General features: G+C 37.0%; 6 protein-coding genes across 6 annotated transcripts in view; 2 read left to right on the top strand and 4 right to left on the bottom strand.

Moving 5' to 3' along the window:
* Positions 1–1,108: 1,108 nt before the first annotated feature.
* LOC132548675 (transmembrane protein 201-like) lies at positions 1,109–14,134 on the bottom strand. Its single transcript, XM_060212555.1, has 10 exons — positions 14,064–14,134; positions 11,661–11,778; positions 9,778–9,948; positions 8,092–8,277; positions 7,121–7,386; positions 6,398–6,598; positions 5,916–6,127; positions 5,019–5,177; positions 4,096–4,506; positions 1,109–3,191 (listed from the first exon to the last, which is right to left on the bottom strand). Exons 1-10 carry the CDS (start codon positions 14,132–14,134, stop codon positions 3,094–3,096), a joined length of 1,893 nt encoding a protein of 630 aa, XP_060068538.1. The 3' UTR covers positions 1,109–3,093.
* Positions 14,135–15,251: 1,117 nt separating this feature from the next.
* On the top strand, positions 15,252–16,421 carry LOC132548705 (uncharacterized). The gene is made up of 2 exons (XM_060212583.1): positions 15,252–15,266; positions 15,411–16,421. The coding sequence occupies exons 1-2, from the start codon at positions 15,252–15,254 to the stop codon at positions 16,419–16,421; spliced, it is 1,026 nt and encodes a 341-aa protein (XP_060068566.1).
* Positions 16,422–27,715: 11,294 nt separating this feature from the next.
* LOC132548672 (E3 ubiquitin-protein ligase ZNRF2-like) lies at positions 27,716–71,916 on the bottom strand. Its single transcript, XM_060212551.1, has 4 exons — positions 71,475–71,916; positions 38,977–39,072; positions 32,879–32,984; positions 27,716–31,504 (listed from the first exon to the last, which is right to left on the bottom strand). The coding sequence occupies exons 1-4, from the start codon at positions 71,776–71,778 to the stop codon at positions 31,447–31,449; spliced, it is 564 nt and encodes a 187-aa protein (XP_060068534.1). The 5' UTR covers positions 71,779–71,916; the 3' UTR covers positions 27,716–31,446.
* A 4,597-nt stretch (positions 71,917–76,513) lies between these two features.
* Positions 76,514–87,018, top strand: LOC132548708 (sodium-coupled neutral amino acid transporter 7-like). Its single transcript, XM_060212587.1, has 9 exons — positions 76,514–76,661; positions 78,304–78,425; positions 78,794–78,992; positions 81,547–81,688; positions 84,150–84,242; positions 84,467–84,524; positions 84,838–85,097; positions 85,727–85,926; positions 86,713–87,018. The coding sequence occupies exons 1-9, from the start codon at positions 76,553–76,555 to the stop codon at positions 86,898–86,900; spliced, it is 1,371 nt and encodes a 456-aa protein (XP_060068570.1). The 5' UTR covers positions 76,514–76,552; the 3' UTR covers positions 86,901–87,018.
* Positions 87,019–102,105: 15,087 nt separating this feature from the next.
* On the bottom strand, positions 102,106–109,742 carry LOC132548668 (proline-rich transmembrane protein 1-like). The gene is made up of 3 exons (XM_060212546.1): positions 109,695–109,742; positions 102,876–103,004; positions 102,106–102,272 (listed from the first exon to the last, which is right to left on the bottom strand). Exons 1-3 carry the CDS (start codon positions 109,740–109,742, stop codon positions 102,120–102,122), a joined length of 330 nt encoding a protein of 109 aa, XP_060068529.1. The 3' UTR covers positions 102,106–102,119.
* Positions 109,743–132,138: 22,396 nt separating this feature from the next.
* The window catches only part of LOC132548676 (HAUS augmin-like complex subunit 4), a 13,168-nt gene continuing 1,127 nt past the window's right edge, over positions 132,139–144,179 (bottom strand). The window contains exons 3-9 of the mRNA XM_060212556.1: positions 141,037–141,168; positions 140,373–140,510; positions 139,044–139,146; positions 136,938–137,077; positions 135,613–135,743; positions 134,494–134,562; positions 132,139–132,780 (exon numbers count right to left, since the gene is read on the bottom strand). Coding sequence (XP_060068539.1) covers positions 132,573–132,780; positions 134,494–134,562; positions 135,613–135,743; positions 136,938–137,077; positions 139,044–139,146; positions 140,373–140,510; positions 141,037–141,168 — 921 coding nt within the window. The 3' untranslated portion in view covers positions 132,139–132,572. The remainder of the gene's footprint in view (positions 132,781–134,493; positions 134,563–135,612; positions 135,744–136,937; positions 137,078–139,043; positions 139,147–140,372; positions 140,511–141,036; positions 141,169–144,179) is intronic.

Below are 144,179 nucleotides of genomic sequence, written 5' to 3' on the forward strand. Positions count from 1 at the left end.
ATGATGTTGGTTAAAAATAAATAGCAATATATAACCCTGACTAAGAGTCTGGCACAACAAGGGCCCTGGATGTCGTGTAGTGTCATGACTAAGAGTCGGACACAACAAGGGCCCTGGATGTCGTGTAGTGTCATGACTAAGAGTCGGACACAACAAGGGCTCTGGATGTCGTGTAGTGTCATGACTAAGAGTCGGACACAACAAGGGCCCTGGGTGTTGTGTAGTGTCATGAATAAAAGTCGGACACAACAAGGGCCCTGGATGTCGTGTAGTGTCATGACTAAGAGTCGGACACAACAAGGGCCTTGGATGTCGTGTAGTGTCAGTGCTCTTGTTTGATATTGAAACTGGTTTGCTAATGGATATCAACCTTACATTGTCTAATACAAACCAGGACTTACTTGTTGTATTTGTAGGCATTAATAAGTATATGTGAAAGTGGAATTTCCCAATGTGCTGATATTTCATCAGAAATATTTTTGTTAAAACTAGTTTCCAGATCTAAATTGACAAAAATGTGTCTTTTTAAACAAATTTAAACATATCCCATTTTTAAACACCTGATGTGAATTTTGTTTTCCCGACTGGTCACAGGTGCAAGCCTGTTTTGTATTTATTCCCTTGTTACTTGGGCAATATAAAACTATAACATTTGTACTTGTAATAAAAAATAGTGACATAATTACAAAAACAACCTTTATTTAATTTAAACAGAAAACAAATGAAAGTGAAAGTATTTTTTTGTATAGTACCATTTTATACAAGACAAAAAACCAAACAATCACAATTATTTACAAACATGACAATACAATACAAATATATGGAATATACCATTTAACAAAGAATGTAAATTATGTGTGGAGATTACAGGGAAAAAATGCTTCTACTTTTGCACATATTCTACACAGTTTTCATTCAAAACTGATATATATAAATGTGTGTTTACAAATTCTTTATATTGATTTTTTTTTTCAAATACGTAATTTCAAGTTTCAGTAGTTCTACCACAAGCTTGGAAAAGTATAAACTAGAAAGTTTTCCTATGATAGTCAAAAACTTAAAGTCTACACAGGATTCTAATGTAGAAACACAAAAGTTATGTAGCACATCATATATCTCTACTTATTTCATTGTTAAAGTATCTTTTAGTGGTTTTTACTCAATCTTCAGAAGTAATGAAAAAAAGAACAGCTCAAAAATAAAACCGTCAAAAGTAATAAATTAAACCATTAATATACAAACAAATGTACCCATAATCAGGTTATACAGAAAAATATCACAATATGTCTTTAATACTGAAATATATCACAAGTACCATTTTGTTCTCCTCTGAAACAACCTCTAGTATTGACTGCAAGATCATGAAACTTACAATCTTCACAGTGATTTATTTAACAACAGATATTTTCATGGCAAAATCAAAAGTTGATAATCTATAGCTTGCCGATTGGTTTTAGAATTGAAACAATTACAAAGTTGATAGGAAGAGCAGTGATACACAAGCTTTGACAGACTATATATAAGATTGTGTATTGTTAAGCCTTTCTGAGTCAAATTACCTGTAAATGTTATGTTGCTGAGAAACTACTCTTTATATCCTACAAGGTATTCAGGGTTCTTGTTTAAGAACATGGTATCATTTATCATATTATGTTTGTAAAGAGATTTTAATGTGACTCTGCCAATTCTTGAGAAAATACAATTCTGCAGAGAGAATGATATTGAGAAAAGGCTCCGATTTTCCAGCCAACTCCGCAGAATGATAAATTTTTTTGTCATTTATAATGAATTATATATGTTTCCAGTCATTTTGGTGTGAATTCAAAAGCATAATTGAACTAATTTTAACAAAATCATAAAAAGTTCAATAGGAAGTTTTGTTCGGATACACACTTCCAGAACACATTTCACAACTGTATACATTGCATGTGTAGATGTATATCAAAAATATTTGTATTAAGAAATGGATCTTTCGTTACTGATCCATTTTGTCTTAATATACATAATTTGTTTATAAAATCAAGTCAATTGAAAATAAAAATCTTGCACACATCTGAAATGCTACAATTACTCCACACACACAACTCTTTTAGCACAAGTAATAACACTGTCTCTTTCAATACACGTTTGCATGCTGCCTCTGTCAAACGCAAGTTAGCAAAGAGCTCTCAAACAAAAGCTAGCACACTGCCTTTTAAACACAAGTTAGGACCCTGCCATGCAAACACAAGTTAGCACTCTACCTCTCAAACATATTAGCATATTGTGTCTCAAACACAAGTTCGTATTCTGTGTTTCAAACACTAGTTAGCACACTGCCTCTTTCAAACACAAGTTAGCATGCTACCTCTTAAACACAAGTAAGGTTTCTCTGTCTCAAACACATTTTAGCATTTTGTGTTTCAAACACATGTTAGCATTTTGTGTCTCGAACACAAGCTAGGATGCTGCCTCTCTCAAACACAAGTTATTTTTCTTTATAATGATAAAATACTTCTACAGCTTCTGTCATTGAATTCATTTCCCTCCAGTTCATAAATATGCGATGTTGAATTTATCTAGTGGTATCATAGTCGTTAACAGACAAAAAATTCACATCTATAGGATAAGGTTTATAGTACAATTCAAAGCAGAGCAAATGTAAATATTAAGATTTGCACAGTACATTAACTCAGTACTGAAACACTTGATATCTGTTTCAGGAGTACATGTACTAGTAAATATGACTAGAACATAAATACATAATTCAAATGATGAAATTAACATAACACTTGGAGGGCCCACATACTGTGAAATAGTTAACATTCGTGGGCGATTTATTTGCATTGATTTCATAGGAATTCTAAATCCACAAATTCACATGTCCATGAAATGATATAGTTAGTGTAAGGACAATTATTGAGCTATATTTATCAACGAAATCAAATGGTTATAAAATCATGATTTTTTGGAAAACCACTAAAATTAGACTCCATAAAAATTTATAATTTAAAAAAAAAAAATATGACTCAAATTCCTAGTGAACCAGCATAAGTGTGAGGGAGTTTGTTTAATATCATACAAGCTCATTTTGTGTTGGGTCCAAATTGGTGCTCAGGAAGACCTATTCCAGCTGTTGTAGGTTAGGAAAACATTTATCACAAAACTGGCACCTAGCACGAAACCAATAAATCCTGAGGATCTCCAAAAACCTGTTTGATAAAACAAAGAAAATTATATTAATTTTAGAAACTCTAAAAATAGATTTGATTCAGAAAGTAATAGATAACCAATAAAGAAATACAGTTTGTATTGATATAAAAGGAGTGATCTAAAATAACTGAAAAAAAATTGGCAATTGCCTTCAATTTAAGTTATTATTTAACAGATCAACACATATATGTACAGTATATATATATATTTTTTTTTTGCAGTGCACTACCATCAATACTCCCAACACATGAAATAGTTACCAATGAATCCTGTGATTCAAATACCGGTAAGTATATACATGTACAGGGAACACTTTCCTATTTTGGAAGAAAAGGTAAAGGTTGACTGGATTTCAAGCACAATTCTAGATAATCAACAATTGGAAAATAATCACACTCTAAAAATACCAAATAAAACTACTCCTCTCTAGTATGTCAATAAAAACCGACCATATTTAACAATGCAGTTTGTAGCTTACTGATACTAAGACTACAATATATTAACTATAATTCATAAGTTGTTTCTGATGCCTACAATATCCAGGGGTAATCCCTTAGAGCTTACCAGTCTCATAGATTTATCATCTCTTTGATAACGATGAAAGGAAAACAGTTCCTGTTAAAATCTACCAGTTTTTATCCTGGTATAGAATCTTCATATATTTTACATAACAGATATTGGCCAAAGACTTGAATTTTTTAAGTTTAATTTGGTTCATTCATCGGCCAACAACCAATCTTGTTTTCTGCCATGACATCATTCAAGTGTGCAATCTTTACTATGAGCAGGCCTACTGCTGTTGAAAAATAGTACATGCTTGCATCCAAAAGACCTATTCTTTAACTCTTCCTAGTTCTTTCAGCGACTTCTACATAAAACCCTGTCCTCATACTTATTCCTCACCTGTGGCCTTTGCCTCTACTTTTGTGGTACTGTCCACAGGACAAAATGATGATGCTGTCGAACGACTTTCCTTGTCATGGAATTCGTCCATTTTGTTGATGACATGGTTACGCACACTCCAGCTTTTTCTTGCAGTATCGTTGCAAGAGGAGAAACGTCCAGTAACTGTTGTACCATGATCACTTAAATGTGATTTTGATGCAGATGAAACAAAATTTCCACTATAGCATGACCCTCTATCGTCAAACACACTTTGGTTATCTCCCTTGAAGGAAGTATTATCATTGAAAAATGAAGCCTTATCTGAAAATATATTTGGTGTCTGATTGTTGTGCCCCATTGAAAAATTATTAGTCCTACTATCAACCTTAAACATGGAGGTTTCTCTTTTATCCTGTAAGAAGGGATTATCTGTAAAAGAAATATTTAGAAAGAATTAAAGTCATTAACATCTTTAAAAACTGGATGTGTGTGCATATGAAGTTGGTTTACCAAGTTGTAATTCTTTTACAAATACAGAAAGAACATCCCTGTTAAATGTCTCTTCATGATCAATTTTTTGGTTCAAGTCTTAACAAAGAACTGAAATATTTTGCCTACAAAATTATTGATGACAAATATGACTTTCATAGGGGCAGGTCGTATTTCCCTCACTTTATATAAGGCTGGATGTTCTGACGATCATCGACTACAGACAAATATAGTCCATAGAACGTCAGAATAATTCAGACTAGCATTACAGTAGAACAGAAATCACAGGTAAATAAAAGATTATTATTAAAAAACCTAATTTGGACAGTACAAAATTTACATGCTTATATCTTTAGATAGAAAACCAAAAAAAAAATGGCTAAAATTACTAGAAATCAAAGACAGATGCAGCGTACATATGTCTGTATATAATAAGAAACACCATTTCTTACCTGCTCTATTTTGGGTCAACCATGCTCCAGAATTATTGACTTGCAGTTTGGCAGGGCTGATCAGTGGGCGGTTATGTTTTTCTTGTAAGGCTTGACCAAAGGAGAACCCAGTCTTGGACACTGGTTGACCAGAAGTAAAGGAAGAGCAGCCAAACACACCTGCATGTCAAGATTACTGGGTTAAAAACAGGACATATTTCAATAGTAGAAATTTTCACACTAGGTTAATGTTACAGAAATATTTGTTTCACCAGCTGACAACCTTTTTTATCTACATCCCTTGATATCACTTTACACTCCTTTCCAGGGTCTTCCTTTCAGCAGACAAAATGGTTCATTAGAACTTAAGATGGAACACAAAGCATAGATCTGGATGGACCTATGAACATTAAGACCAGCCTTGAAAGAGTTATACAAGAGTGGTCAGATAATGAAATAGAATCAATAAGTCTGTCCTTGTTTCATAAACAAACTTCTCCAGAAAACAGGCCACATTGTCTTTCCTTTCACTTTCCATTATACAGCATCTGATTTACCTCCCTTGACATCATTTCATGCCTATATCTATCACTAATTGTAATAACCATTTAATTAACAAATTCAAATTGCTCCCAATTCATTCTGACAGTGGTTCCTAAATAGCACGTAGTGACACATCTATATTGACATCAGAGGCACATGCAGCTGATAAGCTTGAGAATCAATTTAGGGAAACACACAAGCCATGGTACGTATGTAGATGTATAAAATCATTAATCTTTAATGTATGGTGATATTTCAAATAAACTGTACAGAAACAAAAATACCGAGGAATCACGACAGATTTGCATGCTGTACCTTTCCTTGCAGGTGATTTTTCACATCTTTGAAAATGAATATGTAAAGACAACAATATACCCGACGGAGATCTTTTCAAGCTGGCTGAACCGATGGAGAATGATCCTAAATCTGACAATGCATCATCCAGTCTGTCACTCTTCTGTTGGCTGACTGTGTTCTGATGGTCATATACATGTCTATAGGCTGCTTCACTCACAGACTGTAAGGGGCTGCTATCAGTCAATGTACTGTCTGACCCTCGAGATGAACGGCTATTGTCCAATGATAATCTGCATGAAATAAGATTTGTCATCAACTTTGCCATACAATTTCAGAGGTCCAACATCACCTAACTACAAAGACCTAAACCCCTTTCTGTATATTGCAATATCAACCCACCCACCTCGTCTATCCCCTACGATAAATGGGACATTGAAAATTAAACAATTACATCGAAACTTCACAAAAACATGTAAAATAATAATCAAGCAATTCACAAGACTTCTGTGTGGGATAATCTACCTACATGGTAACTATCTCAGCACTGTTATCTGTCATACCTTTTCATACTTATGTTTGGCTGTGATCTACACTTCCTGGAAACCAGAAGACACGAGATTCCAGTGATTGTATTCAGAACATGATGGACACAGCTTACAACTGGTGCCCAATCTTGACCAGAGAGGATCTGGCCAACATGACTGTCCACTATCAGAGTTAGTATCCACAGTGGAATGTTCACAGCATCCAGTACATGTAATCTGGAAATAATGTACAACAGAAATGATCAACATAACAAACTGTTGTAAGGAAACACTCGCCCGAAACTTTCTATTATCTTTGTTGTTGGGTCTTGAAAATTAACCAATAAGAAGAGGTAATATACTTTGATGGCATTTACAAGTATTTCAGAGAGGCAGATTAATTCATACAATGAAAAATCAATTAAATAACATGTATGTGTTATGAAAATTCAATTAAATAACATGTATGTGTTATGAAAAATCAATTAAATAACATGTATGTGTTATGAAAATTCAATTAAATAACATGTATGTGTTATGAAAATTCAATTAAATAACATGTATGTGTTATGAAAATTCAATTAAATAACATGCATGTGTTATGAAAAATCAAGTAAATAGCATGTATGTGTTCAATTCATGTACAACTATCAAATAGTTGCATGTACAACAATATTCTTCTGATAAAAATAATCACAATAAAGCAGTATAGTTGAAAAAATTCTGTTCATTAATTTCTGTTTCATGAGAAACCTTTACCTGTTTTTACCAATAACAAATTTGGCCAAGAAACAGGACAGAATTCCTAAGCCTCCAATGATGTCCAGCTTTGTCAGAGCTGAATGTATGAAAGGAATGAAATATGACATTGGTAGCCATGTTGTCTGTAAATGTTGCTGCAGGATGTGACAATGGATAAGACACAGTGTCAGGGCACACACAGTTGACACTGTAGTCATGACAACAGAAACAGGGATACCAGGGTTTCTGTGGAGAAAGGCCGTAACTTTGGCTCGGGGAGACACCTGGTAAAATAATAAAAAAGTTATTTCTATAACATGAAAGTTAATTTAGTTTGAAAGACAAAGATAATTATTTGGAATAATATACTGCAGACCAGTTTGGAAAGGTCAGCAGAAAGGTCAAAATCAAATTTAAATTGTCCTTATAACTGATTTTTTACTAAAATTCACTTCGACCAATATGCTCACAAAAACATGGGAACTGGAAGCTATAGCCCTTTTAAAAAAGTGGAAGTGTTTGGATAACATTGTGAGGAAGAGCAATACTGGTAGAGAAACAGAGCATGATAGACATATGACTGAAACAGAGCATGATAGACATATGACTGACCAATAGACTGTACAGACATGTCTTCCTATGATAGACATATGACTGACCAATATACTGACAGACATGTCTTCCTATGATGGACATATGACTGACCAATATACTGTGTCTTCCTAATTCATAGCGAGGTATAATTAATTATACACTGTAAGATGTAACAAGATTGTGTTTTTTGAACAGAATCTAAAACAGAAGAACAAAGATGATGAAGAAAAGACAGTTTGTTCATTTCTCAAAACCTTCATTTATGCTGTGTAAAATCAGTAGTTTTTCATAGCAAAACAATTGGAAGTTTGAGGACTGAACAGGACAAAACCTTGTCTTCCTTTATCATATGGATTTCCATGTTACATTCATAATCTGATAACAAAAATACATACTTTTTCCTCAAATGACTTGTCCGAGGACTTGGACATATTGGCAGCAGTGACTTGGTCCAGAACTGTTCTAAGGACATGATCTTGTTTATCCAGCTCCATGTTGACGGTGCCCTGACATACATCACACAATCGGTAAACATGCTCCAGGTGCTGTTCAAACGCTTCTACTTCCTCGTCAAATTTGTTCTGTTGAATCCCAAAAACAATCAAATATTCAAAAACAATAGCATAAGAAAAATAGTGACAGCTTGGATCAATTGTTGGACTATGAGTATCAAGCACACGACAGTGCAGTGTAAGGAAACTAGAAAAACCCAAATGGACAAACAGTCAATGTCATAATGTTTTGTACATCAAAGGGAATCGAATCTTACTCTTTCTTTGCAATCTGACCTGTACCTGGTACGAAAGTTAACCATTACTAGCCTTCAGAATCCAAAAGTAATGCTAATGAGCCAGCTGTACTACTGATAAATACTAGCTGCAATTTACCGCTTGGCTAGAGAGAATTATTTCATTAATTTTCATCTAAATGTAATCAATTGCTGATATGAAAAAACATGCCAGTGTATTGTCCCATGTTGTGATGTCATGCTTACAGGCGTGTGCTTGTGCTCGTAAGTAATGTTTAGTGGCATTGATGTCCTAGGGTGTGGTTGTCATTTGGTCAAATATGTAAGATTATGTGTTTTTTCATTGGTTAGCTCTATTGCCTATGTGTTTTGATTGGTTGGTTCTATAGGTCAGTTTTGTGCATTTCTTTGTGTCTTAGGCCGTTTTTGTCAGTACCCATTCTGGACTTACAGGTGACTGGCGTACCTTGTGAATGTAGGTGTTTTGCCATTAATTTTTATAATATTGAATATCTACATTCATTTTAATTGTTTTCACTGTTATTGCACTTTGGAAATGCTCTGATCAAATTTGTGTTTTAAGAAACTGTAATAAAGAAACTTTTATATTTGTTTGAATTTCAGACAAATTGTCAGAAGACTATTGATTAATATCAAAAGATTTATTTACGGAGCTGTGCCTAACATAGATATGAGAAAATGGTTTTTGAAATCCAAGTCAATTTGACCCCTTTTGGCTGTTCCCCTTAGGCCCCATGGAAGGTGGGGACTGTAAAATTCACAATTTTGGTTCATCTTAGGCCAGGGAAGATTTCTGCAAAATCTAATTGAAATTGCATCTGGAGATTTTGAAAAGAAGTTGAAAATGTTAAATGCAAGACGCTGGATGAAGGTGATTAGAATAGGCCACCGTGATACCTTGTCTCAGGTTTCGAGGTGACCTAAAAATTATATTTCTTTCGTGAAAACATCTCATTTCATAGCCTAAAAATATCAAAAACCCTATAAAATTAACTCGTTGCATTTTCTAGATATTTATATAACATGAAACTGTCATTTTCACATCTCTGCAGAAAGCTAACAAGCCATGGATGACTTTGTCATGTTCCAGATGTAGCATTATAAGAGAGACACAGCTGAAGGTGCTCTACACATACAGGATTTATTCTGTGTACAGTTTGAAACTAAAATCGGTAACAAAACTCCACAGTTTGGGGATTTCGATAGCTATGTATCTGGGTAGGATCATATCATTCATCAATATCTGTTTCAGCCTTGTTTAATACATTTTTTCATTTTTACATTTCCTGCCATATACTATCCTATCACCTACCTCATTAAATGGCACAAATGCAGCCAGCTGTCGAACCTTCAGGAGCTGGTTTTGATTACATTCATCACACAAAAGAGAGTCTTTGCTGATAAATTCCTCAGTCTTGCAGTTAACAGGGTAGTTCATACTCTCACTGTACTGAGCTGGAATGGGCTTGTTATAGTGGCCATCCTGAAATGTATCAAAAGATTTCAATTATTAACGTCAATTACATGTATAACAAAACATGTTCTATCTCTTGTATATATATTGTAAGATGGTGCTAGTTTTGAGAAATCGTAAAACAGCTGCTATCAAATAGATTTAAGAACAGACTCAAAACATCTAAAAGGAACAAACTTTGAGACTATATTCCAAGTGGTTAAGTTCATTTGACTCTTTTAAACAAGAGGCCCATGGGCCTTAACGGTCATCTGACAAAAAGCAAGCCAAACCTAGAAAGTGGGTTGAGGTCATTCATTTGAACAAACTTGGTAGCCTCTCCTCCAAGCATCTTAAAGGCCCAATATCAGCACTCATGGACTTTTGCTTGTTGAGAAGAAGTCGTTTGTATATTTTAACATATTTGACCCCTGTGACCTTGAAAGTGGGTTGAGGTCATTCATTTGAATAAACTTGGTAGCCTTTCCTCCCAGCATGCTACAGACCCAATATCGGCACTCATAGACTTTTGCTTATTGAGATGAAGTCCTTTGTATATTTTAACATATTTGACCCCTGTGACCTTGAAAGTGGGCCAAGGTCATTCATTTGAACAAACTTTGTAGGGCTCCATGCCAGCATGCTATGGGCCAAGTATTAGCCCCCTAGGCCTTCTAGTATTTGAGAAGAAGTTATTTAAAGATTTTGACATATTTGACCCCTGCTACCTTGAAAGTTGTTCAAGGTCATTCATTTAAATAAACTTGGTAGCCTTTCCTCCCAGCATGCTACAGACCCAATATCGGCACTCATAGACTTTTGCTTATTGAGATGAAGTCCTTTGTATATTTTAACATATTTGACCCCTGTGACCTTGAAAGTGGGCCAAGGTCATTATTTGAACAAACTTTGTAGGGCTCCATGCCAGCATGCTATGGGCCAAGTATTAGCCCCCTAGGCCTTCTAGTATTTGAGAAGAAGTTATTTAAAGATTTTGACATATTTGACCCCTGTGACCTTGAAAGTTGTTCAAGGTCATTCATTTAAACAAACTTGATAGCCCTTCATCCCAGCATGCCACAGGCACAATATCAGCAATCTGAGCCTTTTGGTTATTGAGAAGAAGTTGTTTAAAGATTTTAACATATTTGACCCCTGTGACCTTTAAAGTGGGTCAAGGTCATTCATTTGAACAAACTTGGTAGTCCTTCATCCCAGCATGCTACAGGCCTTATTTTAGTTGCCTGGGCCTTTTGATTACTGAGAAGAAGTCCTTTGAAGATTTAAAGACATTTGACCCCTGTGACCTTGAATGAAGGTCAAGGTCATTCATTTGAACAAACTTGGTAGGGTTTCATCAAAGCAAGCTACAGGCTAAATATTAGTTGCCTGGGCCCTCCAGTTATTGAGAAGAAGTCGTTTGAAGATTTTAAGACATTTGACCCCTGTGACCTTGAATGAAGGTCAAGGTCATTCTTTTTAACAAACTTGGTAGGGCTTCATCAAAGCAAGCTACAGGCCAAATATTAGTTGCCTGGGCCTTCCAATTATTGAGAAGAAGTCGTTTGAATGGAAAGTTTACGGACGGCGCACGGCGGACGACGACGGACGAAGCATGATGACTATAGGTCATCGGACCCTTCGGGTCAGATGACCTAAAAAACACAAACATAGAAATGGCAGTCTTCCATTCCATATTTAAAATGCTTTTCTGATATCACTAATGTAAAAGAAATCCAAACCTCACTAAATCCATTGTACTGTTCACAGCCAGGACAATCCCAACAATTCTTGTTTCCATATGGAACCACAGTAATCTTCTGACAAAACCAACACTCAACTTTTATAGTAAACTTTGGTCTGTAAAAGACAAAAATAAAAACATCTTAAAAATAAATGTCTATTAAGTTGCAATAACACTGTTAAATAACCATTTACAAATGAACAGTATGAATGTGTTTAATTAGTTTTACTATGTCTTGTAAAATTTCTTTCCTTTTTATCAACTATTTTTAAAACTGGTGTCGTCTCTAAAGAAAATCAGTATTCTAAAAGGAGTGTGCCAGTGGTGCCAGGAGCTGAAAGAACCATCAGCATTCATATGCACCAAACAACTGTCACTCAAAGAAATGTACCTCTACATGTGTTAAATTTTACTTCAGTTCTGTTACATAAACCCTTTACTTTGTATATAAATGATCACTTGTTTGTGGATTTGAATCAAAACACAATGATCTTATGTTGATCTCATAAAAGATCATCTATCAATCATAAGTTGATTGTGTAACAGAGAAGTTTTTCCAAAAGGATAAAATTTGTCTTTATTTCCGTGATTTAACTGCCACTTGGCACACACGAATTTCAATCTGAAATAAATTACCTCCCATAACCAGAAAAAGGTGTTTTCTTACCAAGTGACAATTGATTTTGTTTAGATTTTTTTTTTCAGTTCAAAAAAAGGAACTGCTATGAAAGGAGAAAAAAGTATCTTTGACTGAATATGTATCTTATATGTCATTATAGTGTAAAAAGAGCAGGTCTGTGTGGCTCGTGTAAAGTGTTATAGATGTTCTCTGTCATTCAGCTGATAAAGCACGCTTCTTCGGCTCAGTGGGCAGTTAGTTCAGCTATGTAGAAATCATGCTGGGGGTCTCAATGGGATTATGTATTTTCTATTGTTTTTTTAACATTGGCACCAAACAAAATCCCATGTGTTGTATTATCAAGAGTCTCCAGACAAAAGGTTGAGATTTAGGAAATCTAATGAAAACCATGGAGAGTAGTGTAAAAGCAGCAGGTCAGTGTGGCATGTTAAATATGGTCTGTCTCACCAGCTGACAGACCTTAATACTTTGGTTCAGTTGGTAAAGATCTGGATTATATAGCTGGAAAAATGGTTAATGGTTAGGGCATTCAGCAGGACTGTGTATTCCCCTTTTCTCCCTCCACCTGTTCTTTCACATTAGCATTAGCTTTTCTCAGTGTCGATCACAGGCATTTATTTTCTTTCAATTATTTAAAGTGTAAAAGAAAAACCTTTAACCATCTACCTGTGGCACCCTGTAATAAAAGTGATTGTTTTATTTATCATATTTATTCATGTTCATTCGTGTAAGCGATGGTTACTTTCATTTTGTCAAATGTATATATATAGTAGGCCCTGAATAGGCATACCATTGTTGGTTACATATTGTACATGTTCTGGACAATGACTGACCACTTGACCTTTGACATGCACTGTTCAATTCTATCTTCCTTTCCCGCCTAACCTTTCTTTCCTTTTTAACTTCTGGTTTTGGATTCAAACTGTAAAGACATGTTTTCTCATCTAACATTACTTAAATGTACGTCATGCCTACACTGGGTAAGTCTTGAATTTATATTGCAAATTGTTTATATCTATACCAATTATTCATAAAGATCAATATTTATCTATTGCAAAGAAGCAATTTGATTATTTCAGATTTAATTTATATTTTCACCTGATCAATCTGAATGAGAGCAATATCTTTTCGAGTATGATATATAATCCTCTATTAGGTTTTAGATCTTGGTCAAGGTCATTTAAGGTCCCATGTAAATTAAAGTAGTGTGCAGCATATTTGTAATAAACTACATATTGTTCGTTTTGTATCTGTAAGAAAATATGTATTGTCAGTAACATGAATGTGAATGTCACTGTGTGTTGCATGTAAATGTGAGTTTGTTTTGGGTGTGTTCTATGACAAGTTTTACCATGTAATGTAGTATGTTATTTGTATCTTTAGGGATTTCTAGAGCTATGCGTGTACTGTGAATAAAACAATTTTGGAATGACGTCGTCTGATCTGGTTGGTTGTTGAAGAAAACCCTTAATCCTGACTTTGCTACATACCTGACAGACTAAATTAATTATAATTGGACATGCTTGATCACAATTTCAATGAGAAAGCTAGTATCACAGCTTGGTATCCACTGCGATACCAATAAATCACAAAAGGAAAAACTGTTCCATATATAACAGTGCACTCCTGATTGCAGAAATAGTATGAGAGCGTGATGAAGTTCCAGTACACATTTGAAAAATCCAAGGATGATCGAATTGCCAAATCGGCGGGAAAATCATCATGCTGATGGAATTTACTAAATCAACCAAAGAAACAAACCTCAAAATCTTGTATAAAACAATACATATGGCGACAGACGAAGCTACTGCAAAAAGTAGAATGTAGACCATGCTGATCAATGTTGCAGTAGTATTTGTTTGCCTCACCGGCTCACATGGGGGATTCCGGAAATATCATCTTTTGAAGGGAGGTCACTCTAATTGTGTACATAAAAAATTACCAAAGTTACTTCAAACGATTGTTTACTCGAAAGTTTGAATTCCAACGGTTGGTCAAAAGATGAAAGAATTACTCCGTATTGTTCATATAATTTCGGCTGCTGCGGTCACAAAAATAAGCCTACTGGTCTTTGAACTAGCCGGCACAATATTGTTTTCATTTATTCCATCTGTTATACTTAGGAGGGGGTATCATTATAAACATGATTAACCCTGCTTTCCTGTCTTTAATATATATTATTGCTAAATATTCGATAGAATATTATCTAAACTTTATTTTCCTATATTACTATTCTCTTTACTTTCTTCTTTAAAGCAGAGACGTATGTCTGTTTAAAATCACAAACAGAATAATACACGTGATTATAGGTAATTATACATTTCACGCTTGACCAAATTTCGTTGCGTGATATTAAGCATAGTACAATATACGCGGTATAATAACACACTTATTACATATGTCAGATTCAATATCAGTTTACCAAACTCCGGACCTTCACTTATATAAATATTTTCTTTCGATGCGTTTTCTTCGGTTAAATATATACATTTCTTCTGCGCCGTACTTCGCGCCGTATAGATGATGCTGATTTGTAAGATCCTAGTGGCTTATGACAGTAAACTTATTTTCTAGGTCAGCCGATCTATAGTTAGACATATAATTGACCTAATGGTTACCGCGTTTGGACTGTGAACTCTTACAACCAACGTAATACAAAAAAGCACTGTGTGTATTAATATATTAGTTTAGACTTAACTGAGTCCTTACTCTGTTACCCTTTCCTTTCTTCTCTCTATTATATCAGGGACGTAGATAACTATTATCATATCCATTATACAACATTGACAATATCAGATGTTATGACACGCCTAAGGCTATCTATTTCTAGCACATTGCTATTTATAAAATTCCATAACATTATTTTTTTTAAATATAATTTGAAGCGTGGCATTGTGTTTCCGTCCGGACAATTATGTGGACGTGCGTCCTCAGACATAGTTCAGCGAAATGTTAACATGTCAGGTTAACAAAGAAAGAATAGGCCCAACTAATTGTTGAACTTTCGGCAGTCTGAATAGAATACATGGTCACTGCCATAAAATGTCGGCTGTATTTTGGCGAGGGTGAAGAAAGACAAAAGTAGCGTGTCTCTTTAACCTGGAGGAGAATCCAGCCGATGAGGGGACACGTGGTTTCTCCCCAGAGCAGTTTGCTGACAGTCTATGGTTTAATGGACCATCCTTCCTTCGCAATCACATCAGCCCTGATCTTGATGTCGAATATTCTTTGGTGGAGCCAGAATCGGACAAAGAAGTACGACCTGATGTTCACTCGTGGAAGACTAACATACGTACTACACTGGGAACATCTAGATTCAATCGTTTCTCCAGTTGGAACAGCCTTGTGCGTGCTATCCGTACTATACGAGTTCGGTTAAGGAGTCGTTTCAATATCCAGAATGATCTTACCAGACGCGAGGTTGAGCTTTTCGTCATCAAAGAGCTCCAGATGACCTATTTCAGTAAAGAAATTCAAGCGCTTCGTTCTTTCAAGTCTTTGCCTAAGGATAGCTCTGTGCTTTGCTTGAATCCTCACCTTGATGAGAAGGGACTGCTGCGGGTTGGTGGACGCATTAACCGAGTTGACTTTCATGAGACCGAGAAAAATCCCATCTTGATACCAGGTCGCAGTCATATTGCCAAGCTCCTTGTGCAACATCACCACTTGCAGGTACAACATCAAGGACGCCACATGACCGAAGGTGCAATTCGTAATGCTGGACTTTGGGTAACCGGAGCAAAACGTCTGATTGCTTTCACGATACATCACTGTGTGACATGTCGCAGACTACGAGGGAAGTTTTCCTCTCAGAAAATGTCGGATCTGCCTGTAGATCGCCTGACTCCTTCACCGCCATTCACACTGGTTGGTGTTGATGTATTCGGTCCTTGGAACATCATCACTCAACGTACAAGAGGCGGAAACGCAAGTTCGAAACGATGGGCAGTCCTCTTTACTTGTTTGTACAGCCGAGCAGTCCACATTGAGATCATCCCAGAGATGACGTCATCATCATTTATCAACGCCATGCGGAGGTTCATTGCCGTCCGAGGTGAAGTTTCGGAGTTCCGCTCAGATTGCGGTAGTAATTTTGTAGGAGCGGTCAATGAACTTTGAATTCACTCTATCAACGTGGGAGATCCTCAAGTGAAAACTTACCTGGACACCAACAACATGATCTGGAGATTTAATCCTCCCCATGCATCTCATTTCGGCGGAGTATGGGAGAGAATGATAGGAATAGCCCGACGCATTCTCGACGCGATGCTTCTTGACGTCAAACATGGACAGCTGACAGATGAAGTGCTAGCGACTTTCATGGCCGAGGTTGCTGCTATAATGAATTCTAGACCTTTGGTTGCTGTTTCTTCGGATTGCGAGATGCCTCATTTGCTGTCGCCAGGAAAGTTACTAACTCAGAAGACCAGTGACGACATAATCGTCCCGCAGGACTTAAGTATCAAGGATATGTACCGCTCAGTGGCGAATGGTCCAGGTCATGGCGAACACCTTTTGGAAACGCTGGAAATCGGAATTTCTGTTTGCTCGACAAGCTCGTTCTAAGTGGAACTTAGAGACTGTTAATCATAAAGTAGGTGATGTTGTGTTTCTCCGGGACAAGATATGTCCCCGTCTTTCGTGGCCGACTGGTCTTGTTACCAAAATCTTTCCGAGTGATGACGGACTAGTGCGTAAACTAGAGATCCGGGTTGTGAAAGACGGAAAACCTAGTGTTTTCATTCGACCCATTTCGGAAGTGATTCCGCTGCTTGATTCCTGTGAATAACTTTTTCGTGTATTAGTGCCAAGTGTGATGCGAACTGTTGTGACATTTAGATGCAGAGACTGTGCAATGTCAACTTATGAACTCAGCTATATTGATTTATGTGTTTTCAGTGTTTAGTTGCTGTTGACTCGATTCGTATTTCGATCTAAGTTATAGATCTTGTGAAACTTTTCATGAACTTGAGTGATTAGAAATCAGACGGGGAGTGTCATGTTAGTGTAGCAGGGTTATCCCCCTTCTCGGAACTCCTGTCTATATTTGGTAGCGGGGATTTCCATTATCTGTGTCGTATGCTGAACGTTTCAAGATGTCGGACGTGTTTACGTCGCTGAGCGATTCACACAGTACAATTCTAGGAATTTTACCGTCTCTATTCCCCCAAAGAGTGAGTTTATTGTCCCATACAAGTTGAAGAATTATGTTCTTCCAATTGTTGTAAAATAGTCACTGCCTTTGATACGCTACACAAGTTGGAACTTATTACCAATTTGCCAATTTTTCCACTGTCCCATTTCGCCCCATAATGTTTTCATCCTGAATCGACCCACTATTTGCTCCCATCTCGATTTCGTGTTCTTTCTATGTTTTTGCTAAATATGAGCCGTAGTAGATTTTTCCCAATTACTCGTGTTGTGTGCCCAAATTTTGGTAAGTGACTTATGAGTGTTCATTTTGTTCTTTCAGTTTTTCACTACATACATGCTCACATCCGTAGTCTGATCTAGATACATACATCGATCAACATGTTGTACTTCGTTTGACTTCTGCGTGTTAGCGACATACTTGAAGTATTGCTTTTTCTGGAATAAAATCGAAGCCAACACTTCTACATGCTTCAAGCGTTTTTCATTTTCATCGATCACAGGCTTGATAGTGAAAAATCTAGTCGGTCTAGAGACGCAAAATGATAAATCTACTCAGTCAAGAGACACAAAGTGAAATACCATCTCGGTCCAGAGGACGCAATGTAGAACATTTATAAGGTCAGCTCGACCCAGAGAACTATAGAGTTTCATCATGTCTTTTTCGGACCAACGGGACGAAATTAACCAGGACGATCCTGAACAAATAGATTCAACATCCAAACGGCAACATACTCTGACAGAAAGAGGCCAGTCATTTTTCAGGGAAAGCTTGGATCATAATTTGAATAAACTGACCAAAATTGCTAGGGAAATTGACAGTATTATTGAATGTGTGGTCCCAACATCCCATGATGCCATTGCTGATTTACACTCACGCTTAACCGAAACATATAATCGCTACGATAAACTTTGTGTTGAATTGTTGAACTTCCTGGTCAAGTACAATACCCCTGAAAGTGCCAACGAACAGGCAAGCCTTGCATCTCTGAAAGAGGTCTACGTGAATAAAGTTTCGAAATTCAAAAAACAGCTTGAATACACGACAGCTGAACTTTGTGACCAACATTCATCTGAGAAACTAACACCATCCCTTGTAAGTTCTAGAAGGTCATCTAAGTCAAGTTCTAAAAGATCTTCAGCATCGACGGTATTAGGTCGCCAACGAGCCAAACTGGATGGGGCTAAAGCTAGATTACGTTTCGCGCAGAAAGAAGCTGCTATGAAGCAAGAAGCTGCTCTACTCTCCATCAAGATGGAACTACTGGAAGTAGAAAAGGAGGCTGCAGTCGCGAGTGCAGAGTATGCCGGTATGAAGGAAGAGTTGTATGATGACCGAAAAAGTAGCTCGGATAACGTCAACAGAAGCGACAGTATGAATCGGTATTTTGATTCCATGAATCCAGACACTACAGGTAATATACAGGTCAATACCCAACCTGACCATTCGATCCACACTGCTCGTCCACATCCCGCGGATATTGGTAAACCTATCGTGTCGACAATGAATGTACCGACAGCGATACAGCAACCTAGTCATTCCATCTCATCCCCTATTCCTACTGCATTTGACCAGAACAAAGCCCCTATGGGTGAGGAACATGTACATCAAACTGTTGAGTTCGAACCTGGTGTTCAATATTCTAGTAACACGATAAATCCTGCACCTATCCCTCAGACTGTGGTTACTACTGCCCCGTGTTCTGTTATGGTAACTAATCCTACCAGCTTGATATCGAGTTTATTACGTACCAGCATGCCTGCTGCTCCATTACCCAGTTGTAGCACTCAAGTACCTCCTCAGGTCACTCACATACCCCCCGATGTATCCAGTGCACTTAATGTTCATGGGAGAGATCCAATTGCCAACGAAATGAATGCATTTTCCAATTATCTGATGAAGCGTGAAATGCTACCTCTGCGGCTGATAGAATTCGACGATAAGCCCGAGACGTATCAATCCTGGAAGATCAGTTTCGACATCCTCAAGGCAGAACTGAGAACAAATCCTAGGGAGGAACTAGATTTGCTGTTGAAATATCTGGGACCCAAATCTAAACAGCATGCGATTAGTATAAGGTCTGCGAATGCCAATTGTCCTACACGTGCCGTTGAGATGGTTTGGAAACGTTTAGATGAGCGATATGGAAGTCCTGTGCTTCTAGAGACATCCTTGAAGGCCCGCATAGATGCATTCCCCCAACTGACACCCAAAGACAATGCTCGATTGTATGATTTGGCTGATCTACTTTCCGAAATACTGTCCAGGATGAAGGATCCCGTGTACAGTCGTTCACTGAGCTTTTTCGATTCATCTACAGGTATGCGACCTATCATATCTAAGCTCCCCTTCAATCTACAGGAGAAGTGGACTTCTCGTGCCTCGAGCTACAACGCGTCTAATCAAGTGACTTATCCGCCGTTCGCGTTCTTGGTAGAATTTATCAATGAGATGAGTCGCGTACGGAACGACCCCGGGTTTACTTATCAACAAACCAGTCAACGTACCTCTAGCGCTCCTAACCGCAACAACGTTAACTCCACGGATGTACAAAAACGAGAGCCGCCATACCGCAAAGACAATGTACGAGTCAAGAAGACTGCCATTGACGCGAATGTTGAGTCTAACCATGACTATAATAACCGTTGTATGCTGCACGATGCAAGACACAACCTCAACCAGTGCAAATCCTTCCAGAAGTTAACCCTTAACGAGAGGAGAAAACTGTTGAAGGATTACGGATTTTGCTTCAAGTGTTGTTTGTCGACGGACCACAATTACAGAACTTGCGAAGCCATAGTGAAGTGCGACACTTGTGGGAACACTTATCACGCCACTGCAATGCACATAGATGCCAATTCTTCCCAACATAAGGCAACTATTCAAGATAGGAAATCTTCGGCCCCTGGACAAAACCATGGCGGGGAGGAATCCTTGGTAACCAAATGTACATCTGTATGTGGTCAAAACTTCAATGGGCGTTCATGTGCGAAAGCGTGTCTGGTAAACGTATATCCAGTGGGGAAGCCTCATATTCGTATCCGATTGTATGCTCTACTCGACGATCAGAGTACCTCAACTTTAGCGAGAGCGGAGTTCTTCGATAGGATGAACATACCCATGTCGACAATGACAACTTATACTCTCACCTCTTGCGCAGGACAGACAACTATGAGTGGTAGGCAAGCGAAGGGATTTGTCATTGAGTCAGCTGATGGTACTTCTAAACTGGATCTGCCAATTATCACAGAATGTAGCGCGATCCCAGATGAGAGAAGCGAGATTCCTACGCCAGAAATTACTCGATACCACAATCATCTTAGAGATGTTCCGATTCCTCCTTACGATCCGGATGCCCCCATCCTTCTGCTGATTGGTCGAGACCTGCCAGAGGCGCATCACACAGAAGATCAACGTACAGGTCCTAAAGGTACACCGTTTGCTCAGAAGCTTGCACTTGGATGGGTCCTTGTTGGTAATGTGTGCCTGGGTAACGTTCATCCTCCAGATAGGCTGAGTGTTTTGAAGACTTCCGTCACCAAAGATGGCCGAGTGAGTACCTTCACAGAATGCGACCTCTCCTTGAAAATGGATGACAGCAATCTTTTCGTTCGGGATTGTAATGATAATAACATTGGACCATCTATCGAGGACGAACAATTCATACATCTCATGGATAAAGAGTTCAAGAAAACTTCTTCAGGCAATTGGACAGCTCCTCTTCCTTTCAGGGAACCTAGGCCTGTACTTCCCAACAACAGACAAGTGGCATTGAAACGAGCACTCATGTTACAATCCAGTCTTCGGAAAAACCCTGTAAAACGCGAGCATTTCGTCAAGTTCATGGAACGAATCCTGACTTCCGGTCATGCAGAGGTCGTACCACCAGTAGCAGATGACTCTGAAGTATGGTATCTCCCTCTGTTCGGAGTCTACCACCCGAAGAAAGTTGACCAGATACGTGTTGTATTTGATTCTTCTTGCAAGTATGAAGGTATATCCCTCAACAATGTCTTGATGCAAGGCCCTGACTTGATGAATCGACTTGATGGTGTTCTGCTCAGGTTCAGGAAAGAGACAGTTGCTGTAGTAGCAGATATACAACAGATGTTCTTCGGATTTTATGTTGACGAATGCCACCGGGATTACCTCAGATTTTTCTGGCACGCCGACAACGACGTTGATCAACCTTTGATAGAGTACAGAATGTGTGTACATGTTTTTGGCAACAGTCCTTCGCCGGCTGTTGCCACCTATGGTCTACGGAGATGTGTTGAAGATTGTGGCAATCCTTGTGACGTGGACTTGCAGGAGTTCGTGACTCGCAATTTTTACGTTGATGACGGTTTAATGTCCTTTCCCACAGTAACCGAGGCGGTCGACGTTCTTAAGAGAGCTCAGAGAGCACTGTTGGAAGGCGGGAACCTGAAACTCCACAAAATTGCATCCAGTAGTGAAGAGGTGATGTCACAGTTTCCTGCTGCTGATTTGGCTAAGACATTAGAGCCACTAGACTTGACACATGATGAACTGCCACTCCATCATAGCCTGGGTATGGCATGGGAACTATCCACAGATACCTTTACTTACCACACATCTGAAAACCAGAAACCGTTCACAAAGCGAGGTCTTCTTTCAACGGTGAATGGGATTTTCGATCCATTGGGCTTCTTGGCGCCGATTATCATCAAGGGCAAGATTATTATGCGTGATGCTGTGAATGAAGCAAATGGCTGGGACGATCCCTTATTGCCTCACACTGAAAAGGTTTGGAGGTCTTGGACTGAACAGCTGAGCAAGCTTTGTGATATACATATCCCTAGATGTTTCCTGACTGTGTCTTTCTCGAAGTGTGTTACAAGAACTTTGCATATCTTCTCTGACGCATCTGAGTTAGCAGTAGCTGCATGTGCATTCCTCAGAGGTGTCAACGAGGATGGAGAGGTCTTCACTGGATTTGTCTTCGGGAAGTCGAAGGTTGCGCCGAAGCACGGCCACACAATACCGCGCCTCGAGTTATGTGCTGCTGTTTTGGCTACCGAAATCGGCGAGATGCTTTCGGAACAGTTGGACATTCCCCTCGATCACCTGCGTTATTATACCGACAGCCGAATAGTGCTTGGATATCTTTCAAATGAACGTAGGAGATTCTATGTTTACGTTTCCAACAGAGTCGCTAGAATAAGGAAAATTTCCTCACCTACACAGTGGCAGTATGTCCCTACAGAGGAGAATCCAGCCGATGAGGGGACACGTGGTTTCTCCCCAGAGCAGTTTGCTGACAGTCTATGGTTTAATGGACCATCCTTCCTTCGCAATCACATCAGCCCTGATCTTGATGTCGAATATTCTTTGGTGGAGCCAGAATCGGACAAAGAAGTACGACCTGATGTTCACTCGTGGAAGACTAACATACGTACTACACTGGGAACATCTAGATTCAATCGTTTCTCCAGTTGGAACAGCCTTGTGCGTGCTATCCGTACTATACGAGTTCGGTTAAGGAGTCGTTTCAATATCCAGAATGATCTTACCAGACGCGAGGTTGAGCTTTTCGTCATCAAAGAGCTCCAGATGACCTACTTCAGTAAAGAAATTCAAGCGCTTCGTTCTTCCAAGTCTTTGCCTAAGGATAGCTCTGTGCTTTGCTTGAATCCTCACCTTGATGAGAAGGGACTGCTGCGGGTTGGTGGACGCATTAACCGAGGTGACTTTCATGAGACCGAGAAAAATCCCATCTTGATACCAGGTCGCAGTCATATTGCCAAGCTCCTTGTGCAACATCACCACTTGCAGGTACAACATCAAGGACGCCACATGACCGAAGGTGCAATTCGTAATGCTGGACTTTGGGTAACCGGAGCAAAACGTCTGATTGCTTCCACGATACATCACTGTGTGACATGTCGCAGACTACGAGGGAAGTTTTCCTCTCAGAAAATGTCGGATCTGCCTGTAGATCGCCTGACTCCTTCACCGCCATTCACACTGGTTGGTGTTGATGTATTCGGTCCTTGGAACATCATCACTCGACGTACAAGAGGCGGAAACGCAAGTTCGAAACGATGGGCAGTCCTCTTTACCTGTTTGTACAGCCGAGCAGTCCACATTGAGATCATCCCAGAGATGACGTCATCATCATTTATCAACGCCATGCGGAGGTTCATTGCCGTCCGAGGTGAAGTTTCGGAGTTCCGCTCAGATTGCGGTAGTAATTTTGTAGGAGCGGTCAATGAACTTGGAATTCACTCTATCAACGTGGGAGATCCTCAAGTGAAAACTTACCTGGACACCAACAACATGATCTGGAGATTTAATCCTCCCCATGCATCTCATTTCGGCGGAGTATGGGAGAGAATGATAGGAATAGCCCGACGCATTCTCGACGCGATGCTTCTTGACGTCAAACATGGACAGCTGACAGATGAAGTGCTAGCGACTTTCATGGCCGAGGTTGCTGCTATAATGAATTCTAGACCTTTGGTTGCTGTTTCTTCGGATTGCGAGATGCCTCATTTGCTGTCGCCAGGAAAGTTACTAACTCAGAATACCAGTGACGACATAATCGTCCCGCAGGACTTAAGTATCAAGGATATGTACCGCTCGCAGTGGCGAATGGTCCAGGTCATGGCGAACACCTTTTGGAAACGCTGGAAATCGGAATTTCTGTTTGCTCGACAAGCTCGTTTTAAGTGGAACTTAGAGACTGTTAATCATAAAGTAGGTGATGTTGTGTTTCTCCGGGACAAGGGATGTCCCCGTCTTTCGTGGCCGACTGGTCTTGTTACCAAAATCTTTCCGAGTGATGACGGACTAGTGCGTAAACTAGAGATACGGGTTGTGAAAGACGGAAAACCTAGTGTTTTCATTCGACCCATTTCGGAAGTGATTCCGCTGCTTGATTCCTGTGAATAACTTTTTCGTGTATTAGTGCCAAGTGTGATGCGAACTGTTGTGACATTTAGATGCAGAGACTGTGCAATGTCAACTTATGAACTCAGCTATATTGATTTATGTGTTTTCAGTGTTTAGTTGCTGTTGACTCGATTCGTATTTCGATCTAAGTTATAGATCTTGTGAAACTTTTCATGAACTTGAGTGATTAGAAATCAGACGGGGAGTGTCATGTTAGTGTAGCAGGGTTATCCCCCTTCTCGGAACTCCTGTCTATATTTGGTAGCGGGGATTTCCATTATCTGTATCGTATGCTGAACGTTTCAAGATGTCGGACGTGTTTACATCGCTGAGCGATTCACACAGTACAATTCGAGGAATTTTACCGTCTCTAGTCCCCCAAAGAGTGAGTTTATTGTCCCATACAAGTTGAAGAATTATGTTCTTCCAATTGTTGTAAAATAGTCACTGCCTTTGATACGCTACACAAGTTGGAACTTATTACCAATTTGCCAATTTTTCCACTGTCCCATTTCGCCCCATAATGTTTTCATCCTGAATCGACCCACTATTTGCTCCCATCTCGATTTCGTGTTCTTTCTATGTTTTTGCTAAATATGAGCCGTAGTAGATTTTTCCCAATTACTCGTGTTGTGTGCCCAAATTTTGGTAAGTGACTTATGAGTGTTCATTTTGTTCTTTCAGTTTTTCACTACATACATGCTCACATCCGTAGTCTGATCTAGATACATACATCGATCAACATGTTGTACTTCGTTTGACTTCTGCGTGTTAGCGACATACTTGAAGTATTGCTTTTTCTGGAATAAAATCGAAGCCAACATTTCTACATGCTTCAAGCGTTTTTCATTTTCATCGATCACAGGCTTGATAGTAGGTCTATTATCAGAACAGGAAAGAGTATTTTAGAAATATTGTATAACTGTTAATATTCATGATAGAATTAAAATGTTATGTAATCAATTAATGGTACTTAAAGATATACCTCATATGAAGATATTTTTTTTTCGGTATTTTAAATAATGTTGAAAATCACTTTTCATGTACTCCCCTTTCGTTGTCAGCCATGAAAACTTTCCGGTCAAGCTAATGAAAGCATAAATTCCAAGGCGTGATGGCTTATAGAAGTTACCTTTTTCTCTTTAATCCGAGTATACTATTTTGACATGTTATGTAATAAACAGTTATCCAATGTGATTGTGTACTCTATCTTTCATTAAGTTTTAACACAGGCTAACATGAAAAAAGAAGGAAAATAAATAATTGTTTTAATATTACTCTTCACAATTTTATTACGCAATATTTTTTACATTGTACAATTTTGTCTATTGCTTGTTTTTACATCTGAAAACTATAAATATGTTGGTACAGCTTATATACCAAGACTAGTGCTTCAGGATGCGTGTGCTGTTGGGCCAACACATAGTCAATACAGACACTCTAAGTATCCTCAAGAGTCAAGCAACTACAAACAATTGGTAAGCAATCAGTATACAAGGGCAATTCAGTAAGTAAAAGCATAATATTCATTATGCTCGTAAACATGACTATGTCTTAAAATCATTAAGAAATATCAAGTAATGACTTTAGTAGTCAATATCACAATTGTACAATGAAATACTAGCATCGATTAAGTTCATGCTTACTAGAGAAAGAACGAATTGAATATCATTGTTTAATATAAGATTGTTAATTACCTGTTTCATGGTTCATTCCAATCTATTTACGCAGATTTTAATTCTTACAAAATATTCATAAGGTATGACGAGGGACTAAGAATAATGCAGTTATACATTCCTAGTATGATCCACTATATGTCTGCGCTGGAATAAATATTTGTGATATACTGATATTCACATTAATATTTATTCTTTCCATTAAAAAATATACCAGTATGTGATTGGTAGAATTTCAAACATTAAGATTAGTAGAATTTGTCTTACAGATTTTCATGACTCAGTATATTGAAGAACTTAAAGAAATATGACATTACAAAAGTTTATATTACAATTAAATGAAAGATATTGGAATCGCTGTAAGTCTCCACAATATTAGGAATACACAATTTCTCCAAAATTCTGTAACATCATCTTATCTTAGACATGACATTGCTATGTATCTTTAATAGAAATTAAACAGTTATGATATAAAACACACCATGAATGGAGTTGTTCAGATACTTAGTCTAAATCATATAAAAACATTAAATAAAAATCAACTGTGAAAACCTCCAACTTATGGCTGTGTGTTTTAAATATTCTATAGCATCCTGCCTAACATTGTTAATGTATGAAACCATCAAAGGTTTGTTCCTAATACAGGGCTACCATCGTCTGGAATGCTAATATCAAAAGCACTTATTAAAATAGAGTTGTACACCAATTACAAAAACATCATCAAGAAATGTGTAAAATTAATTCCATAAAGACAACGCAACCATCAGAAATTATCCATTTGTTTGTATCTCAATCATTTCCAGAAAAAAGTTGACATAATCTTTGAAAAATAATAATAATGATATATCAATATTTATCGGAAATTCTACAAAGCAAATAGCCTACCCTAAAGAACAAAACCACCACTCCTGATAAATTAAATATCTAACAGTGATTATTACATGGTAATAGTTTTGATTGTACATCTTAAAACAAATTATCTGTACTTGATAATAGTATTTTCACTTTTGCAAAAATATACATATGAACAGTTCTGAGAAACAGTATGGTTTTACAAGGTTACACCAATAGTATAACTACCTCTCCATTTTTTTTTCTCAGTCTTGTGGTAATTTTCATTTCAGAATTCTGATACATCTTCATAGTTGAGCAAATGCATCCAGATTACAAAGCCCTATTCCAGACAAACATCTACTTGACTCCAGGACACCAAAATAGATTACTACAGTGCATGGTTAAATTTCATATTTATTTTGCCCCTAACAAAACCTGAAGTGAGATAGATGCTTTACTGGACAAATCCTAATAGAGAAATCAATGTCATGATGAAGTCATTTTTGAACAAAGGATCTTTAAAACTTGCGGTGTTATTCTGCGACAGATATCTTTAAACTTACAAAAATTCACTGAAAATCACTTTTTGAGAGAGGGAGTCTGATCAAAACAATTTATCATACCAATTTCCTTTAGCTTCTAATGCTGATCTAGTAACCATTCCCCCTCCCCGTCCCCCAATATACACCATACAGTCACCATCCCCCCTCCCTGTCCCCCAATATACACACCACACAGTAACCATCCCCCCTCCCTGTCTCCCAATATACACCACACAGTAACCAACCATCCACCCTCCCTGTCTCCCAATATACACCACACAGTAACCACCAATATACACCATACAGTAACCATCCCCCCTCCTTGTCCTCCAATATACACCATACAGTAACCATCCCCCCTCCTTGTCCTCCAATATACACCATACAGTAACCATCCCCCCTCCTTGTCCTCCAATATACACCATACATGACAAGACATTTTTCTTCGTGTGCTGTTCTTAGTAATCTTAGTAATTGAGTGAGATCTAGTATTGTATTGCATTAGACTTGCTGTACAAAGCCTGTACAAAGCCTGGTCAACTTTTCATCTGTTTCTATCATGGCTAAAAACATCAGAAAACTTTAGTTCTTCACCCACAAAATGTGAACATGTCTTTATTTACTATGATCTCACACCTATTCCCTTTTTCCAAAACAAAAAACTTTAAAAATCATTCATAATGAGATATGTTCTATATACTATTAAAAAAAAACTATAAGAAAATACCAACATGTCACCATAATTATAATCCAAACTCAAATTCAATAAAACTTCTATGGACAAAACATGAACAAAAGAAAGATTACATGCAGATTCTTGGAACGGTACAAGAAGAATAACAGCAGGTGTATTGGAAGAGTGAACATCTTCTGCTTCATAGACAACACCTGACATGTGATTCTTGTTCAACTAAGTAATATCAGTAAGTTAACAATTTTTAAAAGATTTTTTTCAAGATTTATTAAAGAAAAAAAAAATAAAGCAGACTCTCTGTTGAAGTAACTCGGGCACCAGGAATCTTCACATTGGAAGGATGGCTTTATTTGAAATCAACATTGGATGTTATACTTTTGTTATGTTAAGTCAACCAGACTTTGAGTAAACTCTACATTTAAACATATATTACCTAAATTCTCTGAAACTTTACCTCTTTTCAGAAAGGAGTTGCATATGCAGTTTAAAATTAACTAGACTTTAGCAAGGCTCTTCTACTTCAACTTCTAGGCATCATCAGGGACCAGGTACTTCTGTACCATATAGGGTAACTTAGTTTTTTCTGTTTGTGATTTTCACAAGTATTGTCAACAAAACTGTCTCTCTTAAACATGTAAAACCACTGAGCACTATTACTTATGTGCGTGAAATATTCAAACCATGTACATATTTTCCATTGAAAGGTATGTTCATTATTTAATAATATTTCTTGTTTTAGATTTTAAAAATACGTAATTGATGACAATACTATCATGTTGATTTGACATAATGTGTATTTATTTGTACAACACCCTTCCTCCCCTCTTCAAAAATCCTTTTTAGACATTGAGAATTCTAGCAAGGAGACTTATCAAGGATATATCATTACACAAAGAATAAATAAGTCATATATATGTGCAGTCAACAGTAATAGTAATAATTGCACTCTGCATTTACAAGTCTCATTAAAAATTGCACTCCTGATCTGCTACAACAATTTTCAAACAAACCCAACATAATCATGATTCCTATGGCACTCTCAAAGTGCCAGTAAATATCTGCACATTGTTTCTTTACCACAAGCTTAAATGATATGCAAAGGTGTACTGGTATGGTCACTTATGACACACTCGGCTGTTAAGATACTACATGGCGATTCAAATCATACAATGATCCGTAGTACAATGATCCTAAAGGCATATGTGTTCTGTAATTCTTATCTCTTTGATTGAATTGTATGAACTAAACCTCATACTGCAGGACATAAGACTGACCAGTGTTTAATCTTATTTTCAAACTACATTCTCCAAGATCTCAACGCTGCAGTTTCTAGAGAATTAGCCAGATTTTGAATGTAACTGATCTGTGCATTACATTTGGAAACTAAATAAAAGTGCGTTTTTTTTTTAAAAATCTTTGTAAGCTGATGAGCTGGATACAGGAGAGATAGGCAAAATTGCTTAAGAGTCAGAAAAGTCTATGCCTGGAAAATTAAAAAGTGACAACTTATAAGAATTACCAGTAAAATGTGGAGTCTGGTGAGTTTATTTAAGTTTTACTGGATAATCCAATGTTTAGAAATACCTTATCAGTTTTGTATGCCATGAACAAGGATATGTCTGTAGGTTATAATTGCTGAAAATCAACAAAATCTAGAAGTGATTTTTATTACAATTGAAAACAAAATTGAAATGTCAAATTAAAAAAACATTCTTGCCAAACATTCTTTTTTATATATAAAATATAATGATTAGAGGCATGATATGTATACTTCACCAGTATATCAATTATGGATCCAAGTAATTAAAATTTAAGATCAACATAAGGAAAATATTTCCTGTATCAGGTTTATCAGGTTACGATCACAAATCTAGAGTTATCTTCCTTTGAATATAATTTCATATGATGGCCATCAAACACTGAATGGGTCACTTTAATTGACTAATTGACAGCCCAACATAAACAAGTACTAATTGTAATGGGGACCATTACAAATGTCCCCCAAACGACCCCTTCAGCATTAAATGATCACAATAATCAGACCTGCAGTCATGCCAAACATGGACTACACCATTTTGCTCCTGGTGCCACCTAATACATATATAACAATTTTCACGAAAATCAGGCAATATCTAAAATTTGGCCAAATTTTGACCACAGCTGACCACTCAGATGACCGATTGGAAAAATTCAAGTGACCTGCACTCCACCTCGCATGTATGAATATGTGTGTAAAGTTTTGTTAAATTTCAAGCAAAAGTTTTTGAGAAACGCGTCGGAAACCTCACCAGCGGGAGAAAGTGAAAGAAATAAAAATAATAATAATAATAATAATCAGAAGAAACGGAGCAAACACTATATGTCCCCCCACTTCGTTTGGGGGACATAAATATCCTGTGGTGGCCTAAGTGCAAGTATTTACATCCAAAGCAATCAACCATAGCCAGAATTTTCAAAGTTTGTGTGTATCCTGAACAGACATTCAATATCATTTCTGTTGCAATTAAAAAACACACGCTGAAATTTCTTTTAAAAAAGAAAACAAAAAATGCACAAGTCATCTAAAGTCCTTTTCCAAGTGAAGAGCCAAACTTTGAAGATAAATGAAAACACAATGAAGGTCACAGCCATTTTTACTTTAGGAAAACATTTTTCCTATTATATACACAACTATATTTAAGCACATTGTTGTTACCAGAACTCTATCATAATACCCACATTTCAATGTCCATAAGGAATTCTTAACATTTTCTGCAAGGATGAATGTAAATAGAAAATACAGGGTGGTTGAAAAGGTTCCTTTTATATATTGAAAGCTTATATCCAGGGATCTTCTTTCAGATGACAAAGTATCACCTTTCCCGTTCAACAACTTTACAGTCTAATGTGTCAGAGTTACCTCCCTTCCTCGGCACTTTCACACCTCCATATTTAAGTTTCTATTGTGAATTCGTTTTAAAAAATAAAAAGAGCACAACTAAAAATGCTTGTGATTGATCCTGAGAAGAAAATCCAATTGGATGAGTTCATCACAACAATGAAGCTTCAAAAATGTAGTTTTAATACATGACAATTATATAATACATTTACTGGAGCTGACACCCTAGTATATACTGACTGGACATGGTCAAGAAACTTTCTCAGTCTAAAACAAGTACATTGTTTTTTTAATTCACAATAACTGCACAGCAACTTTGTGCATCAATTAGGACACAAGAAAAAAACAACAAAAAATACAAAAAACCAAAGTTATATATGTATCCATTGAAAGCCCAATAAAATAACCACATAATCATGGACATATGATGAATGAACTATGTAACCCCCTGTGTTACTCTGCTGGGTGTTCGGGACAAGATCTGTTCTTCTCAAACCATTTATCGATGCATCTGAAAACAAGAATTATATGGTACTTAAAGACATATATTTTACTGGGCAAAACTTGACATGAATAATAAAGAAGAATAAACCTTTTTTGTAGGAATATGTTTAAATTGAATATGTACCAGGTACATGCAATATTGTCCAAAGTTTAATAAAACAGTGATAATTAAGGCAATAAAATGGTTCATACTAAGAATCTTTGCAACTTAATTATATTTAGCATTTTATAAAACATTGTAACTGAAAATAAAAGGTCTCATCATTTCTATATTGAAATCATTTTTCAAGACTTTGACAACTTCAGAATCATTTTTCAATTAAAAACGTTATCAGCAGAATTTGAAAATGCAACATCAGCAAACAGAAAAAAGTTAAGTATTTCTGCATAAAACTTTATCCCAGCTTATGAGAAGTGTTCTTTTCAAAGATAAATTTAGCATCCTGAAGAAGACAATGAAATCCCACTTCTTAGCTGACTGATATTGTCATATTTCCTGTATGATTGACATTTGTATTAGTTCTTTTGATTACTAGTATGTATGAAAAATATCAAAATACCTGTGTTTAAATAAAACAAGATTAGATTTTTCACTAACTGTGTAACTTCTAATTCAGCAATACACTTATTTAGACTTGCCATCCAGAGGTCCAGACATTACCTTACCATGGTAATGTGTTGAAGCCACAAGAAAATACAGTTTTAAAAGTGAAGCCCAAAAAGATAATGACAAATAATGTCTATTTTGCCACAAATTCCTGGTGAGCATTGGACAAAAAAAAATGTGTCCATAATTGTGGATATAGAGGAGACCCATAGTCCTTATCACAATATCAGTAGGAAAATTATCAAGTTGTGCAACAGGTATGCTTTATTATATTATATCAATGTTATGAGATACCTGTCTACAGTTTCTGATCAATGGCGAATATTTAAGATACTATCAAAAGAGCAAAGAACTATCCAGGATAAACATTTAGCAGTTAACACAGTATGGTTTTTTTTTAGATCTTTTTGGGGCTGATAATTGACCCCATTTCCTATTGAAATTATTTCATATTTTAAGCAAAATTCCAAAAATTTGCAATTTTCTCCCAGAAATGTTTTCTTCATAATTCACCAATTTTCTTTTGAAAATGAGGAGAAAGTAACCACACCCTGGAGATGAATAGAAATGACCTCTCTGATGTTATGTGAGTTTGGGATATGATGTGATATGATATGGAGAATGATTTTGTCTGTATATGGTAGTCAGCCTACTCATTTCATATTTCTTGTGTTATTAACTCTGTAAGGTACTGGAATGTAGACATATATGTTAGGAGTCCCTTCATCGTCAATCTTTTTTCCATCTATGTAATATAATTGTATTGATACTAACCCTTTATGGTATATACACAGACATGGTAGTCGAGCGATGGTGTCTCCCTTTTCCAGGTCATCTAGACATATCACACATTCGCCCTTGTCCTCTGTCAACACATCCTCTGGAAACCCAAATATTCACAGTACAGTATCACAATAATATGAATACAACAGACCTGATAAGAGGTTGTTAATTAAAATCTTTGATAAGGTAAAATGTGTTCCTATCCTTTTTTCTTGAGCTGATGAGAAAACTGTTTGGATAACCATGGCTGTTCCTGTTCCTTTTTTGGCTCAACTATTTGGACCCTAACTTTAGGGCAAACATTATCAAATAATTTAATTTGATTTGAATATTCAAGTAAGTCCACCAGAAAGAGCAGATGTACTAAACTGTACTATCAACCAGATTAATGGAAGTTTAAATACATAAATATTCATGACCTCTAGATTATCAATATAATTATGTATTTTTAAATTATGAATATATACTGAAAGGATAAAGAAACGCAGGGTAATATTTATTCCGATATTTTAAAAATGTGTTCTCCAAATAAAGTGAAACTTTGTGGATTGAGTAATTAGGTCATATTACACCTTGTCATGTATCGAAAATTTAGTCATGGTACAGTGCGCAGCTCTGGTAAATGGAGGAAGGAACAAGAGATCCCAGAGGGATCTTGGCGCTAACCATTTGAGAATCTGTTTTCAGTTCTTGAAGATTTGTTTATTTTTTTTTGTTTGTTACAGGTGTTGTAAATGGTCATGAACTGGTCTTCATTGAATGTACTCAATGATGGCACAAGATATTTTTATTAAGCACCTATTAGCAAATATCATTTGAAAAAGATCCCAAAGTATTATTAGATAGCAGTCAGTTACAGGTGGATAATGGACAATATGCTTGTACTGTATTACTGTCGACATCCAAGATGGCTGCCTGTGGGCCACCTTGATTTCAAATCAGTCCAAAAAAGGTACAATGCACAACTAGGGACCAAGGGAAACCAATATCTATGAATTATCAGAAGGATCCATCCAGGACTTCCTCAGATATAGCAGTAATAAGATTTTACTCTCAAAATCCAAGATGGCTGCCTGTCAGCCATCTTGATTTCGGATCAGTCCAAAAAGGTATAATGCACAACTTGGAACCAAAGGGAACCTGCATATGAAATTTGAGAAAGATCCATCCAGTACTTTCCAAGAAATAGCAGTAACAAACTTTTACATTCAAAATCAAAGATGGCCACCTGTCGGCCATCTTGAATTCGAATCAGTCCAAAAAAGGTACAACGCACAACCTGGGACCAAGGGGAAACTGCATATGAAATTTGAGAAAGATCCATCCAGTACTTTCCAAGAAATAGCAGTAACAAACTTTTACTTCCAAAATCCAAGATGGCTGCCTGTCAAAAAAGGTACAGTGCACAACTAGGGACCAAGGGGAAACTGCATATGAAATTTGAGAAAGAACCATCCAGTACTTTTCCAGAAATAGCAGTAACAAACTTCCAAAATCCAAGATGGCCACCTGTCGGTCATCTTGATTTCAAATCAGTCCAAAAAAAGGTACAATGCACAACTAGGGACCAAGGGAAACCAATATCTATGAAATATCAGAAGGATCCATCCAGTACTTCCTCAGATATAGCCATAAATCCAAGATGGCCACCTGTCAGTCATCTTGAATTCGAATCAGTCCAAAAAAGGTACAATGCACAACTAGGGACCAAGGGGAAACTGCATATGGAATTTGAGAAAGATCCATCCAGTACTTTCCAAGAAATAGCAGTAACAAACTTTTACTTCCAAAATCCAAGATGGCTGCCTGTCGGCCATCTTGAATTCGAATCAGTCCAAAAAAGGTACAAGGCACAAATAGGGACCAAGGGGAAACTGCATATGAAATTTGAGAAAGATCCATCCAGTACTTTTCCAGAAATAGCGGTCCAAAATCTAAGATGGCCACCTGTCGACCATCTTGAATACGAATCAGTTCAAAAAAGGTACAATGCACAACTAGGGACCAAGGGGAACCTGCATAGGAAATTTGAGAAAGATCCATCCAGTGCTTTTCCAGAAATAGCGGTATCAAGAATTGTTTACGGACAGATGGACGGACCACGGTTGCAGGGCGATTTGAATAACCCACCGTCTATTAGATGGTGGGCTGAAAAACTAGAATCTCGTGCACCATGTTGTTCTGGTCTCATGCAGAGTAGGTCAAGTCACTCTTCGTTAGTCTTTATACAGACCAACTGCTTCCCTAAAATTAATTGAGAATTTGATTCGTTTTAAGAATGGCAAGACTCACAGAAGTTCAGAGGGGTCAGGCCATTCAGATGCTGATGCAAGGACAGCTGCAAAAATCAGGTTGCTAAGCACTTTGGTGTTAATGTTTCCACCATAGAACGTCTTCGGGAAACTGGGCGATTGGCCGATCGACCTAGGTCAGGACGTCCGCGCGAAACATCACGACGTCAGGATCGCTATATCGTCGTCTCTCATGTGCGTAATCGGCGCCTTACTGCCGTTGAGAGTGCACTTAATGTTCGTGGAAATCATGGGCGTCCTATAAGTTCAAAAACTGTAAGGAATCGATTACGAGATGTCAGTGTAAGAGCACATCGACCCTACGTAGGTCCACCTTATCCTTGCTCGACGTCAGCGTCGTATGGCCTAGGTCACTGCACATGCTCCATGATGGTTTCCACTGAGGCAGTGGAGACAAGTTTTCTTCACGGACGAGTCTCGATTCTGTCTTTATCGATCTGACGGCCGTCAACGTGTCTACCGATGTCGTGGCAAATGTTTTACGGACGCTTGCATTGTAGAGAGGGAGAGGTTTGGTGGCGGTTCAGTAATGGTGTAGGGAGGAATCTCACACGGCTTAAAATCACAATTGGTTGTTATTGATGGCAATTTAACAGCAGCTAAGTATAGAGATGAGATCCTCCTACCCCATGTTATTCCTTTCTTACAACAGCATAATTTAACCCTCCAGCAGGATAATGCTAGGCCCCACGTAGCAAGTCTTTCTGGCCAACAACAACATTCAACCACTAGAGTGGCTGCCATATAGCCCTGATTTGTCCCCAATCGAGCATCTTTGGGACCAGTTGGATAGACAGGTTCAAAAGCGCCAGCCATCCCCTGCTACTCGAGAGCAGTTGACCAGACCTCTGACCAGAAGAATAAGGGCCGTGACCACAGCAAACGGTGGACACACAAGATATTGATGACTCAGTTCAATTTCAATTTCAAAATCCTATGGCTCCATTCAATTTAATCATTAGTACCTCTAAACCAATTGTCAGATGCAAAATACAGACTTTGGAAATTTGTAAGCTTTAATTTATCTGCAAGTGTACAAAATTTCGTTTTTAATGAAGCCCGATATCATACTTAATTTCTGGTCTAAAGCTCACCCTGCGTTTCTTTATCCTTTTAGTATATGAATTATGAAGAGATTTATCTATAATGTAGATTTGAAATTGAAACATATTTATGATTTCTTGTCAGAAATAAAGATCATACTCAATAATCCATGTGCCATTCTCTTACTATCGTTGTACACATCAGTTAGATATGTAACACAGTTACAATAGATAGACATTTTTCAATAGCTGCAAATTCATAATTGTGACCTAATCATATCGTACTGATATGGATGAGTGATTCTTTTAAAAAAAAACAGTTACATCAAATTTTAATAACTATACTGTAATTCTCAAGCTGTTTTAATTTTCATAAATATATATATTTTGTGATTTTCTGTCAGGATGTATTCATGTTTATATTTATCACAACAAAGAAAATATCTTGTTTTGTGACACGATTCCCTGAAGTCTAATTTCAGATATACCTGAACTGCTTTTCATCTCGGATAACACCTCTTTTTGTTTCAGACTGACCTATTGTGAGCATTCTACCCATGTTTGTTTTCTTTTTAACAAAATAAGAAACAACTAGCACATCAAGTACATAAATCTGTTCAGCATAGAAAATTACAATACCTGTGACAATGTGACAACATGCATACATACTTGTGTCCTGTAATGAACACAAGGTCATTAGGTCATTCATATAATACGATGATGAAGTTTGTATTTCTCAGGAAGCTGGGGAACTTTTTGTGTATAATACCAGACAGTGTAAACATCTAACTTGCTCTGGATGTGACAAGCCTCCCATGTTCAGTGAAGTAACCTCCAGCTACTTCAAGGAACTGCTGCATAAAAATGATCTTGGCTGTTGACACATTAACATTGGTCACTTTACAAAAGGTCAAAGTCTACTAAATATCCCAGAGAGATCTTGGTGCCCACCATTGTTTGATCTTCATATTCTCTTTGACCTAAAGGAATCTATACAAGAAATTTGAGAAAGATCTATAGAGGAGTTCTCAAGAAAAATCCACGATGGCCGCTTGTTGGCCAATTTTGTTTTTTCTGATCACTACCAAAATCAAACAGGCACAACTAGGGATCAAGGAAAGTATACACATGAAATTTCTATGCTGTAGTTCTTAAGAAATAGCGATAACAAACTTGCAAATTAAAAATCCAAGATGACCTTTTCAGCTATTTTGTTTTTCTGATCAGTGCCAAAATTAAATGGTTACAACTAGGGACCAAGGGAAACTTACATATGGAATTTGACAGAGATCCATTCAGCGCTTCTCATGAAATAGCGATAACAAACTTCATTGAAAAAATCCAAGATAGCTGCCTGTCAGCCATTTTGTTACTTTTATTTGTCCCAAAATCAAACAGACACAATTAGGGGCCAAGGGAAACCTACATATGCAACTTGAGAAAGAGACCTCAACAAATCTACCAAAATTGGTCCCACCATGACAGTATGGTTATGTCAGCTGGCAGGTATGAAAACAAGATAGTAATTGTGATAAATCCTTTGTGACTTAATTGCACTGGTCAGAAACCCAAACATACACATAAAGCCTAACAGAAAGAGAGAGCCAGGAAAGAAGAATGACGTCTGATGATGCATGACTATTTGTGTAATTGATAGTGACTGTACAATGTTGAACAGTTCCTAAGCTGCCCACACCCACCCACATCCTATATAGCAAGCCTCGACTGGTAGGTGTTTAAATGTGATCAGCACAGCCACCTTTCTTGAAAGTGTTGTTACAAAAGTATGTTTACGGCAGTGCCCTCTGTACAAACCAATCTGTTCACAACAACAGTCATTTCTTGCATTTTTACAATGAATAAAGACACCTCTTATATGCATCTATAATGTAAGTACAATGTCATGATCAGGATATCATTCAATATGTCGAGATGACATTTTTTCAACAAAAATTGTTGTGTAATAAGAAGAGTAACACAGGGCACAACAATATAATAATTAAAACATACTAGGTTTTAAATAGATGAGTAGGGGAACTGAAAGAAATCTGCGAAAAAAATTGAAATGTTGAAAAGAAAGGGCAAAAACTTTTGACAAGTGTTACAGTGAAGTTAGAGCTCAATCCCACTGGTGAAACTGGAAAAGAAGTTTGAAACAGGTGTTGCACAGAAAACCATGTTACAAAATAGCCTTCCTGGCTGCTGTATCGAAGGTTTGAAAAGGTAAAAAAATAACAACACTTTGTTGGCTACCTTTCCTTGACATTCCCAACAATTGTTAGCTCATTGGCACCAGTGGAACTGAAGAAGAAGTTTGAAATATGTTTTTCAAGATGACAGTCATGATGGCCATCTTGGATTTCAAACATACCCGAAAAATAACAACACTTGGTCAGAGCCATCTCTGGATCCATTCATGCAAGTTTGAGCTCAATCCAAGCATTGGAACTTGAGAAGAGAACAGGTTTAAAATGTCAAAGTTTACGCATGGCAGACACTGGATGACGACGGACGTAGCATGATGGCTATATGTCATCATGACACTTCGGATCAGGTTACTTAAAAACAGTCCGTTCTTTATTATATTTGATAATCACCTGTTTTACCTGCTCATCAATTACCGAAAGGAACAATACATAAGCAAAGCCATTTCTTTATCCAGTAAAAACATTATCCATTTTGCCAAAACATATTCCAAGGACTGGTTTTCAAAGACTACTTATTGTATACTAACCATTGTAACTAATGCGTGGTTTGGTGAGGCAGAGGACAAGGTGGCACTCTATGTCATCTGGTGGTATAAACTTGGAACATACTGGGCATTTAATTCCTGAAAATAAATAAGGTAAATTACTCTCTGATTTTCAATCACCAAATGTAAACAAGGATCAATTATTAGTCATTCAATTATTTAATCATTGAAAATAAACAATTAATTATCAGATATCAAAATAAATCAAGAAAATACCAACACATCAACATACTGGTAATCATAATCCAAATTCAAGTTCCATAAAACTATATGAGCAAAAGATCTACACTCAGACTCCTGAAAAAGTACAAGGATGATAAGACCACGCATTCCAGAAGAATATCTGCAATAACTACCTCATGTGATTTTGACATTAAATTTACTCCTATCTTCACTTAAGGATCAGTAAAAAAACATCATTACAATTGGAGTAATTTTTTTCAGTTTGAAGAATTGGAAAATCTGACTTCGGATAAATAATTGTCAATAAAAAACAGTTTCATTCAAACAGTCAAATACTATAACTCCAACAATGATAAACATATATCCAGCAGTTCTTCCCTCCCACTATCCCTTTTTTTTGTTTTTGTTTTTAACGTATCCATGAAAGTGGTTATGTAGGTTTTCAGAAAACACTTTTTATAGAACATTCCTGAAACACTGAAAGTCATCCAACAGCATCTGTTGGTACTTACATAATTAAGAGATAACTGACATTTAAGGCTTCAAGTCTGATAATCATTTTGTATCAGACTACATACAGTATATAACATGACCAGCAATTTCACTTTTCCTCCTTTTGTATAGAATAATTTTCCTTCGGTCAGACAGCTGATAAAATCTAATAAAACAAATCAAAATAAACAGTACATGTTTTGCAGTAAATCCTTATATTATGGAGGCTGATTGGAAGACAAAGGAGGTTTAACATGTGAAGTATATTTATGCTTTACAACTTTATTACTGTCTGAACTTAAACAGCCATTATTATATGACTTTCAACCAGTCAGCCTGCGCGTTTGCCACAAATCTATATTTAAACTCCTACCCATCATTAATGAAAATACAGGTCTTCAAATAGGTTTCTATGGCATAAGAGAGCAACTGAATGAAAGAGCAGACAATTTGTGGTTTGAATTTAGTCTGATGATACCTGAAGCTGAATTTTTTTTTTCATTTAGCCTAGTGAACTTGTATTGATTTCCCCATATATCATGTGCTGACTCACACTTTTCTATTTGAATTAACATTAGGTATATGGAACAAACATGACTTTGATAAATAAAAGTCTGTGTCTACAAAGGCAAAGTCAGCACTGTTGATTTTTTGTTCATGCTAATTGTTTGTACTGCAATTTGCTCACATCTTAGCAAATGAAACAGGATACACATCAGTTTCGATTTTATCCAAAACAAAGAGATCTTAGAGGGATCTTGGCACCCACCATTGTTTGATCTTTATATGCTCTTTGAAAGATGGATCTTTTCCCTCCTTTTCTCTTCTCTGTTTTTGATCTTAATGGTAAGACATTTGAACAATCCTTAGCAGAAATATGATGATAATCCAAAATGACTGCCTGGAAGCAATTTTAATTTTTCTGATCAGTCCCAAAATATACCATAAGTAGAGACCAAAAGGGAACATACATATGAAAGTACTTATCAAGAAATAGTAATAACAAACTTTCAAAGTCAAAATCCAAGATGGCCTCCTTTAGGCCATTTTGTTTCTCTAAACAATCCCAAAATTACATGCACAAAACAAGAAACCAAGGGGAACCTACATATGAAATTTGAGAGATCCATCTTTTTCTTTTCAAGAAATAGCGATAACATACTTCATTGAAAAAATCAAACATGGCTGCCTGTCGGCCATTTTGGTTTTTTTTTTATCAGTCCCAAAACCAAATGGGCACAACAAGGACCAATGGTGAACCTACATATGCAATTTGAAAAAAGATCCTTCCAATACTTCTCAAGAAATAGCAATAACAACAATTGTTTATGGACAGAAGGACCACGGATGAAAGCGATTTGAATAGCCCACCATCATAAAAATTTGGTTTGCGACATTACCAGGCAATCCCTTCTAAATAAACAAAGTTAATTTTAAGTGGGTAAAGTAGGTAGGGCCCATAAAGGGTAAAATAGTTTGAATTTTGCTTTAAAATACTACTACTTGTTATTTCAATTAAATCTGATAAAGAACTGTTTTGGTGAAGAGCATTCCTTAAATTAAATAGGGTCGATTCATTCCCTACTGTTGTCAAAATCCTCCAAGACTTGTTCTCGCTAGGTGTCTATATTGAATGTTGGTAAAACCTATAGAATTCTTGTTCCAGGCTACTTGTAACAACAGCTAAATTTAGCAATTGGCACTTGACCATATAATTCTATTAATGCAAATCTACAACAAATGTTCATTTAAGTATTCAAAAGTTCCTGCTCATTATTTACACTGCTTTGTATATGAATTTATATCTCAAAACAAAATCATAAAGTAAAGAGCATAATATCATCACTAATCTGTTTGTGTTTTTAACTTATTTTCAAAGAGACTGAAAGGCTTCTCTAGCAGAAGTCATTTGAACAAATTTATCATCTGCATTGACTTGTATTTGACACTTATCATATACGAGAGTCAGCCTATAAAGATGAAGTATTATATTGTTATTAATACAGAAACATGCAGGAACAGTTATTTTTTCATCATATTCAAGAAACAGCCCTGTCAACATTTCTCACACTCATTAACTCAGTGATTGCTTTGATTTAATTATTATGAAATAACTACAATAATTATTTTCCCAACAAGCAACAAGCTGAGTACTCAAGCATTTTTAATATGACTCTAAGGAGTACAAAATTTGAGAAAAAAAAATCACAAAATGTTTGTATAGTCTGACAATGTTAATTAAGGAATAAAATCAGACTCTGCCCAGAGCTTATTGGCTTCCTTGTTGGCTGTTCAGGACAGTGACCATGTTATAACTGTAATTATACTGATGTATAAATATTCAATGGTTTACATGAGGTTATTTTTAGAATTTTTCTTATATGATTCAAAGCTACTTTCTTGCAACCTGATGTTATTTGTGCAATAGAAGCCTTCTGATATACACCATACATCTGACAATTCTTTTTTTCTTTGATAGGGATGATCTTTATATGAATTATGGTAATTGTAATCCAGAACATGCAGATGCATCTAGGCTATTTCTGTTGAAAAATAAGGTTTAATTTTCCATTTCGTAATTACATTCCGGAGTATTCACATCCAGACAACCATGATTCTATGAAGAATATACTATTTTTTTCACTTTTTTCACAATGGTGTTTCTTTCTCCAGTAATGCTTAAATCACCTTTTTATGTATGCATAGTCACATGTATAAGGTTTAACAGTATATTTACTTAAGAAACAGAATAAATAGCTCTTTTATCATTGTCTCAATTTATGAACCAAACTGAAATCTTCAACAAGGACCAATCTTTAAACCATTTACAATATACAGTTTTATCTCTTGAATTTATGTAAAAACTAGTAAAGTATACTTTTTTGGAAATTTATGAGACATATTTTAAGAAATGCAGAACATGGTGTGTGTGGGTGGGTAGAGAAAGTTAAAAGCTGATGTCTTATCAATAGCATATATGTATAGGGTGTAAAGTGGGTCTTCTGTAGGCTAGCAGAATACAGGACAGCTTACTCTTTTCTCTCAGCTGTCAAGAACATCTGATCATGGTAGCTAGGGTGATAATTATAACTTCAAAGTTATTTCTTTAATGAACTCTTCATTGCTTCTTTTTACCATCAAATGTCAGCAATTTGAATTTCATGTACCTCATGTTCCTTCGCAATGCATATATTACATCTGTAGTCTCTTTATAAGGATTACCATCTTCTACTTACTAACAAGAGGCCCAAGGGGCCTTAACGGTCACCTGAGGAATATATGTCAATAATCTGGGGATTTTAAAATGTTGCAAAAATGTAACAACACTTGTGCAGGACCGTGTGTAAAACATCTGTACCAAGTTTGAACATGATCCACCCAGTGGTTCTTGAGAGGAAGTCCAAAATGTCTTGCCAGGACCTTGTGTAGAACATTCGTATCAAGTTTAGACATGATGAACCCAGTGGTTCTTGAGTCTTGACAAGAAGTTGAAAATGTCTCAGCCAATCAGAGGCCATGGCAGCCATCTTGGATTTTGAATCGAACCAAAAAGTAACAACACTTATGCAAGAAATTGTGTTGAACATCTGTATCAAGTTTGGACATGATCAACTCAGTGGTTCTTGAGAAGAAAATTCATCCACTGGTTCTTGAGAAGAAGTCATTTAAAGAGGGTTTTTACATATGGCCCCTTTTACACCCCTTATGGGCCCCAAAGGGGACATCATAACTTTTTTCAACATAATTTCATATGTCCTTCACTAAGGGATGCGGTCTACCAAATTTGGTTGAAATCGGTCAAAGTTGAATTTTTGACCCTTTCGAGTGCCCCCTAGTGGGGCCGTTTTTGACCCGATTTTTCTTTCATTCGCAAACTTTGTAGACCTTGCCATTAGGACCCTAAATTTCAAATATGAATTTAATCTGACTGTTGGTTCATGAGAAGAAGATTTTTAAAGATTTACCTAATTTTACCCCCTTTTTCCCCCTCCTGCGGTCCCTATTGGGGCCACACCCTTTTCCTTCGTAAACTTGAGGTGGCTTCTCATGGAGATGCTTTGTGCCAAGTTTGCTCAAAATCCATTTAGTGGTTCTTGAGAAGAAGTCGAATATGTGAAAAGTAAACGACGCACGACGACAGACAAATCATGATGGCAATAGACCTAAAAACAGACAATTTTTAAAAAAGAATCATCCAACTGCATTTTTCACATATCTACTTGCTTAATTATCTCCTCTTGGAAAGTCAGGTGGTGTCTTTCACCTAGACATTCTTGGTTCGATTCCCAGAACAAATGTGGAAAGGTAAGATTCAGATGACCTGTCTACCCAAGAAGGTTTTCCCCAGGTGCTACAGTTTCCTCCCACAATATGACCACTCACACACTTTCATCATGTCTAACAAGAGTGATTCATATAGACAGTTTGTAGTTATGTCTCTCCTTACTTTAAAAGTCCAAGAGATCAAATTTTTAGGTCTTATTTCTAAATATGCTGAAGCTGTCCACTTGTTCAAATTACTATGGCTTATACCTTACTTTAATACTAAACCTCTATTTATATCGGTCATTACATAACTTTAAATTACATATACTGGTATATACACAACCATGTTGTACTACAATACTGGAAGGTTAGTATGTAAATCACTTAATGATCAATGTCCTTTGAACAATAAAACAATATGATACTCACATATATCATCAGTAAATTTGTATCATCTACCAAATATCTGAATACCTAGTCCCCTACAACCATATCTACAAAATATCTGTACCTAGTCCCCTACAACCATATCTACCTAATATACCATATCATATCTGTACCTATGATATCAATGTCCTAGTCTACAACCAATATCTACCAAATATATACCTAGTCCTCTACCATATCTACCTAAATATCTGTATATATACCTAGTCCTCTACAACCATATCTACCAAATATCTAATACCTAGTCCTCTACAACCATATCTACCTAATATCTACATCCCCTATATATCTAATATCTGTATACCATATCTACAACCATATCTACCAAACATCTGTACCTAGTCCTCTACAACCATATCTACCAAATATCTGTATACCTAGTCCTCTACAACCATATCTACCAAATATCTGTATACCTAGTCCTCTACAACCATATCTACCTAATATCTGTATACCTAGTCCTCTACAACCATATCTACCAAATATCTGTACCTAGTCCCCTACAACCATATCTACCAAATATCTGTATACCTAGTCCCCTACAACCATATCTACCAAATATCCTAGTCCCCTACAACCATATCTACCAAATATCTGTATACCTAGTCCTCTGTATATACCAAATATCTGTATACCTAGTATCTACAACCATATCTACCATCTGTATATATATATCTACAACCACATCTACCAAATATCTGTATACCTAGTCCTCTACAACCACATCTGCCAAATACCTGTATACCTAGTCCTCTACAACCATATCTACCAAATATCTGTACCTAGTCCTCTACAACCATATCTACCAAATATCTGTATACCTAGTCCCCTACAACCATATCTACCAAATATCTGTATACCTAGTCCCCTACAACCATATCTACCAAATATCTGTATACCTAGTCCTCTACAACCATATCTACCAAATATCTGTATACCTAGTCCTCTACAACCATATCTACCAAATATCTGTATACCTAGTCCCCTACAACCATATCTACCTAATATCTGTATACCTAGTCCTCTACAACCATATCTACCAAACATCTGTACCTAGTCCTCTACAACCATATCTACCAAATATCTGTATACCTAGTCCTCTACAACCATATCTACCTAATATCTGTATACCTAGTCCTCTACAACCATATCTACCAAATATCTGTATACTTAGTCCTCTACAACCATATCTACCTAATATCTGTACCTAGTCCCCTACAACCATATCTACCTAATATCTGTATACCTAGTCCTCTACAACCATATCTACATGTATATATCTGTACCTGACCACAACCATATCTACCAAATATCATGTATACCTAGTCTGACTACCATACAACCATATCTATAATATCTGTATACCTAGTCCTCTACAACCAATATCTACATGTATATATCTAGTCCTCCACAACCATATCTACCCAATATACATGTATATATCTAGTCCTCTACAACCAATATCTACAAATATCTGTATATCTACATGTATATATCTACAACCATATCTACCTAATATCTGTATATACCTAGTCCTCTACAACCATATCTACCAAATATCTGTACCTAGTCCCCTACAACCATATCTACCTAATATCTGTATACCTAGTCCCCTACAACCATATCTACCTAATATCTGTATACCTAGTCCCCTACAACCATATCTACCTATATATCTGTACCTAGTCCCATACAACCATATCTACCTATATATCTGTCTATACCTACAGTATCCCCTACAACCATATCTACAATATCTACATGTATGTATCTAGTCCTCTACAACCATATCTACCTAATATCTGTATATATCTACAACCATATCTACCTAATATCTGTACCTAGTCCCCTACAACCATATCTACCTAATATCTGTACCTAGTCCCCTACAACCATATCTACCTAATATCTGTATACCTAGTCCTCTACAACCATATCTACCTAATATCTGTATACCTAGTCCTCTACAACCATATCTACAAAAAATCTGTACCTAGTCCCCTACAACCATATCTACCAAATATCTGTATACCTAGTCCCCTACAACCATATCTACCTAATATCTGTATACCTAGTCCTCTACAACCATATCTACCAAACATCATGTATATATAGTCCTCATACAACCATATCTACATATATATATCTGTATACCTAGTCCTCATATATATACAACCATATCTACCTAATATCTGTATATATATCCTCTACAACCATATCTACCTAATATCTGTATATACCTAGTCTCTACCAAATATCTGTATACTAGTCCTCTACAACTCCATATCTACCAATAACATGTATATATCTAGTCAATATCTACATATATATATCTAGTCTGACTCCATATCTACCCAATATCTGTACATGTATATAACCATATCTACTCAAACATACCTAGTCCCCTACAAATATCTACATATATATACCTAGTCCCTAATATATATCTACAACCATATCTACCTAATATCTATCTACCCAATATCTAGTATATATCTACAACCATATCTACCTAATATATATATCTAGTCCTCTACAACCATATCTACCTATATAATATCTGTATACATATATATATCTAGTCCTCTACAACCATATCTACCTAATATCTGTATACCTAGTCCTCTACAACCATATCTACCTAATATCTGTATACCTAGTCCTCTACAACCATATCTACCTAATATCTGTATACCTAGTCCTCTACAACCATATCTACCTAATATCTGTACCTAGTCCCCTACAACCATATCTACCTAATATCTGTATACCTAGTCCTCTACAACCATATCTACCTAATATCTGTACCTAGTCCCCTACAACCATATCTACCTAATATCTGTATACCTAGTCCTCTACAACCATATCTACCAAACATCTGTACCTACTCCTCCACAACCATATCTACCAAACATCTGTACCTAGTCCTCTACAACCATATCTACCAATATATACATGTATATACCTAGTCCTGACAACCATATCTACCAATACATACATGTATATATCTAGTCTGACAACCATATCTACCAATATATACATGTATATACCTAGTCTCACAACCATATCTACCAATATCTACATGTATATATCTAGTCTACCATATCTACCAAATATCTGTATATATATGTATATATCTAGTCAACCATATCTACCAAATATCTACATGTATATATCTAGTCTGACAACCATATCTACCAATATATCTGTATATACCTAGTCCTCTACAAATATGTATAACCATATCTACCAATATATCATGTATATACCTAGTCTGTCATATCTACAACCATATCTACATGTATATATCTGTCTACTCCATATCTACAACCATGTATATATCTACTCCATATATCTACCCAATATCTACATCTATATATCTAGTCCTCTACAACCATATCTACCTAATATACATGTATACCTAGTCCTCATATCAACCATATCTACCTATATATCTGTACCTAGTCCTCTACAACCAATATCTACATGTATATATGTAGTCTGACTCCATATCTACACGATATCTACATGTATATATCTAGTCTGACTCCATATCTACCCAATATCTACATGTATATATCTAGTCTACCATATCTACCAATATCTACATGTATATATCTAGTCCTCTACAACCATATCTACATGTATATATCTGTGACTCCATACAATATCTACAGTATATATCTACAACCATATCTACCAAATATACATATATATATCTAGTCTACAACCATATCTACCAAATATCTACATATATATATCTAGTCTAGTCCCCATACAACCAATATCTACATGTATATATGTATACCTAGTCCCCTACAACCATATCTACCAAATATCTGTATACCTAGTCCTCTAAAACCATATCTACCTAATATCTACATATATATATCTATATCTACCTAATATCTACATATATATATCTAGTCCTCTATAAACCATATCTACATGTATATATCTGTATACTAGTCCTCTACATGTATACATATCTCCATACCTATATATATCTACCAACCATATCTACCAAATATCTGTATACCTAGTCCTCTATAACCACATCTACCACATATCTGTATACCAAGTCCTCTACGCACCAAACTTGTCACACTGCTTTATAGTGTTGTGTAGGAATATCGGCCAAAAAACAATCACTTAAAAACCTAGAGGTAATTTTGAAAGTTTAATAGCCTTTAGTATACTTATAGACCTTGACAATAATATAACTTCATTTACATATAATACAGCTAGGAAGGTTTTGAAATCATAGATTTCATCTCAATTCAATTATTTTTATGTTTTTTATTTTACATTTTAATACAGCGATCATTTTGATGCTGCAAAAATACTAAAAAAAACCCACTGCATTCATCCAATACAAAGCCTATGCATAGTAATAAGTACATACAGATATTTTTCTTATAAAAATGTCAATAAATTATTCTCTTCTTCCTCTTGTATTTTCAGTTACTGAGGTGTAATATTTTGGTCCCCTACACTTTTTGTAGGATTATCTTACTATCAAATTAAAAAATAAAAACACATGGTTGGCACAGCTTTCATATACTGCAAGTCCAAAATAAAGTAAATATTCTGTTAGCTATATATCTGTGTATATACATTAAATCTGATATCTGCTGAACACTAACAAGAGGGTTTCTCTGGCATATCTGGTATATACAGGTTTCCAGAATACTGAAGACTTCCATAATTAAAATTGGGACATCAATGGTTTATGATGGATGCTTCCTGAAAACAACTTTATAGGACACAAAATTTTAACATAACTGTAATTAAGGGGTTGCAGGCCCTAAATTTGGCACCCTGCACATAGTCACAGTATGATTGATGTATACACCAAGGTTCATGACCCTTGCTTAACTGTGGGCAAAGTTATGCTTCAGACACGAGAGGACAGAAAATGGATGGACAGACAGACAAACAAGGGCACACTCATGTTCAGTTAGGGTTAGGGTTAGGGCAAAACTATCTGACAAATTTTCCAAATTAAGAATAAACAGAACTCATGCATTAGATACAAGTGTACCTGTTCGAATCAGAGCAAGAACAAGAGGCCCAGAGGGCCTGTATAACTCACCTGGATCTTTATTACCAACTGTACAATATCTGTGCATATGTTCCACAGTAGATGCTTAAAGCAATATGACAAATTACTCCAAATGGGTTCTGTCCCTTAGTAGTCCAAAATTAGTCATTTGTATATGAGCCTTTAATGGCCAAATATGATGGGTTTTTGGTTAATCAGAAGAAGTTGATTAACTATTTGACCAAATCTAACCCCAATGACCTTAAATATCATTATGGGTCAAGCTAATTTATACACACTATGTGGGCACCATTAAGGGAACCTTTTGGACAAATATTATGATCCTAAGCCTTTAGCTTAATTAGAAGTTGTTAAAAAGTTTTAACACATTTGACCTCTGTGACCTTGAATATGGGTCAAGGTCATTTCTTTTTGCAAACTTTGTTGGGCTTTAGCAAAGGAACCTTCAAGCCAAATATAATCATTCTAGGCCTTCAGGTATTTTGGAAGAAGTCGTTTAAAAGTTTTTAACACATTTGACCTCTGTGACATTGAATATGGGTCCAGGTCATTTCTTTTTGCAAGCTTTGTTGGGCTTCATCAGAGGAACCATCCAGCCAAATATGATAACTCTATGCCTTTTGGTATTTCGGAAGAAGTTGTTTATATGAAAAGTTTACGGACGCAGGACGACGACGGACGCCGCGCTATGGCATAAGCTCACTTGGCCTTTTGGGACAGGTGAGCTGAAAAATAAACATTATCCAAGTTGTTAACTTTCCTGGACAGTGGTAGGGGTTTATAGACTATAAATACCAAGCTTTATAAAATTCTTAAAGACATCTATTAGAAACTGATTCAAACACTTTGGCATCAGTTAATTTCATAGTCAAACTGGTAATTACATTTCTACCATGTCCATCAAATTAACTGCTGCTTTAAAAGTTGGTCACTCTCCCATTAACTCTCTCAAGCTATATAATGAGCTAAGAAATGATGCCCATCAGTATCTGTACACTACAGGGCAGTAACAGCTTGTTGGAGGATAACTCCGGGCTTTGTAATGATAATTTAACCCCATTCTGCTCTGATGTCAGCTAGGGTTATTCAAGTACACTAATAGACTCTAATGACTTGAATAATGTATTGATGGCCAGTTCAACTGAATGGGCTTTATATGTTTGTTTTTTTTAGACATAGTCAGTTCTGAGTTCTTTGATATCTATCCTCATTCAAGACAATTAATCAATGTATGTCAATGTTTATGAAAAGACAGCCATACGAACACTACTCCAGTATATATGTATGACCAGGAACTGTTATTCTGGTGGTATAGATCCAGTCATCTGATGGGACATTCCTACAGAGGCTACAACATTTTCCACACACAATATAATCTTCTATTTTGAAACATGAAAAATTTGTAAAAACTTGAAGCATTCTGGTTGAGTGTTTTTTTTTTTTTTCATTTTCACAGCTTGTTGACAACAGATAAGACTATGCAATCTTACGATAAGTTCAGGTAAATTTTCCTGTCACTGAAAGATATATACATACCCACAGAAAATACAAGGACATTAAACCTGAACCCCTCAGTAAGTTAGAGTTATACACATTATTTCCCAGAAATTCTGCACCACCAGTATTCTGGTAAACCATCAATTTTCTGAGCTAGATTTAACCCAGTTTTATTATCTGGTGAGAAATTGTATTGACATGCAATACAAGATTTAAACCTCCCAGCTGATTCATATGACTAGATTAAAATCTACAAACTTAAATACCAGAACAGAATACAATTTAGAATTAAGATTTTTCCTGGAACAGGGAAACGGGCCAAGCTACCATTTGGCATTACATTCTCTTCCTAGAGTTGCCCTTTACTCCTGTAAATAATCTCTCCTTTTGCAGGTCTGTAACTACTTGTGGCAAAATTATAGCCAGAATATTAAATCTGTTGTCCCATATGTTTATTGACAAGTGTGATTGTACCTCTATTTTAACTTTTGCACCTATGCTAGAAAGCTTTACCTTGTTCAATGACTCAAACTTATCTAAACCAACATAGTAACAGGATGCACACTGAAAAACAAAGTATTAATACCACACTTCAGTTCCCTGTACTGTGGTCTGGGTCAAATTGTACTTAAGCTAGTTCCTCCTTGACTGCAAGTGTAGTAGAACACTGTAATTGGCTGAATTTTTTATACTTATGGTTGTGATATTTTCACAAATATCTCTGATAATAAAATATAACGCCAGATCAAGATGACAAAATCACAGATCATATAGATTTAGTTTTATAAATGTATATACATTTCAGTATTAATATTGATATCACACTCTATGTAAATTAAGTATAAAGTATATTATCACTTCCAAACAAATGGCCAACGAGAGGTGTAACTCTAAGGCCTCAATGCTCTTAAACTTACTTAGCAAATTCTATGGTTGTTATAGACCTGTATCTCAAGCAACACATCTTTCTCATTTGTGATTGAAGTGACAATAAAACTCTTAGATACAAATTGATAGCAACGCAAGTCTTGATATATCGACATCTTAACGTTTGAAAAAATGAAGATGTTCCTTTTAATCTTATAATTGCGGATCAAGAATGTTGATTGTCATGAACAAATGATAAAATATACCAGTGCTTTTAATAATGGGAGAGAGATACAATGCCTTGAAATACATTGTAGCCATTGCTTTTGTTGCTAAATATACTAGCATCATTCTTTTTGTGCCAAATGGAATATTCTAAGCAGCATTACTAGCCCTAATCTGATGGCTGTAGGGTTATATTTAGTTTCCTTGGTCTGGATAGGACGTTCACACCTATCAACAACAGTCCACAGGAATCTCTACTTCTTCACTACCACTTTTAAGTGTGCTAATCATCTCCTTATAAAACATGTCTCTCTTATTTAAAGTTGATCAATAGAAACATTGTATTTGGAGGAGAAAAAGAGGCAGGAATTCTACAGATAAAGGGAGTACTAGGGAAATGGTACATTAACAATGAAACATTTTTAGGAGTTTGAAAGTGAAGTTGTATACATATATACACTAAGTGTTCTGGGTAGGTGGTTAGATGGAAATGAAAAGTTGTAAATTTTTTATGATCATGGGAAAACAAACCTTGAAAATAGAATTTTGTTTAGGGAAGTTGGAGCAGGAAAATTGTACATATATATAAAATATTTTATTCAATTTCATATTGATTAAAAGTATTTTGGAAGTGACAGTCAAAATCATCAAAAAAAAAAGATCCAACATCTGTCTGGCATCAATGGCAAATGATAATGTGATAAAGGGCATATAATTACTGAACAAGATATTCAGAGAGGCTACAGTGGGCGAAAACCTGAACAAGTCATTTTGGGGAGTAAGGTGGGCAAAAACCTGAACTGGTAATAATTCAAGAGAGGCTGATGGGCAAATAATGGAATTTGTATTGCAAGGGAGTTTAAGTGGGCGAGCAACTGGAACATTTGATTCAGGGAAAGTTGATAGGAATAAGTAAACTGAGTGGTAGATTGAGTGAATAATTAATCAGGCAAGTTGGAAGTGACAAATATTTCAAAATATAATTGAGGAGTTGGGGTGCTGGAAAATAATTGAACATGTAATTAGGGAGATTGGAAAAGAGAGGTACATTGTGCATTTTTTGGGGAGTGGGCAGGCAAACTGGGAAAATTGTACATGTAATTCAGTGATTTGGAAGGCAAATCATACTAATTTTCAGCTTGTAATGGGACAGACTGAACTTTCGGAGGCAGTATAGAGATAGTGAACACATATATAGAGAGATATTACTGAGTGATGCAGTGTACGAAATTATAGGCTGCGTTTGTCACTAACCCTACACATTCCTTCCAGAGGCATTTTATTTTATCACAGTTTATGCTACAGCTTTTAAAAATCAATACAAGAAAAGGTAAGGGTGTTATTTACAGTAAAATAAATGATGCAAAGAGAATCAGGCCACGTAAAATACCGTATCTGTCAAATCATTAGTCAATGATAGACAATCACCAGTCTACATCTGTACAACTGTGATAGACAATCACCAGTCTACATCTGTACAACTGTGATAGACAATCACCAGCCTGCATCTGTACAACTGTGATAGACAATCACCAGTCTGCATCTGTACAACTGTGATAGACAATCACCAGTCTGCATCTGTACAACTGTGATAGACAATCACCAGTCTACATCTGTACAAATGTGATAGACAATCACCAGTCTGCATCTGTACAACTGTGATAGACAATCACCAGTCTACATCTGTACAAATGTGATAGACAATCACCAGTCTACATCTGTACAACTGTGATAGACAATCACCAGTCTACATCTGTACAAATGTGATAGACAATCACCAGTCTGCATCTGTACAACTGTGATAGACAATCACCAGTCTGCATCTGTACAACTGTGATAGACAATCACCAGTCTGCATCTGTACAACTGTGATAGACAATCACCAGTCTACATCTGTACAAATGTGATAGACAATCACCAGTCTGCATCTGTACAACTGTGATAGACAATCACCAGTCTGCATCTGTACAACTGTGATAGACAATCACCAGTCTGCATCTGTACAACTGTGATAGACAATCACCAGTCTACATCTGACAATCACCAGTCTGCATCTGTACAACTGTGATAGACAATCACCAGTCTGCATCTGTACAACTGTGATAGACAATCACCGGTCTACATCTGTACAACTGTGATAGACAATCACCAGTCTACATCTGTACAACTGTGATAGACAATCACCAGTCTACATCTGTACAACTGTGATAGACAATCACCAGTCTACATCAGTCTACATCAGTACAACTGTGATAGACAATCACCAGTCTGCATCTGTACAACTGTGATAGACAATCACCAGTCTACATCTGTACAACTGTGATAGACAATCACCAGTCTACATCTGTACAACTGTGATAGACAATCACCAGTCTACATCTGTACAAATGTGATAGACAATCACCAGTCTACATCTGTACAACTGTGATAGACAATCACCAGTCTACATCTGTACAACTGTGATAGACAATCACCAGTCTACATCTGTACAACTGTGATAGACAATCACCGGTCTACATCTGTACAACTGTGATAGACAATCACCAGTCTACATCTGTACAACTGTGATAGACAATCACCAGTCTACATCTGTACAACTGTGATAGACAATCACCAGTCTACATCAGTCTACATCAGTCTACATCAGTACAACTGTGATAGACAATCACCAGTCTACATCTGTACAACTGTGATAGACAATCACCAGTCTACATCTGTACAACTGTGATAGACAATCACCAGTCTGCATCTGTACAACTGTGATAGACAATCACCAGTCTACATCTGTACAACTGTGATAGACAATCACCAGTCTACATCTGTACAACTGTGATAGACAATCACCAGTCTACATCTGTACAACTGTGATAGACAATCACCAGTCTGCATCTGTACAACTGTGATAGACAATCACCAGTCTGCATGCATCTGTACAACTGTGATAGACAATCACCGTTCTGCATGCATCTGTACAACTGTGATAGACAATCACCGGTCTACATCTGTACAACTGTGATAGACAATCACCAGTCTACATCTGTACAACTGTGATAGACAATCACCAGTCTACATCTGTACAACTGTGATAGACAATCACCAGTCTACATCTGTACAAATGTGATAGACAATCACCAGTCTACATCAGTTTACATCAGTACAACTGTGATAGACAATCACCAGTCTACATCAGTACAACTGTGATAGACAATCACCAGTCTACATCAGTCTACATCTGTACAACTGTGATAGACAATCACCAGTCTGCATGCATCTGTACAACTGTGATAGACAATCACCAGTCTACATCTGTACAACTGTGATAGACAATCACCAGTCTGCATCTGTACAACTGTGATAGACAATCACCAGTCTGCATCTGTACAACTGTGATAGACAATCACCAGCCTGCATCTGTACAACTGTGATAGACAATCACCAGTCTGCATCTGTACAACTGTGATAGACAATCACCAGTCTACATCTGTACAACTGTGACTTGTAGGTGGATCAATGTACAACTGTGATATCCCTACTGTACTGTGATTGTACCAACTGTACAATGACAATCACCAGTCTACATCTGTAGGTAACTGTGATAGACAATCACCAGTCTGCATCTTATTACTGTTTGATACACCAGTCTGCATCTGTACAACTGTGATAGACAATCACCAGTCTGCATCTGTACAACTGTGATAGACAATCACCAGTCTACATCTGTACAACTGTGACTTGTAGGTGGAGTGTTCGAATGTACCTGATATCCCTACTGTACCTTGTAGGTGGGGTGTTAGAATGTACCTGATATTCCCACTGTACCTTGTAGGTGGGGTGTTAGAATGTATCTGATATTCCCACTGTACCTTGTAGGTAGGGTGTTAGAATGTACCTGATATTCCCAATGTACCTTGTAGGTGGGGTGTTAGAATGTACCTGATATTCCCACTGTACCTTGTAGGTGGGGTGTTAGAATGTACCCGATATTCCCACTGTACCTTGTAGGTGGGTTGTTAGAATGTACCTGATATTCCCACTATACCTTGTAGGTAGGGTGTTAGAATGTATCTGATATTCCCACTGTACCTTGTAGGTGGGGTGTTAGAATGTACCTGATATTCCCACTGTACCTTGTAGGTGGGGTGTTAGAATGTACCCGATATTCCCACTGTACCTTGTAGGTGGGGTGTTAGAATGTATCTGATATTCCCACTGTACCTTGTAGGTTGGGTGTTAGAATGTACCTGATATTCCCACTGTACCTTGTAGGTGGGGTGTTAGAATGTACCTGATATTCCCAATGTACCTTGTAGGTAGGGTGTTGGAATGTACCCGATATTCCCACTGTACCTTGTAGGTGGGGTGTTCAAATGTATCTGATATTCCCACTGTACCTTGTATATTACCTGATATTCCCACTATACCTTGTAGGTAGGGTGTTAGAATGTACCTGATATTCCCACTGTACCTTGTAGGTGGGTTGTTAGAATGTACTCAATATTCCCATTATATGATCTTCAGAACTTAGTGATTGATTTTGAAATCTTAAAGCGACTATAATGTTAAACAAGAGGCCCATGGGCCTTAATGGTCATCTGACAAAAAGCAAGCCAAACTCTAACAACAGTGAGTCTGTCGTTAAAACAGTGGGCTTTATTCATTTGAATAAACTTGGTAGCCCTTCCTCCCAGTATCGGACAGGCCCAATATCAGCACTCTGAGCCTTTTGGTTACTGAGAAGAAGTTGTTTACAGATTTTAACATATTTGAACCCAGTGATCTTGAAAGTGGGTCAAGGTCATTCACTTGAACACATTTGGTAACACTTCCTCAAAGCATCCTACAGGCCCAATATCAGCACTCAAATCATTTTGGTTATTGAGAAGTCATTTGCATATTTTAACATATTTAACCCCTGTGAACTTGAAAGTGGGTCAAGGTCATTCATTTGAACAAATTTTGTAGTATGTCATCCCAGCATCCTACAGGTCCATTATCAGCACTCTTGGACTTTTGCTTATTGAGAAGAAGTCGTTTGTATATTTTAACATATTTGACCCCTGTGACCTAGAAAGTGGGTCGAGGTCATTCATTTGAACAAACTTGGTAGCCCTTCATCCATGCATCCTACAGGTCCATTATCAGCACTCTTGGACTTTTGCTTATTGGGAAGAAAACGTTTGTATATTTTAATATATTTGACCCCTGTGACATTCAAAGTAGGTCAAAATCATTCATTTGAACAAACTTGGTAGCCCTTCATCCCAACATCCTACAGGCCCAATATCAGAATTCTCAGCCTTTTGGTTGTTGAGAAGAAGTTGTTTGTATATTTTAATATATTTGAACCCTGTGACCTAGAAAGTGGGTTGAGGTCATTCATTTGAACAAACTTGGTAGCCCTTCCTCCAAGCATCCTACAGGCCCAATATCAGCACTCTTGGACTTTTGCTTATTGAGAAGAAGTCGTTTGTATATTTTAACATATTTGACCCCTGTGACCTTGAAAGTGGGTCAAGGTCATTAATTTGAACAAACTTTGTAGGGCTCCATGCCAGCATGCTATGGGCCAAGTATTAGCCCCCTAAGCCTTCTAGTATTTGACGACGCATGGCAGACGATGACGGACGAAGCAAGATGGCTATAAGTCATCTGACCCGAAGGGTCGAGATGGCTATAGACGAAGCAAGATGGCTATAGGTCATCTCGACACTTCGGGTCAGATGACTTAAAAACACTACGAGAAAAAGATATTAAACGTTCTATTTTCTAATAGTATGTTACAAAAGTAAGACTTTCTGTTAATTACTAAAATTAAAAGTCACTGTAACCATTTTTTATTGATATCTAAAAAAAAAAAAGAATGTAAACATTGCGGTCCTGATCTAATTCATACATTACCGCTCGTAACCCTGATGCTGCACATGTGTATAAGCCTAGAAAGAAACAATATGGCAGATGCAAATATGAAAAGGTGAGGCGGACCTAAAAGTTGCCTTACAGAAAGTGCCAGAAAGTATAAGAGGAAGGAGTCACACCAGAAAAGAGGACAGACAAGAATTTATATTATACAGGAGATCGATAGATGGCGAAAGATGAAGGAAGATCTGGAACTGAATACGGAATTTGAGAAGCTGCTGCTTGACTGATTAGCTTAACGTGAGCCCTATAATTATAATGTATCCGCATGTCATTGATTGCTATCCAATATCCAGTGTTTGACGTGTGAATATGTTATGAACAACACTACTAAAGTGTTCTCAGATACATGTTGAATGAAAATAATTGTGTTATTCGCTTGAATTTACTATCGACAATGTGTGTTTGTTGTTGACTGCAAGGTGGGGCCCAATTGCAGGTATTCGTTCTAAGTGTAAAAATATGATGGTACTGGTGTTACTGTAAGAATAACATCCATTGTGATAAACATAACCTTCATTATACACACATAGACACATGTTGAATGGTAAACAATATCTATTAATGTGTACAGACAAAGTATCAATTCCTGTGCATTTCTGCACAATGAGTTTTTTTTTTTCGATTGTAAATACCCCCTTTGGGGCCCCACTAGTTTAGCGCCAGCAATTGACATTGATAATTCTCGCAGGACAAAGCCAAAACAAAACAAATAACTAAGATTGATTGTTAAAAATTATATATTATAACACTATAGAATCATTTACTGCAAACAAGAATCAGCAGAAAGGTGCAAAAGCAAGTGTCATACATATGACATGTGCTTTTGTTTACCTCGTAAACCATTTTTTCTTTGAGACGGAAGTAAATGATTTCGTCACGTGACAAGCCATGTGACCCACTTGGCTTTCTTCATAATCAACCGAGCGTGAACATGTTTATAAACAATAGTCAAGATAAACAATGTTCCGATGCCGAAAAAATGTACAAAAACAACAAATTTGACGTTATAAACACGTGTATTGCTTTATTATGGATATATTTTATTATTCCTAAGCCGAATTCTCCATTTACTGATGATGAAATCTAAGGTAATAGCCGCTTTAACTATTTCTGTGCCTTTCTTGGCAAAATCTTGTTTTTGCCAAAATTTTATTCATGTACCTATTATGTAAGAAATGTTAATGGCCTGTCCATGAATTGATCAATGCTATTTTTTGTTTGATTTTTTTTACCTGATATTGAGTTGTTTGTATGACCTGTTGTCAGTATACTAAAGTGACCAGGTGGGGTGTTCCATTGCAATCAGAAACATTCATCCTCAAGTGATCACACTATCAGGCTTTGAACTATAAACTTTATTACATACAACAATTGCAAATCAAGCTTTGATCTTACATGTGTATTGATCACTCCTGTTAAACCAGATGTGTACGATGGGTCTTTTATATTTATTTTTGTTGGGTGACACTGGAAAATCTAGGAGAAAACCCATGTAGATTGACTGATGAATCATATATCAATTCATGGGAACTGAACCCTGTTTCCAAAGTGAAAAACAAGTACTAGAAAGAACCACCTGACCATCATCGGTCTCCATATATGCATCATTTCACTGTTGCAAGGACATGTAACCACAAAAAAACTTGCCAAGTACAAATATTAACAACTGATCAATGGCAATCAGATCAATCATGAAGTTACCATTCAGCATTAGCAAGATAGGATCAGACTACTTGTACAGATGGAGTTTATGATCGGCCTCCACAACTCCCACAGATCTGACTTGAATACACAGAGGTATATCAAGTCTGTACAACTTATGTTTATTCAGTCTAAATGAATAAATCCTTCTTGGCTTGTGAAACGTAGTTCAACATGTCCAATGAAAATGCTTGTATATCAGGTTAATAGGTAATACAAGCCATCAGTAATGATAACTTACAACAGTGCACAATCACCACAAACATGCAAAGAGGCTATTTTGATTCTTCAACTCTACTGGTGTAGAATTCAAAAACTCAAAGAAAACTCAAAGAAATACCAAATATACGTGTGTATAAGTGTAATGCAAATGTAGATAGGACAAGTCAAAAATCCTAGTCAGAAATTCTATCAATAAATTAGTTCACAATTTTTGCACCTTGTAACCATCAATTTTGTGTCACATCATGTATGACTTTAAAATTTAGACCGGTAGATTTTGGGACAGATCTGAATGTTATTTCATCTACCAAATTAAAAAGTTGAATAAAAAATTGAGAGAAAAAAAGGAAAGTTTAAATATGCATGTAAAACCAAATATATTTTGTTGATTAGAGTTAATGACAAAGTCATTTTCTATTTCTCATCTGTGATAAATATAGATTAAAATCATAAACAATATTTTATTTCATATAGAATATTTCCTAAACTATTCATATTTGTCCACGCATGTTTTCCAGAATTATACATTCTACTCCATTCTATTCATCAAACAAGTCTGAATCTGTTATTCTGTTTCAAGACAATAGTATCACTGAAACTGATGAATGCTCTCCATAAATGAGGTTATAGGACACAAATTTTAACAAAGAGCAATAATTCTGTAATTAAGGGGTTGCAGGACTGCATAATGTCTTAGTATGATCAATGGACATATCAAGTATCATGATCCTAGTTTTACTGCCAGCAAAGCTATGCCTGTGACACAAAATATTACCAAAAGGGCAATAACTCTGTAACTGCGGAGTCAAGGGCCCAGTTAACTGCACCTCGCTTTTGTATGACTGATGTATACATAATGTTTTAATGTCCTAGTTTAAATACAGACAGAGTAATTCTTCTTGCACAAAATTTTAACAAAGCGTAATAATAATTTAATAATAATGTACTTAAGGGGTTGTGGGCCCTAACATTGGTACACTGCACATTGTCTCCATATGACCAAAGTATTATCACATACACTAAGTTTCATTATCCTTCCTTAAAGTGTACCCTTAGAGTAATTTTATATTTAGATATCATGTTAAGAATGCCGTAAAAATAATAATAATGAAATCCCCGTCAAAATCCGTCGCCCCAGTGTCGAGTTATTAAAGCTCAAAGTTGTCAATTTTCACCTGTCCGCCCAGACCTAATCAGTCGAATCGTCATTTCCGCGGAATCGAGGCTCTTCTACTCGTGACGTCATAAGTTAAACAGAAATGGCAGTCAACATGACTGACAGTGACAACGACACCGCAACTGAGAGCGATTTGAGCATGAGTTTTGAGGAGTCTGATTATGGTGTGAATGATATGTCTGAAGACGGAATCCAGCCCTACCGATTTGAACTGGAATTACAAGACGATGTATCCAGTGAGGAGGAAAATGACCCTTCGAAAAGTGACGATCGCTTGGGCAACATAGATTGGCACGTACTTCACTGGGTCTCACCAGTAGTCGTGAAAGTAGTCGAACAGTGAATCGTCATTTCAAAGAAACAAAATAATATTGGGTGTGGTTTTGGACTAATTTTACTATCTTCAAGTCTCGATCAACAATTTCTGACGTCGGGAAATCGCGTTTGTGCAAGACTATGCATACATTCACGAGGTGTCTGGAATTTTCTTACCGAAGAAGTTTCGTCCGAGGGGAATTTTTCTTTCCAGGGAATTTTCGTAGCACTGTGGATATATATAGAAAGGGTGTCAACAACCAATTATAACACCCTCCGCTGTGTTAATAACAAAAATTTGATGTTTGGAAGTTTAAACAATTATTTGACTGGTTTTTACCCTAGCACTGGTACACGTCTGTTGTTAGCCGACAGGCGTGTCGCCTCACAGGTGTCACAATTGTTTTTTCCAGCCACAGAGGTGCTAATTACCTAACCTGGCACAGGTGTGATTATGAGTTTAGATGACATCTCTACACTGTGAACTGTGTTTTCAAATCAAGATTGGTGATCTTATTGTTATTTTTACGATTGCAAAATTAATAACTAAACAACATCGTCTGCTGGAAGATCTAAAAACCAAATACACCTTATACAAACAACATACACACATAACCTATTCTATAAATTCTAATAATTCTATTCTATACTATATAATAGTAGTATGAAAATTCTCGGGGTGAAAATTCCCGTGACCCATTCACGACTAGGCCTTCTCCGAGTATTAGGCGTTCACGATTACGAAGGAATAATATTCCTATGACCGCCCAAGTCATAGGCTAGCCTATCAATTTAAAATGTTTAGTTGTAGAATTAATAACAAAATATCAACCTAACAAATATACTTTTATTTAATCAACAATCAGTTTTATTTATCGACATCATGCATCGACACCCCATCCATGTTAGTGTTAGGACAACCATACACACGCTTCCCTCCTCGATAGGAAGCCATTTTAGCGGATTTAAGCGCTAATTCACCGACCCCTCGTTCACGCCATTAGATATTGCGAAGATGTGAAGTACTTTCACATAAATAAACAAAGAAATTACCACGGAAAATCCCAAAATAGATCACAATCACATGTAGCACAGTAAAGACAATATGGCTGCATCAACAAAAGCATTGAACTTATGACGTCACAGGTTTGGGTGCTCGAAAACGAGGTCAACGCCTCTCAGCCAAAGGTGTGTTTTTCAGAAAAGTCGCAATTTCTCAGTAACAGAACATTCCACGGCATTCGCGCTTTCGGCATAATGTATTTTATGTGCAGAACTATTTTTCAAGGTCAACATAGCTGACCTCTCAGGGTACACTTTAAATGCAAGCAAGGTTATGCACCGTACAAAATATTTTTAACAAAAGGCAATAACTGGATATTTGAGGAGTGGAGAGCCTTGAATTTTGTACACAGCAAATTGTCTTAATATGATCAATGTATCCAACAAGTTTCATTATCCTATTTTAAATGCAAAAAATTTAAATTTATGCTCTGGACAAAACATTTTGAAAAAGGCCAATAACTCTGCAATTGAGGGGTCGAAGGCCCTGGATTTGGTACACTGCACATCCACTTAATATGATCAATGTATACACAAAGTTTCATGATCCTTACTTACCTATGAGTAAAGTTATGCTCCGAACATGAAAGAACTGACAAAAGACAGCAGACAGATAGATGGACAATGCGGCAACTATAGGTTCCTTGGAATGTTTTTGTGGAGCATAAAAAACATGAACAATTTTTAAGAATTTTAAAATCATTTCAGATGATTTTTAGGATAAATCCTCCTCAATTCTAACCTCAAGTCAGGGGATATGTGTTAGACCCATTAGATAATTTTCAAACTAATTACAATATTGGGTGAAGATCCGAGATGTAGGATTCGACTTTCTCTACTCTGTAAGGTTTGTAAAATTATCAGGAAGCTGGGAGTTGAACCATTCTGTGCTATCATGGTTGTCCCCTTGAGTGAAATTCTCTGAATAACATGTGATGAGCCTCCCACATGTTGTTCAGTAAGGTAGCCACCAACAATTGAAAAATGATCCTGATTGTTGATGAGGCATTAACAAACCAATGCTTGGGTAATAACATAAATGAGATGTCTGTAATCTTAACCAAGTTATTCCAATACAGAATGTCTTTAATACACAGTCTGCAATATACTACATATTTTTTATCCTATCCTTAACTTTCAATTATATGTTATATCTGTATCAGGTTCTAAAGTTTGTCCTTACCCATAAAGAAATCTTTGTATATTTCACCAGAAGTCAGAGAGTGCGAAACTGGTCAACACAGAATGAATAAAACCAAAAACCTACACGTTCTGAGGCTGTTGTGATTGATATATATATTTGATTTGTTCTGTCAATCAATCGCCCAGCATACTGTGGGGTATCCAGAGGAGGAGTGAAGGAGCACACTACCCATAACTAACACAAATGGCATTGGCTCTATTTGCTTGGACTCTTTTTCACAAGAGATAGTGTTTAATACTTCCTTATAGCTTTTTGAAGCACAGAAGTTGAAAAAAACTACCACAGTTATTTTTCACAAATTCAATTCAAAATATATGAAATTCAAATCTATTTATGAAACACCCAATGCAAATACTATTAAGGAACAAGAGGCCCTGAGGGCCTGTATCACTCACCTGGATCTTTATGACCAACATTACTATATCTGAGCATGTTCCACGTTTAACACATTTGACCCCTGTGACCTTGACTATGGGTCAAGGTCATTTCTTTTACTTTCTTGGACTTCATAAAAGGAACATACTGGCCATTTATGATTTTAGGCTTTTCCATATTTCAGAAGAAATTGTTTAAAACGTTTCAACACATTTGACCTTAGTGACCTTGAATATGGGTCAAGGTCATTTCTTTTAGCAAACTTTGAAGGACACCATAAGAGGAACATAGTAGCCTTATATAATGATTCTAGGCATTCCAGTATTTTGAAAGAAGTAGCTTAAAGTTTTTAACACATTTGACCTCTGTGACCTTGGATATGGGTCAAGGTCATTTCTTTTTGCAAACTTTGTTTGACTTCATCAAAGGAACCTTCCAGCCAAATATGATAACTGTACGCCTTTTGGTATTTCAGAAGTTGTTTAAATGAAAAGTTGACGGACGGACAATAGATGACAGACAGACGGACGACACGCTATGGCATAAGCTCACTTGGCCTTTTGGGCCAGGTGAGCTAAAAATTATAAAAATCAAACTGCATTAAGATCATGACTAGTCTGGTATCTATATTGATGCTGAAGTGTAATTACTCAGACAGATATTTATATATCTAGTGCAGACACCCAGTGATGAGGTGAAGGTCAGAAATATTGGTGCACAAACCATGTGCATGTGTTTACAGCTAAACGCAAATAAACACAGGCCAGACAGCAAGATGCACACTAAAAGCATATACAATATGTATATGTATCGGTTAAAAGCTGTTAAGGTAGTCACAATATAAAAAGTCTGCATTGCCCACAAGTTTTCATCAATTGTGAAATATGCATCAAACAATCTGTGTTTATCAAATTTACTAGAAATTTGTTACCAAATGGATGAAGATATTGTTTTGTTTAACCTCAATCTGGCCTCGCTTATGTGTATAATTTCTGATAAGATTGTCATAATGAATTCAGACCAAAAGATAACAAAACCAAAGTTCATGTATTTTGTTGCTGGAGGTTATTGCCTGACAGCCTTGAGTAAGCTGGTGGCCACTATTACCTAACTGAAGATCATGCCGGAGGCCTGATGGATAAATTTCCTGTGACAGATAAATTATTTAGCCTAAACAAGACACTACAACAACACAAGATGCCCAGGGCATATCTTAACTTCCTTATTAATATGATTAAGTCAGTAACTTCCTCAAGTCTAGGAAAAGGAAACACCTAATAAAAAAGGTAAAATTATGATCAAACAGAAATATGTTTTACACTGTAATAGAGACCACAAACTCCTTCAGAGCTTGTTCCTATTTTATTTCATTTTATTTTGTTGCTGCAACTGAATAACTCATACTTCAATGAAGTCTTAATTTATTCATTTATTTTTTAAAAGAATTTCAACAATTTTTTTTCACATTCTGAATCTGTTTTTCAAAAGCAATGAAAATTACAAAAAAGAAGCCCATGGGCCTTAACAGTTATCTGACTATAGAGACGTATGTATGAAAGAGGCAAAATACAGATTACATAGAAGACATTCTTGGTTCATCAAGACAATTTCTCCAAACTTGAAATCAAATTCTTTATACAATTGCCATTACTCCAAACGTATTACTTGTTGAAAAGGCAAGCTTCAGGCCCAATATCAAGACCCTTGGCCTTTCAATTAGTTGGTTCAGCATTTAAACACATTTGACCCTTGTGACCTTGAAAGTTGGTCCAATATCAGCACCCTGGTCCTTTTAGTTATTGAGAAGTCATTTAACATTTTTTACACGTTTAATACCTGTGACTTTGAAAGTGGGCCAGTGTCATTCACATCAAATAGGGGTCAAATCAACTTTCTGACTTTAAGAAAATGATTCCCCATTCTCCTTGATGTTTTAGTTTAAATTTTGTAGCCCTTCATCCTAGCATGCTACAGGCCAAATATTATTATCTCTGATCCTTTTGGTTATTGAGTAGAAGTCATTTAAGGATTTTGACATATTTGATCCATGTGAACTTTCGAGCAGATCAAAGTCTTTCCTATTAACTTGGGTCAAATCAACTTTCTGTGTTTAAGAAAACGATTCCTTCTTTCCGTGATGTTTTAGATTAGATTTGGTTGAAATCCATTTAAGCATTAAGAAAGAGTAGCATTTTGAAGCAAAATCTTATCTAAACAGAATGTGTCTTGCATGGTCATGAATCAACAGATATTAAAGGACTTTTTTCACATAGAAATCAATTGTTCCATTTTGAGTTGACACACTCTTAACAGCAAAATACTGAAAACAGCTGATAGATAGCAATGACTTGTTACACAAACGGCTGTGGGGACAATTTAAACTAACAGGATCCCATGGAAAAAAATAAACAGGAAGATAACTTTCCTTTATACATAAGTCACCATATCATAGTGTTATTCATCTCCATGGTGTTCTATTTTTAGATTCCAATTTTTCCAATGCCATTTTGGAGGGTTTGGGCCCAATAACAAACCCCATTTCCAATTAAAATTATTCCATATTGGAGCCAAATTTCTAACCTTAGCAATTTACTCCCAAAACTTCCTTTCCAATTCACCATTTTCTTTCCAAAATGAGGCAAAAATGCTCCAATCCCAAATCAGTCAAAATAAAGGCATTGTCTATTTCCCTTAATTACCAACAGCAACTTCATTAAAGCCCTGTGTCAAACAGAATAGCTTCTTTATTGCTTCAGTTGATGTAAACTGCATTATGGGTTATTAATTCAACTTCAAATACTTGTTGGTTTTTTTATCATACCCAATATAAACTACTTAATGATTACAGTTCTATCATTTTAAATAATATAATAGTAGTGTTAACTGTTTTGAGACATTTCAAATAAGGTGCAATGATCTCAGTAATTTTGAGGTATAAAGATTTAGAATCTATTAATAATCTGGATTTTCATCACAAGCAAAAGCAAATTAATATTATTCTAAAGGTGTGCATATATCAAGTACAAATTCCCAAGTATTTTGCAGTGATCATCCTCTAATTCCTTTTCAGATATATCAATACATCATATTGGTTAAGAAACCAGTACGTAAGCCAATCTGGTTTCACAAAATGAGAATTAATCATTAGGCATTTTTACTTGGCTGATAATTTGCATCATGAACTTAACTGTGGCAACTCACAGTAACAAAAAAAACATGGAATTACTTCTCCCCTGTGATGGTGTTGTCAAAGTTTGATGGCATAACCATAATGATGACAAAAAGACTTCCCATCCTATCACTTAACATATGTATGAATTTAGAAGTTTCACTTAAATAAACTTCACTTCAATAAAGTGAATGGATATTAATCATAGGAGATTATGATATACAATTAAACTGAGGTCATAAAGTGCTCTATTATTCAACAACGATATTAGTGCACACCCTATTATCTTTTTAAATATCAAGAGTTGGAAGTTCCATATTTTGATATTAGAATATTTAGTTGATTTTTTTTTTTTTTTTTGTTCCCTATCTGAATCTTTTATTTTGTTTTGAAACAAAAAGAAAGCATATTACAGCCAGTTAAGTGAAGATTTCCAAAGGTAAATAGAAATCACACAGTTCACAGAATATTGTCTCCAAAATACATGAAGTACATAAACAGTAATACTAAATCATTTGCTTTATAAGCTCATTGAAAAAATAAGTTTTGTTTATACAAAAACAAACAGCATTTTCACTGATGCTTTTCAATTGATAGATAAATTAAACAAAACATTGACTCAATCTCCACAAACAAAATGTTCTGGATAATCACCTACATCAATACTGTTACAAGTCATCAAATGATTAGATATCACTCATCAAAACTACGGGATCAACCTGTCCACCCAGAGAGACAAAGTCATTAACCCGGAATTGGACCAGGATGTCCAGCAATCAATTGATTTGATGAGGTCTACCAATCAATGGATTGGTCCACTGCCCATAAGGGGGATGTCAGCATTAATTGAGCTATGAACTTGTTCAAATATTGTAATGCAGTTAATCATCTTGTGCATCAATTGTATGTTTTTTTATCAGTTTCTGATGATAATACAATGACTTCAGGTGACTAGTTTTGTTTTAGTGATACAAACAAACTTTGATGGACATCTGCTATAAGTAGCAGCTGTCTAAAGCAAATGAGTTTGCTTCAAGTTTTAGAGCAGCATAAGAAAATGCATTTTAGCCAAGATTGTTTCAACAAAAAAGATCAAACATTTGTTGAAACATCAGTAGTAGAGACAGAACAAAACTTTTGAAATACATATCGTCACTATATCCTTCAGATACAACAGAAGTTACCAGCAACCCATCTTGGAGATATATTTTCTTATACATTCTTATAAATTTTACTATCGAATATTGATTTCAAAATTTTCAATTCCAGTCTGAGATAATGAGAATTCCAAGTGATTCCAAACAAAGCATATCAATCAAATGTTTGAATTATGGGGACTCGGAGTAATGTAATTGTTATCTATAAGCAAATTAGTGATCATGATGCTTTTGACAAACAAAAATGCTTGTGAGCTGAAAATCAGGGTCTTTTTTCCTCATTTTGAAAAAAAAATGGTTGAATTGGGAGAAAAATGTGCAGGGGGAATCTTAATTTTTGGGAATTTGGCTTCAATATGAAATTCTTTCAATTGGAAATGAGGCCTGGCATTACCAGCCCTAAATAGCCCTGGGAATTATACAGATCATGACCTTTTCTAGAAATACATGGGATATACGTGTATCATACCTTTTATCATTCTGTACACAAACACAGAAATGAATGTTGTAACCGGTGTATGGATGACAAGTAAAACTGGGTGATGTATATTAATTAAGATGTTAGTGCTGGATTGTTTCTGTTCAATAAACCTTTTTATACTGTTCAGTTGGAAGTTATTAATATTTAACTAAATTTTCACTTAGTTTAAACCTACAAGCTAATTACTTGTTATTGGTTATCAGTTCCTCGTTTCTTGCCCTTTGATTTATTGACTGCTATGTACAAGTTAATGGTAACAAGATACACATTATATACATATAAGATGAAATTGATTTGATAAATTTCTATAAATAGAAATGGTGACCTCAACCAACTCGTTATCATTATATACCTTATAATGCGAAACATCTCTGGTGATATTGTATATCTATGTAAAGTACTGTTTTGGCCGTGAGTGAGGGTGTTTTTGTTTTGTGCGTGAGTGTTATGTATGTGTTACTAGATGTTTTCTACATGATTATGTACTACAGTACGTGTGTGTGCGAGAGATCACTCTCCAATTAACGGTATGCATAATTGTATAATCATTTATATAATTGTATACCTATGGGCCGTAAGGCCCTTGGAATAAAATATGAATTGAAATCTTGGCACACAGAAACTCTCATGTTCCTTTGAGATACTGTCATAGTTCACCTCTACCACAATAAAATTGCAGATGTACACATCCATACAACAATTTTATAAGGAATGTTGATGTTCATAACTACTTTTATTTTACTTCAAAACTGACATTACCAAAACATTAAAAAAGAAAAAAAAAGATTGGAAAGTAACATCTGTACATATGTCTGGGAAGACTGAATCTTCAAACTTTGGAAAATAGAAGGATGAGAGGAGACATGATAAACACTTTTTAAGTTATGAACAATATATATGATAAGAAAGCTACTGAAAATTTATTTGAGATGTGTACCACAACCACAACAAGAGGGCATTCTCAAAAACTGAATAAAAAGCATTCACGATTAGACATTGGAAAACATTTCTTTAGTCAATAAACTGTAAATTTGTGGAACAGCTTGCCTCAGCATGTTAAAAATGCTACTAAAGTCAGACAATTAGAAATTTTATTTGATGAACATATCAAATTAATCAAATATGTTAGCATTTAATGAATTCACAAATAGCACCAGAAGAAATATTAACACCATTTTTTCATCAATTGTTAAATATTGATATAGACAAAGAGGTTAGCAAGCCTGCATCCATCATTTATCGTAATAAATCATAATAAATCAAAAGCACCTAAAAAACAATTGTCTATAAGTGTCAGTCACCTAAGAAGTACCAGTATAATGATGTTGTGAGTTTGATGGGCCCAAAGGAATTAAAGGAATTCAAGATTTCACAGAAATTAATTTTTTTTTGGTAATTAAGTGATCTGCCTGAACTTTGAATTCCAGACCTCACAAGTTACTTAAAGCATCACAGGGTCAACTAAAACATGTCCAATCCAGCCTCTGAAATAGACTTATAAATGTAGGTACAGGCATTGTTCAGATTAGACCCAGCAAGGTCAAATTTGGAATAACTTATAGGTATGTAGTGTGTGTCAATCTCTGGAATCAAAACATCAATGTAAACCATTATCTGTAATTGCTGACAATAAAAGCTTGGTTGATGTATAGACTGTAGTTTTAAACTTTAAATTTCAAAACCGATCTTGATCATTATTCACCATACAGTGATGGAAAAGACAGTCAATCAAGCATGAAATCAAAGTCAGATCCATTCTGCAGACAAGCATGATTATCAGTCTGAATAACTTTCACTAATGTAGAACTTACATGCAATCAATGAATCTATCAAACAATTTCTAAATACTTGATCTTCATTATTTCTCGAATGCCAATATGGATGGTGATACCAAGGACATTGTTTTTCTGAATCTAACCTACAGTGTACGAACTCTGGTATCTTTTTTTATTCATTCTTACCAATGGCTTTAGTTTTAAGATAATATATCTAATTGCAATTTAGCTTTATACATGTCTGCTGTGTGTAAAAAGAATACAATAATGATCAAAGTAAAAAACATTGGTGACATTTTAATACTTTTGCAGTTTAAACTACAACCTCAAGAACCCTTCCCCATCATCACCATCTCCCCATCCCTCCCTCCCTTCACTTTTTATTTTTGAATCCTGCTTTCTCTCCCAAAATACTTTCTATGTATCTTACAAAACTGCTTCATTTGAACAGAAGACTTCTAGCCTCGATAGCATGTTTATAACACGCATTCTTGTGAACCAGAGGAACTGTTGCAGGGATCACATGATGAAATATTTATCAAACCTTGCTTGCTTGGTTTATATATACATGTACAGCTGACAAAAACACACACACACATTGAACATCCAAAGACTGGAGAATTAAATATGTATAGCGCTCCATCAGTTGATCATGATTCAGGTGAAAAGTAGATGATGTACTTGCGTATATCTTGTGTAAGCCAGCAATGGGGCCAAGTGTATGTACACAAACACAACACGTGACAGGAAACTCCTATGTGTATTGTAACAACCCGTCTGTATGGAAACGTGTGCAATTGTGAAATAACACTATGTCAGATCATTCGGCACAGTGATCGTGGAGATGTTTACATTGTCTGCTGTTTTCGTGAACGACTTACCGTGAAGTGCAAATAAATGAAGGGGTAATGAATGGGGGACGTTTCGTCCCGCAAACGTAGGACCTTCCTCTGGTGAGCTAGAATCGGAGTCGGGAGAGCCAGCTCCCCGTGTATTACCGTTAGTACTAGGTATTGTCATTGTCCCTGGGCCCGGGCCAAAGCTCCCCAGGCTCCGGGCCCTCAAACGTGCACTTGCAGAAGAGGTTGCACCTAACGTCATTTCTGCACCTGTGCCACTCGTGCCTGGTGCACTTCCCGAGAAAGTCCGCACGCGAGGCGCGCTCGTGCTCTGTTTCCCACCCATTGTCACAACTAAGGAATCTTTATAAGTTTATCCTTAGGTCTCCATATTGATCTTGTCCGGTTCTCCATGTATTAAGTAAGAAGCCACCCCTGCTTGAAGGTTTACGCATTGTGAACATTGCCCTCCGCCATGTTAGGCTTCCTTGTTTTGCGTCATGGCACCAACACAAATCGTGACGTATTCATCATGTGATTATCACAATAACATTAACAGGCCAAACTAAGCAATAAACAATACAAATAATTTGATAACGTATATTGTATAGTAAAAAGTAGTTGCGGTTCATAATAGCCCAATTAGCATGCTATTTTGTAAAGAGTGTTTTTACTATTTTCAGGGTCAAATACGTCCCTGCTATTTTCCTTTCCAGTTTCTCCTAGTGCTATAACGATATGCAATATTTGCATACGTGCTGAAAGTACATGATTGGCTTTAGTGTCGGGAGTATTTTCTTCTTGAATCTTTGATATTCTTTTTAATCGTGTCGTATACTTTAATAATGTCGTACTTGTCGTACTTTAATCATGTCGTACTTTAATCATGTCGTACTTTAAGCATGTTGTACTTTAATCATGTCGTACTTGTCGTACTTTAATCATGTCGTACTTTAAGCATGTTGTACTTTAATCATGTCGTACTTGTCGTACTTAAATCATGTCGTACTTTAAGCATGTCGTAATTTAATCATGTTGTACTTCAATCATGTCGTACTTGTCGTACTTCAATCATGTCGTACTTGACGTACTTTAATCATGTCGTACTTGTCGTACTTTAATCATGTCGTACTTTCAGCATGTCGTACTTTAAGCATGTCGTACTTGTCGTACTTTAATCATGTCGTACTTTAAGCATGTCGTACTTTAATCATGTCGTACTTGTCGTACTTTAATCATGTCGTACTTTAAGCATGTTGTACTTTAATCATGTCGTACTTTAAGCATGTCATACTTTAATCATGTTGTACTTTAATCATGTCGTACTTGTCGTACTTTAATCATGTCGTACTTTAAGCATGTCGTACTTTAATCATGTCGTACTTTAAGCATGTCGTACTTTAATCATGTCGTACTTTAAGCATGTCGTACTTTAAGCATGTTGTACTTTAATCATGTCGTACTTGTCGTACTTTAATCATGTCGTACTTGTCGTACTTTAAGCATGTCGTACTTTAATCATGTCGTACTTGTCGTGCTTTAATTATGTCGTACTTGTCGTATTTTAAGCATGTCGTACTTTAATCATGTCGTGCTACAGTCTTAGCATTTCAATTCCATTAGTTTTTCTAGTCTCCAATATTTCCATTGTACAACAAAATATGGGTATTGATTTTACAGTTTATTTTTTTTAACAAATAAACAAAATAGGTTCACCTGTTGAACAACATAGAATAAATCATAAGAGTAACAGCAATAGCGTTGTAACGATAAGACAAGAAGCGTTTTGCATTCTCACTGGTGACTGGACATTAACATACAGCATAAATATTTTGATGAACATTGGGAGATATTGAAGACGAGTAAAACTAACGGAATCTTACGTCTGTAATAGGACATGCTAAAAGTAGATCTGCTTTGGAAGAGGTTGATACGTTGTCACCTGAACCGTGGAAAAACTGAATCCATGATCTCTTCAATTTTACCCAACTAGTACGTGACATAATAAAGTTAAAGTCAAAACGAGAAATGGCCATCAACTTTTGTTTTTTTTAACCAGTCGATATTCATCGGGCAAATGATCTACATATCCAATGTACTGATAATACTATATAGTAAAGTCTGAATTCTATTTTATAAATTATCTTTCCCTGAACTAATAGTGAATATCAGCAACAATTATCATTTTTATTATAGATATCAGAATAAATTCTAACACTTATGATCGCCCGTTGTTTATCCTTTCAGAATGGCTAATATAAAAATAGGATGAAAACTGGAGATAGTGTGAATTAACAATAACAAATAGTAACCAAAGAAACACATTTGTGATTTTATTTCCATGCCCCGATTTCCCTACTAACCTTAAAATTGTTTATTATTTTTCATGTACGTTTGAACTAAAAGAAAAAAAATCATTATCTTCATCAGACAGGTTTGAGGAACCAGAAAGAATAACATCAATAGAAACATCACAGTAACGCGAGATACCATCTATCATAACTTGTCTTTGTTGTGTATACAGTATACAATCAAAGAAGTAATGAATTACATTTTCACACCCATTGACACATATATACGCATGTTGGATCGCTCACAACATTTACTCTATACAAATCATACTTTAAACTACAACATGAATGACGCAGTCGCGAATGTAAAATATTTAGAGAACGATTTCCAACATCAAAAAACTTGGGTAACAAGTAACGATGAATCACTAACTTGAAACAGTTACCGAGTGATTGTCCTCTGACACTGTATGGTAAATCATTCCAAAGAAGGGATGATAAAAGATTGAAATGAACTAGACAGTCAGAAGTTGGGAATGGTGTAATTTCCAGTAATTCTCACTTGATATCTATTTCATTCATGTACTGTAGGTGGAAGCAGGTTTGTTATTTAAGGTGTTAGTTTATTGTGGATTTTTTACACGAGAAAAAGTTTTTTTTTTCTGTCGGATAGAGGTTCAAGTTAGGATTTTTGATATAGTGATTGTTTACTAGAAAATGAGGGCAGACCAGTTATGATTATTGCTGCTTCCAGCTGAACTTGCTCAAGTTTGATTACATGTACCAGAGGACAGCCATCCTAAACTTCACAAGCATGTTCTGATACAGGTAAAATAAATACTTTATATATTTTCAACAAAGTTTTCCTGGTCAGCAAATGCTTGAACTTTTGAAGTACTGATACATTTTTCATGCACGATTTGTGAATTTCAGATATAAGTAATGACCATTTTGCATCTGCATTAAATTACTCCTAAATGTTTATGACTTTCAACACAATTATGAGAATCGTTACCATAAGAAATTTGTAATGGCAATACGCTTCTTGAATTAAATGTTAATAACACATCAGTATTCTGTGGATTAAGCTTAGTAAGCCGATCTCTAGACCATTTATCAAGTTTTTCCAAATCTCTGTTGACAGACCTCTCAATATCAGCACAAGACGGTGAAGAATACATTAAAGAGGTATCATAGTAAGCGTGAAATATTATTCAAATTGTCAACGTTGCCATGAATATATATTAAAAACAACAGAGGACCTAAAACACTTTCTTGTGGAACACCAGCATTTGCATAAACTATGTTTGAATATTAATCTTTTACTAGAATCTGTTGTTGTCTGTTCGAAATGTTATTTTCTAACCACTTTAATAAACTACCTCTAATACCATAAGCATTTGTGTAACAGATCCTTATGCCAAACACGATCGACTGCTTTTGATATATCGCAGAATATCAGACAAGTATGTTTTTTTTCTTCCAATGAACAGCATATATCACAATACATTTCTATTAATTGGTGAACAGTTGAATGATGGGTCAGAAAACCAGATTCTGTTTTATAGAATAACGTCAAGGGGAACCACAAACTCTCGCATTTCTATGACCAAGTGTTAAGCAAAGCGTAGCCGAACTGACTACAATACATCGTTATTGTCTTGTGCATTTTGTGTCTATAATCTGTATACCATCTCGTCACACTATTTTCGACTCTCTAGTGTACGCAGGATTATAACACAGCCGAAAAAGTTGGTCGATCGTTTACTCTCTCGTACACTACATACGTCAGTGCTAGTACACCCCACACTGGTCATATGATAGTCATCGAAACGTTATACTACAATTTCCTACTGTTTGTGTTATAAGAATTTGTATTCTATTACATCGGCGTTGTTAACGTATTGCAATTTGAAAGGGTCACTTTGAAAGATGTTATTTACGACTGTGAGTATCTACAGCGGATCAAGTTGTATTCTATATTTTTTATCTTACAGGTAAGTATATGGAACTTGTCGCATACGGTCTGTCTAGGTACACGCACTACTTAGTTGATTGATCTTTGTACCAGTGGACACCGTGGCAAATCAGCAATAACCTATTACGTCATGGGTGTCGTCGATTACACACATCGTCACGGTACATTGAACTTTACCACATTTCTGACCGATCACCTGTGTACGACAACTACGCAAATGCGTCGAAAGTTATATTATTGGTCACAAAAGTTGTAACAGATTAAATTTTACTACTGTTCATTTGAAAAAAAGTAATGTTCCTTTCGAATATAATGTAAATAAATAAATACACACACAACAGGGTCAAATTTGAACGAAATAAGAGATGAAAGCAGTTTCATCTCCGCTCTGTTATACGCCTCATGTTTCAACCTTTTAAGCAACAACAGAAGCTATCGAATGACAACGCCAGTGATACCTGTTTAATATTGACATTCATTATGTCAAACAATAACCCTAACTTTAACAGTTCGTCAAAAATCAGGAAGTGTCTGCGTGGTGCTGCCACCGTCGACATGCGCGTGGCTTGGATTTTGTGACAGAAGGGAGGATACTCTTAGCAGTTTGTTACATTCTCTTTTCAGAGTTGTCGTTCTTAAATATACTGACAACGATACAGTAAAGTCACCTTTTATCGTCTAGTTTTGACTACTTCATGTCACGTGATCTAAAAATGTCGGACTGTGTTGACAATTCAATGCACAGCTGATCGCTAATGAATTAACGATTCATGTCGATAATGAGTCGTTGTTTAATCTATCTTCATCTTGTAAAGTGATATTTCATTTGATCACGTAGAATAAATTTCAAAATGATGCGATCAGTTCAGAATCCGGACTATATAAGAAGTGATGAATACGAAGGGGAGGACGTTGGACTGTTATCTGGAGAACAGCAAAACACATCGCGGAGGGTAATAGGTAATGTTACATAGCAAATCCTGGATAATAAAAAATTACATCTTAATCCTGATAGGATAATCGACCAATAAGCAACGTTGCGGTACCGGAGTTTGCGAATAATCTGTTTTATTATAGATAAGAATAAAAAAAAGACCCAAAACAAGTTATTTATCAAAGTTTAGTTGACCAGTCATGAGGTAAACCATTAACAGGTTACGGCATTATTTAAGAATAGCTAACTTACAACAGTAGCAGAGCACAATATGCAGGGCAGTATAGTATTACACATCTCTGATATATGTAAGCTGAACTTTGGCATGTCGGGACATTGTCAAACATTATCGGACATTTGATAATGGGTTAGGGGAATATGTCCTGACATTGTCAAACATCCGATTTAAGTGAGTCCCAAGAAGGAATCCCAAAAGGGATAACTTTGGTATATACTCTCACCAGAGTCTTCAGTGGAATACCCAAACATAAAGTTTCAGACACTCCAGATACATAGTGAAATCATGGGCATATAATGCGGCATTGTATGTCACTGGTGAAAACTTAACTCCATCGAAACTTGGTAAATATTTACTAAGGTAACTGAAGATCAAACTCATTGAACTTTTTTCAGCAATAAAACCAGGGAAGTCATGCCCTTTCAATCAAACCTATCTGGTTTATACAGGTATATCTTAACATGACCTACATAACTGCTACATAAGCTTACCCGGTCCCTTTGACCTGTTGGTGATACTGGTATGTTGAGTGATGCACATACACAATTATACACAGAAAATTTAAAGTGATATAAATGAAAGTGTTTGCTGTTTTGTTTCTTGATCTTTGTGCAATGATTTTTAAAAATATGTGCTAATTTCTGCATTTCTGTCGAGCAACCAAAAGGCCTCTAGCATATATTACACAAACAACGAGTGGTGGAAACAATATTTAACACTGTATATGTATATACCAGCCAACACATTCTCCTTTTAGAGGTGTAGCAAAATATAGAAAATATTGCTCTAGCTTGCCCAGTGTTGTTTATGATTCATAACCACATTTTTTCATGGTGATTCAGTAATTGTTCAACTACTGTTTAAGATTACTGACATTAGACTTTAGTTGAAATAAATGTTAGAAAAGTGTCAAACATCAAAAGAATTCTTGACTTGAATCAGAGACATATATAACATATACATCTGTGTTTGAATGTACCTTTTATGTATTAGTATGAAAAACTGTGTATGATTTGTATAGTTTAAGGCAATACCTACAAGGAAAAAAATTCCAGATTTATATGTTGATGTATGGGCTCAAAAACATTCAAAGTCAATGGTTGATGTATCTGGTGAAATTGGTCTTCCTTGCTGTGTGCCCCAGCATTATGCTAAAGTTCCATTTTGTCTTGTAAATACCAAGATGCCCTAGGGCAGGTCAACCACCGCCTAAGGCTAGTGTGAGATTAATTATTAGTCAATCTATACAATTTAGCATATCAGTGAACACACTGGTTTTTCAGCTCCACTCATAGCCATTTTATAGTTTATTTAGCCTGCATTTTGTTATTGACTGCATATTTAAAATATCTGGAAAGATGATTACCTATACATATGCACAAATTGGAAGAGAATATCATAATATTCTCATCAAGTTTTTTTATTTTAAGGGTCAACATGGTACGCCTCAGTGTTCCTTGTGGTCAACGCAGCCCTTGGTGCGGGTTTGCTCAATTTCCCTGATGCTTATCACAAAGCTGGTGGTGTAATGGTGGCAGTTATTATACAGGCAGTAAGTGCGATGATCAAATCAGAGCAGTTAAGTTGACTAACCATATCTATTCTTCAGCAAGCCCATGTCTTGTAATATGCCCACCATGTGTATTGAAGTTCATCTAAATTGTTAGCAAACTCTAATTTTCCATTGATATACAATTGAAAAAAAAATTCTTAGGTAAAAATTTCTGGAAATTTAAACAGCAATATCACAGCATTATGTATATTTTATTAAAAAAATATTACTTTGGTGTTGATAAGTTTTCCTACACAGAAAGGTAGATTATTTCCTTTCATTTTATATACAAAAAAGATGTATCTATGACAGCAAAGAGAATATATTTACTCACTTACCATTACCTGTGTTTTAATGTTCTGTTGTAGATATTTTTGGTGTTTGTGGTGGTTGCACTGATGATCCTAGCCTACTGTTCCGATATAAATATGACAGATAATTATCAGGATGTTGTACTGTCTGTTTGCGGTAAAAATGCCCAGCGTTGTTGTGCATTCACCATCATGACATATTGTTTTGGAACATGTATCACTTTCCTCATCATTATTGGGGACCAATGGGAGGAAGGTAAATAAGTATTGCCATAAAAACAATGATGAAATTTCTACAAAAATTATATTTTATTAGGTCACCTGAGACAAAGTCTCATGGTGACCTATTCTTATCACCTTCATCTGGCATCATACGTCATGCAATCCAATTTCCATGCAATTTTGCAGAAACCTTCCCTGGCCAAAAATGAACCAAAATTGTGAATTATACCATTCCCAACACCAAGGGGCCTAAGGGGTGGGGCCAAAAGGGGTCAAAATGACTTAAATTTCAAACATCTTCTTCATGAATGGAAGCATCTTAGGTGTTGTAACAATATGTGAATTTCATAGCCCCAGGGTCTCACATTACCCCATGGGGAGGGGGTAAAGTTTCCTATAGTTTATATAGGAAAACTAGATTTTTGAGCGTAATTTGTTTAATTTTCATTGGATTTATTTCAAACTATTTTATGAGTGAAGGCTGACTGCATGATGGTATGCCCATATTGATTCTGGCAGATCTCCAGGGACTGATGGGTGGGGCCAAAAGGGGTCAAATTGATCTAAATTTCAAAGATCTTCTCAACACCAAGATATGGTAGAATCAAATGCTCTTTATGAATGGAAGCATCTTAAGGTGCTTTAATTACCAAAATGAATTTGACGTTTTTCCTGGGGAGGAATATTTTTTTAGATTTAACTGTAATTTTCATAGAAAAATTGCATTTCAAGCATAATGTTGGTTATTTCCCACTGGAAATAAATTTGTGAGAATTATCAATGTAGGATGACAGTTTTGATGGTATGCATGTATTTACACTGTCTATATTTTCATGACACTTGATAACTATTCTTTAACCTTTATATTCAATATTGCTTATCTCAGATGACCGTCAAGGCTGCTAGCTAGGCTTCTTGTTTAAAAAGTTGAAAGAATGAGATTTAATATCACAGGCAGTGATTCAAACTCCAAAGTTTGCACTGCGTATTTATGCTGCCGTAAGGGAGAGCGTATTGTCACCACTTTGTTCATGTGTTTGTTCATCTGTCTGTCATAATATTGTCCAGGGCATATCATAAAAGCTATGAGAGCTATCAACATGAAACTTCATTGGTACATAGATCTCGATAAGGAGAAGTGCAGTGTACACGAACCATAACTCTGTTTTGCAAAATGTTGGAGATATTGAGACGGTGTATACATTGGTCATACTAAGAGAAAGTGCAGTATACTAAATTCAGGGCCTGCAGCTTCTTAATTACAGAATTATTGCTTTATGATTAAATTTTGTATCCAAAAAAGTCAGTTTTGGGGGGCATTTATCACTTTCACTGATACTCTTGTTTGTTTTTTTTATTTCTTGAAAATTACCTGGAAGATTACTAATTCTCTATAAAAGTTATTTTTCTAGTTTGAAAAGTCTATAGCTCAATAATTTAACAGGTAGCTACCAGTCATCACGATTACCCCAGTCTCTACTCTTATAGTTTGTAGTATAATGCAAGATAATTTTCTACAGATGTCCCATAAAAGTTATAAAAGATGTAAAGAGTATACTTATATACATATGCTGACTTATGAAAACCTGTAGACTTTTTTTTATTGGGAAGTTCTTGCACATTTTACTGTACCAGATTTGTGCTGGTGTGCTTGCATGCATACCTTATTATACAGGAGTGTACACCTTATTATACAGGAGTGTGTACACCTTATTATACAGGAGTGTACACCTTATTATACAGGAGTGTGTACACCTTATTATACAGGAGTGTACACCTTATTATACAGGAGTGTGTACACCTTATTATACAGGAGTTTGTACACCTTATTATACAGGAGCGTGTACACCTTATTATACAGGAGTGTACACCTTATTATACAGGCATGTGTACACCTTATTATACAGGTGTGTACACCTTATTATACAGGAGTGTACACCTTTTATACAGAGGTGTGTACACCTTATTATACAGAGGTGTGTACACCTTAGTATACAGGAGTGTGTACACCTTATTAAACAGGTGTGATGTACACCTTATTATACAGGTGTGTACACCTTATTATACAGGTGTGATGTACACCTTATTATATAGGAGCGTACACCTTATTATACAGGTGTGATGTACACCTTATTATACAGATGTGTACACCTTATTATACAGGAGTGTACACCTTTTATATAGAGGTGTGTACACCTTATTATACAGAGGTGTGTACACCTTAGTATACAGGAGTGTGTACACCTTATTAAACAGGTGTGATGTACACCTTATTATACAGGTGTGATGTACACCTTATTATACAGGAGTGTACACCTTATTATACAGGTGTGATGTACACCTTATTATACAGGAGTGTACACCTTATTATACAGGAGTGTGTATACCTTATTTAGTAGATACACCACATAAATTAAGTTTTAGTTGTGTTCTTTTAACTATCATCATGTACAACATGAAATGACTAATGTTGAAACAAAATATTTTTTAATGATCCTCTGGCAACATAATCATATTTTTTCCCCTTAATTTCACAATATATATGATTTCATAAAATGTATATGTGATTATTTATTATGTTTCTGCAGTGTTCCTATTCACTGTAAAGGGCATGTACTGTGACCAGCACCCCTGGTATATGGACAGGAAGTCAACTATCTGTCTATCTTCATTGTTTCTTATCCTTCCTCTGTGCTTTCCTCGAAGAATAGACTTTTTGAAATACCCTAGGTATGTATCACAAGACTAATGTTACAGTAAGTCCACTAACTTTGTGACAGCCTCAGACACCATAAAAGGCTTATTATATACATTTATCTTTAAGCTTCTCATTGCTAAAGAAAAATGATAAATTAGCAAATTACCAAAGTTAACAGTTAAAAGTAAATAGAGAAATTATACATTTACTGTACACATAAAGTTATGTAACTATTAAACTACAAATTTTGTTCTTCACATTTCTTAATTTTACTGGTTATCTGTGATGAAAGGTCACAATGATTTTGAGTTCTAAGACTGAAAAAAAACTCAAAATAAACTGTGTTTCATGTTTTCCCTACTGTTCCCATTTTTTTGTTTCTGAACCTAATTTTTTTTTGCAAGATTATGGCATAATTACTCAGATAATTCTCCATAATGATTTTGTTCATCATTGTAGAAGTACCACTACTATGAGGCAAATTCACTTAAACTCGACTTTTTTTATACAGGCTAATGTATTCTCTTGACACCTTTCTTTAAGATGGTAGTGGCCAGACCATCAAAAGTAATTGTAAATGTAAGATACATTTTGTTATCTTTGGTGCCAAGAAAAGCTTTTTTAGGTCATCTGACCCTTGACCCACTTTCTAGGTCACAGGACCTGTTAAAATTTTTAAACAACTTCTCAACAACCAAAAGGCTCAGAATGCTGATATTGGGTCTCTGGCATGCTGGGATGAAGGGCTACCAAGTTTGTTCAAATGAATGACATTGACCCACTTTCAAGGTCACAGTGGTCAAATATGTAAAAATATACAAACAATTTCTTCTCAATAAGCAAAAGTCCAAGAGTGCTGATATTGGGCCTTTAGGGTGCTTGGAGGAAGGGCTCCCAAGTTTGTTCAAATAAATGACCTTGACCCACTTTCTAGGTCACAGGGGTCAAATATATTAAAAAATATACAAACAACTTCTTCTCAATAAGCAAAAGTCTAAGAGTGCTGATATTGGGCCTGTAGGATGCTTGGAGGAAGGGCTACCAAATTTGTTTAAATAAATGACCTTGACCCACTTTGTAGGTCACAGGGGTCAAATATGTTAAAATTTTTAAACAACATCTTCTCAACAACCAAAAGCCTCAGAATGCTGATATTGGGTTTGTAGGATGCTGGGATGAAGGGCTACCAAGTTTGTTCAAATGAATGACCTTGACCCACTTTCAAGGTCACAGGGATCAAATAACCACTTTCTAGGTCACAGGGGTGCATGGATGACATGCTACCAAGTTTGTTAAAATATACAAATATGTTAAAATATACAAACAACTTCTCTTCAATAAGCAAAAGTCCAAGAGTGCTGATAACGGACCTGTAGGATGTTGGGATGACATGCTACCAAATTTGTTCAAATGAATGACCTTGACCCACTTTCATGGTCACAGGGGTTAAATATGTTAAAATATGCAAATGACTTCTCAATAACCAAAATGATTTGAGTGCTGATATTGGGCCTGTAGGATGCTTTGAGGAAGTGTTACCAAATGTGTTCAAGTGAATGACCTTGACCCACTTTCAAGATCACAGGGTTCAAATATGTTAAAATCTGTAAACAACTTCTTCTCAGTAACCAAAAGGATCAGAATGCTGATATTGGGCCTGTAGAATGCTGGGAGGAAGGGCTACCAAGTTTATTCAAATGAATAAAGCCCACTGTTTTAACGGCAGACTCACTGTTGTTAGAGTTTTGCTTGCCTTTTGTCAGATGACTGTTAAGGCCCATGGGCCTCTTGTTAATTTCTGAAATTGACAACCAATATCAAATGTATATCTTGAGTCTAATTCTACTTCTCTGTAAATACCTAATGTTAAAATTCATATTCAATTAAAAAAAATAGGGACCAAAACCAAGTTTATTCATTTGATCACTGAAAACATTTAGAAAAAAAAGGAAAAGAACAATTCTACAGAAATAGAATACCACAGTACCAACACAATGCATGGAAAATCAAAAGTGGATATCAGACAAATAGATACTTAAAAAGACACCAAAAGTGAGAATTGTACAGGAGTGCATTTCCAGACATGTAGGCATTTTTATGCATCATTTCTGAATGTGATCAGTTTGCATTGCTTTGACAATTGTTAACAACACACTTCTTATTGTATACGCCCCTCCCTCACCCTCAACCCTCCACAAACATGTTTGGGCAGGGCAATGTAGGGAATCTCCTTGTGTAAATATCTTGATAACACATATGTGATAGTTAATTATACCTGACATGTTGGTATAAACCGTCCTACAATCAATATGTGTTACTTGAATGGTCAGTGTTAAAGGCAAGTAAACATTGATAAAAAAATGCCTACCAACAATAATTTTTTTTAGTCAAAAACTGGAAACAGATTAGTTTTCTGGGCCTAATAGACCTTCATCATTTTGGATATAAATTGGATTGTTTGATAATAACTTCAGCATACTTTGAAATTTACAGTGCCCTTGGTGTGGTTGGAATATTATATGTAGTTGGATTGGTAACTTTCAAATACGTAACTCCTCACCCAACTCCAGATCACATCACCACAGAGTAAGTAGTCAAGATACCAATGATTTCACTTAATGTAATATCTGTTAATGTCACAATCTGGTTAATATTACATTTTTCTATTTATACCACCAGTTGCAATTTCTTTTTCTGATTTTTCAAAAAAGGGGATATATAATACTTCGTAAGAAGTTTTGGACAAACTCATACACAAGGATTTTATACATTTACATTAATTAAAATTTGTATTGTATTTCTGTTGACAGACCAAAACAATGGATGGATTTGTTCTTAGTTGTACCAACAATTTGTTTTGCTTATCAGGTAAGGTACCCTGTTTGGTGTATCTTTATAAAAAACAGTTGAAAGAAAAATTCCCTAATGAGTTAATGATGAAAATATCAGGGCTGAACAGTCATTATCATGTATTGTGTCACTGTGACCTTAGTTTCCAATGACCCCAAAGCCAGATGTAAACACTCTGTCAAAATGTTTAACAATTGGTTTTTGGGTCAGAGGATACTCGAGTTTGATTAATATGAAGAAATAAAAGTATGACTGAAAGACGAAACCATGCAATAAATTATTTAATTTTTAAAATAGAACTAAGACGCCAGGAATTTGATTGGCATTTCAGTGCCACGTGAGTGTGATACCAATATACTCTTGTATGAAGAAGCGAGGTATGAAGGAGTTCGGTAAGACAATTGGCTGTGCTATAGCTTTGTGTATACTGACGTATACCGTCGTAGCTGCCTTTGGGTACCTGACCTTTGGAGATGCAATCACCACAGACATCTTACTGTCATACGACCCAGACCCCTGGGTTCTTGTAGCTGTCATCCTTATCGCTGTGAAAACCTACACCACTTATCCCATACTGCTCTTTTGTGGCAGGTGAGATTTATTCATAATAGTTAAAAGGAATGACAATGTTTGAAAATACTCTAGACAATTAAATTTATTTGAATCAATTTTAATAAAAGAAGGTTTTGTTTTCTTTCTTTAAATGAAGTGTATATACTGTTTTTAAAACGTGTTGTCTTGAAGATTGGTATGGAAGTTCATACTGTAATGCACATTATTTTGGTGTTGACCACTCAGATGCTGAATTTTAAATTCTTTATTCAGGTGTGATTGGAGATAAGCCTATGTCTGTCTCAGTTACAAGTATGTCAATGTTTTGACAAATGATATAATACCTGAAACCAGATGTGTTTATGAAACACTATGGCCCCGGTTGCAACAAATTTCTGAAGTGGGACATTAAAACTGCTGTGTAAGGCAAGAGCTAATTGAATGCACACTTTTTTTATACACTTATGTTTTACTGTGCAATAGTTAAAGCCAATGTTTAAGTTTTTCAAAAGTAGGTCAAAGTTCATGGTCAAGGTCACAGGGTTAGGAAAGTCCTTTTCATTCCTGGCAAAAACATCCACGCAGAGATTAGAGAAGAAACAAAACTGTCTCTCTAATTTTTAAAGTCAAAATTGTTTGAAATTTTTGTTTTATATTGTCTTGATCAGGGCAGCATTAGACTGTTTGTGGGTGGATGTCCATCGCATGACTACGGAACAAGTGGAGGCCACAGAGAGATTTAGGAGAATCATTGTAACGATGCTATGGTTTTTAGCGACCCTGGCTATGGCCATATTTATACCCAATATCGGAGTAGTCATTCAGATTCTTGGTGCTTTTGCAGCAATATTCATCTTTGTTTTCCCAGGTATGAAATTTTTAAACATGACTAACATTTTTCAAAGTGAATTAAAGATTAAAAATTAAAGAAAAGAAATAAATGAAAAGCAAAGAAAATAAAAGGAAACAAGTTGATTTGTTAAAAGGAAAATTATGCAGTACAGTGTAATATTTTCTTGAGAATTCATATATAATCTTGAAAATGCTTGCATGCATGGAGATGTATATTAAGACAATTTTTAAGAGCCCTAAAGGCAAATTTTGAACAAATAAGACCACAGACCAACAAAAAGTTACGCAATGCGTATTTCATCATGTATCTTTGCCAGGTAACAGATCAGTTAGCCATGTTCAGGTGTCCAACTGGCTTAAAAAATAAACTTTATTTATTTTACTACAATTGCAGAACAAGTTTTTTCAATTTATATTAATCACTTTTGTTGGCATGGATGAAAGTGTGTGAGGGGTCTTTCTGTGGAAGGAATCAAACCCGAATGGCTAGGTGCAAGACAAGTTTGTCACCACTGCTCCACATGACCACCAGATGCAATTATCAATTATATTACCAATTTCGTCATTGACTCAGAAAATTTGGACAAAAGTGGCCATAAGGGAAGTTTGTCTGATTCCTTTTACTCATTATTCAAACTATCTAATTACTATTAAGGCCACATATGTCAGATATTTCATTAAATTTGTCTTGACATTTTAATGTTTTCTTGCCAAGGCTCATATTTTGTAGAATCTTATATAGAATGAAACTCTTTTAAAATTCTATATATACTGGATGTGCTGATATTTTTGTACATTACAGGTATGTGTATGGTGAAGGCTGTTCAAATGAAAGCTAATGGAGTCTGGGATAAAAAATTAAAAGCTATGATGATGTTTGCATGTACTTTCATAGTCATTGGAGCGTTTATATTTGGTTTAACTTTAACACAGTCAATACTTACTGACTCTGGTGGTGTGAAAGCCGACAAGTCAAAATATACCTGCTGACAACAGTTTGTTTAAACCATAAATATGTAAGGATTTGAACGTTATGTAAATTTTATGTATTTATTTATGAAAGTTTTTTGTTAGGAATACCAACCAACACTAAAGAAAAAATATTTGAACCAACTTTTTTGTTTCAAATGATATTACATGATCCATTTGTATTTCCTCGCTCTTTGATTCTTAAAGAAATCATATTAAAATTAAAAAAGTAATAATAGACATTCAGAATATTTTTGATGAATACCTGTGTTCCACTGTTTATGGTATTTGTATGACACAGAAAAAGCAATTCTGATTATCATGTATAGAATTCTTAAGTAATTTTTAAAAAATTTTTGTTAATATGTTTTAATGTGAGAAATCATTTGTTATGTGCTCTGTTTCATTTGTATGATATTACAAGTGAAAATGATCATTTGAATGATATTGGGCCAGTAGTTCAAAGATATGCTCATCACTTTATTTCACATCTTTAAAATACATGTAGCCACAAGTAAGTTGTGATTATAAAATATTCCAAACTGTTGTGACTGATTGCTATGACAATAAATTCATTATTATCTCCCTTTAATTATTAAGGTTATTGCTCTACTTTTTATTCAATGATATTTTCTAATTTTTTGTGTGAATCCTTTGTTTGATCTTAATATTTTATTTTGAAATTGTAAATAATTCTACACAGAACTTGTCAGTCACATTCCATTTTTTAACCTTTGGTGAAGATCTGAGGTGATTTGTGTTTCTCGGGACAGTCTGTGTTGATGTGGTCATGTTCTTGGTCAAGGCACTGGAAAGCATGTGGAGGTCCTCTTGTGTTCAGTAAAGTATCAACACTTTGAGGAGACTCCATCTCAATATGACCCTGGCTGTTCATGGGGCTATAAACCTAGCAAACAAAGCTTTTGGATAATTTTTTTTTTTTTTTTTCAAATTTATTGTTTTTTAAAAAGAATGGCAAGTATGTAGCTTGACATTTTCTTGTAAGAGGGTGTGGAGTCAACACTGTCATGTTTCTAAAGTTTGATAGTTGATTTCTAGATTCCTTAATGTATAAATGAAGGTATGACATTTTCCAAATACTCATGTTGTGTAGAAATATTGAATACATGAATAATTACTAAATGTAAGATGTTGTTTGTTGTTTTCATGTTTAAAATGAATTTTTTAGCATTAATCATATTGATTATAATGACATTATAGAGAGAATTTCATGAACTTTTCCAATATATTTGAGTATTGCTTATTTATGATTTGTATGTCAACAGAGTTACCTCCCTTAGTTGGTATTCATCATTACGAGGCACTAGGTCAGTATGATAGGCTCCAGCATACAAAGTAACTGAGTCAGTAAACTTATTTCAAGATCTCCATTTATTATTATACCTGAGTGATTTAGAAATTCAATAGAGCATCAAGTTTGATCAATATGAGATATGAATTATGATATTAAGTGAAATCTTTTATTTTTTGGTAGAATTTTTTTTAGACAGTGATGGTATTTGCATTGGTTATAGTTAATGATGTTAATTTTATCAGAACATAATAAAGTGCTTATTTAAATAACCGTAACTCGGTTTGTTAATATTTCACTCAACCTTAACTAGGTTTGTTAATATTGCAATCAACCTTAACTAGGTTTGTTAAGATTTCACTCCACCAAATAGACACAGAGAGAACTTACAAAAGTACTTACAAAAGTATCTTTCCCCACCAGAAAAAAGAACTTGTTCATGTTGGTCTATTTAAGAAGCTTATGGATTGAATAATGTGTAGTACACAAACCATTCTGCAACATATTTTTAAAATGATTATGCATTATTGTAATTTTTTCAGTTCATTAATTTTACTTTGAATGGATATATATCTTTTGTCAGAAAATTTCTGCACAAGAATATTAATTTTGATTGGTTGTTTTTCTTTTTTTAAACACTGATTCATTTAATAATTGCATTTTATTTTGATAACAATCTTTGTGTTTTTTAAAACTTGAGATATATTTTACTTTCAGTTGTATTTGATGTTGTCAGATTACATCAGACATATCAGATTGTTCAATGAGATCAGCAGGTGCATAGCCAATTGGTTCTGAGTATGACAGGTATGAATTTGGGTGCAGGGACTTGGCCTTCTGCTTAGGGTCTCGGGGGCAGACCCAACCGACATTCCTCCCCACCCTATCCTCCACCCTCACCCCTCAAAAAAACAACCTGGTAAAGAATTGCAATGATTTTGGCAAATAATATTTTCAATACTTTGTTTTTCAAAGATGTGTATGCAGCATGTACTTGCATAAAGGCAGTATGTGCTCGGTCAGTATGTTTTTATTGCAATCATGATTTGTCTGTCGTCGTGCGTCGTTAACTTTTCACATATTCGACTTCTTCTCAAGAACCACGGGATGGATTTTGACCAAACTTGGCACAAAGCATCCCCATTGGAAGCCGCTTCAAGTTTGCGAAGAAAAAGGGCGTGGCCCCAATAGGGGCCCCAGGAGGGGGAAAAAGGGGATAAAATTAGGTAAATTTTTAAAAATCTTCTTCTCATGATCCAACAGTCAGATTAAATTCATATTTGATATTTAGGGTCATGGCAAGGTCTACAAAGTTTGCGAATGAAAAAAAATTCGGGCCAAAAACGGCCCCACTAGGGGACGCTCAAAAGGGTTGAAAATTCAACTTTGACCGATTTCAACCAAATTTGGTAGACAGAATACCTTAGTGAAGGACATATGAAATTATGTTGAAAAAAGTGATAATGTCCCCTTTGGGGCCCATATGGGGTGTTAAAGATGCCATATGTAAAAACCTTCTTTAAATGACTTCTTCTCAAGAACCAGTGGATGGATTTTGACCAAACTTGGCACAAAGCATCCTCATGGAAAGCCGCTTCAAGTTTGCGAAGAAAAAGGGTGTGGCCACAATAGGGGCCGCAGGAGGGGGAAAAAGGGGGTAAAATTAGGTAAATCTTTAAAAAATCTTCTTTGCATGAACCAACAGTCAGATTAACCACTGGGTTGATCATGTCTAAACTTGATACGAATGTTCTACACAAGGTCCTGGCAAGTGTTTTAACTTTTTGGGGTGATTCAAAATCCAAGACATTTTGGACTTCCTCTCAAGAACCACTGGGTGGATCATGTTCAAACTTGGTACAGATATTTTACACAAGGTCCTGCAAAAGTGTTGTTACATTTTTGCAACATTTTAAAATCCCCAGATTATTGACATATATTCCTCGGGTGACCGTTAAGGCCCCTTGGGCCTCTTGTTATGTATGAGACCATATTATCCTGCAGTAAAATGAGGTCAACATGGAAAGTTTGGTTTAAAGTTCACAAGACAATGAAATATCAAGTCTAGTAATTGTACCGGACAGCAGTAGATATGGGTGGGCTTATTGTCAGTTAAATTCAGTTGTTATTAATGACTTTCTCATATTTGTTTGTTTATGTAGTCATGGTTTATTAATGTATGTTGATGTGAAATTTGTTTTATGAATTCTGTCAATTTATTCAACCTGGTGCCAAAATGTCATGATTTGAGATTATATTTGTAAATCCATGTAAATTGTAAAACTTACAGATTTCCTGACAACTGTTATATTTTACAGATATCTTTTTTAGCTGATTGCAACTTGTAATACTATTTTCCATGGATAAAAAAGATGCTGTTGTTTGGTTTTACCTTCAAAAACTTAAGCACATTTTAAAATATATTAGAATTGATGGATGTTTAGAAGATGAGTTGATAAACAAAATTTGTTATCACAGATTAAACATATCAAATGAAAGAATAATCTTTTTCAAATTATTTCTTCAGATTTTTTACATGTAGAAAATATTTTATTATGTCCCCCAAACGAAGTGGGGGGACATATTGTGTTTGCTCCATTTCTTATTATTATGTCCCCCAAACGAAGTGGGGGGACATATTGTGTTTGCTCCATTTCTTATTATGTCCCCAAAACGAAGTGGGGGGACATATTGTGTTTGCTCCATTTCTTATTATTATGTCCCCAAAACGAAGTGGGGGGACATATTGTGTTTGCTCCATTTCTTATTATGTCCCCAAAACGAAGTGGGAGGACATATTGTGTTTGCTCCATTTCTTATTATTATGTTCCCAAAACGAAGTGGGGGGACATATTGTGTTTGCTCCATTTCTTATTATTATGTCCCCAAAACGAAGTGGGGGGAGATATTGTGTTTGCACCATTTCTTATTATTATGTCCCCAAAACAAAGTGGGGGACATATTGTGTTTGCTCATTTCTTATTATTATGTCCCCAAAACGAAGTGGGAGGACAAATTGTGTTTGCTCCGTTTCTTCTTCTTATTATTATCTATTGCCATAATAATTTGTCTGTCGTTGTGCGTCCTTAACTTTTCACATATTCGACTTCTTCTCAAGAACCACTGAATGGATTTTGACCAAACTTAGCACAAAGCATCCCCATGGGAAGCTGCTTCAAGTTTGCGAAGAAAAACGGCGTGGCCCCAATAGGGGCCCCAGGAGGGGGGAAAAGGGGGTAAAATTAGGTAAATCTTTAAAAATCTTCTTTGCATGAACCAACAGTCAGATTAAGTTCGTGCGTCGTTAACTTTTTAGGTCAACTGAGCCAAAGGCTCATGGTGACCCATTGCTATCCTGATTTGTTTGTTGTCGTCCGTCGTTGGTCTTTAACTTTTCACATTTTCGATTTCTTCTCAAGAACCACTGGATGGATTTCAACCAAACAAAGTATCCCTATAGTAAGATGCATCAAGTTTGTGAAAGAAAAGGGTGTGGCTCCAATAGGGGCTACAGGAGGGGGCAAAAGGGGTAAAATTAGGTAAATCTTTAAAAATCTTCTTATGAACCAAGTATCATATTTTCCCAAAATTCAAAATTAAAGATTCTTCAAGTAAGGACTACAATGTTTGCGAATGAGAAAAAAATTGGGTCATAAACAGGCCCTCCAGGGGGCACTAAAAGGAGTCAAAATTCAAAGTTGACAGATTTCAACCAAATTTAGTATATAGGGTCCCCTAGTGAAGAACATGTGACTTTGAGTTGAAAAAAAGTGTCTGAGGGGTTCTTGGGCCTCAAAGGGGGCAAGAAGGGGTCAATAAGATTTTTTTTTGAAAATGGGTTCTAATGGCATTGACCATGTTTTTTGGTTACAACCACACTAAGCACAAAGCATCTGTGTAATAAGACACATTTAGTTTGGGGGAAAAAAGTAATGGCTGCAATAGGGGTCCCAGGTGGGGGTAAAAAAGGAGTAAAATTAGGTAAAGTAAGCACCTTTAAGTTTACAATAGAAAAAGGTGTAGAATTTGTTAAATCTTAGCAAATCTTGTTAGTAGATGATCTTTAGGGAATGGACTGTAAAGTTTATGAGAATAAAAATAACTGGTCCAAAATTAGCTCTTCTGATATTTGTTACATATTAATCTTTAATAAAGACATGTGTGTTTATGGCAACCATATAGGCGAGAAAAAATGTGTAGCCAGATCTTTCATCAAACCCGGATCTTCTTACTCGCTGAACATTCTATGTTCTGAGCTACATGTATAATATGGTTCAATACCTGTGGTAACACTATATTTCTCAGCCTTGATACATATATATTCCTGTCTCAGAAGTACCACAAGATTTTTTCACATTGTTTTATATGAGTTATTTTAGTTGGATGCCTTATTGCATTAGGCAAGGAAAAGATTGAAAGAAAGAACCACTGGGTGGATCATGTTCAAACTTGGTACAGATGTTTTACGCATGGTCCTGCACAAGTGTTGTTACATTTTTGCAACATTTTAAAATCCCCAGAGTATTGACATATATTCCTCAGGTGACCGTTAAGGCCCCTTGGGCCTCTTGTATTATTCTTATTTCTTCCACTTTCTTCCGCCGGCGTGGTTTCCGACGCGTTTCTCAAAAACTATTGCATGGAATTTAACAAAACTTTACACACATATTCATACATGCGAGGAGGAGTGCAGGCTACTTGAATGTTTCCAATCGGGCATCTAAGCGGTCAACTGTGGTCAAAATTTGGCCAAATTTTAGGTGTTGTCCGATTTCCGGGAAATTGGTATATATGTATTAGGTGGCACTATAGAAGCAAAATGGCGCAGTCCATTTTTCATACGGCCATCTATCGGTCATCTGAGCGGTCAGCTGTGGTCTAAATTTTGCCAAATTTTAGATATTGTCTGATTATGTTTAAATGGACCATTGAGAAGTACGTAATATTGAAAGTAGCAGACACAAAATAAACTCTTTTTCATACTGAGGTAAGGACACTTCTCTTTATACCAAACTAAAAGCATCGCCATGCTTCTGGTGTTTTAAAAATTTATGTTCTCATTTCCATTCAAAATTGGTGTGTTCTTGTTTGGCATGACTGCAGGTCTGATTATTGTGATCATTTACTGCTGAAGGGGTCGTTTGGGGGACATTTGTAATGGTCCCCATTACAATTAGTACTTGTTGGAGTATTTGTTTATTGGAACAAACCAGCTTGTTTATGTCTTAAATAATATTTTTGGCATTAATTATGATGGTCATGCACATATTATAACAAGCCTTCAGAGGTCCCAGGCTTCGATGAGATCAACTGAACAAAACTTCCTTCATTTTACAACAATTGCAAAATAAGCTTTAAGTTTATATCAATCACTCTTGTTGGCTTGCATGAATGTGTGCGAGGGGTCTTAATAAAGGAGGAAACAAAAGAACCTTTGGAAACTCCATTTGATACTAATTATCATGAAAACAAGTATTTGTTTAAAACAAACAAATTATGACAATACTTGTCATCCTTTCATCCTTGTAGTATTATTAAATGTTTATTACATATACAGTATATGACGTTAGTTTCCTTAAAAGCAGAAAGGCTTTTTACTTGATGAATATGTTTGTTAGTCTTCCATTGATGAGATAAGACCAAGAACTGCATGCAATGAATTTGTGCCATGTGGTTAAATTTGTCATTATTTTCGCTGGAAAAAATTGTCATTTGTATTCATGTTTTACAAGAAAAAACCTCATCAAACACTGTTAGTGTATTTGTTCATTTCTGACTTGTGTGATATTTTTAATGTTGATTTCAAACTGAGAAATGGAATAAATGTTCAATCTATGCAACAATGACATTTTAACATCTGTTTTTATAAACATTTGTAGTGTTCAGCCCTTGATGATATTTTGTCAAAATTTCAGTCTCTTCATACTCAGTTATTCTAACCAGTGAAATGGCAATTCATATACTCACAATCATCATACACTTTATATTTCTAATTACTACAAACAACATAACTTAAATGGTTTCAAGGAAATTGATAATGTAATAAACAAGTTTTGACCAAAATTTCTCCACAGAACCAAATTTTTTGTTGTTAGGAGTTCATTTAAAGGCAATAAAACAAATTTCCATATTTCACTAATAGTGTGAAATAATTTTAAATTGGCACAGTTCCTTACATATATCTTCTGTTTTCTGACAAAGCAGAAAATTGTTTCAAAAATTCTTTTTGTTCAAAATGTTTTAGAATTCTGAAAACAGGCACTCTATGCTCATTATTTTGATTTTGTTTTTGTTATTTCCCTGGCTCTCATCTTGTGAACTTGACATTGTCTTTAGCAAGATTAACATGGTGTATCTAATGAAGCAGAAAGCACAAAGGAGTATGTATGATTTTGGTCAAATTTGGCCCCCTCTTCAAATTTGATGAAATACCTATATTGAGTAAGGATCAAAATGCCGAAAAATAATTTTAAAAATTAATTTTTTAATATGAGCGCAGTCTTGAACAAGTTTTTCCTTTTAACACAATGACTTTATTAAAATTTTTATTTTGTAGCATCAATATGAAACTTGTTCAAGCCTGCGCTCATGGTAAACTTCAGTAAAAGGTACCCACGAAATGGGGGAAATCACCGATTTTCGTGTTTTTTGTCAATTTTCAAACAGCTATATTAAAAAATTGGTGATATTTTTTAAATCTTGAAAACAATTCTAGAATCATGGACACTTCCATTATTAAATGTCTTCACTCTTTTGATTTTCTGAGACAGTTTTTCTCCGTAAAATATTGGGGGTACATAGGTACCCAAACCATACATACTCCTTTATATGGAAGATTCAGATGACCTTTGTGTTAATCTTTTCATTTTTCATCTGTTGCCATAACTTATGAAGTCTGACCTAGAGTCAAGGTTTCATTACATGTTGATAGTGGGTTTTTTGTTTGTTTTTATCTTGCCTGGCATGAAGGGCCAAGTGAGCTTCAGGGATACCGCGTTGTCTGTCGTCTGACATATCTTTAGGGAAAGGGGAACAATTTTTGTGTAAATGGTGGGTCTGACCCAACCGAGGCATGAGAGGCAGGGCCCAAATTGGAAAATCTACCAATTTCTTTAAAATCTATCTTCTTCAGGAATTGCAGGATATTTTTTACACCATCAACAATTCATTTGGATCTTTGGGTCTTTGAAAAAGTTGTGATCCCCACTGAATAACTATAGCATTGCTGAGCATCAGGAGATAAACACAATCAAAGAAGTTGGATATATATTTGAAAGCAACGAATTAGGCAATGATAGAAATGGTTGAAGAAATGTAAAGTTTTGCATAACTGATTTAAATATCTAGTTGAGCAATACAGGCCCTCTGGGCATCTTGTTTCAAAAAGAAGTTGGATATATATTTGAAAGCAACGAATTATGATAGAAATGGTTTGTAATACTAATTACTCTAATACTCTATTAGATGGTGGGTTATTCAAATCGCCCTGCGTCCGTGGTCCGTGGTCCGTCCGTCCGTAAACAATTCTTGTTACCGCTATTTCTGCAAAAGTACTGGATGGATCTTTCTCAAATTCCATATGCAGTTTCCTCTTGGTTCCTAATTGTGCATTGTACCTTTTTTGAACTGATTCGCATTCAAGATGACCGACAGGTGGCCATCTTGTATTTTGGAAGTAAAAGTTTGTTACCGCTATTTCTGGAAAAGTACTGGATGAATCTTTCTCAAATTTCATATGCAGTTTCCCCTTGGTCCCAGGTTGTGCGTTGTACCTTTCTTGGACTGATTCGAATTCAAGATGACCGACAGGTGGCCATCTTGGATTTTGAATGTAAAAGTTTGTTACTGCTATTTCTTGGAAAGTACTGGATGGATCTTTCTCAAATTTCATATGCAGGTTCCCTTTGGTTCCAAGTTGTCCATTATACCTTTTTGGACTGATCCGAAATCAAGATGGCTGACAGGCAGCCATCTTGGATTTTGAGAGTAAAATCTTGTTACTGCTATATCTGAGGAAGTCCTGGATGGATCCTTCTGATATTTCATAGATATTGGTTTCCCTTGGTCCCTAGTTGTGCATTGTACCTTTTTTGGACTGATTTGAAATCAAGGTGGCCCACAGGCAGCCATCTTGGATGTCGACAGTAATACAGCACAAGCATATTGTCCATTATCCACCTGTAACTGACTGATATCTAATAATACTTTGGGATCTTTTTCAAATGATATTTGCAAATAGGTGCTTAATAAAAATATCTTGTGCCATCATTGAGTACATTCAATGAAGACCAGTTCATGAACATTTACAACACCTGTAACAAACAAACAAAAAATAAACAAATCTTCAAGAACTGAAAACAGATCCTCAAATGGTGGGCGCCAAGATCCCTCTGGGATCTCTTGTTATTGATGTTGGTCTCATTTTATATATTGTAACAACAACAGAAATTAATTTATTTGACATTATTCATTGCTTTTTTTGCAGATCATTTGATTTCAGTTTAAGGTATAAGTTTCCTTTGTAAGCGCTTATGTTATTCAGAAGAGATCCATCGATATGACGAGTGTATGTCGAATTACTTGTCATGTGTGTGTTAACACTATTCAACATGTATGTAACTATCTTGGAATGGCGAATTAACAATGAATAAGATATACAAACAGTTTAGTGGTACGTTGTACGTGAAGGTCGAGTTAAGCTGTTAATGTAGACGAGTATGCAGTGATATCAACATCTTGAATAGTTTTCCCTAACGAAAACACAAGTTTATCATATAAAAAAAATACATGTTGTGAGTTTCGTCAATGAATTCCATTCCATAATGAAAATAGGAAGTTAAAAACGACATAACAGTTTGATCCTTATATATACTCAACAAAAAAAGAAAGGTTGACATGTTTCCTTGGCGAATACCTGTAAATGAGTGAAAACAAAATGGCGTTTGTGCAATATTAGAAAATGGTAATGTGGTACATTACAAAATCCAAGGGGGTTACAAAAATCATTCAAGCGTGAAAGTCTGTATTAGCGAAAGAGCTGCACGAGGTTTTCTGCGACTAACTTGTATCGTCGCTTGAATTTCATAAACATTCAAACTGACAACTGTTACTTAGATCCTAAGGACTTAGAAATCACCGAATCTTGCTATCTATCAACTTTATCATTATGCCCCGGCTGTCACAAGTACAGAGAGAAAGGGCTGTAGGCATGATCCAGGCTGGGGAGTCTCGCCGTCGATTTGCACGGCATTTTGGTTGCAGTGTTAAGACAATTTGCCAGTTGGTAAGTCGTTTTAACCAAACTGGGTCAACATCCGATCGTCCCCGTAAAACGACCGCCATGGATGACCGTCGTATACGAATGATACACATACGCAATCGATTCGTAACCGCAGTAGAGACTACAAGGACATTGTTCGGGCGTCGTGTGTCTCCCCAAACAGTCCGCAACAGGTTGAGGGCCTACCAATTGAAAGCGCGGCGTCCCTACACTGGCGGCGGAAGTGTAATGGTTTGGGGTGGTATTTGTGGGGGGACTCGTACCAGGCTTGTTGTGTTAAATGGCAATTTAACCGGCATTCGATATCGGGACGAAATTTTAAGACAGTGGTTCTGCCATTCTTAAGGCGCCATGGCGTTGGCGCCATTTTTCAACAGGATAACGCACCAGCGCACACCAGTCGCGTCAGCAGAACTTTCTTGCAGCAGAATAACGTACAGGTGTTAGATTGGCCATCTAAATCACCTGATTTGTCACCGATCGAGCATGTCTGGGACGTTCTTGGGCGACGCTTGAGAAAACGTCAAAATCAGTCGTCAAACTTGCCGGAGCTGGCCAAAGCCTTGATCGCTGAATGGAACAACATCTCTCCTCGAATTATCCGCCGGTTTACGAGTTCCATGTGACGACGCTGCAATGCTGTTTACTTCGCAAACGGTGGCCATACCCGTTACTAATGGTGTTACCTTTGAAATTGACCCCAACGTCCTTTACAGTCGAATAAAATCTACTGAACGCAAAGCTTTATAATGAACCATGACTGCAGTTTTATCAGAATTGATCAATTACTTTATTCGTACATGATTGGTAAGGATTTATGAAGGGGTTAATTAATTAATCACAGAATAAAGTAGTGTTAATTTTCTTTTTTTGTTTAATATATATATGCGAATTGCATGCTGGAACGTCTTGGCACAAAACACAACAAGCATAATATCGATGATATTGTCGGTTTCTTCTCAGCATAGTTCAATTTAACCATAATGTCAAAACTTCATATCTGAAAAGAAGATTATAATCGACTTTGCTCTCTTCGTAAGTTTTAAGTTGGCACGTGACGTAATTTGCCATTAAAGTGTAAATTGTAGAAACTGTGTTTTATGTTCTAATATATATTCATTCTTAATCTCATCAGGTTTTCTTTCTGAAGCTACACTTGAACCTTGATTGCAGCGATATTAGTATTTGTTTAGCAGTGATAAATAATATATGTTTAGCAGTGATAAATAATATGTTTACCAGTGATAAATAATATGTTTACCAGTGATAAATAATGTTTACCAGTGATAAATATGTTTACCAGTGATAAATAATGTTTACCAGTGATAACTAATATGTTTACCAGTGATAAATAATATATGTTTACCAGTGATAAATAATATGTTTACCAGTGATAAATAATACATGAGTGATAGTGTAACTCCATGTGGAAACAACTATTGCTAAAACGTAACCAACTTTGTGGATTATGTGTCTTCTTTAACAACTGTGTACATGGACCAGACAAGTCTTTTAATCTTCTCCTACCCTGTCGAATGACAGGGAAACGCAGACGTACAGTCTAGAGACAGAAAGGTAGGAGGTGCAAAGGTAGACCTTGATCTGATAGAAAACAGTGGCAGAAAGGCAAAAGGCACAACCTTTAAATTGACAGACCTTGTTTTGATGGAAAACACTGACAAGAAGGTAGAAGGTGCAGCCATTAGATTGACAGACCTTGTTGTGATAAAAACACTGAAAAAGGTAAAAGATGCAGCTTTTCGATTGACAGACCATTCTTAGATTGATGAGAGAAATGTAGATAGTGCAGATTTGCGGTGGACAGATAGAAAACACAAAGATCAGTTCACAAGGCCTTAGCATATATTTCTAAATCCATATTATTGTTTTCATTTAATCCCAATATCCCGGTGTTTATGTAAGATGCCATTAATTGACATATAAACTCACAGCAGTTTCGGAATATTTAAGTTGAAAAAAAACTACGGAGAAGTTTTACGGTCGTCATAGCAATGGGGACTATTTGATTTCCTCGTGCGATATGAATTATGACGTGTTTGATCCTTATTAGCACGCCTGTAGTTTCACTGTTCTTTTTTGATTGACCTCATATTGGTACAACACTCCTTAATTGGGAACTGGCCGTCGATGAAGCAGCACAAGCTTTCCTTTCCGGAACTTTTCAGAGGCCTCCATGTAGATCTTCCTTTTGTTCATTTCTTGTCTTATTTTCGTTTTGTTAACAAGTTTGTATTTCTTCGTTGTTTTTTATTGTCAGCATATTAGTTTTGAAATAATAATGAAAAACGGTTAGGTCTTATAAATGGTCTTTATTGGACCTGACCGTCCATCACAATATTGCGTCCCTTAGCAGCACCAGGCAATTCGACTGTGCCTAATGACAATACAGACGTTAAGAGAAGCATATGTCTTTCTCATATTTTTAAACTAAGACAAACGCTAAAACCACAAATAATACTACGAAATGTTAATCGTATATCACAAGGGGTATACACATAGCCTGGTGTTTTTCTCCTTTAATATAATGTTAAAATCATTCTTTTACCAACAATGCAAATTAATAAATTATGATACTATTTGCATAGTTAACAAATCAAAGGACGAATAATCATGCAAAGTGTCATCAAATGACATGAAAGGCGGACTGATAGGGAGGAAAAGAACATGAAGAACCAGACGACACGCGTTTTGGTGATTGTGTATTTGTGGAATGCTGTACTCTAAACTGAAGCGCAGAAATAAAATCGTTTTCGTCATTTCACCCCATGCCGCTCTGATCTTAACTGAGATTTACCGAGCAACATTTGAGTGCAAAAGACATGCAAGTGAACATTTACATACAACATATGGCGAACCTCAGGGACTAAACGACAACCAGCAGTGTCTACCAGCTTCTGTCTTAAAGATTGTACAGTACAAAAGACACACAAGTGAATGACACCCATAAATAATATAGAGTTGGATACAGTAGAGCCATGTGATGAAATATACATCATACAGCTGTTTCGTCATTCTAGGACTCGTTAGTGATGCTAAATCATACAGCTGTTTCGTCATTCTAGGACTCGTTAGTGATGCTAAATCATACAGCTGTTTCGTCATTCTAGGACTCGTTAGTGATGCTAAATCATACAGCTGTTTCGTCCTTCTAGGACTAGTTAGTAATGCTACATCATACAGTTGTTTTGTCCTTCTAGGACTCGTTAGTGATGCTAAATCATACAGCTGTTTCGTCATTCTAGGACTCGTTAGTGATGCTAAATCATACAGCTGTTTGTCATTCTAGGTCTCGTGATACTACATCATACAGCTGTTTCGTCATCTGTCTCGTGATGCTAAGGGCCTTAATTTTGAAATCTAAGAGGCGACTGAGGAAAATGAATATTTCATCGACAAAATATCAACTTTTAGATGAGGAGGCACACTAGCCCCATAATTTCATAAATTTCGAACTTATGGCTATTTCAGAAGTGTATGGTGACATGTTTCTATATAATTCAGGGACTTTAAATCTTTCTACCGCCTACATTCTCAAAGATTGTCCAAAAAGACCCACAAGTAAATAACGCCATTGAATACAAATTAGAGTTAGTTCCAGTAAATCATCAATGCATCTAACTCTAAATCTTCAATGAAAGACTTTTATACAATTATTCCAATCCAATATTTTTCAATAAACGACAAAAGTAAGGATGGGATGTGAAATCACGGTTAGCGTTTCTTTATCTAAATATTCGAAAACGTCACATGACAATATGACAACAATATAACAGATTCAACGCAGGCATGTAAATATCAATGGCTGATTTGAATAAAGATGCACATGGTGTAATAGATATGATTAGAGTAAAACCATTTAGCAGTCGCCGCATTTAACATCTTCTTTTAAAACACGCTTTTACGTTCAACAAGAAAGTCAAATTGAATAAACACATTCATTATAAACTCAATTTAACAGTGATAATTGTACAGCAGTACTGACCAAATGATATTCTTTACTGTGTGATTACAGAATAAGTAATATCTGATGTCATCAGATGTCTACTTGGACAATTTCTAACTATACTATTTATGAAGAATATGTTTGTTGGTAGGCATTTGGCAGTTCATGAGCAGGTTATACACAATAACAATGCCATTAAAATGCTAATATTTTAAGAAAGGCTTTTATGACGTATATAGTTAACAATGTGCAGTCACACAGTTATGCGGAAATTGTCAAAAATATCGTAAAATGTGGAAATCTACTTAAAAGTGCAATAACGCATATAACATATATATGCGTCATCCAAATACGATAATATGTTGTTTCCACACAGGAATGTTCTCAGTTTGGGTACTTCATGCAGAATATTTTTCAGGGGGTTTCAATCTCCAGATTCCGTTTTCGTACATTTGTTATGACGATAACTGTGGCATATACAGTTCATTTATAAATCCGTCTGTGTTAAAACATTATCAAGCAAACTGTAGTTCGTTAAATATTGGCTATATATATCAAATATGTTGAGGACAATAATTTCAATACGTTGTGCTTCAGTAAAACAGGATAAAGGTCTCTGAGAAAGAAACAAATGAATTTGAGAATATCGTCCTTCCAGAGATTCCGGGAAAGAGACTACACGGTCTAGCTAGCCCTTGTTGACATGTATATAATTCCCAGCAAGCCACCGAACCATAACAATCCTCCAACTATCACAGTGATTTGTATGAGAAGGCGTGTCCTATCAGACGCAGCTAAAGCACCGCCATGGTCGCCTATGGCCATTGATTTCGTCACCTAGGGACACAAAATTAAATACCGGTTAACAAATGGAAAGTTACAATCAAATTTCCAGTTGTAGTAGTCGGTTTGCTTGAGGCTCTATGCGACTTTTAACTATGTCACCAAATATTAGCTTTTTGTAGTTGAAAGTAGAATTTTAATTTTGCAGTTACGTTACTGGGTGTTAATTGATAACTTTTCTGTTCAAATGTGTAAAAATTCTGAAAATATCGTGCATTTAGAACATTTTCTTCGCTAATTTCATTACCTCTTGTATATCAATGAGTTATTTACGTACAGCAAATGTTCAGGAGAAGTAGAAACTCTTACAACACCATTGAGATACGTTCACTTTGCATAAATGGTATCTAATATAACTTATAAGATAAATTTGAAGTCATGGAAAAAATGGAGTGTAATTTCAAACGGATTATGAACTTATCTTAATCGCCATATTTATTTGTATTATTGGCAATAATCAGAAAACTATTTAGGTAAATAGTAAAATCTTTACTGTTATATAGATAAACTAAGATTGAATCAATATTATACTAAATAAATAAAACAAACGAATCAAAAATAATTTCATATACTCAAACGATGACAACATGAACGTACCTTTCGGGAAGAAATTATGCTCAATATACCAATGGGAAAGAAACATAAAACGGTGGAGAGTATTGCTCCGATACGATAGTGTCTAGGTGGTTGTCGGAGGTAGGCCACATTGGGTGCCAAGGCTGGGGTCTGTCAATAGATCATAATGTGTATGTCACAAAATACCTCGAGTAAACTTACAAAGAAAATCTCTAAACAATCCACTTTGTTTTCATGCGTGACGTCTCCTGCGATTTCAACGTTGTAATTTATCGATAATCTTGATTTTACGGGAACATGTAAAAATGATTCGATCCAGAATAAGAGAGAATCATCTGTTTGTCTTTTTCACGACATTGCAAATTATATTTTCTTCTTCTGGCGATGGCAAAACTACAGGGGAAACTTATAAATAGGCGCCACAAACGTCTGGATTAACTCTGACTTGTTGCGGGATATTGTACCATACGGAACTATGATATTTTGGGAATTCAGTCAAAATGTTTCCTAAAATATATCATTTTGTGAAAATATTTTTCACTGAACTGCTGCATATTCGGCTATTTGATGATAAAATGTTAATCTGTGGGTTTATTTGATTAAATCTGACATTGTAAAGAATTAACAAAAAAAACAAATAATCCCGACATGTATAGAAAGCAAACGTGTATGTTTCGGCATCGATTTACAATTATTTCATAAAACGACAGAACGAAAAAAATACTACCAGGAGTAACTCAGAAATTATTTGAAATCTATATCTTGTCTAAATGTAGGATGTTTAGATATTATAATACTGGTTAGTTCTTTCAAAGCCATCCTTATGTTGAATTATAGATGACATATGTGTCAAAATGCGTTCGTCTATAATAACTTAAGAAACACATTGACGCTGCTGTTGGACTATTAGTACCTAGGCTTTGTTGTAACCTGCCAGCGCCGTTTTAATTTATTCACGGTTCACAATATACACGTGTACCTGATGTTCTCGGATATTCGAAAAATATTAAATTTATTTTGTTATGGGTCTAGTGCACCTCTTCATCTAGATTTTGACATTACTTTAATTCACTTTGAACACTTCTCAGTCGTCTCGTAGACTTAAAACGTTAGGCCCTTCGCATCACTGACGAGTCCTAGAAGAACGAAGCAGCTGTATGATGCAGTTTAATTCATTGTTTGTCTCTACTGTATCTTATCTAACTTTCTATTTAATGATGTTATACATTTGTGTGTCTTTCGTACAATATGTGCTTATTGTGTACAAGGAAAATAGAAACAATCTGTCTAACATGTTGTGTAAATATCGAGATCCTACCTCACTGTTTATTGCTATATATCTGTCCAGCATGTTGTGTAAATATCGATAACCTACCTCACTGTCTATTGCTATATATCTGTCCAGCATGTTGTGTAAATATCGAGATCCTATCTCACTGTCTATTGCTATATATCTGTCTAACATGTTGTGTAAATATCGAGATCCTACCTCACTGTCTATTGCTATATATCTGTCTAGCATGTTGTCTAAATATCGAGAACCTACCTCACTGTCTATTGATATAAATTCTAGCATGTTGTGTAAATATCGAGATCCTACCTCACTGTCTATTGCTATATATCTGTCTAGCATGTTGTGTAAATATCGAGAACCTACCTCACTGTCTATTGCTATATATCTGTCCAGCATGTTGTGTAAATATCGAGATCCTACCTTACTGTCTATTGCTATATATCTGTCTAGCATGTTGTGTAAATATCGAGATCCTACCTCACTGTCTATTGCTATATATCTGTCCAGCATGTTGTCTAAATATCGAGAACCTACCTCACTGTCTATTGCTATATATCTGTCTAACATGTTGTGTAAATATCGAGATCCTACCTCACTGTCTATTGCTATATATCTGTCTAGCATGTTGTCTAAATATCGAGAACCTACCTCACTGTCTATTGCTATATATCTGTCTAACATGTTGTGTAAATATCGATAACCTACCTCACTGTCTATTGCTATATATCTGTCTAACATGTGTAAATATCGAGATCCTACCTCACTGTCTATTGCTATATATCTGTCTAGCATGTTGTGTAAATATCGAGAACCTACCTCACTGTCTATTGCTATATATCTGTCTAACATGTTGTGTAAATATCGAGAACCTACCTCACTGTCTATTGCTATATATCTGTCCAGCATGTTGTGTAAATATCGAGAACCTACCTCACTGTCTATTGCTATATATCTGTCTAACATGTTGTCTAAATATCGATAACCTACCTCACTGTCTATTGCTATATATCTGTCTAGCATGTTGTGTAAATATCGAGATCCTACCTCACTGTCTATTGCTATATATCTGTCTAGCATGTTGTGTAAATATCGAGAACCTACCTCACTGTCTATTGCTATATATCTGTCTAACATGTGGTGTAAATATCGAGAACCTACCTCACTGTCTATTGCTATATATCTGTCTAACATGTTGTGTAAATATCGAGAACCTACCTCACTGTCTATTGCTATATATCTGTCTAACATGTTGTGTAAATATCGAGATCCTACCTCACTGTCTATTGCTATATATCTGTCTAACATGTTGTGTAAATATCGAGATCCTACCTCACTGTCTATTGCTATATATCTGTCTAGCATGTTGTGTAAATATCGAGAACCTACCTCACTGTCTATTGCTATATATCTGTCTAACATGTTGTGTAAATATCGATAACCTACCTCACTGTCTATTGCTATATATCTGTCTAGCATGTTGTGTAAATATCGAGAACCTACCTCACTGTCTATTGCTATATATCTGTCTAACATGTTGTGTAAATATCGAGATCCTACCTCACTGTCTATTGCTATATATCTGTCTAACATGTTGTGTAAATATCGAGAACCTACCTCACTGTCTATTGCTATATATCTGTCTAACATGTTGTGTAAATATCGATAACCTACCTCACTGTCTATTGCTATATAGCTGTCTAACATGTTGTGTAAATATCGAGAACCTACCTCACTGTCTATTGCTATATATCTGTCTAGCATGTTGTCTAAATATCGAGAACCTACCTCACTGTCTATTGATATATATCTGTCTAACATGTTGTGTAAATATCGAGATCCTACCTCACTGTCTATTGCTATATATCTGTCTAACATGTTGTGTAAATATCGAGATCCTACCTCACTGTCTATTGCTATATATCTGTCTAGCATGTTGTCTAAATATCGAGAACCTACCTCACTGTCTATTGATATATATCTGTCTAACATGTTGTGTAAATATCGAGATCCTACCTCACTGTCTATTGCTATATATCTGTCTAGCATGTTGTCTAAATATCGAGAACCTACCTCACTGTCTATTGCTATATATCTGTCCAGCATGTTGTGAAATCACATCCGTATATGACCAATACTTCCACATATGTTTACCATGAGAAATCGAAAAACTTGCTCAAGAAAACAAATGACTGATAAAATCATTAACAGGTTACATTGAATGAATTTAAACATACCGATATCTATTTCAATGATGTTGAATGTAGTAATAGAACCGAGATATGATCTAGTTTGTAAATGGATGTAATAACAGACTATGATAGAGCAAATGCCGGAAGCTATATCACGAGGTCATTATTCAGGGAGTCATCTTTTGTTCTGAAAATTTTGAAGTATAACGGAGCTATCAACAATTTATATTAAAAGACGTAAAATCATTTGAAAAATGGAAGCATCGTAAGTTTCTGCAAATTTCCTGACGGCGATATTATAAATACATAGATTTGACACTAAAAAGAAGTTTTCATCGTTTTATAAAAAAAAATTCATCAGGTTGGTAATGTCAATAGAATGGAAGTTCTTATAACACAACCAGTAGACGATTAGAGCGTGATGTTTTGATGACTACACGGTCACCTTCATCAGACAAATGACGAGCATAGTGAACGAGATGGCAAGGAATCAACCAACGTTTTCGGCTATATTATAATCCTACGAACACAAAGGTCGATTATAGTGTTACGAGATGGTAAAAAGGTTATAGACCAAAATACACTAGATGGTAACATGTACTGTTGTCGATTCGCCTATGCTTTGTTTAACACTTGGTCATAGATGTATGAGAGTCTGTGGCCCCTTCGTCCCTGTTTATTACTGACCCGCTACGACCTTAGCGTACATAGGATTATAGTACATCCGAAAAAAGTTAGTAGATTCCATACCAACTCGTACACTATGTACACAATGCTAGTACGCTTTACCCTTGTCATGTGTTTGTTGAAAGTGACCGTGTAATCGTCGACATGTCACACTTAGTCTACTGGTTGTGTTATAAGGACTATTCTAGCCACAGATAGAGATGTTATTAATTCATTAATATCATCAATATATAATTGATCTATGTAAATACAACTTGACTAGTGAACTTGAACCCATTACACATCAATTTCACAAATAAAATTAGGATTATATTAAAACTAACGGAGCGTTAGATTTCACAAGGGAGGGAAAGATAAATTGCTATCGTCGGTTACCAAAGATGTCCCCATGACGTCAACCAATGTGTTGATAGCTCAAACTAATTCTCTTGGAAAACTGTCATCAATGCTTGAGGTCTTAGTATATACATATGTTTACTGCTTGAGGTCTAAGTATATACATATGTTTACAATTTATGTTTCGGGATCATTTAATACTTAGTGTGAGCCTGAGCAATTCATACTTGCGCTAATTTAACTTATCGATGTATGACAAGCTCTGTGAATTCATTACAGATCCGTCATTACTTTGTACGTAAATGTCCTATTTATGATGTTTACTTTATATTTCGCAATTAGCATATAGGAATTTTGTTAAAATATCCCAATGTTTATATTTTCATTTTCAACCAAACAATCGCCTTTAGTAAAACACTGTAATTGTTATAATATCTTATAATTTTAGTCCTGATTATCTTCATGAAAACGTAACTTTCGTGTTTTTATGGATTCGTTTTCTTCTGCTTTTTTAAACAAAGTAATTTGTTTAAGCAATGACCTAAAAGTGTCAGCGGAGTTACTCTTCAAACGTTATAGGAGTCCTAGGTTAATTATGCTAAAAGTGTCAGCCGAGGTTACTCTTCAAACGTTAGAGGAGTCCTAGGTTAATTATGCTAAAAGTGTCAGCCGAGGTTACTCTTCAAACGTTAGAGGAGTCCTAGGTTAATTATGCTAAAAGTGTCAGCCGAGGTTACTCTTCAAACGTTAATCCTAGGTTAATTATGCTAAAAGTGTCAGCCGAGGTTACTCTTCAAACGTTAGAGGAGTCCTAGGTTAATTATGCTAAAAGTGTCAGCCGGGGTTACCTCAGGTTAATTATGCTAAAAGCGTCAGCCGAGGTTACTCTTCAAACGTAGAGGTTAATCCTACTTATGCTAAAAGTGTCAGCCGGGGTTACTCTTCAAACGTTATAAGAGTCCTAGGTTAAATATGCTAAAAGTGTCAGCCGAGGTTACTCTTCAAACGTTAGAGGAGTCCTAGGTTAATTATGCTAAAAGTGTCAGCCGGGGTTACTCTTCAAACGTTATAAGAGTCCTAGGTTAAATATGCTAAAAGAAATACTTTCACCTATCATATATGATTGCCTTTATTTCCACATTATTATCTTGACACTATGCTGTAAAGCACTTCATCAAGACCTATACTAAATGCCCTGTAAACAGGACGTTAGATTTCTGTCTGTGGCCTCACTTATAGAATGCAAGAGGCGACGAAATATTATCTTCATAAACAGATGTCCTGTGCAAAATCTGAGGACATCTCGCGTTTGTTCATATGTCAAGTATGCGTCCAGTCGAGAAAGGTAAGTTTATGTCTCCGGACCAAGACAAAAAGTAAGTTTATCATTGGTCAGCTAACGTGCTCGGGTGAGCGCATTGCTATATAGCGTATAAAGGTTATTACATGTCAGTCTGATGATACACGTACTATGAAAGTCTGTGGATGGCCACAACCGTGGATATCAGTCAAAAACAGTATTCAGGTGTTGTTTTGGGTTTATGTCAAAACATATTGAAGAAACATTTTGATCGTCAGTCCCATCGCATTATTTTGTTTGATTACAAAAACGTTTGTCTTTACATTTTACTTAATCTTTGCTCTTCCACTTAGAGAACGACAAGACATTTGGACTAATTGATATGACATAACTGGCTGCGAGGCTGTTAAAGTCAACGTAAAACTGGTGAAAATGTTTGTTTGTTTGTCTGTGACCATGAGTCTTCATGAAATCAAGGTAATGTAATATAAGTGTATATGTTAAAGGTGATATTGAAAGAAACTAGAGAACAAAGTTGCCTACATTCTGTATTTATTCATGATTTCATTAATTTTGTTATGTTACGGTATCGTGATGGAAGAACAAAAAATTGAGACTTGATTAAAACTTTGAAAAAGATGGCACGTGTTGCGGTGCTGATTCCACAACAAAAGCCCAGTCTACACCCCAACACAACAATTTATTAATAAAAATTATCGATACATTTGTTTATGAATCAATGAATTCTACTAATTAATTTTGCGAGTACGCTTAAGCCTTACAACAGGTCGATTTAATTAACTTTTCAAGCTGTTAAGTCACATACCTGTACTACAATCAGTTAAAGATATGTGAATTTTTTTCGAAATGATATTTCATTTTTCAGAAACATTATTTAGATTTTTCGATAAAAGGACAAAAAGAAGAAAAAATCGAAAAAAACGAAATAAGATAAGTCTGGAGAACATTCCTAACACATGACAGGAGTTTGGTTATATAGACCAATATTTGTAATAAGTGGTGAAATTACTTACAGTGTACCTTATGGGCCGCCTTTCATCATCAGAGTCTGAGTCCGCCATTATCAATGTGTCATCTCAGCCGATCATCTAAATAAACAAAAGACCATTGTGACTAGATTTTAATATATAGTAGGACTAACTGATGTAACATGAAGACGTTGACTTCAGATTATATAAGACTGGCCATTTATATATACTTCTGCTGTATATGATATATTTCAGTAGGAAGATATTTTGTCAATCGAAGCTTTATGTTATACGATAAAAAAAAACATAATTAGGATAAAAAAGAAACTGGCACTGTAAAAGGTTACAAGATAGTACGTGGTCAAATTCTTTATCTAACATGGTGTGACAGCTTAGTATAGACATGCATGGGAAAATGGGTCTATCCATTATACTTCATATACTCAAAATTACTGACATATGGTCTTCTGAGAAATCGCATTGTTGAATGTCACTATGGTCTTATGTATACATTTGTAAAGTATATAGCATCATCGATAATCCAGGGATTACGATCACTTTCGTTCTCTGTACCCCTGGAACATGTCATGACAAAATTGAAGGCACAATTTAAGTTATTTGATTGGTTCCAGGAGAAAAAAAACTGACCAATCACAGGCTGATACGATCATTTTGAAAATTACATGGAGCTACTCCGAACTTGAAAGCCATTACAATATGACGTTATACGACCTCTAGATCCGTTTGATATACATCAAAGGATCAAACTAGTCTTTTCATCTTGTCGCACACGAAACCTTCGATTTTGTCATGACATGGTCTAGGTGTGCAGAGAGCGAAAGTGATTGTAATCCCCTGGATTATCAAGCATGAGCATATAATAAAGACATTCCAAATAAATCATTTATCAGCAAATGTTTTTTCAATAATGTCTCTATCACCAAAATGATGAAACTTTTCTCATATTTATACAGTATTATCCTAAACAATTGTTTGAAAAAAAAATTCATGTACGCATAGACAAAGGTGTGGAAATATTTTGTCTGCACATTAAATTACTGAACGATAACGACATAGATGCATACAGAGGTGTAATCCTACCCCCAGAGGTTGGTCCTACCTACAGAGGTGTAATCTTACCAACAGAGGTGTGATCCTACCTACATAGGTGTGATCCTACCTACAGAGGTGTGATCCTACCTACAGAGGTGTGATCCTACCTACAGAGGTGTGATCCTACCTACAGAGGTGTGATCCTACCTACAGAGGTGTAATCCTACCTACAGAGGTGTGATCCTACCTACAGGGGTGTGATCCTACCTACAGAGATGTGATCTTACCTACAGAGGTGTTATCTTACCTACAGAGGTTGGTCCTATCTAGAGGTGTGATCCTACCTACAGAGGTGTGATCCTACCTACAGAGGTGTGATCTAACCTACAGAGGTGTGATCCTACCTGCAGAGGTGATATCCTACCTACAGAGGTGTAATCCTACCTACAGGGTTGTGATCCTACCTACAGAGATGTGATCTTACCTACAGAGGTGTCCTACCTACAGAGGTGTCCTACCTACAGAGGTGTGACCTACAGAGGTGTAATCCTACATACAAAGGTGTGATCCTACCTACAAAGGTGTGATCCTACCTACAGAGGTGTGGTCCTACCTACAGAGGTGTGATCCTACCTACAGATTTGTGATCCTACCTACAGAGTTGTGATCCTACCTACAGAGGTGTTATCCTACCTACAGAGGTGTTATCTTATCTACAGAGGTGCGATCCTACCTACAGAGATGTGCTCATACCTACAGAGTGTGATCCTACCTACAGAAGTGTGATCCTACCTACAGAGGTGTGATCTTATCTACAGAGGTGTGATCTTACCTACAGAGGTGTAATCTTACCTACAGAGGTGTGATCCTACCTACAGAGGTGTGATCCTACCTACAGAGGTCTGATCATACGTACAGAGATTGGTCCTATCTAGAGGTGTTATCCTACCTACAGAGGTGTGATCTTACCTACAGAGGTGCTGTGTTATACTACAGTAACCATCATACTTCTGTACTGTCTGTGTTACAGTAACCATCACACTTCTGTACTGTCTGTGTTACAGTAACCATCACACTTCTGTACTGTCTGTGTTACAGTAACCATCACACTTCTGTACTGTCTGTGTTATACTACAGTAACCATCACACTTCTGTACTGTCTGTGTTATACTACAGTAACCATCACACTTCTGTACTGTCTGTGTTATACTACAGTAACCATCACACTTCTGTACTGTCTGTGTGTAACCATCACACTTCTGTACTGTCTACTACAGTAACCATCACACTTCTGTACTGTCTGTGTACTACAGTGTACTGTCTGTCTGTGTTATACTACAGTAACCATCACACTTCTGTACTGTTTGTTATACTACAGTAACCATCACACTTCTGTACTGTCTGTGTTATACTACAGTAACCATCACACTTCTGTACTGTCTGTGTTACAGTAACCATCACACTTCTGTACTGTCTGTGTTATACTACAGTAACCATCACACTTCTGTACTGTCTGTGTTACTACAGTAACCATCACCATCACACTTCTGTACTGTCTGTGTTACAGTAAACACATCACACTTCTGTAACCATCATACTTCTGTACTGTCTGTGTTACAGTAACCATCACACTTCTGTACTGTCTGTGTTACAGTAACCATCAAACTTCTGTAGTGTCTGTGTTACAGTAACCATCACACTTCTGTACTGTTTGTTATACTACAGTAACCATCACACTTCTGTACTGTCTGTGTTATACTACAGTAACCATCACACTTCTGTACTGTCTGTGTTACAGTAACCATCACACTTCTGTACTGTCTGTGTTACAGTAACCATCACACTTCTGTACTGTCTGTGTTACAGTAACCATCACACCTCTGTACTGTCTGTGTTATACTACAGTAATCATCACAGTTCTGTACTGTCTGTGTTACAGTAACCATCACAGTTCTGTACTATCCATGTTATACTGCAGTAACCATCACACCTCTGCAGTGTCTGTGTTATACTACAGTAACCATCAAACTTCTGTACTGTCTGTGTTATAGTAACCATCACACTTCTGTACTGTCTGTGTTATACTACAGTAACCATCACACTTATGTACTGTCTGTGTTACAGTAACCATCACACTTCTGTACTGTCTGTGTTATAGTAACCATCACACCTCTGCACTGTCTGTGTTACAGTAACCCTACAGTAACCATCACACTTCTGTACTGTCTGTGTTATACTACAGCAAGCATCACACTTCTGTACTGTCTGTGTTATACTACAGTAACCATCACACTTCTGTACTGTCTGTGTTATACTACAGTAACCATCATACTTCTGTACTGTCTGTGTTACAGTAAACATCAAACTTCTGTACTGTCTGTGTTATACTACAGTAATCATCACACTTCTGTACTGTCTGTGTGTTACTGTAACCATCACACTTCTGTACTGTCTGTGTTACAGTAACCATCATACTTCTGTACTGTCTGTGTTATACTACAGTAACCATCACACTTCTGTACTGTCTGTGTTATACTACAGTAACCATCACACTTCTGTACTGTCTGTGTTATACTACAGTAACCATCACACTTCTGTACTGTCTGTGTTACAGTAACCATCACACTTCTGTACTGTCTGTGTTATACTACAGTAACCATCACACTTCTGTACTGTCTGTGTTACAGCAACCATCACACTTCTGTACTGTCTGTGTTATACTACAGTAACCAACACACTTCTGTACTGTCTGTGTTGTGTTACAGTAACCATCACACTTCTGTACTGTCTGTGTTACAGTAACCATCACACTTCTGTACTGTCTGTGTTTACTTCTGTACTGTCTGTGTTATACTACAGTAACCATCACACCTCTGTACTGTCTGTGTTATACTACAGTAATCATCACACTTCTGTACTGTCTGTGTTACAGTAACCATCACACCTCTGTAGTGTCTGTGTGATACTACAGTAACCATCACAGTTCTATACTGTCTGTGTTACAGTAACCATCATACTTCTGTACTGTCCATGTTATACTGCAGTAACCATCACACTGTGTTCTGTACATGTCTGTACTGTCTTACAGTAACCATCACTTCACTGTCTTCAGTAACCATCACATCTCTGTACTGTCTGTGTTATACTACAGTAACCATCACACTTCTGTACTGTCTGTGTTATACTACAGTAATCATCACACTTCTGTACTGTCTGTGTTACAGTAACCATCACACTTCTGTACTGTCTGTGTTACAGTAACCATCATACTTCTGTACTGTCTGTGTTATACTACAGTAACCACCACACTTCTGTACTGTCTGTGTTACAGTAACCATCACACGTCTGTACTGTCTTTGTTACAGTAACCATCACACTTCTGTACTGTCAACCATCACACTTCTGTACTGTCTGTACAGTACCATCACACTTCTGTACTGTCTGTGTGTTATACTGTATCACACTTCTGTCTGTGTTACAGTAACCATCACACTTCTGTACTGTCTACAGTAACCATCACACTTCTGTACTGTCGGTATACTACAGTAACCATCACACTTCTGTACTGTCTGTGTTACAGTAACCATTACACTTCTGTACTGTCTGTGTTACAGTAACCATCACACCTCTGTACTGTCTGTGTTATACTACAGTAATCATCACAGTTCTGTACTGTCTGTGTTACAGTAACCATCACAGTTCTGTACTGTCTGTGTTTATAGTAACCATCACACTTCTGTACTGTCTGTGTTATACTACAGTAACCATCACACTTCTGTACTGTCTGTGTTACAGTAACCATCACACTTCTGTACTGTCTGTGTTATACTACAGTAACCATCACACTTCTGTACTGTCTGTGTTATACTACAGTAACCATCACACTTCTGTACTGTCTGTGTTACAGTAACCATCACACTTCTGTACTGTCTGTGTTACAGTAACCATCACACTTCTGTACTGTCTGTGTTATACTACAGTAACCATCAAACTTCTGTACTGTCTGTGTTATAGTAACCATCACACTTCTGTACTGTCTGTGTTATACTACAGTAACCATCACACTTATGTACTGTCTTTGTTATACTACAGTAACCATCACACTTCTGTACTGTCTGTGTTACAGTAACCATCACATCTCTGTACTGTCTGTGTTATACTACAGTAACGATCACACTTCTGTACTGTCTGTGTTACAGTAACGATCACACTTCTGTACTGTCTGTGTTATGGTAACCATCACACCTCTGTACTGTCTGTGTTATACTACATACAGTAACCATCACACTTCTGTACTGTCTGTGTTATACTACAGTAACCATCACACTTCTGTACTGTCTGTGTTATACTACAGTAACCATCACACTTCTGTACTGTCTGTGTTATACTACAGTAACCATCACACTTCTGTACTGTCTGTGTTACAGTAACCATCACACTTCTGTACTGTCTGTGTTACAGTAACCATACTTTTACAGTAACCATCACATCTCTGTACTGTCTGTGTTATACTACAGTAACGATCACACTTCTGTACTGTCTGTGTTACGGTAACCATCACACCTCTGTACTGTCTGTGTTATACTACAGTAATCATCACACTTCTGTACTGTCTGTGTTATACTACAGTAACCATCATACTTCTGTACTGTCTGTGTTACAGTAACTACAGTAACCATCACACTGTACTGTCTGTCACACTGTCTGTGTTATACTACAGTAACCATCACACTTCTGTACTGTCTGTGTTATACTACAGTAACCATCACACTTCTGTACTGTCTGTGTTACAGTAACCATCACACTTCTGTACTGTCTGTGTTATACTACAGTAACCATCACACTTCTGTACTGTCTGTACTGTCTGTGTGTAACCATCACACTTCTGTACTGTCTGTACAGTAACCATCACACTTCTGTACTGTCTGTGTTACAGTAACCATCACAGTTCTATACTGTCTGTGTTACAGTAACCATCATACTTCTGTACTGTCCATGTTATACTGCAGTAACCATCACACCTCTGCACTGTCTGTGTTATACTACAGTAACCATCATACTTCTGTACTGTCTGTGTTACAGTAACCATCACACGTCTGTACTGTCTTTGTTATACTACAGTAACCATCACACTTCTGTACTGTCTGTGTTACAGTAACCATCACATCTCTGTACTGTCTGTGTTATACTACAGTAACGATCACACTTCTGTACTGTCTGTGTTTACTACTGTGTAACCATCACACTGTCTGTGTTACAGTAACCATCACACCTCTGTAGTGTCTGTGTGATACTACAGTAACCATCACAGTTCTATACTGTCTGTGTTACAGTAACCATCATACTTCTGTACTGTCCATGTTATACTGCAGTAACCATCACACCTCTGCACTGTCTGTGTTATACTACAGTAACCATCACACTTCTGTACTGTCTGTGTTAGTACCATCACACAGTAACCATCACACTGTCTTCTGTACTGTCTGTGTTACTTCTGTACTACAGTAACCATCACACTTCTGTACTGTCTGTGTTATACTACTGTCAGTAACCATCACACTTCTGTACGGTCTGTGTTATACTACAGTAACGATCACACTTCTGTACTGTCTGTGTTACAGTAACGATCACACTTCTGTACTGTCTGTGTTATACATACTGTCTGTGTTGATACTACAGCAACCACCATCACATCTCTGTACTGTCTGTGTTATACTACAGTAACGATCACACTTCTGTACTGTCTGTGTTACAGTAACGATCACACTTCTGTACTGTCTGTGTTACAGTAACGATCACACTTCTGTACTGTCTGTGTTACAGTAACCATCACACCTCTGTACTGTCTGTGTTATACTACAGTAACCATCACACTTCTGTACTGTCTGTGTTACAGTAACCATCACACTTCTGTACTGTCTGTGTTACAGTAACCATCACACTTCTGTACTGTCTGTGTTACAGTAACCATCAAACTTCTGTAGTGTCTGTGTTACAGTAACCATCACACTTCTGTACTATTTGTGTTATACTACAGTAACCATCACACTTCTGTACTGTCTGTGTTACAGTAACCATCACACTTCTGTACTGTCTGTGTTATACTACAGTAACCATCACACTTCTGTACTGTCTGTGTTATACTACAGTAACCATCACACACACTTCTGTACTGTCTGTGTTACAGTTACACTGTCTGTGTTATACTACAGTAACCATCACACTTCTGTACTGTCTGTGTTACAGTAACCATCATACTTCTGTACTGTCTGTGTTATACTACAGTAACCATCACACTTCTGTACTGTCTGTGTTATACTACAGCAAGCATCACACTTCTGTACTGTCTGTGTTATACTACAGTAACCATCACACTTCTGTACTGTCTGTGTTACAGTAACGATCACACTTCTGTACTGTCTGTGTTATGGTAACCATCACACCTCTGTACTGTCTGTGTTATACTACAGTAATCATCACACTTCTGTAGTGTCTGTGTTACAGTAACCATTATACTTCTGTACTGTCTGTGTTATACTAAAGTAACCATTACACTTCTGTACTGTCTTAACACTTCTGTACTGTCTGTGTTACAGTACAGTAATCATCACACTTCTGTACTGACCATCACATCTCTGTACTGTCTGTGTTATACTACAGTAACGATCACACTTCTGTACTGTCTGTGTTACAGTAACGATCACACTTCTGTACTGTCTGTGTTACGGTAACCATCACACCTCTGTACTGTCTGTGTTATACTACAGTAATCATCACACTTCTGTACTGTCTGTGTTACTGTAACCATCACACTTCTGTACTGTCTGTTATACTACAGTAACCATCACACTTCTGTACTGTCTGTGTTATACTACAGCAAGCATCACACTTCTGTACTGTCTGTGTTATAACCATCACACTTCTGTACTGTCTGTGTTATACTACAGTAACCACACTTCTGTACTGTCTGTGTTATACTACAGTAACCATCACACTTCTGTACTGTATGTGTTACAGTAACCATCACACTTCTGTACTGTCTGTGTTATACTACAGTAACCATCACACTTCTGTACTGTCTGTGTTACAGTAACCATCACACTTCTGTACTGTCTGTGTTATACTACAGTAACCATCACACTTCTGTACTGTCTGTGTTACAGTAACCATCACACTTCTGTACTGTCTGTGTTATACTACAGTAACCATCACACTTCTGTACTATCTGTGTGATAAACTCAAACAATCAAAAATCTGTACTGTCTGTACTACAGTAACCATCACACTTCTGTACTGTCTGTGTTACAGTAACCATCACACTTCTGTACTGTCTGTGTAACATTAACCATCACACTTCTGTACTGTCTGTGTTACAGTAACCATTATACTTCTGTACTGTCTGTGTTATACTACAGAAACCATCACACTTCTGTACTGTCTGTGTTATACTACAGCAAGCATCACACTTCTGTACTGTCTGTGTTATACTACAGTAGCCATCACACTTCTGTACTGTCTGTGTTACTGTAACCATCACACTTCTGTACTGTCTGTGTTACAGTAACCATCACACGTCTGTACTGTCTGTGTTATACTACAGTAACCATCACACTTCTGTACTGTCTGTGTTACAGTAAACATCACGCTTCTGTACCCTCTGTGTTACAGTAACCATCACACTTCTGTACTGTCTGTGCTAAAGTAACCATCATACTTATGTACTGTCTGTGTTATACTACAGTAATCATCACAGTTCTGTACTGTCTGTGTTATACTACAGTAACCATCACACTTCTGTACTGTCTGTGTTACAGTAACCATCACACCTCTGTACTGTCTGTGTTATACTACAGTAACCATCACACTTCTGTACTGTCTGTGTTACAGTAACCATTACACTTCTGTACTGTCTGTGTTACAGTAACCATCACACTTCTGTACTGTCTGTGTAACACTAAAAATCACACTTCTGTACTGTCTGTGTTACTACAGTAACCATCACACTTCTGTACTGTCTGTGTTATACTACAGTAACCATCATACTTCTGTACTGTCTGTGTTACAGTAACCATCACACTTCTGTACTGTCTGTGTTATACTACAGTAACCATCACACTTATGTACTGTCTGTGTTACAGTAACCATCACACTTCTGTACTGTCTGTGTTATAGTAACCATCACACCTCTGCAGTGTCTGTGTTATACTACAGTAACCATCACACTTCTGTACTGTCTGTGTTATACTACAGTAACCATCACACTTCTGTACTGTCTGTGTTACAGTAACCATCACACTTCTGTACTGTCTGTGTTATACTACAGTAACCATCACACTTCTGTACTGTCTGTGTGTGTACTGTCTGTGTTACAGTACTTCTGTACTGTCTGTGTATACAGTAACCATCACACTTCTGTACTGTCTGTGTTATACTACAGTAACCATCACACTTCTGTACTGTCTGTGTTACAGTAACCATCACACTTCTGTACTGTCTGTGTTATACTACAGTAACCATCACACTTCTGTACTGTCTGTGTTACAGTAACCATCACACACTGTACTGTCTGTGTTCTGTACTTCTGTCTGTGTTATACTACAGTAACCATCACACTTCTGTACTGTCTGTGTTATACTACAGTAACCATCACACTTCTGTACTGTCTGTGTTACAGTAACCATCACACTTCTGTACTGTCTGTGTAACATTAACCATCACACTTCTGTACTGTCTGTGTTACAGTAACCATTATACTTCTGTACTGTCTGTTCTGTACTGTCTGTGTTATACTGTACTTCTGTACTGTCTGTGTTACAGTAACCATCACACTTCTGTACTGTCTGTGTTACAGTAACCATCACATCTCTGTACTGTCGGTGTCATACTACAGTAACCATCACACTTCTGTACTGTCTGTGTTACAGTAACGATCACACTTCTGTACTGTCTGTGTTACAGCAACCATCACACTTCTGTACTGTCTGTGTTATACTACAGTAATCATCACACTTCTGTACTGTCTGTGTTACAGTAACCATCACACTTCTGTACTGTCTGTGTAACACTAAAGTAAGGATCACATCTCTGTAGGTAGGATCACACCTCTGTAGGTAGGATCACAACTCTGTAGGTAGGATCACACCTCTGTAGGTAGGACAACACCTCTGTAGGTAGGATCACACCTCTGTAGGTAGGACCAACCTCTGTAGGTAAGATCACACCTCTGTAGGTAGGATCACACATCTGTAGGTAGGATCACACTTCTGTGGGTAAGATTATACCTCTATAGGTAGGACCAACCTCTGTAGGTAAGATCACACCTCTGTAGGTAGGATCACACCTCTGTAGGTAGGATCACACCTCTGTAGGTAGGATCACACCTCTAGATAGGACCAACCTCAGTACGTAAGATCACACCTCTGTAGATAGGATCACACCTCTGTAGGTAGGATCACACCTCTGTAGGTAAAATCACACTTCTGTAGGTAGGATCACACCTCTGTAGGTAGGATCACACCTCTGTAGGTAGGATCACACCTCTGTAGGTAGGATCACACCTCTGTAGGTAGGATCACAACTCTGTAGGTAGGATCACACCTCTGTAGGTAGGACCACACCTCTGTAGGTACGATTACACCTCTGTAGGTAGGATCACATCTCTGTAAATAAGATCACACCTCTGTAGGTAGGATTGTAGGTAGGACCAACCTCTGTAGGTAGAATCACACATCTGTAGGTAAAATCACACTTCTGTAGGTAAGATTACACCTCTGTAGGTAAGATCACATCTCTGTAGATAAGATCACACCTCTGTAGGTAGGATCACAATTCTGTAGGTAGGATTACAACTCTGTAGGTAAGATCACACCACTGTAGGTAGGATCAAACATCTGTAGGTAGAATCACACCTCTGTAGGTAGGATCACACATCTGTAGGTAGCACACCTCTGTAGGTAGGATTGCACCTCTGTAGGTAAGATCACACCTCTGTAGATAGGATCATACCTCTGTAGGTTGGATCACACCTCTGTAGGTAAGATCTTTGTAGGTAAGATTGCACCTCTGTAGGTAGGATCACACCTCTGTAGGTAAGATCACACCTCTGTAGGTAGGATCACACCTCTGTAGGTAGGATCACACCTCTGTAGGTAAGATCACACCTCTGTAGGTAGGATCACACCTCTAGATAGGACCAACCTCTGTAGGTAAGATTAGGTAGGATCACACCTCTAGGTAGGACCAACCTCTGTAGGTAAGATTACACCTCTGTAGGTAGGATCACACCTCTGAAGGTAGGATCACACCTCTAGATAGGACCAACCTCTCTAGGATCACACCTAGGATCACACCTCTGTAGGTAAGATCACAACTCTGTAGGTAGGATCACACCTCTGTAGGTAGGATTGCACCTCTGTAGGTAGGATCACAATTCTGTAGGTAGGATTACAACTCTGTAGGTAAGATCACACCACTGTAGGTAGGATCAAACATCTGTAGGTATGAACACATCTCTGTAGGTAAGATTACACCTCTGTAGGTAGGATCACACCTCTGTAGGTAAGATCACACCTCTGTAGGTAGGATTACACCTCTGTAGGTAGGATCACACTCTGTAGGTAGGATGGATCACACCTCTGTAGGTAGGATCACACCTCTGTAGGTAGGAACACACCTCTGTAGGTAAGATCACACCTCTGTAGGTAGGATCACACCTCTGTAGGAATGAGCACACCTCTGTATGTAGGATTGCCCCTCTGTAGGTAGGATTACACCTCTGTAGGTAGGATCACACCTCTGTAGGTAGGATCACACCTCTGTAGGTAGGATCACACCTCTGTAGGTAGGATCACACCTCTGTAGGTAGGACCAACCTCTGTAGGTAGGATCTCACCTCTGTAGGTAGGTTCACACCTCTGAAAGTAGGATCACACATCTGTAGGTAAGATCACACTTCTGTAGGTAGGATCACACCTCTGTAGGTAGGATCACACCTCTGTAGGTAGGACCAACCTCTGTAGGTAAGATCACACCTCTGTAGGTAGGATCACACCTCTAGGTAGGACCAACCTCTGGGGGTAGGATTACACCTCTGTAGGTAGGATCACACCTCTGTAGGTAAGATCACACCTCTGTAGGTAGGATCACACCTCTGTAGGTAGGATCACACCTCTGTAGGTAAGATCACACTTCTGTAGGTAGGATCACACCTCTGTAGGTAGGATCACACCTCTGTAGGTAGGATCACACCTCTGTAGGTAGGATCACACCTCTGTAGGTAGGATCACACCTCTGTAGGTAGGACCAACCTCTGGGGGTAGTATTACACCTCTGTAGGTAGGACCAACCTCTGTAGGTAAGATCACATCTCTGTAGGTAGGATCACACCTTTGTAGGTAAGATTGCACCTCTGTAGGTAGGATCACAACTCTGTAGGTAGGATCACACCTCTGTAGGTAGTATTACACCTCTGTAGGTAGGATCACACCTCTGTAGATAGGATCACACCTCTGTAGGTAGGATCACACCTCTGTAGGTAAGATTGCACCTCTGTAGGTAGGATCACAACTCTGTAGGTAGGATCACACCTCTGTAGGTAGGACAACACCTCTGTAGGTAGGATCACACCTATGTAGGTAGGATCACACCTCTGTTGGTAAGATTACACCTCTGTAGGTAGGATCACACCTCTGTAGGTAAGATTACACCTCTGTAGGTAGGATCACACCTCTGTAGGTAGGATCACACCTCTGTAGGTAAGATCACACCTCTGTAGGTAGGATCACACCTCTGTAGGTAGGATCACACCTCTGTAGGTAGGATCACACCTCTGTAGGTAGGATCACACCTGTGTAGGTAGGATCACACCTCTGTAGGTAGGACCACACCTCTGTAGGTAGGATCACACCTCTGTAGGTAGGATCACACCTCTGTAGGTAGGATCACACCTCTGTAGGTAAGATCACACCTCTGTAGGTAGGATCACACCTCTGTAGGTAGGATCACACCTCTGTAGGTAGGATCACACCTCTGTAGGTAGGATCACACCTCTGTAGGTAGGATCAAACATCTGTAGGTAAAATCACACTTCTGTAGGTAAGATTACACCTCTGTAGGTAGGATCACACCTCTGTAGGTAGGATCACACCTCTGTAGGTAGGATCACACCTCTGTAGGTAGGATCACACCTCTGTAGGTAGGATCACACCTCTGTAGGTAGGATCACACCTCTGTAGGTAGGATCACACCTCTGTAGGTTAGATCACACCTCTATAGGGTAGGATCTCACCTCTGTAGGTAGGATCACACCTCTGTAGGTAGGACCAACCTCTGTAGGTAGGATCACACCTCTGTAGGTAGGATCACACCTCTGTAGATAGGATCACACCTCTGTAGGTAGGATCACACCTCTGTAGGTAGGATCACACCTCTGTAGGTAGGATCACACCTCTGTAGGTAGGATCACACCTCTGTAGGTAGGATCACACCTCTGTAGGTAGGATCACACCTCTGTAGGTAGGATCACACCTCTGTAGGTAGGATCACACCTCTGTAGGTAGGATCACACCTCTGTAGGTAGGATCACACCTCTAGATAGGACCAACCTCTGTAGGTAAGATCACACCTCTGTAGGTAGGATCACACCTCTGTAGGTAGGATTACACCTCTGTAGGTAGGATCACAACTCTGTAGGTAGGATCACACCTCTGTAGGTAGGATCACACCTCTGTAGGTAGGATCACACCTCTGTAGGTAGGATCACACCTCTGTAGGTAAGATTACATCTCTGTAGGTAGGATCACACCTCTGTAAGTAGGACCAACCTCTTTAGGTAGGATCACACATCTGTAGGTAAGATCACACCTCTGTAGGTAAGATTACACCTCTGTAGGTAGGATCACAACTCTGTAGGTAGGATCACACCTCTGTAGGTAAGATCACACCTCTGTAGGTAAGATTGCACCTCTGTAGGTAGCATCACAACTCTGTAGGTAGGATCACACCTCTGTAGGTAGGATCACACCTCTGTAGGTAGGATCACACCTCTGTAGGTAGGATCACACCTCTGTAGGTAGGATCACACCTCTGTAGGTAGGATCACACTTCTGTAGGTAAGATCACACCTCTGTAGGTAAGATCACACCTCTGTAGGTAGGATCACACCTCTAGATAGGACCAACCTCTGTAGGTAAGATTAGGTAGGATCACACCTCTGTAGGTAGGATCACACCTTTGTAGGTAGGATCACACCTATGTAGGTAGGATCACACCTCTGTTGGTACGATTACACCTCTGTAGGTAGGAACACACCTCTGAAGGTAGGATCACACCTCTGTAGGTAGGATTACACCTCTGTAGGTAGGATCACACCTCTGTAGGTAGGACCAACCTCTGTAGGTAGGATCAAACATATGTAGGTAGGATCACATCTCTGTAAATAAAATCACACCTCTGTAGGTAGGATCACACCTCTGTAGGTAGGATCACACCTCTGTAGGTAGGATCACACCTCTGTAGGTAGGATCACACCTCTGTAGGTAGGATCACACCTCTGTAGGTAGGATCACACCTCTGTAGGTAGGATCACACCTCTGTAGGTAAGATTGCACCTCTGTAGGTAGGATCACAACTCTGTAGGTAGGATCACACCTCTGTAGGTAGGACCACATCTCTGTAGGTAGGATCACACTTTTGTAGGTAGGATCACACCTCTGTAGGTAGGATCACACCTCTGTAGGTAGGATCACACCTCTGTAGGTAGGATCACACCTCTGTAGGTAAGATTACACCTCTGTAGGTAGGACCAACCTCTGGGGGTAGGATTACACCTCTGTAGGTAGGATTACACCTCTGCAGGTAGAATCACACATCTGTAGGTAATACCAACCTCTGTAGGTAGAATCACACATCTGTAGGTAAAATCACACTTCTGTAGGTAAGATTACACCTCTGTAGGTAAGATCACACATCTGTAGGATCACACCTCTGTAGGTAAGATTACACCTCTGTAGGTAGGACCAACCTCTGGGGGTAGGATTACACCTCTGTAGGTAGGATCACACCTCTGTAGGTAGGATCACACCTCTGTAGGTAGGATCACACCTCTGTAGGTAGGATCACACCTCTGTAGGTAGGATCACACCTCTGTAGGTAGGGTTACACCTCTGTAGGTAGGATCACACCTCTGTAGGTAGGATCACACCTCTGTAGGTAGGATCACACCTCTGTAGGTAGGATCACACCTCTGTAGGTAGGATCACACCTCTGTAGGTAAGATCACACCTCTGTAGGTAGGATCACACCTCTGTAGGTAAGATCACACCTCTGTAGGTAGGATCACACCTCTGTAGGTAGGATCACACCTCTGTAGGTAAGATCACACCTCTGTAGGTAGGATCACACCTCTGTAGGTAGGATCACACCTCTGTAGGTAGGATCACACCTCTGTAGGTAGGACCAACCTCTGGGGGTAGTATTACACCTCTGTAGGTAGGATCACACCTCTGTAGGTAGGATCACACCTCTGTAGGTAGGACCAACCTCTGGGGGTAGTATTACACCTCTGTAGGTAGGATTACACCTCTGTAGGTAAGATCACAGCTCTGTAGGTAGGACATACCTCTGTAGGTAGGATCACACCTCTGTAGGTAAGATCACACCTCTGTAGGTAGGATCACACCTCTGTAGGTAGGATCACACCTCTGTAGGTAGGATCACACCTCTGTACAGTCTAGGTACGATCACATCTCTGTAGGTAGGATCACACCTCTGTAGGTAAGATCACACCTCTGTAGGTAGGATCACACCTCTGTAGGTAAGATTGCACCTCTGTAGGTAGGATCACACCTCTGTAGGTAGGATCACACCTCTGTAGGTAGGATCACACCTCTGTTGGTAAGATTACACCTCTGTAGGTAGGACCAACCTCTGGGGGTAGTATTACACCTCTGTAGGTAGGATTACACCTCTGTAGGTAAGATCACACCTCTGTAAATAAGATCACACCTCTGTAGGTAGGATCACACCTCTGTAGGTAGGATCACATCTGTAGGTAGGATCACACCTCTGTAGGTAGGATCACACATCTGTAGGTAGGATCACACTTCTGTGGGTAAGATTATACCTCTATAGGTAGGACCAACCTCTGTAGGTAAGATCACACCTCTGTAGGTAGGATCACACCTCTGTAGGTAGGATCACACCTCTGTACGTATGATCAGACCTCTGTAGGTAGGATCACACCTCTAGACAGTACCAACCCCAGAAGGTAAGATTACATCTCCGGAGGTAGGATTACACCTCTGTAGGTAGGATCACACCTCTGTAGGTAGGATCAAACTTCTGTAGGTAGGATTACACCTCTGTTGGTAGGACTAACCTCTGAAAGTAGAATCACATCTCTGTAGGTAGCAACAACCTCTGTAGGTAGGATTACACCTTTGTAGGTAAGATCACACCTCTGTAGGTAAGATCACACCTCTGTAGGTAGGATCACACCTCTGTAGGTAGGATTACACCTCTGTAGGTAGGATCACACCTCTGTAGGTAGGACCACATCTCTGTAGGTAGGATCACACTTTTGTAGGTAGGATCACACCTCTGTATGTAAGATTACACCTCTGTAGGTAGGACCAACCTCTGGGGGTAGGATTACACCTCTGTAGGTAGGATCAAACATCTGTAGGTAGGATCACAACTCTGTAGGTAGGATCACACCTCTGTAGGTAGGACCACACCTCTGTAGGTAGGATCACACCTCTGTAGGTAGGATCACACCTCTGTAGGTAGGATTACACCTCTGTAGGTAGGATCACACCTCTGTAGGTAAGATCACACCTCTCTAGGTAAGATCACATCTCTGTAGGTAGGATCACACTTCTAGATAGGACCATCCTCTGTAGGTAAGATCACACCTGTGTAGGTAGGATCGAACTTCTGTAGGTAAGATCACACCGGTGTAGGTAGGATCACACCTCTGTAGGTAAGATCACACCTCTGTAGGTAGGATCACATCTGTAGGTAGGATCACACCTCTGTAGGTAAGATCACACCTCTGTAGGTAAGATCACATCTCTGTAGGTAGGATCACACCTCTGTAGGTAAGATTAGGATTACACTGTAGGTAGGATCACACCTCTGTAGGTAAGATCACACCTCTGTAGGTAAGATCACACCTCTGTAGGTAGGATCACACCTCTGTAGGTAGGATCACACTTCTGTAGGTAGGATCACACCTCTGTAGGTAGGATCACACCTCTGTAGGTAGGATCACACCTGTGTAGGTAGGATCGAACTTCTGTAGGTAAGATCACACCGGTGTAGGTAGGATCACACCTGTAGATAGGACCAACCTCAGTACGTAAGATCACACCTCTGTAGGTAGGATAACACCTCTGTAGGTAGGATCACACCTCTGTAGGTAGGATCACACCTCTGTAGGTAGGATTACACCTCTGTAGGTAGGATCACACCTCTGTAGGTAGGATCACACCTCTGTAGGTAGGATCACACCTCTGAAGGTAGGATCACACCTCTGTAGGTAGGATCACACCTCTGTAGGTAGGATCACACCTCTGTAGGTAGGACCAACCTCTGTAGGTAGGATCACACCTCTGTAGGTAGGATCACACCTCTGTATGTAGGATCAACCTCTGTAAGTAGGGTCACATATCTGTAGGTAAGATCACATCTCTGTAGGTAGGATCACACCTCTGTAGGTAGGATCACACCTCTGTAGGTAAGATCACACCTCTGTAGGTAAGATTGCACCTCTGTAGGTAGCATCACAACTCTGTAGGTAGGATCACACCTCTGTAGGTAAGATTGCACCTCTGTAGGTAGGATCACAACTCTGTAGGTAGGATCACACCTCTGTAGGTAGGACCACATCTCTGTAGGTAGGATCACACCTATGTAGGTAGGATCACACCTCTGTTGGTATGATTACACCTCTGTAGGTAGGATCACACCTCTGTAGGTAGGATCACACCTCTGAAGATAGGATCACACCTCTGTAGGTAAGATCACACCTCCGTAGGTAGGATTACACCTCTGTAGGTAAGATCACACCTCTGTAGGTAAGATCACACCTCTGTAGGTAGGATCACACCTCTGTAGGTAGGATCACACCTCTGTAGGTAAGATCACACCTCTGTAGGTAGGATCACACCTCTGTAGGTAGGATTACACCTTTGTAGGTAAGATCACACCTCTGTAGGTAAGATCACACCTCTGTAGGTAGGATCACACCTCTGTAGGTAGGATCACACCTCTAGATAGGACCAACCTCTGTAGGTAAGATCACACCTCTGTAGATAGGATCATACCTCTGTAGGTTGGATCACACCTCTGTAGGTAAGATCACACCTCTGTAGGTAGGATCACACCTATGTAGGTAGTATCACACCTCTGTTGGTAAGATTACACCTCTGTGGGTAGGACCAACCTCTGTAGGTAGGATCACACCTCCATAGGTAGGATCACACCTCTGTAGGTAGGATCACACCTCTGTAGGTAGGATTACACCTCTGTAGGTAGGATATCACCTCTGCAGGTAGGATCACACCTCTGTAGGTTAGATCACACCTCTATAGGGTAGGATCTCACCTCTGTAGGTAGGATCACACCTCTGTAGGTAGGATCACACCTCTGTAGGTAGGATCACACCTCTAGATAGGACTAACCTCTGTAGGTAAGATCACACCTCTGTAGGTAGGATCACACCTCTGTAGGTAGGATCACACCTCTGTAGGTAGGATCAAACTTCTGTAGGTAGGATCACACCTCTGTAGGTAGGATCACACCTCTGTAGGTAGGACTAACCTCTGTAGGTAGGATCACACATCTGTAGGTAAAATCACACTTCTGTAGGTAAGATCTCACCTGTGTTGTTAAGTTCACACCTCTGTAGGTAGCATCACACCTCTGTAGGTAGGATCACACCTCTGTAGGTATGAGCACACCTCTTTAGGTAGGACCAACCTCTGTAGGTAGGATCAAACATCTGTAGGTAAAATCACACTTCTGTAGGTAGAGGACCACAGGTAGGATCACTCTGTAGGTAGGATCAAACATCTGTAGGTATGAACACATCTCTGTAGGTAAAATTACACCTCTGTAGGTAGGATCACACCTCTGTAGGAATGAGCACATCTCTGTATGTAGGATTGCCCTTCTGTAGGTAGGATCACACCTCTGTAGGTAGGATCACACTTCTGTAGGTAGGATTACACCTCTGTTGGTAAGATCACAACTCTGTAGGTAGGATCACACCTCTGTAGGTAGGACCAACCTCTGAGGGTAGGATTACACCTCTGTTAGTAGGATCACACCTCTGTAGGTAGGATCACACCTCTGTAGGTAGGATCACACCTCTGTAGGTAGGATCACACCTCTGTAGGTAAGATCACACCTCTGTAGATAGGATCACACCTCTGTAGGTAGGATCACACCTCTGTAGGTAAGATCACACCTCTGTAGGTAGGATCACACCTCTGTAGGTAGGATCACACCTCTGTAGGTAGGACCACACCTCTGTAGGTAGGATCACACCTCTGTAGGTAGGATCACACCTCTGTAGGTAGGATCACACCTCTGTAGGTAGGATCACACCTCTGTAGGTAGGATCACACCTCTGTAGGTAGGATCACACCTCTGTAGGTAGGATCACACCTCTGTAGGTAGGATCACACCTCTGTAGGTAGGATCACACCTCTGTAGGTAGGGTTACACCTCTGTAGGTAGGATCACACCTCTGTAGGTAGGATCACACCTCTGTAGGTAGGATCACACCTCTGTAGGTAGGATCACACCTCTGTAGGTAGGATCACACCTCTGTAGGTAGGATCACACATCTGTAGGTAGGATCACACTTCTGTAGGTAGGATCACACCTCTGTAGGTAGGACCAACCTCTGTAGGTAAGATCACACCACTGTAAGTAGGATCACACATCTGTAGGTAGGATCACACCTCTGTAGGTAGGATCACACCTCTGTAGGTAGGATCACACATCTGTAGGTAGGATCACACTTCTGTGGGTAAGATTACACCTCTATAGGTAGGACCAACCTCTGTAGGTAGGATTACACCTCTGTTAGTAGGATCACACTTCTGTAGGTAAGATCACACCTCTGTAGGTAGGATCACACCTCTAGGTAGGACTAACCTCTGTAGGTAGGATTACACCTCTGTAGGTAGGATCAACCTCTGTAGGTAGGATCACACCTCTGTAGGTAGGATCACACCTCTGTAGGTAGGATCACACCTCTGTAGGTAGGATCACACCTCTGTAGGTAGGATCACACCTCTGTAGGTAGGATCACACCTCTGTAGGTAGGATCACACCTCTGTAGGTAGGACCAACCTCTGGGGGTAGTATTACACCTCTGTAGGTAGGATCACACCTCTGTAGAAATGAGCATACCTCTGTAGGTTCGATTGCACCTCTGTAGGTAAGATCACACCTCTGTAGATAGGATCATACCTCTGTAGGTAGGATCACACCTATGTAGGTAGTATCACACCTCTGTAGGTAGGATTACACCTCTGTAGGTAGGATCACACCTCTGTAGGTAGGATCACACCTCTGTAGGTAGGATCACACCTCTGTAGGTAGGATCACACCTCTGTAGGTAGGATCACACCTCTGTAGGTAAGATCACACCTCTGTAGGTAGGATCACACTTCTGTAGGTAGGATCACACCTCTGTAGGTAAGATCACACCTCTGTGGGTAGGACCAACCTCTGTAGGTAAGATCACACCTCTGTAGGTAGGATCACACCTCTGTAGGTAGGATTACACCTCTGTAGGTAGGACCACACCTCTGTAGGTAGGATCACACCTCTGTAGGTAGGATCACACCTCTAGATAGGATCACACCTCTGTAGGTAAGATTACACCTCTCTAGGTAGGATCACACCTCTGTAGGAATGAGCACACCTCTGTAGGTAGGATTACACCTCTGTAGGTAGGATCACACCTCTGTAGGTAGGACATACCTCTGTAGGTAGGATCACACCTTTGTAGGTAAGATTGCACCTCTGTAGGTAGGATCACAACTCTGTAGGTAGGATCACACCTCTGTAGGTAAGATCACACCTCTGTAGGTAGGATCACACCTCTGTAGGTAGGATCACACCTCTGTAGGTAGGATCACACCTCTGTAGGTAGGATCACACCTCTGTAGGTAGGATCACACCTCTGTAGGTAAGATTGCACCTCTGTAGGTAGGATCACAACTCTGTAGGTAGGATCACACCTCTGTAGGTAGGACCAACCTCTGGGGGTAGTATTACACCTCTGTAGGTAGGATTACACCTCTGTAGGTAGGATCACATCTCTGTAAATAAGATCACACCTCTGTAGGTAGGATCACACATCTGTAGGTAGGATCACACTTCTGTGGGTAAGATTATACCTCTGTAGGTAAGATCACACCTCTGTAGGTAAGATCACATCTCTGTAGGTAGGATCACACCTCTGTAGGTAAGATTGCACCTCTGTAGGTAGGATCACAACTCTGTAGGTAGGATCACACCTCTGTAGGTAGGACCACACCTCTGTAGGTAGGATCACACCTCTGTAGGTAGGATCACACCTCTGTAGGTAGGTAGGATCACACCTCTGTTAGTAAGATTACACCGCTGTAGATACGATCACACCTCTGTAAGTAGGAACAACCTCTTTAGGTAGGATCACACCTCTGTAGGTAGGGTCACACCTCTGTAGGTAGGATCACACATCTGTAGATAAGATTACACCTCTGTAGATAAGATCACACCTCTGAAGGTAGGACCAACCTCTGTAGGTAGGATCACACCTCTGTAGGTAGGATCACACCTCTGTAGGTAGGATCAGACCTCTGTAGGTAGGATCACACCTCTGTAGGTAGGATCACACCTCTGTGGGTAAGATTACACATCTGTAGGTACGACCAACCTCTGTGGGTAGTATCACACCTCTGTAGGTAGGATCACACCTCTGTAGGTAGGATCACACCTCTGTAGGTAGGATCACACCTCTGTAGGTACGATCACACCTCTGTAGGTAGGATCACACCTCTGTAGGTAGGATCACACCTCTGTAGGTAGGATCACACCTCTGTAGGTATGATCACACCTCTGTAGGTAGGATCACACCTCTGTAGGTAGGATCACACTTCTGTAAGTAGGATCACACCTCTGTAGGTAGGATCACATCTCTGTAGGTAGGATCACACCTCTGTAGGTAAGATCACACCTCTGTAGGTAAGATCACACCTCTGTAGGTAAGATCACACCTCTGTAGGTAGGACCAACCTCTGTAGGTAAGATCACACCTTTGCAAGCGTAAAAATAATCCAAAGTTTAATCATATTTAGTATTCATATCTTTATTTTGTTCATAGGAACTTATTATGGGATACCTTTAAACTTAACACACAAATACAAACAGATACTAATGTTCATTAAGGAGTCTTTTTTATTTTGTTGCAAATCAAGTATATCACAGATTATAAGATACTATCATTTCACAAGATAAATTCATTCAGTCAATGTCATGCTATAACTGAAACACTGCATTGCTGTTAATCAAGCTTTTATTCATCACGGTGACTGGATAACCAGTATGAGCCCCCTTAGCAGAAAGTATTGCTACTGAAATGAAAGGTGTCTGCCTAATTTAAAGTGAACGTCATTTTGATATAACTAAGCAGGATTTGGATATCCCTTATCTATGCACAATAAATCTAGTACATATAACTATTTCAGAATAACTGTTTCATGTCTGTAAGATTCCAGTTGCCACATTGCTCTTTCTACCGCTTCCCTCTCCTCATTAGTCAAGTGAGTGTATCCTTTATTGAGAATTTGAAATATTTAAGAAACTAAGTCAAGGTTTCCCTGCTTTGACCTGTTTATCTCCCCCACGATGAAGTTCTGTGAGAGCCCATTGCTTGTTGTCCTTCTCTTCTTTGAGTTTCCTATATTCTTCTACCAATTCATCAAATCCCATACCCACTGCCTCATATGATTGAAGTGCCTGGGAAATGTGGTGGAATTCTTTATCGCTTTCACGGAAGTTGGCATCTAAGTGACATCTGCAATGTATATTTTGATAAAAAGTGTCAATCCTACACAAACAAGAATGATGTAACAGATAAGTCCGATAAGAGAAGATGCTGAAATTGAGGTTAAATCATACCGTAGAATTAATACAGAATGTTAAACAACAGGCCCATAAGGCCTGTATTGCTCACCTGTTTTAGTTCATTGAAACTGATTTGTTTAAAGTTTAAAGGAAAAGTATTTAAAACACTTGTATCTACTTCCCCTATTAGGCCCTGCCCCTCCTCAAGTGGGTCAGACGTTTGTTAAAAACTAAATTCACTTCACCAGGGATACTTCAATTCAAAAAGGGGCAAAATTGAATCATTCCAACAGAAGTAAGATTTTGAAGAATTTACCCTATTTCCAGTATTGGACCTTGCCCCTCATGTCCAAGGAGGCCAAAACCAATTATTCATACAAAATTAATACCTTTCACCCAAGCATGTCTCTGACCAAATGTTGACACTGCCCAGGCACATGTATAAAAAAAGAATGGTTTTAAAGCATTTGCTCTGTCATTCAGTACATGTAGGGGGGATTTATAGGATAAGTTGACAAATATACTATATTTCCACAATGAGACCCTGCCTCTCTGGTCCCAGGGGATCAGACCCACCATTTATACAAAACTGATTTCCCTTTGCCCACCAAGCATGCTTCAGATCAAATTTGGATAATATTCTGCAATTCCTGAAGAACAAGACCGCTTATAAAAAAATGATAGATTTTCTCCATTGGGTGCCACCTCTAGGGTCCCAGGGGGTCCAGACAGCCCTTTGGGCTGGGTTAGAGGAAAGTGAACTGATCATAAATCAGGGGATTTTAGACTTCTGGACTTGTATGTAGTATCTGATGTCTGAACAGCTTAAATATAAGACAGTATCTATTGCATAACATTGGACAACTCATTCAAAACCAACTAATACATTGTTGTTATCAAAACCCATACTGCCTAATAATTAACAATAGATAATGAGGATATCTCATCTATTAAAAAGATTTATAATCATATTGAATACAGGTGTCAATATCATGAAAAATTTTCAGTATGTTTCTATACAAATTCTCTTTATAAATCACACCTCTAAAAACAAATTTTTGCTGTTTGAAATTAAAGCAAACTTGAAAAAAACAGGAACCAGTACAAGAATCAAACTCAGTACCATTATGTCTTCACACTGTAATATTACTGATGCAGCAGTGGTTAATCATTTGCTAGTCATATACGGTGGAATTTGTTCAATATCTTGTTCCATTTGTCAGAATAAAATGCAATAATAACCAGAATGTGACATTAAACAGTTGAAATATCTTTTTGGGATGTTTATTCCCCAAAGGTAACTTTCCGGTGTGCCAAACTCACTTTTTTGTTATAGAAATTGTTGGAAACAAAAATTTGTACCAACAACCAATCGTAAAAAAAATTCTTTCAATCATTGTGCATCAGAATGTTTGTTTACATATGAACAGGATTCAAACAGGATAACAATTAATGAAACAAAGAACACACCATTGTACCTGTGTAATCAAAAGATAGAAACAAATGTGTTGTGTGTCTTCATATATAATTATGCTCTCAAAAGTTGACTTTCGTAGCTTTGGTTGTCTCCCTTGATCAGTAAACATCTTTGCACATAGCTCAAAATCTACACAAACCGAATATCAAGCATATTCTCTCAGATATTTAAGAAGTTGTGACCTACCTGACAGAAAGTAAGGCCTTCACTGTATCCTTGGTGTATGTATCACACAGGACTTGCATCTCTAACAATCTGAAGTACAGTGTAAATACAAGAAGTCTGAATTTTAAAACTTCCACATGCTAACATTTTCTGTAAACCTCTTATACATTACAATCTTTGTTAATTCTTTGACTGAATCGTTTTCCAAAACACATTCATGTAATTCTATTAGCTCATCTGGCCCTATGGGCCCATTGTGCAGCATGGCGGCTACGTCGTACAGCATCAACTTTTTTCTTAAACAACTTCTTCTCATCAACCAATGGACCAAATGTTTTGATATTTGGCTGGTATGTTGCTATGATGAAGCCCAACAAAGTTTGCAAAACGGAAATGACCTTGACCTATATTCAAGGTCACAGGGGTCAAATTTGTTAAAAAATTCAAACAACTTCTTTTCATGATTTGAAAGGCCTAGAGGATATTTGGCTGTTATGTTCCTAGGATGAAGCCCGACAAAGTTTGTGAAAAGAAATGACCATATTCAAGGTCACAGGGGTCTAATTTGCTGGTATATATATACACAAGCTGAGCACAGCAAGCCCACTGGGCCTCTTGTTTACTTCAAAGTAAAATTCCAACAAGCTTTTATGTAAATATTTTCTCTAATTCAAAGACTCTGACATCTAAACTTAATGATATCCCGAAGACAGGAGATAGATTCTAGAGATTTGAACTAAAACTCAACTAATTTATTTGGAGTTCTTAATTGTGAATTTTTTTTAACTTATTCCTTTTACAGCCAATTAATAAAACAGTTGTGTTTGATCTCATTTGAAAACAATTATTCATCAAAACAGAATATTGCGATTTCTAATTTGATGAGTAAGTTATGTATCATGTAATAAACTATTTTTAGAGTATAAGTTAGTGTGAAAAAAAAATATGAGTCAGTCAGTGTTGAATTTTTAAAAAACCATAATTATAATTAAAATCATTGCCATTTTGCCAAAACCTTGCAGCAAACAGATATATCTATTTTTGCAATTTTTATTCAACCCTCGAAAATAGTGGAAAATAAAGTCCCTCGAAAATAACAAATTTACAGTAATGTAGAGCTGTCTTCATTCCTACACATACCTGATTTTGAGACATAGCCCATCACACCGGCTCATCAACCATTCTGTTGTGACAGTGTTCTGTTCAGTCTGATTCTGGAATCTATATTTGGACACAACCTCCTCTAGCAACCCCAAGGAGTCTATCAGTGTCTACGGACAAAACAACAAGTGTTAAATTATGTTTGAAGAGGTAGTTTCATTGGTGGTGAGGATTGTTCCTAAAAGAAAAAAGTAACATCACTTTGCCCCTAGCTGAGGACATTTATGAAGGCTAAGCAAACATGAGGGCTAGGACATTCAACTGAAAGATACAATAAATCAAAGATATAGGTGAACAAATATAGTATAATCCTGTGAAAGGTCATTAAGAGTGTATGTGCATAATAAGAAAGCGATTTCTGAAATGGTAAAAATACTAAACGGTATGAAGATAATGAAACATATTCTACAAAGGAAGAAAAGCAAAATGCAAGTAAAGCATAAAGTCCATCAAATGAAGCAGGAGGAAGTTTTTACTTCATTCCTTTTTATTAAAATTATCATTAATGAGGAAAATGATTAAATCAAGAATCTGATTATATCATCTGTTTTTGTTTTTATCAGTTTGATCATTTCATTTCTTTCTCATCTCTCCAATTATCACTTATACACTACAATGGACAAAGGGGTACTTAGTACAGTGTATATTGTATATCTATTAAAAGTGAAAATGATTCATCCAAGACATAGTGATAACCAACTACCACCCTCATAATTCATGATGGCTACCTGTCTGTCATTTAGTGTTTTTGTGATAAGCCTCAAAATTAAACAAACATGACATGGAATCAATGGGAGCCTAAAAAGGGCATTTGTGCAGTACTTAAGAAATAGAGATAACAATAGGTTACTATTTAAAAACAAAAAGACAACAGACAACGGACTGATGAAGGACAATTATAAACACCATTTTCACATGATGGGCTAAAATACATGATCACATTTAATCTCAATAGAATGAAAACTGATTGATCCATCAATTATCCTAAGACTTAAGTGATCTGGAATTAGGGTATTTTGTTGAAATTTTGTTGGTCCTCACAATATCATCTATACCTGAGTTTCTGTGACTACACATTCATTCATATTGTATTGACAAGATTCAAGTCTGGATTACAGATCAAAATCAGAAGCAATACAGAGTTACAGTTTATTTATATTTTTCTTTTCAGAATTTATCACTAGAAAATAGTTGACTTTAATTAATAACATTTGTTATTAATTTTGAAAGTTTTATATCTTACGCGATATATCAAGTATGTAGATTGTTCAAAGAACTGAGTCTCAAGTTTATAGTACACCTACCTTGTAGTACAGCCAGAACTGCTTGTCTTTGTCATGTTTCACCTTTTTCAATATAGCCTTTTTTTTCTGTAGTCGGTGTTTATCAGATTCAACAAGAGCAGGTAACTGTGTTGTAGGGTTGAATGATGGTTCGATGTCACCTTGTGATACAAATTATATCATTCAAGTAAAGCATACATATGTACATGAAACTTGTGATGGTGGGTATGTTTGTTGGTTGAGTTTATCAGCCTGTGTACAGCCAGGGGCCTTTTGTAACGGGGTCATCTTGCAGTAGATGTTGGCAGACCCATCACATAAGTAAGATAAAGCCTCTTGCCCAAGTATACAACCATGTTGGCAAAGACCAGTCCATTTTCTCAAACTTCAAGAGAAACACAAACCACTAAGGGAAGGCAGCATCCTAGGATTACACCTGAAGTTACGTAGGCTAATGAAGTCTCTAAGCCATTGCAGCCCCTGAGTGCCGATGGGCTATTATCTCAACTGTCTAACAAGAGTTCCTGTATGTGTCACCTGCATAAAGTGTCACAGTCACCCAGAAATTGAACTGGATGTGCAACGATCAACCATAAAGTTGTAATACCAAATTTCATTTCTATAACTTGAAGCATAAAGGGAAAACTGCGCAAAGCAATATTCCTGAGAAATTTTCCAAGTTCAAAGGGACATATCACTGCCAAGAAGGGTTACAGACAGCATATAGCAAATGTCATTTCTATAACTCAAAGCATAACCAAAGAAAGTCAAGAAAACAATATTTCCGGAGAATTTTCTAAGTTCAAATGGGCATAACTCTGACAAAAAGGGCCAAAGACAGCCGGGAATCAAACTTAAGCTGAACCCTTGCAACAAGAAGCCATATACCAAATTTCTTTTCGATAACTCAAAGCATAAGCCAAAAAAGTCTGGAAAACAATATTCCCAGGAAATTTTCTAAGTTGAAAGGGGCATAACTCTGACAAAAAGGGTCACAGACAGCCTGGAATCAAACTTAAGCTGTACCCTTGCAACAAGAAGCCATATCCAAAATTTCATTTCGATAACTCAAAGCATTACCGAAAAAAGTCTGGAAAGCTTTTGTACAGAAGCCGATGACACTGACGATGCATGACAAGGTGATCCCTAAGTGTCCGCCAGCTCTGCAGGCGACACAAAAATGGTTTTGGTCAGGCACTAATCAGTAAAGTCATAACACTTTGATGAACACCAGTATCCCCATTAACCAACTCTCATTGAATATATATACCATTATAGATCTAACTCCTAAATGAGGGCACAGAACCCCATAAATTTGTAAAATTCCAAGATTCCTGGTTTTCAAGGGCTCTCCTATATGAATATGTTGTTAGGGGTAAATTGCATCTTCAGTTTAAAGAGGCGAGGGGGAACACTGTGTTTATCATTATACTAGTGGGTGATATATAACTCCTTATCAGGCAGTGGGCTTATCAGAAAGATGAAATAGCATTTGGTTTGTGATTAATCTTATCTGACTTTTGTATCAGTTTGTTACCATGTGTAAGGATTTGGTTGATGAATAGTTTTTACATGCAAAGTCCAGCAAAAGATGATGGTTGTGAATAAGTGTGTGAAGTTTCTGGGCAATCTGGTAATCTTTAAATAAAGTACGTGGAACAAGGATGTAACCAACATATTTATTGCAGCATTAAATTTTGACCCTGGAAGGTTGAGACGCAAACTCATACAAAAGATGATGACCAAATGAAACTGTGTAAAGTTTCAGAACAATTTGATATATAATAATGAAACCGAAAGAGAGTGGATGGAAAAAAAAATATTTATAGTAAAACTGACCTACATTTAGGACAGTAAAAATCAATTTATAGTAACAATTACCTCAGTCTTAGACCTATGGAAGGTTGAGACACAAACTTGTATAAGGAATCATGCTTATAAGTAAATGTGTAAATAATTAATGAAGATGACAGAACAAGGACATTACTGGATAACAAACAAGCACATAATATATACACACACAGACAGATCCCTAAATCACATCACTAACTCATCGTGAGGGGATAAGAAGAGAGCTAGTCTCAGTAGTCAGGTATTAGATTGGACAGATTCTATTTCAATTTTTACCTTCCTCTAGACCAATCTGATGAAAGTTATTGAGAGTGTCACATTTCTCCCTCAGTCTCTTTTCTATGTCTGGGATCAGCTTTTGTTGTATGAAAGGAAGATGCTAAAACAATAAGACAATCACAGATCACCTCTACATTAAAGACATTGTGGAGTATTGAAGGGAGGACCATTTGCTTCCTAATACATAAGAAATTATCTTTATCAAATAATTAAACTTTATTACTATCAATGCATGCTTTCAGGATTTAAATAAACACTGAACATTGTAATAATAAAACAAGTATGATCTCATTTATTTTTGACATCAAACATATCCTCTGTTTTTCTTTTCCATAAAGAAAAAAGGAAGCTAACAGGCCTTCCTCATTCTTACCTATAGAGAGCAAAGCCTCTAAAAACAAAGTTGACAAACATTAGATATATAAATAATCAACATAAATACTATTCCATTTAGCAATGGCATCTAATGATCATTGGTATCACTCTTACATAATGGAAGTAAAACATACATTCCCTTTAGGTAAAACACACTAAATCTATCATTTTGTCAGCAAGTTAAAATTCTAGAGAAGCTAAAATGTTACATATATAGTTCTTTGTGTCATTACAAACAACAACCATATGAAATAGTATGATCACACAATTTGTAACTCAAATTCTTATACAAAAGGGTACATTTAAAGTCTAAGTTCTAGTTTTTCTTCTTCCATTTATTTGAAAGAAAAGAAGTTTATTGGGCAGTGCAATCTAAGTAACCTGTAGAGCAGTTCTCATGGAGTGAAGTGTCAAGTGTTTCTCCAGGAGTGTACCATGTACAAATTTGTATTGTGGATTTATTTGGTGTTAAGAACAGAATAACAGAATTCTAAATTGGAGTTGTTCCTGTCAGTCAGTGACAACAAGCACAATGACTTTTTGTTTGTTAAGGCTTCCACATGTGGACTGTCAGATCGACCTCTAGAAGAGGATGTTAAAAAACTGGGTAATTTTGTATGTTATGGTGTTTATAAAAATTTGTGGCAAATTATGTGCGTGACAATATATTGGTTCTTTCATCATTTCCAAAATTTTCTGAGTTACTTCAGTTGTCTATGAAGACTTAGGTCAAACTTATATTGATCAATATATTGATACTGAACGTGACACACAGCTATTCTTGTATCCATGGGAGACAACTGACAGTATTCCTTCACAGAATCTTTGTATATTCTCTATACTATTTGGTACACTAGTGACTTACAGACAAATGCAATACAGAATGGAAATATTCTTTGACAATTATATATGTTAATTTCTTGCTATATGAAGTACAATTTGAAAAATTACCTTTTTGAGACGGTTTTGCTGGGACAGTTCTGCTTTACTGAGACCTAACAGTGTGTCTTTAGAGGAGGGATCTGGTGAACAGTCCAAGTAGTCAGATATCTCTGCTTGAGTCAGTGTCTCCAGTAGGATGGTGTGAAACTGGTGGAAACAAGATGTTGAGGAACCAAATAAGCTGAAGGTGTTGAGGGGACAAATAGGATGAAGGTGTTAAGAGAACACATAAGATGAAGGTGTTGGGAGAACAAATAAGATGAAGGTGTTGGGAGAATAAATAAGGTTAAGGTGTTGGGAGAATAAATAGGATGAAGGTGTTGGGAGAACACATAGGATGAAGGTGTTGGGAGAATAAATAGGATGAAGATGTTGGGAGAACAAATAAGATGAAGGTGTCGTTGGAACATATACATGTAATATCCACGCATCAACTTATTTTGCTCTTTTTCACAGCCAAAAAAACAGGCAGCTTTCCTCAGTTCAAAAATTGCTGATTTTTCCCCCTTTCCAAAAAGAAGAAAACTGGAATATCTTCCCATTTCTTACAAATATCAATGCACTTCCTATATTTAAGAAGCATTGGGTTACTGTAGAATGTTGAGAAAACACTGCTACTCTTGTCAGTCTACCAGATATGCATGTACCATTTACTTATAAACATATAAACTACCTGTTTGTCTTCTGTAGAGAGAGCAGTGTCTTGGGACTTTATGTCATATTCTCGCAAAAGTTCTGCAAGCTCATGGTAGAGAATATTCTGTAACAGCCAACTATGTTTTTCATGTTTCAGCTCTTCTTCTGCCTACAAAAATCAATTAATCAAAATATATTTAGTTTTTCTGGCAATAAGCCTCAGTCATGTAGTAACCTTATCTACATAAGCAGAATTCAATATACCACTTGGTTGTCCTTGGTTGACAGTCTTGTAATAAACCCACACCTTGACTTTGAGTCAAAGCTAAATGTTGGCCCCATGAGGTCCTCTTATAGGCCCACCCCTTGACTTTGAGTCAAAGCTAAATGTTGGCCCCATGAGGTCCTCTTATAGGCCCACCCCTTGACTTTGAGTCAAAGCTAAATGTTGGCCCCATGAGGTCCTCTTATATGCCCACCTCATGACGAGTCAGAGCTATAAGTTGGCTCATGAGGTCCTGTTATAAGCCCACCCCATGACTTTGGGTCATAGCTATATGTTTGCCCACGAGGTTCTCTAATAAGCCCATCCCTTGATTTTGAGTCAGAGCTATATGTTGGCCAATGAGGTCCTGTAATAAGCCCAACATTTGTCTTTGAATCAAGAGTGCCTCTAATGTCCATTAATAAGCTGACCTTCTGACTTTGAGGCAGTGCTTTTTGAAGTTATTGGTAGGATATATATGGCTATATTAGAGAATAAGTCTAGCTAACTAGTCTATCAATTAACATAATAGTGCGTTAAATGTTTGCAATTTCTTCACCAAAAATTGTCTCCAGTTCTAGATAATAAAGATTTTCAAGAATTTGCTCTATTTCCACAATTTAGCCATGCCCCTGTGGTTTCAATGGGCTGGAACCTAATTTTCACACAAGAATTTTCACACCTTAGACAGGCAATATTGAATATAAAGGTTAATGGGAAAATAGCTTTCAAATGTCATGAAAAAAAATTGTGACATTGATGACAGTAAGCAAGTGTCAATACATGCATACCATCAAAACTGTCATCCTATACTAATAAACCTTACAAAGTTATTGCCAGCAGGAAATAACCAACATTATTCTCTATGAAAATTATAGTAAAGTCTAAAAAAACATTCTTCCCAAGTCATTCTTCATTCATAATTCTAACAAAGTTTGAAATATTTCCAATGAAAATTAAACAAATCATACTCAAAAAATTATCTTTTCTATTGTAATTATAGTAAACTTTACCCCATCTGCATGAGGAAATGGGAGATCCTGGGGCCATGAAATTCACAATTTTTGTAAACCACCTTAAGACGCTTCCATCGATGAAGAGCATTTGATACTACCATATCTGGGTGTTGAAAAGAAGCTTTTTGAAATCTGAATCAATTTGACCCATTTTGGTCCCTCCCATCAGCCCCTGGAGGTCAACCAGGATCAATATGGGCATACCATCAAGCTGCTATCCTTTGCTTTTAATTCTAAGCAAGTTTGAAATATTTCCAATGGTAATTAAACAAATTATACTCAAAAATCTGTCTTTCCTATATAAAACTATTGTAAACATTACGCCCCCTCCACAGGGAATTAGGACACCCTGGGCCCATGAAATTCACAATTTTTGTTAACCACCTTAAGATGTTCCAATTCATGAAGAACATTTGATACTATCACATCTGGGTCTTGAGAAGAAGATTTTTGAAGTTTCAGTAAATATGACCCTTTTGAAAGCCCTGTCCCTCAGACTACCGTGGGGTGGGGAACATATGATTTACTTATTTTTTTCATCTTAGACCAGGGAATATTCCTGCAAAATTTCATTGAAATCGGTTCAGGAAATTTTGAGAAAAAACTGAAAATGTTAAATTGTGCACAACGCCAGATAAAGGTGGCCGTATTATGTGACCTAATAAAATTGACCCCATTTCCTCAACATGTCTTACACCAAATTGTGACAGAATCCAAGCATGCATTAGGCCATATTGGGACAACATCCAGGTATTCTCACAAAAGAAAATGGATTTTAAAAGAATTTACTCTATTTCCCCTTTTAGGCCTGCCGAGCCCAACAACCCTAAAGGGCCAAAACCAAAAGTTTATATAAAATTATTTGCTCTTCATCAAAGAATGCTTCAAATCAAACATGGACAAAATACATCAATTCTTACAAGAGGAGTATTTTAAGTATATGCAAGTATCTTATCTTAATTAGCTATATTTCCCCTATTTGTCCACCATTTCTACAAAACTGATTTCCCTTCATCCAAGCATGCTTCAGACCAACTATGGACAATATCTGGCAATTCGAGAAGAGCAAGATATATTTTAAAGAAATTGATAGATTTTCCCTATCGGGCCCCAGGGGTGGAGACCCATGGTTTATACAAAACTGACTTCCTTTCAGACCAATTTTGGACAACATCCAGCATTTCCTAAAGAACAAGATAGATTTTAAAGAAATTGGTTGATTTTACCTATTGGGCCCTGCCCCTCAGGCTTGTGGGTGGCCAGAACCACCATCTACATCAATTTAGTTCCACTTTCCACAAGGTTTCAGACCAAATTTAATCAAAATCTGCTCAGTCATTCATGACTAGTTGCGATATATAGTAAAAGTTGGCAGACGAGGGGCGATGGATGTTGGACAGACGACAGATGACGCTGTATCCATAGAGCTCTCCCGGGCAAGTGAGCTAATTAAATTTTGAATTCATTGTGGGATCCTGTAGCAGGAATGTACACACTACATTATACTACATATATACTGCATGTGACCCATCACCAGTAATTTTTGTAGGACTTTTTTCTGCTGATTCCAGTTTGGGTTCTCAAAATTTGAGAGAATCCCAAAGGAAAGGTACAAGTCCTTGAGTCAAATATTTGAGTACAAAAAATCATTGTTTACTGTGTGCTTTCCTCAACAACAGTGATCTGACTACAAAATCTTTAAGTAGGGTGAGCAGTTGTTTTTATACTTAGTATGAAATCTTACTAAGAAGCTGTTTTCATGATGCAGATGGCAGTTTTGGTGAAGAGTAGCTTACTGTAACAAGTGTTACCTATTTTTTGACAGTAAAGTAGGAGCTCAATTCCACTGGTGAAACATTAAAAGTTGCACAGGAAAATCATGATTGCGAAATCATATCA

The sequence above is a fragment of the Ylistrum balloti genome, unplaced genomic scaffold (genome assembly GCF_031769215.1).
Source record: "Ylistrum balloti isolate Yb309-2 unplaced genomic scaffold, AGI_CSIRO_Ybal_v1 Utg370024, whole genome shotgun sequence".
NCBI lineage: Eukaryota > Metazoa > Mollusca > Bivalvia > Pectinida > Pectinidae > Ylistrum > Ylistrum balloti.

Coding starts and splice junctions, on each gene's coding strand:
- LOC132548668 (XM_060212546.1), bottom strand. CDS start 109,742: ATGGCGGACTCAGACTCTGATGATGAAAGGCGGCCCATAAGGTACACT. Junction 103,005..109,694: donor GGCGGCCCATAAGGTACACT/GTAAGTAATTTC, acceptor ATCTATTGACAG/ACCCCAGCCTTGGCACCCAA. Junction 102,273..102,875: donor GCATAATTTCTTCCCGAAAG/GTACGTTCATGT, acceptor TTGTGTCCCTAG/GTGACGAAATCAATGGCCAT.
- LOC132548672 (XM_060212551.1), bottom strand. CDS start 71,778: ATGGGTGGGAAACAGAGCACGAGCGCGCCTCGCGTGCGGACTTTCTCG. Junction 32,985..38,976: donor ACCACGCATTAGTTACAATG/GTTAGTATACAA, acceptor TTGGGTTTCCAG/AGGATGTGTTGACAGAGGAC. Junction 31,505..32,878: donor CTGTGTATATACCATAAAGG/GTTAGTATCAAT, acceptor TCTTGTTTTCAG/ATGCATCGATAAATGGTTTG.
- LOC132548708 (XM_060212587.1), top strand. CDS start 76,553: ATGATGCGATCAGTTCAGAATCCGGACTATATAAGAAGTGATGAATAC. Junction 84,243..84,466: donor CCAGATCACATCACCACAGA/GTAAGTAGTCAA, acceptor TTCTGTTGACAG/ACCAAAACAATGGATGGATT. Junction 85,927..86,712: donor ATTCATCTTTGTTTTCCCAG/GTATGAAATTTT, acceptor TGTACATTACAG/GTATGTGTATGGTGAAGGCT.
- LOC132548675 (XM_060212555.1), bottom strand. CDS start 14,134: ATGGTCTACATTCTACTTTTTGCAGTAGCTTCGTCTGTCGCCATATGT. Junction 11,779..14,063: donor GTTTTATACAAGATTTTGAG/GTTTGTTTCTTT, acceptor TGTCTTTTACAG/ACCAAAGTTTACTATAAAAG. Junction 6,599..7,120: donor TTTGTTATTGGTAAAAACAG/GTAAAGGTTTCT, acceptor CATTATTTCCAG/ATTACATGTACTGGATGCTG.